Genomic DNA, 144179 nt, shown 5'->3' on the forward strand with positions numbered 1-144179 from the left:
TTTTTCTCTCAAAAACAGTAATACCTGGAATTCATTTGACTAATTGGGTAATACCTGTAATGCAAGTATTTACACCTGAGCCTGTTACTCTTTCATAGTCAAGGGAACTCATGTCCAGAGAACGGTTATGCTCATCAGAAACTAAATTAACCACACCCTAAAATGCACCTTTTTCTATTTGCTCTAAAATGAGCTCTAGAAGACCAACACGGCTTAACAGTGTCTACACTATAACGTCTAAAGGTAAATGAGATACCTAACATCAGGTTTCCTGTATGCCAAACTTCCAGCTGCTGAAGCGTGTTCTTTTTCTGCAAGAATGTGGACCCCATTAAGAGATTTGTTTCCCATGAAAATAACTGCTATTACTGTGTTTAAAAACAAAGACTATTCTATTAGGGTTTCTGCAGTTCTGGAAAGCAATCCCGTATTTCTTGCCCTAAACCCATTCTAGTTTGCCAGCACGCTGTCTGCACTATGTACACCATGCTCGGGTACAACCTGCTGTTAGAGGTCACACCAGCATCAAATAGGGAAATCAGACAACCTCCCAAATCTTACTTGAAATTCCTCAGGTTATACAACTATTAATTAAATTATCCCTTTTGACGTCTTCAGTCCTCTGGGAGTGCATGCTTAGCTACCTACCCATTAGGATCCCAAGTCCTTTTCAGAGCTACTGTCTTGCAGTAAAGTCCCTGTTGCTGTAAATGTCTTGCATTTTTGCTCCTAGATGCACGACTTCCAGCAAAGTGGTTCAGGTACACCTCACAGAAACACCGAGGCACTGATATGAGAGCTTCAGACCTCTGTAAGTTTCAGCAAATGATATCCCATTACTGTCCTCACTTCCAATCTTCTCTCTTCCCTCTTCATTTTCTACAGTTCCCTGCAGTCCCCTCTTCTTCAAAACTTTTCCTTGGGCCCTACCAACTCAACCTCATCTCCCCCACTCCTCCTTTCATTCCATGTTGTCCTTAAGCTGCTGCTCTCTTCACATGCAACACAGGAAAGTTAATGCTTCCCCATTTAAGTGGGAGAATTTTACACCCTGTTTTGCTGCTCCTCATTTTTTCTTCTATCTCCCACTTATCCAACAGCTCATTTTCAAATGCCACCTGTGAACTTTTCCCCTCATTTCAAGCTCTGAAATTATCTTAAAATCCACCTCGGAACAGCTCTCACAAAATCCCCAACGAGTTTCCACTACCTTGACGACAACTGCCTATTCACAGCAGTCAAAACATTTTATTTCCTCGATGCTCCTCGTAAGACGCCTACGGTCCCCGGCAGGCTGGGGCTGAGGAGAAGGGCTTGGGGTTTTGGTCGAGGCGGTGAGAGGAGCCCCGGAAGGGCCCCAAACCGGGGAGGCTTTCCCACCCCTCTCCCCTCAGGCCTCCCTCACGGCGCCGCCGGGGAAGGAGAAGGAAACGCAGCCCGGCCGAGACCAACGCCAGGAAGCGGCCGGCCGGCCCTGGGCGCCGCGGGCCTGGCGGCCGCCGCCCTCCCGCCTCGGGGGCTGGGCGGGCGGCGGCGGCTCCGCCCCGCTGCGGGGACCGGCGGAGGCGGCTCCGTTCGCTGCTGTGACGCCGGCGGCGCTGGAACACCTGGAGGGGCGGCGGCGGCGCCTCCGGCTCGGCCCTTCCTCCCCTCCCCTCTGCCGCGGGCAAGGTGAGTGCGGGAAGGGGGGACTCGCAGGGCTGCCTGCCGGGTCCTGGCGGGGAAAACGGGTTCCGCCAGCAGCGGCTGCGGCCGGCGTCGGGCAGCCCTGGTGGGGGCCGCCTCCCCTGCCGGCTGCCCGCCGGCTGCCCGCCCGCCTCTTGAGGGGCAGGAGGCGGTGCGGCGGCCGGGCCTGAGGCGCTGGTGCCCGTCAGGGCTTGGCGGCGGGCGTCGCCGGGGTCGGACCTGTCCAGGGGTGAAATTTCCGAGGCACAAAGATGGCATCTGTCCCTCCTTTTTGCCTTGGGTTCCCCCTCCCGCCGTGCGGTTATCTCGCCATGATTATTACATTTCGCCGTTTCTGCCTCCCTTCCTCCCGTCCGTTCTGTCTGGCGCTCTGCCCGCTGGAAGCGGGGAGGTTGGGGAGGAAAACGGCCGCTTCCCGCAGCGGTTTCCGGCTGGGCTGCGGGCTGAGGCGCGGGTTGCCCGGCCGCGCTGTGTGCCGCGCTCCGGGCGGCGGCGGCGGCCCTTGTTTTCACCTGAGGGCCTCGGGCCGGCTGGGTTAAGAGGGGTGGCAGGGCTTCCTCTGGTAAGATAACGTCAGTTATCAAACCAGGCACCGGGGCGTTAACGGCTGCTGGAGTTGGAATTAAAAGCCCCCAAACTTCCGATTTAACGCTTCTATTTTGTGAAAGGTTGATCTTGATAATCAGGTTTGTTCTGAGAGAAAGGGGTGAAGGGCACTGTGTTCTTTTATTCATCGGTATCATTGTGTGTATGTTCAGCGCCGAATGTAAATAAGTCTCCTGTTCCCCGCTGTTCTGTGTAGTGCTGATGGCCTCAAGGTCCTGCAGGCACCCTCTTGAAGCAGTAATTCAGGTTTGCCTTAGTTCAAATGTGTAAATGTGAAACTGAATCGGGTAATCTCAGGGGTACGTCCCTTAACCCCCTACCCCCAACTCACATTGTGGAGATATTTTAGAAGCTTGGCTTTGGAGTTGTTCTTCTGTTTGGTTGGTTGTAATATTCTGCCCCTGCCCACAAGCCTGCTTTAAACCAAGGTGACTGTTTATTTCCAGGAAGCACCTGTTTGTTGGTGGTTTCTTTCCACCCATGTTTCATTCTGTTATGCTCTTTCTCTCAGTTTCTGGATGGGTTTTATTTAAAATAAAATCAGAAAGCAGCTGTGGCCCTTGTTCCAGAGCAGACTTCTTGGAAATAAAGTGTTCTCATGTTTTGCTCTAGCAAGGCAATTGTTGTAAGCAAAAAACTTGTGTTTGATTACTTTTCCAAAGTGTTGGGCAGAGAAAATGGCAGGCTGGGTTTTGAAGTCTGCAGCGCAGGCTGCATTTGGTTATGGTCTTTCATCTGATTTTTCTGGTAATCCACTCTTTTTCCACTTTATCTATCCAGGGTTCCTGATGAGTGACTGGAAGTATCACTTGACAGTGCTATCTGCCTGGCCCTGATTTAGGAGTTGGAGTTCTTAGTGGTACTTAGCTTGAAGTCCAGGAACATCTCGTTTAGACATCAGCAATTTTTTATACTTCTGTTTGAAGAGGGTAGCCTACTGGTTTAAACTGAGTAACTTAATGATTTAAGATTTATGTTAATACCACTGAAGAAGGAATTTAGCGTAAAGCCACAGAGCTCTTTTGAGTAGTAAACTGCCATAACTGGTATAACCAGTCATGTTTTTTCCCATGGCAAGCTCTACTGGAAGATGATGTGGCAGTTAAATGCTGCCAAATCTTGGTTTAAATGAGTTTCTGAGGTTTCTTTACTGTCAAAACTTAATGGGTGAAACATTGTTATTTCCAGAAAGATTCAAACAGTGCACTCAAGAGTTAGATGCTGGTAACTGGAATTTGCCACCTTCTTGATTGAGAAAGAGTTAAGTGCTTTTTAGATAATGGTGACGTCTTCCATTGTGTTTGCGGGAGCTGATTCAAATACGCACGTTATGTTTGCAGGTTCAAGAAGACCAGTTATGACTGTATGAAAGGGGAAAGGTTTCTTTAACATTTTTCTTTCACAAGATTATAATATTGGGGTGTGGAGGTAATCACGTAGTGCAAAGTAAAATTTCTGTTGAACCCTACTACAGGGTTGGTTTCTTCCCCCTTAGCAGAGTTTCAAGCCCACCCATCTTGCCTGTTCTTCTCTGTTATCTGTACAGGGCTGCTAAATTGTTCTGATGAATTCCCAAGTAACCTTTTTCTGGAATAAATGAATAATAACAGCTCTTTTCACTCTTCAACTAGTGTTGAAAGCTGTTGGTACAAGTTGGCAGAAAAAAATGTGCTAATATCTCAGCTAAACTAGAAGTCAAGAAATGTCCTCAAAGACTCTTTTTAATACTTTTTTCAATATCTTCTCCAACAGTGTTGCTCTGAAGTAGTTGATTCTTCAAGATGTTTTGTCACTTCTCAACCATAAAATCACTCTAAAGACAAAATTGTGCCACAGGATGCAGAAGCATTAAAAATACAAAAACCTGGAGTGTGAAGAATGTTAAACAAAGCACCAAACAGTCAAGAACAGTAGAAACATTTGACCTTTTACGTGTTGCTAGTAATAATAGTCTCATGGTATTTTTTCCTGTGGCTATTGTTGCCCATGGCAAATGGAGGGGCGTTTTGACCTGTTAGGCAATCACTTACGTCAACCTTGGGAACTGTCTGTTCTGAAACAGTATTCAGCTCCATCTTGCAAGTAGCTCCATAGGGATCACCACTGCTCTAGGAACAGTCGACTGGCGTGGCAGGATTTGAGAACAGTAATATAAAAGTTGAGTGGACTATGTATCTATCAAGAATATAACAGCCTGTACAAATCGTGGTGTTTATTCAAAAGGCAGTGAAAGAAGATCGCCCTGTATTGTTGTTGCTATGCATGCTGAAACTGTTTTGTTAATCAAATCTCTTATCCATGGATGTGAAATGATCTCCTGAGGGAATCTAGAGAAAACTATTTTCCCGTTCTGTCCCCTGGCATTGTTTCCCCTCGGGTGTAATAGCATTGCTTCCTGACTTCTGCATGGATGAAAAGGGAGGAGGGAGGCAGAAACCTGAGAGTGTTGACGGTGTCATCAAATAGGATATCTAAATAAGAGAGCCATTAGTTTGAACTTCTAAAACCATATATATTCATATTTCGTATAGTATGCATGTGAAAAAAGTTTCATTATTTTTTCATGTACATCTACTGCTTTTCTCATAGGTTCTGCAAAGGAAAGGTTTCCTAAGATTAAGACTCTAGACTGATTGTGGGTAGAATGTGTCACAAAAACCATCTTCATATTGTCTTTTATAATCTGTGCACAGCAGGTGTTCCATATGGCATTTTCTTTAATAGTATTCGGCTACTAAATTTAAAAACACTGTTTTTTAAACTCAGAGAACAAGTGTGTATTACAAAACAATTTGATAGTCATTTCAGAGAAATGAAGCAAGTTTGCATTTAGAATGAGATTAAATACTGCATTGCATATATCCCCAGCTTTGCTCATTTGCAGAGTGAGGTTTGATTTGCCACTTGACAACTTATATTCAAATTATTCTTCCATAAAACACACATATAATTTATGATACTTGCCTGGTTCTTTCCTGAGGACATCTGCTCAGTGTTCTTCACAAATATAAGTGGAACACTAATAGTCAAATAAAAGATGTTACCTGAGAGCAAACTGATAATGTATGTGTTCTTACATTATTTCACAATAAGCAGCTGAAAAATCAGTATAATCTGAGAAAGGAATTTAAATATCTGTGTCTTTATGTAAATGATGAAGTTCTGCATGCAAGATAACTTATCTGGAAAGGGCTGTTGTTTGCTTGTCAATCTTCCAACTGTAAGTCTACCAGCATTTATTTGAAATATTCTGTTCTGAGACTACATGTACTATGTCATGACTACATGTGCCACTCTTATCAATGTTTTTGAGGTAAACCACTGCTTTTAGGAATTTGTCATTCAACTGTTTAAAAAATGCAAAAAAACCCCCAGCTCCAGGTGTCACTTCAATACATGTTGTACTCTAGAAAGGAAATCACTTACACCTGTAAATTTGACTTGATAGTTTTTGGAATAATATGACAGGCATATAGTACCAAATAGACACAAAATTGTTTCTTAGAGAGGAATGCTAATGTTTGACTTGGTCCTTGGTCCTTCGTGGGAGCAAAACCAGGTTTTAAAACACATGGTGACATAGTGCCAAATTTCCACTTTTTCATGTTGGCTAAAACTTACCTCTAACTGACTGAGTACTGAAAACCAGTGCAGTTCAGATGGATTGATACTCTTACATTCTAGGTATAACTGAGTGATAATTTCCAATGTGCAAATTTTCTCTGTTTATCTGCCACTGTCTTCTATTAACTTTTACATATCAGAGTCGGGAACAGAAAAATAAGATACATGTAAGAGACTAAATAATTGCATAAGAAACAGGGCTCTGGATATAATCCTCTGTTTAGGCTACACCAGGAAATTAAACAGAATAATTTCTGATGTTGATTGTGTATTCTAAAATATTAGAAACATGATAATTGTTTTTTGGAATAAAGTAACTCTTAACAATACTTTCTGTAGTAGCTATTGGTTATCTGCCCTGCACAGAGAGTATTAAGAGTCAGTGTAAAATTCAGTGAAAGACACGCCATTATATACTTAATGTCAGTAATAGTACTGCTCATTTTGTTGGATGTACTGTTTATAGACAGGTGCCTAGATAGTGCTAACAAAATGACAAAAAGAAGACCTGAAACATCCAGAGTTCTTCGTACCTTGTGCATGGTTTCTAATCTTAGTCATTTAAGATACCTGCTTGTATTACTGTGGTTTGTTCTCCACACAATTTACTAGCTTGAAAAAGAAGGGAAAAGGACTGTTATATTGTCTCAAACTACCTCCTTGGAAAAGAAACTCCAATTTCTCTGACATTTCTGTTGTTTTGAGTATGTGGTTGGGGTTTTTCTGCATGTCAGATTTTGGGTTTGTTTTTTTTTTTTTTTATCATTTGAAGGATCAAGACAAATGAATAAATGGAATGGAATAAATGAACTTGTTGCTGGGGTGTTTCATAAACATTGATAGAGAGGAGAAGGAAATGGAGGAAATTGTATATAGAAACGTTAGTTCCAGAAGTGCTTGCAGTGAAAGGAAAAATTGGTTCTAGTGGGCTTACGGGATGTGACTGTGTCCCAAGCACAATGTGTTACTCAGTACGCTGCTGAATCTTTTTTCTCCAGTAATTCAACATACCATTATGAAATCCCAGTTCTAAGACAAGTGGAGTGGAGAAGCACTCTTACTGCATGATTTAGTCATGTAGTTCAGGTGCTTCATGTGGAAACCATCATTTCTGTGCACTCAGAGGACAGTGGTGAGGCTCTAGTTCAGGTGCCCAGAGTTGCTCTTTGGAGGTTCTGTTCACTATCACTAGATGGGCTTAGTATTGAGAGGCTTGTATAGTAGTTTAGACACCACAGATAATTGGGGTCAAACAGCATGAATTTCTTTCCCCCTCAGCACCTCCCAGGTGTATCAATATAACAGGAGCCCCTCTCTATACAACAGATGCTGTTTCTCCCTGTGCTTCTTTTAAGAATGCGTGAAATTTCTTTCTAGATGTCAGCTCCTGAAATAGATTGAAAGAGTAATTCTGTTGATACAACTGCTTTATAAGATTGCAGTATTTCTTCTGAAACGCTGTGGATAGTCTGTAAGGTACATGCTTCCCAGGATAAGTAGCAAGGCTGTGGATCTGTCTGAGACAGAGGAATAGATAGAAAGTTGTAGTGGATGAAAGGAACTGCTAAATGCAGCATTTGCAGACCAATTCTGCAAACTTTTTGAATTAATAACTGCTTCAGTGAGTAGTCTCACAGAATGAAAATACTCCTGGATTTAAAGCTAAGTATGGATTAGAACATCAGTGATGAGCATTAAGAGCTTTAGAGGAAAAAATAAATTTTGTTATTTGCCATATTGATATAACTTAAACTCTAGATTCATTTTAGCTGTGTGACAGTGGTAGCTATTCATGTAGTTAAGAGTACGAATACTTGTAAGTCTGTGTATAATCTTGCTGCTGAATGCCTACGTAGACCCAGACTTCAACTTTCACTCATTTCCTGCACTGATAATATGGATAATTCAGATCAATAAGCTGCTCTATTCTCTTTTGCTTGGGAAAGGCAAACTCAAACGTGATTTGAAGCTCCTGGTCTGTGTGTTCATAGGCAGACCAGAGAAGGTATAACTGTGCCCTGCCTAATCTTCATCTTGCAGTGAGACTGCTTCTTGCTTTGGAGGCCCATTTGCTTGATTCAGTCTGGTCACAGCTTCCAGGGAGCAGAATGGGGGAGATAAGTTGTCAGCCAAGAGCTGTTGGAGGCACAGATGGCATTGATTCCCTCACCTAAGCACATTTTCTTCCCTTCAGAGTATTTTACATAAGTGAAGCTATCACCCTTAACTTTTACAGATAGAACTCCTTAAAATTCATTTTTTTTTGTTACTTAGTACCACTCTACTATTACTGTATTAAAAGTTTCTTAGAAGATTATTCATTTTAATAAAACGACTGTATTGAGTAAATCAAGTGCAGTGCATGAATCTGCCATATTTGAAGTTGTAAGTTGCAGGGGTTTTAGGGTGCAGAGAGCCTGCTGGGATTTGAAGAACCACAGAATGTATTAGCTGCTTTGAAAGGACAGTAAACTGAGAGGGTAGTGCTATCAGTGAAAGTGCAGACTCTTCTGTGTCTTTTTTGATGAACACATTACTTTCACATAAGGGTTGCTGAATTCTTTGCCTCTCATTAAGTTCCCTGTTGTTTCTGGGTGTATCTCAAAGAATACGTTCAATCTACTGCCTTCCTACATAACTATGCTAGGTCATCTTTGGATGTTAAATTTGATCTGTAGATCAGCATTTATAACATTTTTGCAAGGATTTCAGCTCATCTCTTGGTTTTGGAAATTTGTGATTAGTTGAACAGTTTCTTTTAGATACAGTCTTCACAGTTGAAAAGATTCCTGTTTGCTCTCTCTGGTTGCTTACCACTTTCTTCTATCTGATCTGTTAGCTAAGCTGAGAGTACAGTAAGAGCTGTGTAACCAATGCTCAGCCAAGGAGAGATATTTGAATTAGGGGGAAAGATTTTACTTTTTGAAAAATTTATTTCCTCATAACCTAGGAGAGCATTAAGAGCTGAACTTCACCTTGCCACATGACACTTCTTATATTTATGCTCACTAGGAAAGAAAAATTATCTGAGTGACATTGATATACAGGATTGTTTATTATCAATTTAGCTGTTGGAGAGAAGGCACTGATACCGTCTTATGAATAATCTTCAGATACTACTTGTATAAAGTTGTTCAGCTCTTAGGAAACCATACAACTTATGCTGCAACAAAGTGTAATATAATAAAGCTAAAAAAGAGAAGCAAGTATGTACAAATGTACAGAGCATGAGCTGGAAGGTAAGCCTAGGGTATGCTGGAGTCTAGATCACTGAAAACACCATGAAAGCATTTTCCTGTTTGCACAGAAAGATGTAGACGGTGTATTCAAATGGTATTGGAGAATACAGAGAATTGGAGGATTTTCCATAGGAAGTGCCATGCCAGTTGCTAATGAGTGTCCTCAAGTTTCATTCCATCACCATGGCTAATAAAATATCTCAGTAGGAGGATAGGGTGATGCAGTATGCCAGAAATATTATGAAGTTCTGTGTGCATTCCAGCTATTTTGGCTTTCTGTGGAAATAATTTGCAGGTAAATAACCTACAGCCCAGGTAAACTCTGCCACAGATGCAGAGGTACCATAGTTGCCTGTTCGCGGGACCATCTTGGTTCCAGCATGTTTTGTTAGCTGTGGCAGAGCACTGCGTGAAGGCAGCTGTACCGCTTCTGAAGCCAGGCTGAGCCTCAAAACAGTTCGGCTGTATTTCGGCATCCAGGCCGATAGGCTGTGCCAGTCCCCTCTGGTGTCAGTCTGCAAACAGGGAGGTTTGTGGAACACAGTGCTGAGGCTTCTTGTTGGCTCCTCAGAGGGCCTGATAGGGATTTGCAAAGTTTCAGCAGGGCTTATGAACCCAACTGGTTCAGTATGGGAATGGATGCTTCAGTGCTGTTGTCCCTTGTGTTCTGGGTGGACTTGTTATGAATAGGGCCAGCTCAGGTTTAATGCTAAAACTGAGGTAGCATCTGTCTGTCTCAAAACACTGGGAAGCACTTGCAAAATTACTGGAGCTGTGTGTGGACTTCTCCAGGAAACCTCAGATCCAGCACTGTCCAGCAATAACCGTGGCTTTGCTGTAATGTCAGCTGTAATGTAGCACTGCCTTTCCTAGCATGCTACAGAGCACCCGTGTTTGCTTCCCTACCCCACTTCCCTGCACACCCCCCCCGCCCCCATCTAGAGTATCCCAACCTTTTGTTTGCCAAGATAAAGGCTGTCTGTCAGGGAGATCACAAGTGTTGCATAAGTCCTTATCAAAGATAATGGAAATTTTTGATACAAATGCTTTCTGATGGGGTGGTGAATGCTTTTTTTTTAAAAAAATCAGTGTCAGCATAATATTATTTATTGAAACTTTATTTTTTTAGTCTTGATACCCTGGGAAGAAAAAAAGAAAAAAAAAATCCCTTACATCAACTCCTTGTAGCAAATTAAGCTTGTTTTTATACAGAAAACTCTATGATAATGTAGGTTAATTTTAAATTTGACTGCAGTTTTCGGGGAAGGTATTGGTGGACTCTAGTTAGTGTCATGTGCTTCTGTTGTAGTCAGCTTTGGCAAAGAGCAACTCTCTTGTTACTTCTGTTCGGGACACTTATGTCTTGTTCTTCAAAAGCATAACAGAGTTCAAAACCTGAAGTAGTCCAAGGTTATGTGCTCAATCCTTGGTTTCTCTGCAGCCTCAGGGCCAGCATTTCACAACTGTAGGGATTCTTTGTTACATGGTTATGAAGTGTTCCTTTTAATTCCTGGATACCTCCCTGGGCGGTTTCCAGTACCCTTTTATTAGCATCTCTCACTTTTTGTGGCCGGACTCATGACTTTGGGATTTCTTAAAAAAAAAATTTCACTGCTTTCAGCTATCCCAGATACTTTTAATAATGTCCTTTGTTACAGTTGAGCCAATATCTTAACCCTCTTTGGTTCTTGGGCTTGGAATAGACTGTAACAGCACATCAAGTTACAGATGATAAAAATAAATAAATTATGTCCCTGCTAAATGACTGCGGTGACAGTTTACATTGTACATGTAGCAATATCTGAAGAATGGAAACTGTTCGTGTTCAAAGTTTCACCATGAATGAAAATAAATAAGATGACTAAAAAGTAAGAATATTGGAGATAATTCTTAGAAAGAAAACATACTATACTTTTTGTGTGTGTGTAGCCACAGGGGTCATGGTGCAATGTTATTCTGCTGTCTATTTACACCATTCTTAGGGAAGGTGTTCTGTATTAAACCAATGGTAGCAGCAAACTTGCTGCTCTCCAATCTCATCTTCTTTTACGTTGTAGAAATTTTCACAGGATCATGTAGGTTGGAAGGGAGCACTGGAAATTACATAGTCCAGCCTCCTGCTTAACCAGGCCCAGTTAGAGCAGATTGCTTGGGACCATGTCCAGCACTTGCTTTACTGGGCAGCTCGTTCCAGTGTTTGATCACTCTCATGGTGAAACGTTTCCTGCCTGTATTCAGTTGGAATTTCACACGTTCCTGCTGTGTCTGTGGGCAGTTGTCCTTCCAGTTTGCATCTCTGAGAAGAGTTTGACTGTTTGCTTTACATCTCTCATTAGGTAGTTGTAGACAGCATTAAGGCCTCCTGTTAGCCTGGTGGTCTTACAGCTGAGCAAATATGTTACAGGATCCATACCCTGAGCAGCAGACTCACTCCAGTATGCCAGTGTTTTTCCTGTATGGAGAACCCAAAACTGGACTCTACTTCAGATGTGGTCCCGCAAGAAGCTGTAAGGATTCTATGGGATACCATTGCAAAGACATTGCCAAAATCAGCATACAACATCCACTGCTCTCTCCTCATTCACCAGAGGCAGTCATCTTGTAGTAGAAGGTAGTTGGGTAGTCAGACATGATTTGCCCTTAATAAATCCATGCTGACTGTTCCCACTCACCTTTTTGTCTTTCATGTGACTGGGAATGGTTTCCAGGAGGGTTTTCTCCATGATATTTCCAGGAACTGATGGTGCAGTTGATGGGCCTGAAGTTTCCCTGATCCTCTTTGCTATGTTTTTTGGAGATGGATATGGTGTTTATCTTTCTCCAGTCATCAGTCACCTCTTTTGATCACCATAACCTCCAAGAGAACAGGAAGCACATCATTGCAATGGCATAAGCCGGCTCCCTCAGCACTCCAAGATCCGTCCCATTTGATCTCATGGACTTGTGTATGTCCAAATGGCTTAGGTACCTCGGCTCAGTCTTTCTGTAATGTGGGTAACGACACATACCCACAAACCCTGACAGTAGGCTTGGAGAACTAGAGAGCCACAGGGCAGACCTTCCAGTGAAAAGCAAGGTAAAAAGGTACCTCTGCCTTTCCATATTCTCTGTCATGCTGTGGCTCTGTGTCTTCCTTAGCCTGCTTTTTGCTGCCACTGTTTTTACAGAGCACTTCTTGCTCCCCTTTGCATTCCTTGCTAGTTTCAACCCCATCATTGAACCTAACTCCATCCCTGCCTACTGAGGCATTGCTTTTGCGTTCTCCTGAGTAACCTGTCCCTGCCTCCATCTTCTGCATGCATTAGTTTTGCATTTGAGTTCATTAAAATTAATCTATGTTGGCCTTCTGCCACAGCTGCTCAACTTTCTGCCCATGGAAATGGACTGTTCATGTACTTTGAGGAAGCTGACCTCAAAGATCACACAGTTGCCCTGGGCTGCTCCTGAAAACCCTGTTAAGGATATGACTGATCTAATAAGACTGGATGTTTCTTAAAAATAAAATCCTATCATTACAAACTAAAAATAGATACATTTACAGTAGAACTCAGATACAGATATGAGAATTCCTGTAATAGCACATCAATTACATCCAGCTCAAGTAAATATTCCTTTATTATGTTCCTCTACCTTTGTTTCTGATTTTAATATCTATGTTAATATATGCTGTTTCCATTTCAGTAGAGCTTAACTGTGATGCTGAAACATGAAATATGAATTAGTTTACAGTGCTGCAAACATTACAAAAGTGTATCTAACTTGAAACAAGGTCTATGTGAATGGAAATCATTTAGGGTACCATTGAGATCAGTGGGACCCAAACGCACATTTGTGGTCTAAATTAACAGCTAAAAGAACAGCGTAATAGTAGTGGACATCCAGGTTTTCCAGAGTGTTCTCAGTCAGTCAGAAAGGTGAAACTCAGCTGGGTCTTCAGAGGCATAACTGGTTTCTTTATGAAAGTTCCTTGAACAGCATCAGGAATGAATGGGATGCAGGAACATTCTTGATGGAAATTATAGGTGAAATGCTACTTATCAAAAGTAATGTGATTCTTTTTGAGCAACCACAGTTCTGTTTTCTCAATGCCAGTGCTTACTACGCTGTTTTGGTACAAACTGAATTCTCATTTAGGAAATAAAACGGGCTCAGGGATTGAGCTTGAGCACTGAGATTCTGCTTGTTGCTGCTGTTTAATTGCTGCCGTCTCCCTGGCATGGTTTTTATCTATACCACCAAGAACTCTTTGGGACCTTTCTCTCTCCTGGCATGTTTTGGGTGATATTATATGCCAGGAATGATTTCCAGCAGGTAGTGTAGGTAAGACTGTACTTTTTCCTTCCACTCTAATGGGTTATACAACACTATCCCAGCAGGTCTTGTAAAGCCTCAGACACCTCAAATGCCATCATGTCACACAGCAAGACAGGGAATATATGCCCTCATTCTCATACCATGAAAACACTGTACTAATAGCTGTGGTACAGTCCTCACTTTGAACTAAAAAAATCCCTAAAAAAACTAAAACAATATCTTAAGGGCATAGGGGTGCTATATGGGACTGGGAGGAGTATAACTAAGATCCCAGAGTCAAAATACAAGGTCAGATGTTTAGGAAGAAAGAGCCTGAGCTATGCTTGCAAATGAGAACTGTTTCACCATGACCCTGATATAGTTTTCTTTTTTAAATTTTTTTTTTTTCTTTTAGGGACATTCATTTCCAGGAGAGTCAGGTGAACATGTACAGTGTACAAGGTCAGTGCCTTAGTCCTGTTCCTCTGCTGGTCATTTACACTTTGTTCCACGTAATATGTGTGCTATTCCATGTAGATAGACTATTCTTTGCTTCCTGTCAAACCAAGTGTGCTGCTGAGTGAGTGAGTCATGGATGTGTGTACAAGCTAAATCCTGTGTTCTTATCTCACTCGCACACACCCACGGTTGACTTACGGAGGACGAGTATTAAAACAGTGAAGCATAAAGGTGTTAGAAAACTGGAGTTAATGTTGCCTGTGCCTTATGGCTCTAGGAACTAGCAAAACCATGACCGATGCTGTCCATTCTGTATATTGTGTGACTCAATGGTGCTATAATGCAAAAACCAATCTGAAACAGTTCTTTCTTCCTCTGTTGCTTAGCTGTTGGCCTCTACATTTCAACTCTGCTCTGAAGACAGAGTAATGAATTTCCTGCAGTGCTTATAAGCACTTCACAAAAATTCTAATTCAGGAAAATTTCCTGCTCTGATACAATCTTGCAGCATCTCACGGAACTTTGCCAGAAAGTTTCACAGGTACTGACAGCAGAGAGGTTAGAATCAGAAATCTGGGATTTGGCTCCAAATGGAAGTGCGTGTGCTTTATGGCTGCAGGAAGCACTCAGGTTGTTTGCATTCCCTTGTTCAGGTTCCTGCAATCTGTTCCAGTCCCTTTGCCGCTCCAGTGCTAACCATACTGTCTGTAAGCAGCGCAGAGCTAGATATGTTTCCAGTGTCACGTCTCCCTGTTGCAGCCCCTTTTCTCTCTCACCCAGATTAGTGCCAATGTTCAGTTTCAGCACCATTACCTTCCTCGCTGCTTTTTTCATTACTGTTTTCTCAGTCAGTCAGCTTCATATCTTAGTGCAGCCTGTTGGTGTGTTACTTCTGTGCCTGGTCTTACCAAAGGCCATTTCGCAGCAGCACCATCTGACCTGCTTCTTTTTGGTCTCATCTGTGATCATGCTGCAGTGCCTCTGTTCACACGCTGGCTGTATGCTGGAGAATAGAGTCCTCTCTGAAAGCAGCAGAGAAGCCAGGTGCTCATTGTTTATAAGGAATGTCTGGCTTCGCTTGTGAATTTGGCCTGGAAGGAGTGTGCTCAGTTACTGGTGGGAAGTGATGTGCGTACCATCTGGTCAGCTCAAAGTACAGTGGGAGACTGAGTATCCAAGCTGGAGATACAAACTTATAAAATCTAAAGTCCAAATGCATACATATCATATTCTATCCTCAGGAAATGTGGTGTTCCTCATAGAAAAACCACCTGGTGGTTAAATTTCGCATCTGTGGCTCAGTAGCTAGTGCTTTTAAAAAAAATAGATCAGTGAGACATGGGCAAAAAAAGTAGCTGAACTGTGTTGTGGCTAAAACATTGGGGAAAAAAAAAACTTGACTGAGGAGGATGCCTAGCCTGGACAATTTTGGCTTGTGTTGTCAAAAGTCACTGCATTTATGCCAGGTAAATTTGCTTTTGCCTGGAAGATTTGCTAACATATAATAATTGGCAACACCAGCAACAAAATTTAAATGTCTTTATCATGGTTTTAAGCAAGAATTGTCTGTTACATGAGGAAAACATTTGGTCCACAGGTTGAAAAGTTTTCTGTTGTAACATGGTAAACAAGATACTATGCTACAACATAGTAATTTTCTATGTGAAAAGGTGGGGATTTTCTACGGTCTAACTTGAAAATTATGTTTTAAAGATGTTTGTATTAACTGATAATTTCTTATCTTAGGTGTCTGAAGAAAACAAGAAACATGGAAGGTCATAAGTAGTAAGTACCTTGTTGATTTTTTCTTATTCTAAAGAGCTGATGGTGTTTGGCATGTTAATTTGTCATAGCCTGAGTCTATCACACATTATGTTCTGGCATCTAGTATTTATATGAAGTCACTGGTAGACATTCTGTTTAAAAAGAATAAAAATAAAAAATTAATGACTGCCAAACAGTGGAAAAACAAGTGAGTTGACTAGATAGAAAAATAGCGTGTTATCAATTTTCTGCTTAATGGAAAGAAGGGCATGAACTGTGTATTTAAAGAGGTTTATCCATGGTCATCAACTTCAGAATAAAGTACATCCTTATTTTAGTTAAATTTTCTGATAGTTTAACAAAACCTAAGTAGGTCCGTGATTGCTTGACATGAAATCCATTTTGAAAGGTATTGACAAATGTCTACCAGTAAAAATTGTCCACCGAATATTTCGGTAATGGGATTATAAATCTTTCATTATTTTAAGCATAAATGGGAGCCAGGAAATTCTCCAAATGAAATCAGAAGCTGAATTTGTGTGTAGTGGTAAACAATTATATTCTTCTTATTCATTCAATTGGTTTATCAGTCTCTAATTCAGGAATCTGTATTAATCCCAGCATTTTAGTTTTTTTCTGTGACCTCATATTAATAACTCATTTTTATTCTTTGCACCATGCCCCCAGAATTTCTAGTGACCTCGAGTGAGGTAGATGCAAGGCAGGTTGACATCAGATGAATTATGGTATTTTCTTCACTAGCCCACTGAACTGAGATATCAGTTATTTGCACAGCTGTAGCAGAAGTTAAAGCACACAACTAGCTGGACAGCTAGAGTCTTTATACTACCTTGTGAGCAGGTTTTGTATTTTTTTATTATTTTTAAAGTAATGCTACTTTATTGAGCTCTCATATTCTGTTTTCTCATAATGCAGGGGGATCTTCTTGTTATTTATTAGAGGTTGTAGATTTTGTACTTTAAAGATGCAGCATATATCAGGTCAATATAGGCTTAACTTGATAGGCTGTCGTCAGAGAGCGTAATGGCTTGTTTGTTTGGAATTCGAGGTGAAATGTGGTATGTTCTGCATGTATTGTTTATTTTGTGCTGTAGCACCAAGAAGGCCTTTATTTTAATTTTAATGAAATTCATAAAGTATTGGAACTAATGTTTGGGTAGAATTAAATGGGTAAATATCTTTACTTTTCAAGTTTGAGGAAGAAGCCAAGAAGTGCTGTGTATAAGTGCATTTTGAATTTTGTTCTTGCTCACTTCCAGTTTAATTTCTTACTATCTCTTTGGTGATTAAGGCACTGATTCCTAACTCGCTGATTAAAAATAACCAAAGCAAGTAACAAATCCCTGTGAAAAACCTTCCTTTTAAAGTTAAACTGTGTTACTAGTAACTGTGTAGGCCAGATGTGTCACCCTTTTGGGGAATATGTGTACCAACGGCTTGTTCTTTCAGAATGGCCATAGTATTGCACAGCAAACTTACATGTATAGATATATTATATAGATATATATGTCTGTGTATCTCAATACATGTTGATGTGTATGTTGGGTCTGAAGACCTCTTGGGTAGCATCCCTGAGCTGTCTGTGTGTTGTGAACAGAGCTAGTAGGCACTATCTCAGTAATGAACCACAGGTGGAGGGTATTTTTTTCAACATAAACTCAACCTCTTTAATTTTCCTGGAGTATTTAATATAGCAAGTTTTAGAAACCTTTTAACTTCTAAAGATCTGCAAAATCACTGCAGCGTTTTGTATATGTACATAGAGGAAAAGGCATGTACTTTTGCAGAAATTAATAATGGAGTAGCACTTCCTGAAAGAGATCAAGATTTTATTATAAGGCTATATATTAAACCACCTTGGTATGGTTTAAATATTGTGGAATATGGAGTTTGTCTTCAAATTGCACTTTTTATTAGGTCTGCTACAGGAATGCAGAATCATCTGTCAGTAGAAAATAATCTTTGGAAAAAAGATTACCTGTCACGCACCCACAGTTGTCATGTAGTCATTGCATAAAGACATGAGCTAGCTATCTTTCACATAGCATGCTCAAAAGAGATTCTTCTAATTCTTTATTATTCAACTGTAAAAAAGGGAGGGGAAGAAGTAGTCTAATTCCATTCATAAAATGAACTTTGTGAAATCCTGACACTGCTGATATTGCATGAAAATTGCTGCCTGCTTAAGGAACTCTGCTAGTTCACTTGAAACTCTCCTATTAGTTATATAAAAATAAAAAGTTAATTCCATGGGCTATAAATCATTCCATAACGCATTGGGAAGAATTCTCTGCAGCTGATTATTTGACAGTACTACATGCTGAAGACATTCAAATTGAAAGCAGTGTATAATTTTCCAAAGTAGGATGGGAAATATAGTACTAATTTAATTGCTTTGTTATTAATGCATAATGAAGAAATGCATGTTAGAATATACGTGTCTTCACGCAAATGCAATATTCTTGATGGAAAAAATCTAGCATGTCAGACTTATTTTTTAAGCATCCTATTGAAGTTTTGTAATTTTGTTTCTTAATATTCTAGCAATTATCCAAGGGAATTTTATGACCAATATGCTCAAAGCCAAGAAAAATCTGTGGTCAATAAAATGCAACAGAAATACTGGAAAACAAAACAAACTCTTATAAAAGTTACAGGAAAAAAGGAAGACGAACATGTTGTGGCTTCAGATGCAGATCTGGATGCAAAACTAGAGGTTTGTAATATTTTCATAATGTGTCTTCTCTGTTAATTTTTAAAGTGTTTTCATTTCCATCAAGCCTCTAATATGTGTACACATATGTGTATACATTTTAATCATTATTTTCTTGTAATAGCTTTTCCAATTTCTGACAAAAGTACCTATGCAAATACGGTGAATATAGCGACATTTTGTAACACAAAACCCCACGTCCCTCAAGCTATATTTGGAACCTAACATCTCTTGTATTTATTTTCATTTTGGGGGGCAGGTTTTTTCCTTTTGTTGTCGGGGAGAGCAGGGGATTGTCCTTTGTGCTTATATCAGTTGTTCTTACCCTTTGCTAATATCAGTTTAGGATTTTTTTAAAAATAGTGTTCTATAGTATATACAAATTACATTCTTTATACAGTTACAAAATACCACATATACCAAGAAAACATACAACATACCAAGAAGGAGCAAGGTGCATAGTGAGCTCTGCTCTCTGGAGCTTTTGTGCAGGTAGCTGACATGACCAGAGAAACTTCTGTAAAGTGTAACCAAGAGAAGGATTCCTGCTGTGTGACAAATACAGTCCTACTGTCAGTATCTTTAACCCCACTGGATTGAAGAGCTTGAACATCTTTGACACAAAGCAAAAGATAGAGAATGGACTTCTGAAGTGTAATAATCAAGTTAGTGTCCAACTACGTTTTATCAGTATTCATAGAATCACAGAATCATTCAGGTTGGAAAAGACCCTTGGGATCATCGAGTCCAACCATCAGCCCTACTCTACAAAGTTCTCCCCTACACCATATCCCCCAACATCTCATCCAAACGACCCTTAAACACATCCAGGGATGGTGACTCCACCCCCTCCCTGGGCAGCCTATTCCACTGTCTGACCACTCTTTCTGTGAAAATTTTTTCCTAATGTCCAGCCTGAACCTCCCCTGTTGGAGTTTAAAGCCGTTCCCCCTTGTTCTGTCACTAATCACCTGTGAGAAGAGACCAGCACCAACCTCTCTACAATGTCCTTTCAGGTAGTTGTAGAGAGTGATGAGGTCTCCCCTCAGCCTTCTCTTCCTCAAACTAAACAGTCCCAGCTCCCTCAATCTCTCCTCATAGGATTTTTTCTCCAGGCCCTTCACCAGTGTCGTTGCCCTCCTCTGCACTCACTCCAGCACCTCAATATCTCTCTCGTATTGAGGTGCCCAAAACTGGACACAATACTCCAGGTGTGGCCTCACCAGTGCAGAGTACAGGGAGACTATCACCTCCCTACACGATCCACCTCTTTTTGACTCATGGTCATGCTTTCTGTTTTCCATCTGCAAGAGGTTTTGCCTTAATGGTTTTCTTGCAGTTTCTTAGAAAATTGTTGACATAGTATTCTCAGTTTATTCATGTTTTAGCTGAAATAAAAGAGGCTGTTTTACAACAAACAAATCTTTGTAGTTCTAGCTCTAATAGTGATAACTTATAACGTGATGATTCTATCTATGAGGTCTTCATAATGGGTTATAAATCAAGAGTATTGATTAAAACAAACTGGAAGGCTGGAACAGTATTTTATAAATATATTCCTGAGTTCCTACCATGTTTACTGTGTTGCAGATTCATCAGGAAGAATGCTTTGTTACCTCAGGTGGTATTAGAAATAGGGAAACTTGTGTTTACCAGATAAAAAACTATCAACGTGTTTTCACTTGGACAACTTCTCAACTGCAAGTCACACTCTCAGTTTAAAAGACAAAGCCCATGTAGTGTACAGAGATTCAACCAGATGTGAAGGAAGACAGTTACTGTGCCAGTAGTCTATTTTGCTTGTATTTGTGTAATGCTTGATACAGGGGAGTTTAGGTTTAAGTTAGAGGTTAGAGGTTTTACACAGACAGACAGAAAGAGTAGTAATTTTTCTGTTTCCTAGAAACAATCTCTAGACTTAGTCAAGACTGACTTTGTTTTCCTCTACTTCCTTTGGAAACTGCTGCTTTATCACTTTGGTTGGAAAACAGGAGCTATGCCAGTAAAAGTTCAGTTTAAATCAATAACTTTCTATGTTGGCATACCAATGCAAGTTTGTTCCTCTAGACTTTGCGGTATTAAAAATTCAGTATGCGTATTGCCACATGTAATAAACATGATAGACATTTTGATAACTTTTTGCTCTACTGTGTGTTTTAGAAAAAAAATTTTGTACATCTTCATATATATCCAAAGATATCAATTAAAAAAACCCCAACATGAGTAGTTTGGTTAACTAGCAGCTGTTTAGAGTAGATGTGTTTATAAAATTATTTTTGTCTTTATTTTCCTTTTGTAAGTTGTGATTGGTCTGTCTGTAGTTTCAATGGACAACTTAATTGAAAGAAAAGCACAATTGATAAGGAAAAACCACTTTCAAGCTGGAAAGATTACTTCTTGTTCAAGAGGAAAATAGTGATCCCTAATAATTTCTAAAAAAAATTAAGCTCTTTCTTGTATTTTAATCATCAGTGTTTATTGCATACGCTTACAATTTTTTTGTGTGTATTTTGTTTCAATATCAGCTGTTCCATTCTATTCAGAGAACATGTATGGAGTTGCTGAAAGCAATTGAACTGTATCAAAAAAGGATTTGTTGTAAGTATGATCAAATACATAGTTAAAATGATAGGGAGGTCTGCATTATGGAATCATCAAACAGGTGAAAAAGTAAAAATTAAAGTGGGGAGCTACTACTTTCATCCTATTTAAAAATAAAGATAACATTCCTTGCAGACAGCTAAAGGCAGACTTGCTTATTTGCTTGAAGATCTCCTAGTTCTTAAGTTTCATATTTGATATTATGCAGTGATAGGTAGCAATAATTATGGGAAATTTTAAGTTGGTTTTTTTTTTTTTCCATTTGGCTTGTTTAAATTCAGAAGTGTCTTGTCTTAGAAATTCTAACTCCGTTCTGAACTGTTTAAATTTTTTTTTAATTAGGGTTGACTATGAAGAATATTGGTCTTATTACTAGTTTTATAATTAAGTAATCTATGCTATTACGATGAATTTGATAATGGTGACTTGGCTGTAACAGGTGTACAGTAATTAGTGGCAGTCATTAGTGAGAGATGGGGACCTCATTTGGGAAGTTTCAAACAGCAGGTTGTATTAAATGACCTCTAAAGGTTCTCTGCAATCAATATTGTTTGATTCTCTGCTGTTGTGATTTCTGGCTTGAAAAAGAGTATCCAGCTTTGGAGATGTCTTTCAGTTTACTTTCTTTTTCTTGAAAGTTATTCATATTTTCTCAAGTCTTTCCTTTTAATTTTGCCTGTCCAGAGTCAGAGATAATGTTTCAGGACCTAGATTAGAATACAGAATGGTAGTGTATTGAGTTGAAGAAGTGTTCCACAGTAGCAGAAGAAATCTTTAACACAAGGGTGTACATGCAGCACATTCTACTGGAGTATGCTATGAGTCAGCATTGGATTTGACTGTCAACATTTGGAAAAATGACAAAAGGACTTCAAGAGATCTTCTTTCATTATATTAGGCCATTCTCCCTATTGATAGTGGGAAGAAATTGGCACTGTAGGAGACAGCCTCTTTGGAAGACTAATAGATGAGGCCATAATGAAATGTTTTTTTAAGGATATGAGATCATGAAGACCCATGGTCCCTGTTTGGAAGTAGTCAGCAATTCAGTGTGAAAACACTTGTATTTTTCTTCATTTTCTTGTTTAAAAAACAATCAGTTAATTTGAAATTAGAATATTTTAGATGTTTGAAATATAAATTAAAAAAATAATGTTTGAGTTGTGTAGAATGTTAAAACTGTAAAACAGTCTTGCAAAGTAATTTGAAAATAAACATTCTTTAAAATGAAGCACTATATTTTTTTATATGAAAGAGTCGCTTCTGTAGTCAAGCATGAAAAATGCAAGAGAAAAAGCAAGTGAAAGAGCTTTGGGTAGTGTTACTCAGAATTAGCTTGAGTGAAAGTATGCTGCGAAAGATCAGCTGAGGCAGTCCAGATGGTAAAAAAGGATTAAAAAAACCGCAAACAAAACACAAAACCCAAACAAACCAAAAAACCCAAGACTAAAAGATACTATAATCAAGATTGGGCCCGTTGTGTGATCTAACCAACCTAATTCTTTTGTTGAAGAAAGAAATAGCACGTGTCTCCTGTTGTCTTTCGGCACTGATGGCATTTTGTGATTTTTTTGAAGTATTTCAACAAATGTATCAAGTGAATCAGATCATCTGTTTACAAAATGGAGGAATTCCATGCAATTACTTATTTTTGCTGTGCTGCTTGGGTTTAGAGTGACTTAACCTATTTGATGCTAGGCCAGTTTTAAAGCTATTGGGAGCCTATTAAATAACGTGTCTGACCACTCATTTATTTTTCGTTAGTTCTGTCTCAGGAGGAAAATGAATTGGGGAAATTTCTTCGATCACAGGGTTCTCAGGATAAAACGAGAGCAGGAAAAATGATGCAAGCCACAGGAAAGGCTCTCTGCTTTTCTTCTCAGCAAAGGTATATGTGTCAGAATTACTGTCTGATTTACAAAATTTGTGGGATAATGGTAGTTGATTCACTGTTGGCATAATTCATTTAGCCATTTGAAATGTGTGAGGAACCAAATGATAGGAAAATTGTTATTGACCAAACCTGCTGTAGTATTGGCAGTATTACTGGCTTGCTCTGTGTAGTTTTGCCTGATCCTGTTTTTTGTCTTACGGACCTGCTATGTGTGTGTATCTCCAGATCTCCCACCTGTGCCTGTTCCGCTCAGCAGTTCTAAAGCTGTACAGGTGCATCTGCACGGCCTCTTTAGCAATGGGGTTGTAAAGTAGCTGATGTCGGGTCCCTCTCCAGATTGGGGGCACTTCTCACTCTGCAGAGGAATGCTGCAGCAGGCTCATTGTGGATGTGTCTGGGTCCTGGGGGAGCATGGAAATGGATAAGGGAATGCTTTTCTGGGTCATGGAGTCTCATACCCCAAGTAGACAGGGGAGAAAGGAGGAGTCTGAATGCTATTTTTTGCTTTAACCTTACACCATGAAGTCACACAGGAGAAGATCCTAGATCCCCACTGAGGTCATGTAAGTTGGGCAGGAGCAAATCAGTAAGGGAGACGCACAAACACATGACATCCGGAGCCCTTGATGTCTTACTGACCTTCTGTTTGCTAAAGAGTTTAAAAGTAACAGTACCTGATGGCATTATGAGTATTATGATGTTTTTTTGTTAACAGTATTGGGACTATTGAAATTCAGCATTATTTGCTAGGGAAAATTCTATTCCATGATATTTTACAGGATTTTTTTGACCTCTTAACTATTGTGATATTTTCCAGCTTTAGCTTAACAGTGCAGCTGTTTGGCTCAAAATAAAACATTGCATTCAGAGCACTGAGAATTTCATATGTTTATCTTGGGCTAGAGTTTGGTCATTAGCACATCCAGTAACAGCCATGAGTGGTATCTTTAAAACACATGCAAGGCACCTTTGAGCAAAAGCACTGATGATTTGCTTCTATATAAAGCTTAACTGTTTATAGAAATCCCAGTGTATGACATGTCTCTATAAACTTGAATTTTCCTTTGAATGGCTGGGTAAGTATTTGTAGAATGAGAAGAAATGTGGGGGGAAAAAAAAAGCCACACTAAGAAGTTCACATTTTATAAATCTCTTACTCAATGCTTTTTTAAGGCATCTTTTTAAATAAACTCACATACAAACAAAACCAATTGTTTGTCTGTCTTCTCTTGAGCCACCCTCAAGCTCATGTTGAAGTTGGGACTGCTCTTATTTACATTGCATGCCAATAGCTAGCTCAGTAGCTGGAGATCAAGAAGACACAATTTGCTGGTTACTGGAGCTGAAATTAGAAATTCTTTCTTTTATGCCTAGGAAGTCCCTAAGTAGCACATTAAACTGACTCTACACTGGTGTGGAACTGATTGAACCCATTCCAGTGAGGTGGCTTCTGGCAACCATGAGGAAAGCAGAACAGCAGGAGCAAGCAAAGCAAATTTGAAGTAATCCTGTCTAGTTCTGAGATCCCATTAGGAGTCAAAGTGATGGCATAGGGAAGACAACAGTGTCCCCTACTGCCTTGCCAAAGTGTAATTCCTGGAAGAAACGTTTAAGAAAATGCTTAAATCCTTCCAAAAGATAAATGTCCTTCAAAGGAATTGTTCAGATTCCTTATCAAAAAAAAAACCAAACAACAAAACATCTGTGGTATGTATCCAGTAATAAATTACCTCAGGTACATATTTAGAGTCATTAAATGCAACTTGCTAAGAGGAATGGTAATAGCAGATATACAAGCAGCTTGTCTAGCTAAAATACATATACGCATTAGAAAAGGTTCCTTTTCCACACGCATGTGTAACTGAAAGGTCATTACTTGAACAGGCAGGTTGCAAACACAATATTCGTGCAAAACTACCCCGTTCGTGTGTACCCTCAACCAAGCTGTAGAACCATCTGAATATACACTAGCATTTAAGTGAACTATTTTGGCTGTGTATGGTTTTTTGATTGCTAGTAAAGTGTCAGTAGTTGTATTAATCCATCTACCTTTGTGGAACAACTTCTTTAACATGTTTCTCTCCTTCCTTTCTTTCCTTCATGCCTTCCCCCAGATTAGCACTGCGTGCTCCTTTGAGTAGATTATATCAAGAAGTGGAGACTTTCAGATACAGGGCCATCTCAGACACATGGCTGACAGTAAACCGAATGGAACAGTATCGGACTGAATACAGAGGAGCTCTACTCTGGATGAAAGATGTGTCTCAGGAGCTGGATCCAGATCTTTATAAGCAGATGGAAAAGTTTAGGAAGGTATGAAGTTTCCTGTCATTTCCTAGAAGGGGATGCCTGATGAATGACAATGAAGCATTGGTTTGATTCTTTGGAGGAAGACATAATTCAGCAGCACTAAGGATGCCATTTATTGTAACTAATCTTTTCTGTGTGACAGAAGTCCAGTTAATCTGATATGGAATACAGTATCCTTCACAGAGTGGGCTGTAAGGAAAGATACGTTAGTAAGAAACAGCATGTTTCAGTAGTCTATTCAACTTCAGCCTAAATCTTTATAATTTAAATAACATATTTTTAAAGAAGGTTATCTAATTTTAAATACTTAGCTGTGATGCCTGTGACTAATGGAAGAAGATATGTCTGCTCTCTGCTTGGGAAGGGAAAGTTGATTTTTGCAACTGAAAAGTATAGAATAACAGAAATGCTGTAGTAGCTGCTTCTAATTTTTTGGGTGCAAAGACCAACATTTTCAAAATTGGCTATTGTTGGATTTTGGAGAGGAGTTAAAAATAAAATTCCAAATTTGCAAGTTCCTTGTGCAGTTCAGCATGACTCTTGGGCAATTGCTAAACACTGAAACTGCTAAGAATGCATTCTCCATAAATCTTCTTCATTCAGTGTCACTCAAGTTTGCTAAACTCCTCGTCTCTTTTGGGCTTCCAAAAATCACAAGTCTTAGGTGGTAGTCTGCAGTTTTGCGACCAGGTGTGAATATAGAATTTATTTGGACTGGTCCTGTCCCAGTCGGTTCAGGAATGGTCATGAGAACTCCACATTTGCTAGTGAGGCTCTAGAGCTGATTTTGTTAAAAGACTATAATGTTCACAGTTTGCTGTTCATACATCTTGACTATCAGGAGGAGTTAGAATCCTAGGTATAATACAGTGGCTGGTGCTTTGAGTAAAGGCAGTAAAAAAATTTACAAAAATTATGTGACAATTGAAGGCAGAGGCATAATAACAGAAATTGTATTAAAGCGTGTGTGCGTATATGCATGTGGCTTAGACACAGGTAATGTACAAAAAGAAAACCCTGTTCGTCGATGGCTTAAGCAGTCTGTGACTGGAAGTGTTTGGAGGCAAAAGATACTTAATTCGGGATTTTAAAAGCTCAATAAGCCATCCTAACGGGAAAGGACTGGAATGCATCTAGGCTATGTCATTTTTTGTAAACTGAAGTGGTGACAATAGCAATTAAGGAAGGGGTGGAACAAATGAAACCCCAGCTAGTCATCTAATCTTTATTTAATGCTTCTGTACAGGATATTCCTGTAAGTCTTGTGGCACCAGACATGTATTTTATTATGCCTTGTGGGAAATGTTTATAATGGCATGTTCTTGCAGGTAAAGTAATTGGTATGGTCTTGGCCTCAGCCAATTGCTTACATATAATGTTTGATTTATTAGAAAAACACTTAAAAAATGGAATGTTAGAATGAATAAAACAGTACTGGTAATGGTCATGCAAAATTGATTTATAGCTTTCTTGCAAAACAAATGCTATGGAAGGTATAAATTATATAAATGTCAAAGTAATTAACATAATGTATGCTTTGTACAGTGAGCTGCTGTAGTTAAAAAGATGTGAAATTTCAGCCATCTTGGGATGCTGTACTTCAATATTAGCAAAAATAAGATGTGGGTTTTTTTAAAGCTCTTACAAAACAGTAGTAAAAATGTGGAAATAGTATTTTGAAATATTTCTAGGTCTGAAATAAGTTATATTCTGATGTAAAGAATAATGAATGCTGGTTCTAAAATTCTGTAGCATTCCCTCAAATAATTAAAAAAAAAAATTGGAGAAGGTCTTTTGAACCTTTCTTTCCTCCCACTGGCTGTCAACTGAAAACCTTTCAGATCGCATTGTAATGCAGAGAACAAAAAGCTCTATATTTTGTAGCCAACAAAGTAAAGAAATGCCCTTGGTATCCGCTTCCCTACATATCCCATCTGTGCAACAGGCATATCAAACTAGTCTTTGAAGATTTTAACACTTGCAGAAAGTAAACTTTTTCTTTTTTCATTTTGGAAAAAAAATTACAAAAATAAAATCCTCAAGCATAATGTACCTAGATAGCTGTTGCTGAACATAACACAACAATTTGGTTTTAGTGCTTTACAAATGTAGTAGGCAAACAAAACATGGTGGATACTGTACTCCTAAATAATTAAAGTACAAGAGTTATTTTTATTGTCTTTTTGTTCTATTCCTGCTTGCAGATCTGAGTTGTGCCATAGTGTGGCAGTGTAATGCTGGGTTTTTAGGGCTTATTTTGGATCTGTAACAACAATTTAAGTTTTGTTCCTTTTGTGTTGAGAAAAGAAATACCATAATTACCGATGTAAGGTTTTTAGTTCTCAAATATACCGTCACTGGAGAGAAGTGTTTGATCTGAATATCTAGTGATACACCAGCAAGTAGTTAATGAAGCTGATCCTATCAGAGCACTTGAAAGAAAGTTTTCTCGGGAATTCTGATTGTAAAAATCCTAACTATTACTTTAGTAAGCTTCTTTTTTTATTTCAAGTAAACAGTGCTGGTTTAGTAATCTTTAACGCACCTAGTGCATCAGCGGTATTTATATCACTTGGTTGTAGGACTGTTTTCCAAGTATGTAGCCTTTTATAATGTAATCCTAAATGTATCATTATACATACAGATGTGGTACTTGTTTTTGGAGACCAAAGCTAAATCAATCCAGATGGGTTTTTCATACCTTCCCTCAGAATAGCTCAGGCTGAAAGATCAATAGTTGAGCCAGTATTTTCAGAGCTGATAAAATCTGAGTTAAAACATTGGCATTTTTGTAGCGCTCTCTCAAAACAATGAGGTACTTGAAAGAATTTTCTAATGCCGTTCTCAAGGCATCAGTCTAAATACGTGAGACCCAGCAATACTACCACTTTCAAAGTGTCCCAGAACACTGCAGAATAGGCTTTTTACATTGTTAGGTGAAGATATCCATGTGATTGTAACTACATCAGTCAAACCAAGGAAACAGGTGAAGTATTTTCTTTTCCCTGCAGAGTTCTATAAATGCTGTGAAACTTCATTTGTTCAACTTCTATTAACAGTTTCTGTGGAAACTCCAGTTGTGGTCTAGATATAGAGGTCTTCCATCCCAAGTTCAGAGTTTGAAGTGTTGCTTGAGAATTTAAACAGCATCTTGACAATGCTGTGATATTTAAAACAATTTGAATGAGTTAATACTGCTTTACCAAATTCTCCACTACTGATCAAGTTTTTAAGGTTCTTAAATCCAGGCTGTTTTATCTGTCTGGCAACTGTACACTATAGCATGAGCTCTGCCATGATGTAAAAATATAGACCAAATTGCCCAAGTGCTGGTGGTTCCCCGGTGTCCTTCCACCAGCTCTGAAAAAGTTAAACTTTCCCATGCATTTTCTGAGAGGGAACATGCCAATGTGCAGAGTGATAAGCTATGATACCAGGCAGCGGCCTCCCATGTGCAGCCTGCAGGAACACAGAAGAGTCTCTGCTGTTCGATTTTACTGAGCTAAGCTAGCTCAGATGCTTACACAGGGCAATATAGACTTTCTCATCAAACCTAGACATTACTGTGCCACCCATAACAAGTAAAAAGTGAGAGCTGAAAAAATTATTATGCTGACCTCTAGGCTAACTACAAGAAAAATCACATCTGTGACATGGCGGGATATATCTACATTGATAGAGCAAATTAATCCTTTCTATATTTATTTTTCGCTTCCATCATTATTCTACTCCTCTGCTTCCCCTTCATTCTGAGTCTTGAACCGAAGCTGGAGTACTTTTGCAAATAACCCAGTGGCCATGCTGGGATCCCTGAATCGAGCTGCACTGCTGCAGTGTACTGAGAACTGGGTACCTGGAGGGTTGGGCTCTGTTTCTCCTTGTTGTCTAGTCCTCCCTGCTTTGCCTAAGCTGCTTTCCTAGGAGCTCTGCTTCTGTCTGAACCAAATGAAGCTCAAATGGGACAAAGAGTAGGTTGAAGCTGTGTAAGGGTAAGGTGTGATGCACAGGGCTGCTTGCAGCAGTGCTTTGTAAATGCTGTGAGATTGATCTGCTTGGCGTACAGTGCAAGTCCTTCATCCATTTCTATGGTACTTGGATATTATGGTAATAAATACCCAAGTTTGTAAAATAGTATGTATTAGATGGGGTACTGTCTGGAAAAAGAGTTTGGTTTTGATCAATATATTTGCATGGGATCTGTGAGGGGAACCAGTAGCATCGTTTGTGCTGGGCCTCCTTGTTCTGGAAGATTAGAAAGGCCCTATCCCACAGTGCAGAGAGCCCTGTACTACTTCAGTGGTGTTAAGGAAGTGGAATAGATCCTACCATGGAAGAAAATTGTCAGAATATTCCCCAAAAGATCCTAAATCATTATAGGACCCTTAAAGCCTAGCTGTTACTTTGCATGCAGCTGTTGAGAAACTTGCAAGCTTACATCTCAGTTGTTTGGGCACAGTTTATCTCAAGTTCCTAGTTGTAGCACTCTATATACTTGAAACAAAATTAATACCCTTAAATGGCATTTTAAAGATAAATTTGGCAGGAGAAAAGGAAAGGCAGTGAGAAAAAGGAAACCAACAAGAACTCATAATGATACAACAATAGCTTAAACTGTTGTTTTTATAAATGCACTATGTAGGGAGTGGTTGATCTATGCAAGTTCTCTGTTAAATATCTTTTAAGAAATAAAAGTTAAAGCTTGTGTGAACAGCTGGGGAATAATGAAGATCTAAATAAATCCATTGATTAAAAGGTCAGAAGGGAAACGATGAAGTATATGTATTCATCGTAAAGATCTCAGCAAGTATGGATAAGATACATCTCTGTTCCCCTGCTGTCCCCTTGCCTGCTTAGCACTGCCTTTTGTCATTTTGGCTTGTGTGATGATGAAGGGGCTGTACCATGTTACAGCATCATCTGTTCCTCACTTATCCATTAACATCAGCTGCAAACAGCCCTGCAAACCTGGAGGCACTGTGAAAATGTGCTGGAGGATTTTTTTTTTTTTTTTTTGCATTGTCTGTTACATTTGAAAACCCTTGGAGAGCTGAGAAAATGCAAAAAGCCTAGGAAAGGAGAGAAAACAAATATGATGCTGATCTTTGAAATAAGAACAGACTTGGCAGTTGCCATCCTTGTAAACTTAATTTCAGTTCCTGGTAAAAAGATGAAAAGGAAATCTGTAGACATTTAGAGGCTAAAAAAATGAAGATAAATAAACAACACAGGTTTATAAATAACATTGCAGATTTTTTTTGTTAGTTTGCATTTTTAATTGAATTATTAAATTAGGAAAAAATTGCAAATCTGGATTGTTGCAGTTCCTTATGAGTGATTACTGGAAAAATTAATTTAACTTTGCTAGAAAAATAAGAGCTCTCAGGAGCTGAGAGTTGAGAATATTGGCTGAGGGACACTAAACAAAGTTTCAGAGGATCACAGAATATAAAGATGGAAAATACCTTAAAGATCAACTAAACTCTCTTCTTGCCAGGACAAAATTGTGCATTTGTAATTTATTTTCCAAGTGTTTTTCTGCATCTAATAAATGTAATTTAGTTGAGGGTGACTCTTAGAAGTTTTGTGGATATTGGTGGTGTTCTAGTTCAATTACTAAAAAGTCAACCAAAAGAAAATGTGCTAATGATAATTACATCTGCAGACGTTATTGAGCTGGAAAATCTTTTGGTTTCCCAAGCAGCAAAGTATACCAGCGTCTCAAAGAAAAATGTCTTTGGCCATCACAGTCACAGTGGTATAATCAATAAACTCTCAGCTGCCATAGTTACAAATAGAACTGTAAGCAATTGACATTTAGAGCCAGCTATGGTAGTCACTGTTGACCCACTTTGTTTTTTAAAAAAAAATTTGAGAAAAAAAAAATGAAAAGGTTGTAGACAGCAGTTGTCTGTTTCTTTTTAGGTGATACTTCTGTACTAAATTCCAAGGTTAACTTCATCTGGAAAACTTAAAGCGCATTTGCGTTTAGGTGACAAATGTAGACCTTTGCATGTGAGAGAGCAGGCAATAATTGTGCTCTGGAAATGTAAGAAAGATCTGAGTGGCTTTAGTAGACCACACATTAGATATGAGATGTGTGGCACTAGAATGTGAAAAACAGTGCTGGCTTTCATACCTATTAGGAATGTGAGATGGCAGAATCTATCACTTCAGTGGTCCATCTTTATCACTCTTGGTTCAAAATCTTCCTTAAAAAGAAAAAAGCCTCCCCAAAGAACCCACAGTTTGTTTGCTGACTCGGATTGCTGCTGCTCATGAGATGAATAGGTGAGATTCCAGGAGATCCAATAATACTTGCTGCAAGATAGCTGCATACTCTAAAATTAGTAAGATGGCGTCACACTGCACTTCAAGATCCACATCTCAGTGTAGCAATGTGATGGCACAGATAAAGAGATAACAGCATGCTCTTACAATATAATGATAAGCAACACCTACACGTATCACTTCTTGTGACATGCCTGTGCCACCAAGGGTATGTTTGGTTTCATTTGGGTGGGGAATAGCAGTAAGAACATTATTTTTTAAGTGTTTTTTTAATATGAAAGTATAGTGTGTTGGAAATGCTAAATTTAATGATTAACCTAGAAATGATGGTAGTGAAAAACTAAACACACAAAAAAGTGCTCTTCGTACAAAATTGTAGGTTTTGCTTTGTCATTATTGTCTGTCCTTGTAAAAGCAGATGGAGTTTCCGTGCCGAGTGTGTTTTCTCTGTGCAGTTTCTGCTGTAATGTTTTTTCCAGGTTCTCCAATGTCAAATTCAGTAACATTAAGTGGAGAAATCAAAACATTCCATGATACTTTTCATAGAAAACACTCAGGCATTTTAAGGCAATTGTGAAAGATGCACCTTTTTTGAAAATATGGCCTTAAGCAGAAATGTTCTTCATAGTGTTAGCATTTTACAGTCTTATAAATTACCATTTCAAGTACTGTTTCTAAGAATCAGGGTAGACAATAAGATTAAAATCAATGATTTTCTGAAGCCATTTCATGTATATTAAATATCACCGATGATTGTTAAAAGCAAAATAACAATGTGTGATGGAGATGCCCTTTTAAAAGCATAATAAGAGTATGCCACTTAAAAATAGAAACAGGATTCTTGGAACAGATTACATCATTTTAAGAGGTACTGCTTGTAGAATATAGTTGCTTCCAGAGATTGATGCTTGCCCTTGAGAGGTGGTTCATCATCTGTTCAGTTATTTTTAAGAAAGAAGAGTCTGAGGTGAGACTCAGCAAAATGGCTATGAAATAGAATAAAATGAAGTGCTAGACTACAGATACAATATATTTTTTAATAACCTTGTTTCATGTAACCTAGCTGAAATCAAAAAAAGGTAGACTTGGTTTAATTGTGCATTTTCAGACTTGTATTTGTTTCAAGAAAAGGCGGGCAGACACATCCTAAAAATTTCTGTTCATGTAAGTAGCAGAACTTGTACTGTTTCAACAGAATACAAAAAATATATGGGAAAAAAAAATCAAGTCATTTAAGTCAATAGTAATGTTAAGTCCAACTTTAATGTAAGAATTATTAGCCCCAATATTAAAAAGGCAGTCTCAGATATGATGTGACAAGAATTAATCTCTAAGAATTTTTCTTATGTCTAATAATTATAGAAATGTGTTAGCATTAAATGTAATATTGAAATTTTTTTAAAAAAGGAACAACTGAACACTGTTTTCACTTAATTATACTGCTGTGTTTTGGTCTTAAAATTAAAAAGAAAAATGATTGCCTAGACAATTTCTGTTGCTCACATGAAAATTCTAACCCTGCAAACTGGTCTATGTGGGCAAAGCCCCTAACCCATGTGGATCATTATGTGAATTCTGAACCTAAATGAAGTGTAAAAATGTAAACAGAATAGGTTGTGAAAGAAGAAATGAGATTTGGAAAATTCCCTCAGCCTTAATAATCTGAAAAGGCTAGAAGGATAGCTAAAGAAATATTTTTTAAAAATAAATGAAATACAGATGTGACCAAACTGAGAAAATTCTGCAGGAGAGAAGAATAAACAGGAAGGGGAATACAGCTGTTGGGGAAAACATTGTTTACACAAGAGAACCAAGTTTTTCTATGGTCGCCACTGCCCAGGAATTCTTATACTTTCCTAAAATGCCTGGGCACATACATAATGCAGTCCATCTGCTTTTACTTCATAAAGCCTTTGCTGTTCAGTTGCATGCTACATAGGCTCTAAATGGTTACAAAGATACTATGCTTGATTTTTATCCTTTGCATAATGAAACCAAATTAAAGATAGGATTAAAAAAAGCCAACCAACAAAAGGTACTGTTCTAACAAAAAAAAAAAAAATGGCTAATATGCCATTTCATCTCTGTTTTAGGGATATTCTGCCTGAACCCTGCCTAGATTTCAAATGTTGTTTCTTCTGTAATAGCACAGTGTGAAGTCTGAAGAGCACTACAGAAAGTTTTGGGGTTTTTTTTATAGTACAATTTTTCTGAGTTTGTAACTGGACAAAATATAATTAAACTGTTTTGAGGAAAACAAGGCATGCTTACTGATGTATTAAATGCTAACCAGGAATAGCAATAACAATGCACGGGATTATGTAAAACAGACGTGTAATAAATGAGTCATGATTATTAGTGGGTGCCATTTCACATTCTTTGTTGAAAGAGGTTAAATAGAAAACAAACCCCAAAAACTCAATTTATAGTAATTCTACTCCTGCATTAGCACTGTAAACAGAGTGGGTTTGTGCTCAGGACAGCGAGAGCAGCTGGGAACTAAATACTAAAGGCAACTTGGTCATCATGGTGATGTTGTTAAAGGTATCTTTCCTGGAGTGTTGGTGTCATCATCCAGCTAGGATTTGCAGAATATGTGTCAATGGCACTCACTGGCACTTTGTAGATCTGCGCATCCCACCACCCTTTGTAATGGCCAAGAGGATCTTGCAGGCCAGCTTGCTGCTTTATGGTGCTTTCACTGGGGAAAGTGTTACTTCTCCTGAACTTGAGATTTTCACATCACTTTACCTAATTCCAGTTTATTCACTCCCCTGTCTGCCTACTCAGAAGGGACATAGAGTCAAGTAACAATCTCAGGCCCTGAAGAATTGAATTTGGATGCAAAGAAATGAAAAATATAAATGACATTTTTCTAATTATGAGGACACTGAATCTAAAGGAATCAAGAAGACCTCCAAAATACCTTCAGTAGATGAGATAAACTGAACTGTGTAATTACTAGATGAATAAAATCATGGGCATAGAGAGATTAGTTTTTTGCTATATTATGATTTTCTTTACATTGCCCCTCTGGTCTTTTAGTGTTCAAAGGTAGTAATTACCTGTCTCTGTTTCCTGCAGGGGCTAACTCTCTAATTGCTCTCCATTTGCCAGCATCCCCCCCTGCACCATGTGTGCCAACCATCCTTTGTTTTCAGGTTGTCTGATATGATTCACACAACTGAGTTATGATAAACTCAGCAATTCTCAGCACTTTTAACTCCACTTTTAAGTCCATGTTACTTCTGGCTTAGAGCTGAGTATGATCTTTCAGATCTGAAAGCTTATTTCTTTGCTTTTGCCATTTATTTTGGTCGGCCCACTTCTTGCTGCAAATCTTTGCAATCATTTTTGGCAACTTGTAGACTCTCATCATATTAATAAAATGTGACTCTTTTCAGACTACACAAAGTTATTTGCATCTCTGCAAAGAACGGTTGGATTTTATCAACTCCCTTGTAGTCATTTGAGGAGAGGAGACATTCTAAGTTATCAGGACCAAACTTTTCCCTAAAGAGGATGTATGTTCATGAATGAAAACGTGCACCTGCTTGCAGTTTAGAATAGTGTATGTCCAAGCACACTGTTGTGCTAATTACAGCTGCGGACTGACAAATACATGCTCACTACTAGAGAACTACGTTTGAGGCTTGTAATGTAGCAGTCTATCCCCAAACTCTGAAAAAATGCTATTTAGATTAATGTCATTCTGTATGCAATTTAAGAGTCTCCTGGTCACATGAATAGAAAAGTCATTGATAATTATTTTCTTTGTATGTCCTTGCTTCAAGGTCTTTATTAGTGTCAACACGGGTTTTTTTCCCTTCAGCCTAGTAAAGCACATATCCTGGGTTTGATGGATACTGAAACTTGTTACCAACAGAAAGGTGAGGCATGTATCTAGGCTTCTTAAAGTAGAAAAAAGCAGAACTTCTAGCAAGGCTAGAAGCTATATATTCATTGCCTTTCTTTCATTTAAATTGTCATTCCATGTTTATTCCTTTTTTAAAATAATTTGCATATTGATCCAAGCTGTAAAATGAATACAGTTACTGTGAGAAACCTTTCCATCTTAATAGCTTGAGGAGTATGTTATGTTCTATGCTGGCTGATAATCAGAGAGTAGGTAGGAGGTGTAAGCCCTGGAGGGTAGAGCTGCTCTCATACACAGCATGTTCCTCTAATGGTGAATGAGTTAGGAGGAGAGGCAGTGTGCGCTCTAGCTCTCAGTTGTCACATGAAACTGCATGAAAACTGCATGAAAGCTCCCTCCTTTGATACAGTTTGAAGTTAAACAGATTAACCATAGTTTGTCTCTATGCTGGAGAAAAATAGAGGAGGGGCCTCATGCAACCAGCAGTGGTGTCAGCTGGGATGTGGCTGCTGACTGCAGCCCTCTGCTTCCCCCTGTACCCCCCTTTGGAGCAAGAACTACAGCTCTTTGGGTCAAAGCTGCTGAGGTCAGGCCCTACCCTGCATAAAGTGGGAATGCTCTCATTTGGAGCTGATTTCTTCCTGCACAGGCAGGAGATAGGGAAGTTGGTAGGTATCATGTAAGGAGCATGGAGTTATATAAGTATTTGAAGAGTGGGGGAAGATTTTTGGAAAAGAAAAGCCAAGCGTACACATAGCCCTTTTTCCAGGGAAGGTATAGGCGATGCAGTGATACAGCTTTTCTGAAAGATGGTGCCTAAATGAAGCTGAACTGGTGCAGAGCTCTGTGTCGACATTCACTGTGTTTTGAGAATAGCATCGATCAATCTAGCTCAAAAATGTATTTTCCTCAGCTTAAATTCAAGTGAACAACTCTTAATTTGAAATAAGTGTGTTTACACAATACTTAGCCTCAGCTTAATTCGAAATAATTTTTAAAACTGTTTAGTTAAGCTGCAGAAAAGTAGCATACCTTCTCCATTTCTAGGGCTGTGGGTTCGGAGGCTCTTGAATCTTTTAAGATGGGGTGACTCAGTAACATTTTTTTGCTTTGGCTGATTTTTGTGTTGTGATCTTAATTTCAATAATGACTTCTGAGTGTGGTTCTGAAAAATTCAAGACTGTTGCTGCTTTGAACTTCTTAAATTTAACAAACTTCCCTTCGTTTTACAGTAAATAGTGGTTGAAGTTATGAAAGTGATCCACATCTTATATTTAAGAGTTGGTTGCATCCTGTATTTGATAGAAATTCTTTCAAAAGCTGGCATGTTGTATTTTCTGTATATATTCCATTTGATGTTTGTTTCAATAAACTCATTGCTGGTAGAGCAATTGGATTCATATTCTGGAACTGCACTGTGCTGCTCTGTTTGTGAAAGCTGTTCTGAGGCTTAAAGCTAAAGATTTTGTTGTCTGGTTTTTGGCTGGATGAACTTGCTGGATTGTGCTGAGAAATGTAACTTTGATCAGGGCTGTGTCCAGCTGCTGGATAAGTGGAAAGGATTCTGCAGAGGCTGCGCTCTCACCAAATGACGTGCTGTGTCTGCCTGCACTGGGCCATGCTAGAGGGGCAGAAATCAGGAAGAAGGAGGAAAATACCTCCTTAATTCCTGGTAATTCCTTAGAAAAAACTTCAGAGGTTTTCTGTTGCTGTTGGGCTGTACCTTTCAACCTGTCTTTTTTCTCCTGTGAAGGGACTAAATTATTTTTTAATAATGGAGGAGGAAGTGTATTCCTACTGCTGCAGGGCAGCTGTTCAAAAAGTTATTTAGGACAGAGAGCAGTACTACTTGCCACAGATAGTTTTGATGTCTCAGAGAAATTTGATTTGGATGTAACAAAACTTTGCTGCAGCAAAGACATGTTTGGTTTCCAGGTCTTTGCACTACCATAGTATTGATAGTAGGGAGGAAAAGATGTCAAATTCAAGTAAAAAAAAAAAAATTAACAGGCAAGAAAGAAACACATTCTCTTGAGACCTCTTCAATTAGAACACCTTATTGATTGAATAGCAGGAAGACTTTTGGTATGTGAATTTATAGTATCTTTAATTGGTGGGCCTGTTCTGGTTAAATATCTAACCCAGTAGTTATTTTTAACAAACTACCTTCTCAAAAAAGAGAGGGAAAAAAATTAGCTATGTATACTTTTTCCCAGAGGATTTGTGTAGACAATAACACTGTTCAGTGTACCACTCCCCTCTTACAGTATCATGAGTAGAAGTTTCACTCAGCAGACAACCCTTTAGGGCTTGAATGAGGAGAGAGGAGTGTTGCCTGCATGCTTGGACAATGGATGCTGTAGCTAGGTCTGTCCAAGTAGATCCTGCAGGTTTTAGACAATCCATTTCCAAAATTCAATCCCCAGGTCTTAATACATACAGACTTCTGTACGAGGGGGTACGAAATTGTATGAAAATAAAGTACTGAGGTCTGAACTTCTCTCTGCACTGCAATTATAATTGTAGAAATGTTGGAGCATGTCAAAATTGCCCCTGCCCCTTTTCCAAATAAATCTGTGTGAATGCAAAGCTTGCATACTGTCATACAGTTACAATATGTGAGGCATTTGTATGTGCTTTTTGTTATTTAGGCATGTTTGGGCATAGGCAGTGCTTGAATACACTCTGACAATTGAAACTGAGCACTCTTACAGTTGTAAAATTACATAAGGTGCTTTTGAATTTTCATAGTGGAAAATCTGCTGTTAAACAGGTGTTATAGAGATTACTACCTTGTTGGAAAAGCTCATTTGAAGTATCTGTGCTGCCTTAGAGCACAGAACAGAGAATTCTCCCACCATGAGAAGGCACTGAGACAGTCTGAATCCAGCATAGCAAACTCACAAACCCGCCTTGACCTGCAAACATGCCCTCAGGGTTACCTTATTCTTAAGGATGGACACATTAGTTCAAACAAAAATCCACCATCTGTCCATCATCTGTCTTAATTGGTGACCAATGCTAGCAACCAGGGAGTTGCATAGATCAAATACACAGTGGCATTTTCATGTAGTACTGTGACCAGTGGATGCATCATAAGACATAGTGTTTGATTTTTTTTTCTAAGAAATTGCCCAGTTGGCTTTTGAACCAATGTAGATTCTGGCCATCACAACAGATGGCTGTGATCGGAGAGCTGCCCGAGAGCTGCCCTACTGACACAGATGTTGTGTAAAGATCCACTGTCCTTGTGTTGAGTTCAAGCAGCTAGTTTGGTATACTGCCATATGGTTCCTGTGTTGGCCGAAGTCTGGTCTTTTACAACTTTTGTATGTGTGGTATGATGTACTTCCATCATACTCCTCCTTAGTAATCTCTTTTTTCTGGGCTGGAAAATCCTAGTCTATCATTCTTTTTACAGAAACTAATTTACACTTTTTATCAGACATTTCATTCTTTCCTGCCATTGCTAAACCTGAACCAATCTGCTCTTGCAGATCCAACTTGGCTTTGGGTGGAAGAAAAATACAGAACTAAAAAAAATCTTCATGTCACTGTATAATATTTATGGAATCACATGCATAATGTGTGAGGAGGTTCTCATTTTTCCCCATCCCTGAAGAGACACAAGAGAGTTGACAAAGATGCAATATAAAACAGCGGGAATAAACACAGGGCTGGGAAGGAGGTGAGGCAGTAGGAAAAAAGAAAGAGAGAAAGGACTAAGGTAAGTGTGTATGTGTTTGCGTAAAGGAGGGAGGGAAAGCTACTTGGTAGGATTCAATTTCTGTGATAGCCATCTTTGAATATATCAGAAGATGGTACAACCAACCTTTGTTTTTTGGAGGGGAAAAAAAGGAAGAATATTCAAGCCAGCCATAACCTTATATCCTCACAGGGGTCAGAGAATTACTCACATCTGCTGACTGTCAGTGGTTATGAAGTAAGCAGTTTTGACCATAGCTTACTCATTACTGCCAGGCTGGAGTTATGTGGCGTGTGAGCCAACAGGCTCAAGGCAGTAAAATTTTTACAGGCTGAATACTGAAAAACTTAGGAGGGAATTGTGGCATAAATGTGACACAAAGAACAAATTTCATATTCTACTGAATAAAATCCACAAAGGAGTCATGGTGCATGTCCATGACCTAGTTGTTTGGTAAATGTGATATTTCTTTAATATCTTTTAGAAAAAAATCCTCTATTGGGATTTAAAAATAGCAGTAGTTAACTCAGTGTACCTAATAACATATTTTCTTACCTTATATTTTTATGTTGCTGTTAAGGAAAAAAGATTTGGAGCAGTAATCATTATGCACTTTGCTCTTTAACAGGACATTCTCCTTCACCCAGGACCATAGACATGGATTTTAAACCAGGAAGAAAAAGGCAGCCAAAGTACTGAGAGGGTAAAGACAGGGCTAGAAATTAGGACCAAGTTACATAGGCTGGAGAAAAGATAAGCACGAGGCTCTGTGGTCAAAGAAGAGAACAGAGAATGGGAAGTAGTAGTTTGTCTGGGATATATTTGTACCCCGGGCATAACAGCTGCATCTCCAGTGACTGGAGTTAGAAACATGACAGTGTATGTTTGGAGTTCTAGGTTATTTCTTTTCTCCTCCCAGGCCACAAATTGCTAATTGCAGCTCTGCAACTACATTTGCAAAGTTGCAACAGTTTTTGTGAAGATCTTCTGTAAAGGTGTAGCATAGCTGTCAACAAATGGCAGGAGTCTCTCAATACGGTTTGAGTGAGCGCAGATCACAGTCCACATCTCTGGCTTGAAAAACTGGAGAGGGAGAGTATCAAAAAGTGTAAGATGTAACTTGAGGACTAGGGGAAATCACTCAAGGTGTTTCTAAGTCAATCTGTCTTATTTAACGAAGAGAAGCTGAAGAGGTGACTTGACCATGGTATGTAAATTGCTAAGGCTCCTTAATCTGTTCATCAGGTGTTTATCAAGAATCATGGCTTGGAAGCTTATGCTGGATAAATACAAATGATAAATAAGGCATGTATTTAAATACTTATGGTTATTATTAGCGATAAAGGAAATTGGTTTTTTTCCTGGACATCACTTAGGTTTTATCAAACCTAACTCATCTGCTGTGTAGATGTCTGTGCTTAAACTAATCAACAAGAGCTCCCTTTGTAGTCCGGTGGAGAGAAATGAGCTCTTTTAGGGTAACATGAACCAAACTCTAGTCTCAGTTGTTTGTGTTGGCCAGATCTCCATCCACTAAAACAGATCACAGGGTAACAATGTAGATGGCAACATCTGAGCTAGGCACACCTAGTGTAAGTGCAGGAGGTACCTGAATGTTTCTAATAAAAGTGTTTTTAACATACTGAAAAAAGTAAATTAAGTATAAACTTGTTTTATTTAAAATAGTATAAAAAAATGGCAGTATTTTTAAAAAGTAGTAGTTCAACTAAAAAAAACTAATGACATCTGATGTGTTTTTAAAACTGTGAAAACTTAATCTAACACAAATATAATAAGCTTTCCCTATTACATTGTTTTCTAGGTGGATAAGGTTTTAAAAGTTGTAATTGCTAATAGATTTAAATACAGAATATTATCAGCCAACCTTATAAGATTTTCAGGTCATTCTGTTTCATTCTGGAAAGTGATACTCTAATGATAAAAACATATATAGGAATGTATGTATATAGGGTCTAAGTAATGCAACTTTGCAAAGTTCCTTCAATATAGCTTCTTAAAAAGCTCCTACATTTTTTTCTTTTCAAATTATAATTTATTCAGTGCCTCAGGGCAGCCGGGCATGTTAGAGGTAGAAGTAAGAGCTATCAGAGTATGATCACTTTCCTGATGAAAAAATAATTAACCTCCCAGTTGTTCTATAGCATAATACAGCATCACAGGCACGAATGGGAATAGAACATAAAAACTGTTCTTTTATTTCTATTAATTTCCTGGACTTGAAATTCTGATGTATTATTAGTTGCATGCTACACACTAATTTAGAGCTGTGTGTTGTATCAAAGCTATCATGTGTCGGTGTAAAGTGTCCATGTGAAATTTAGTTCTGTCATATAATCCTTTCCTTGCCTGTTACATAAATATTCTCCCGTCTATAGCATCTTCCTTCCTTCCTGAGAGGGACAGAAGGAAAAGGGAGAGAGGAGTTTAAAATCCTACAGCCTTACCCATGAAAAATCACAAAAATGCCCCCCACAAAACTTGGAATTTTATGTAGAAGAGCTCAATTTCATGTTCACACCAATGAGGATATGTTTATATTTTTATTATAAATCAGTATAAGAAAAAAAAAAACCTCCAAGCCCTCCAAACTCTTCAAATTCTCAGATCAGGAGCACAGCTGAAGGCTGAAGTTTGCTTGAATGTGTTATATAGAGTGGCAGCTCTAATGCTTTTTAGCTGGTAGGTGTTGCAATAGAGAAGTTTGTAGTAGACCTCGTGTGTGTGCACATGCATATGTGTATAGCGCAATGGAGGTTTAAGAGACCCATACCAGACAAATGACGGAATGGTGCAGGCTGTTCATGGTCATGTGTACAAGACAGGGATCTTTAGTTGGTTTATTTTGCAAAATGGAACAAGTGGCTGCTATAATGTTCTGGTGGAGTAGACTCCGCTGTCCCGGGGGCAAGAGTCACTCACTCCTGTAGATACCCAGTAAGGGCTTGTTTGCCCAGTGCAATCATACTTTAAGACCTCTGTCCTTCAAACACTTGGGCTTGGCTTTACATATTCCATAACTCTGGGGCAGACCTGTAATTTATTCGGTGCTTTTTGGTGTTGAGGACAATGGGACCCAGTCTCTTTGAAACCTTCAGGAACTGCTGTAATACAAATGTTAAATAAAAATGAGCAATACTACTGAAATCAAAGGGAGTAGTCATATATTCAAATGAAAATGTGAATTATCATCAGAGGCTATTGTTCTTGTGTGTAAATTAAAGCTATTACAGCTGTTACTTTGTCTCCCATTCTGATTGCAGAGGTAGATGAAAAATCCTGGGTTTGACTAAACTAATTTTTTGGTAAGGAAAACTAAGGGTAAGAATGAGTCTTATCATGTGAATTCAAATAGAATAGGATTGTGAAAATAGCTAAAATGTAGCAGGTTTGAATGACAAAGTTTGCATGAAAGCTTCCTGGTTTGGGGGAATAACATTTCAGTTATAACGTGACTTTTTACTAGTTCTTTCCTCTAGACCGCTTTGTCATGGTGTGAAGGAGAGTAAAATACATGTTAAAAACATGGAGATTTGATTGTTCTGACTAGAACAGAAGTGCTGTGATTAAAGGAAAAAACGTTTTACCAGCATATGATGACCTTATGGTCGTTTGTAGACAATTGATGTTTCAGGTTGTCTGGCAGACAAACATGATTGTTCTTGGTCCCAGTAAATATAGTGAAATGCTGATACTGCAACGCTAATTCATTAAGCTGCATTTCTCTATATTCTATTATGGAGTGGTATAGCATTACTTCTGCTTTTTTTTTTTTTTTTTTTCCCCTTGCTGTACTTTAGCACTCTTCTTCTATTGCTTACATGCAGTTCCAGGACTGTCATGAACAGGTCAATTAGATGCTTCAATTAAATGTAAAATCTCTCTGTAATTATGGCAGGTAATTTGCTGGTAGATGTTTGCAATTATTTGAGTAGGTATTGATTTCATTGGATTATGTTGTATATCACTGTGTTTCAGTTGAGTATTTAGTTTGTTTTTCACCGTGACTGTTTCAGCCACTAGAAAAATGGTCTTCGGTGGCTGACAAGTTTTTGTGCTGTATTGTATCTTGTGGTAGACTTGCCTTGATCAAGTCTATATATAATGAGAGTTTTCTATCGCTTTAGGACACCAGAAAGTTGTGCCAGTTTCCAGAATCTTTATCTCTTACAATGCGACTAGCCTGATACATGTTTAATTCAGCTTTCTCTTCTCTACTGTCTTTTGACATGAATTTGCTGATAAATTGAAACTACCTCAACATAAGACATGTATATTTTCAATAGCTATTTCAAAGTGTTACTTGCTTGTACTGCTGTAGTGACTGGGAATCTGAATAATAGGTAGCAGCTCCACTCTCTTAGTCTTGCGTAGGAAAAGAAGAACAAGGTATACCTGCAGTTTTTCCTCTCCTCACACAGACATAACCTTTTTTTCAAAGCTGACATATCGGTTGTTCTTTTGTGGCAGAAAGGCACACAGTACTTTTGTTTGCTTTCCAGGGTGAGACAGGTAGACATGCAACAGTAACTAAGTCCTTTATATGAATTGCAACGTGACTGCAAATTTGCTTAATCAGGCTTAATAGGATGAGACGCATGAGAACACGTGCACAAGCACAGATGATCATAATTAAGTCCAAAATGGCAAACTTAAGAAATGTATCGTTGGAACTCGTTATGCACTTTAGGTTATCTAAGTTCATATTTCAAGAATAGTTTCATTTCTTGAACAAATCTGATGTACCTCTGCTCAGCCTCAGACCTAAGAGATATTATTTGGATCTGCTGTGCTGTCAAAGTAGTTTTCCTTTTTAGCTAGGCATTTCTCGCTCTGTAAATTTCATCTTTTAAAATTAATTTTTATCAGTCTTTCTCATCAGATCATAAATGAAGATTTTAATAACCAGGGATGAAGCAGACGAACAGAAGTATGCTACCTCTTCTTTAACCATTGTTCTTATGTGTTACTTCTACAAGTTGATGTAGCAGAGATTAGTGAATGCAGTAAGTACTATTTCAACCCAAGGGAAGAGTTGAGTCAAAGTGTAGTCTGCAAAATGCAGAACATACCAAAGCACACTGAAATCAGGGTTAGTACTGTGCAAGACATTGGAAGTCCTTACATTGCACATGGAAGAGTTTAGTTACAGGCATTATTTTCAATAAAACATTACCTTTTCTGTACTCTGACTACCCAGCATCAATCTTGAATTTAAAAGGAAAAAAAAAGGACAGAAAAAAATCAGTAGGTGCTTATATATTCTCATGTAAAAGTGTAATGGGTGCTCCTTGTCATAACACCACTCAAGCTATGAAGTTATTACAGTTTTGTGGGAACTGAGAATCTAGTTCCTTATGCTTTCTGTGCTATATGGAGAAATGCTGTAAGATATGCTATACACTAAATACTTTGTCCTCAAGCTACAGCCTACTTCAGTTTGCATTTAGTTTTCATGTAGTCTTTACAACGATCAGGTATACCAGAAGGTGCTGTACTTATTTAATGCAGAGATTTGTGGTGATTCCATCTGCTGGTAGAGTTTACCCAGAGTCCCCAACAGGAAGGTTTGCTATATTCCAGGCATTTTTCCCTCTTGATTTACTTACCCCCCTCCTTCCAGCCTATACACACGCTGTGCATGCTTTTCAGATCGAGTAAGTGAGAGGCTGGGTGACAAATTAGACTGGAAGCATCTGTTTCTGCTTCTATGCTGGAAATGCTGAGACAAAAATATACTGTATGTAAAGTGAGTTAGTGCTTTTAGCTGACATAAGTTCGTTTTGGAGATGATGCTTCACTAGCTGAATTATCCCTGAAATTGGGCTACTACTGAAAATAAATTTCGCATTTTATGGTAGACTGAAAGAAAGTAATAACACAGATGTACTGTAGAGGACACAAAGATTCCTTGAAAATACATGACAAATCCTTATTTTAGTAACTGAACATACTGAACAGGGGTTTTTAACTGAGTCTGAACATTATTTTTTTTAATGTTAGCACTTTTGAAGATTGGGACTTTTTCTGTTTGAATATAGGTTTAGGAACCTGTGCTTGCAAATATTTGCCCTTCCAATCAAGCATTCCAGAATCTGACTTTCAAGCCCCCAGGATTTAGGATTTTAACATTTATTTGTGTGCTTAGTTATTTTAGTCTTTTGAAATTATTTCAGTTTTATCTGGCAGCTTAACAGTTTATCAAACTATTGATTTAATAAGATACTGCTTTCCAAATTTGTTTTATGTGCTCTCTTTAAAGAATTCTAGTCCATAAATACTGTATATAGATGTTTGCATTGGGAAATTAAAAGCAGGTTGCTCCGGGTTGCTGCTTAGAAAAAGAAAAAGATGAAGAGTAATAACCTTTTTTTTTTGTCAGTAATACCATACAATTTTCTTCTACAGCATCAGCCTCACAACTAGCACATACAGTTTCAAGATGCTTAGGACCTCTTTCATCGTAAAAATGTCCAAGTTGCATTTGCACTGGTGCAGTTCTCTTACAGTCAGTAAAATTCTGACACTTTTCAGACCAGGATTTTGAAGAAATTTTGTATGTTCAGCTTTAATGAAGTTAAATATGTGAATAAAAATTTTCAAGACTGAGACCACGAGGTCCTGTTTCTCCTGTCTTAGTAATTGCAGAGAAAGGAGAAGATTAGTATGTATTACCTCAGCTTTCCCTTGAGTAGAAAACCAAAGGTTCATTCTGATAACTTGTGTGGTATTAAGTAGATTATGCTTTGTAAGCATTAAGGTTTTATACCTAATTCCTGAAGCCACAAGTAATCTTAAAAGATGTCTAATAATAATTTTAATTGAAGTGCATTTATTGGCACACAGAAAAGGGAAAAGGTCACGCTAATGTGGTATGCAGTGTTCTTTCTTGGCTGTCCTGCACTGCTGCTGCAAAATGGAGAGTACTTTCAGTACTCAATAAACTTTAAGTATATCAAAAAACCTAAAAGCACCATTAATTTAATAGTTCTCGTAGTATTGTGTCTTCCCTCGTTAGCAAAAGAAATGTGTGGCATTTGGTAACACAGCATTAAGTATTTTGAATCACCTGTATGAGCATGTCAGATATATGGGTTTGTATTCCACATGGTGGTGTGGACCACATCTTTCTCTTTATGAATGCTCTAGCTTTTAAGAGAGACACTAATTACATGTTCAGTTAAGATGAATGCTGACACTGTTTCTTATTAAATGTCCTTGAAGACTGTATGCAGGAAGACTACAACTCAAACAGGTTTTTTGTTTACTGGATGTTTTTTTTTTCTCTTTATTTTAAGGAATTGGAGACATGAGGTAGACCCAAATCCCGGTCTGTCATATAAAGTCCTTGTGCAGACTTGCAATTGTAGAAAATAATTACATTTAGTAGTTTGGTTTTTTTTTTCCTTGTGGCCCACCATCTCTGACAGAGTATTTATATTCCCCAGAACTAACATTCTTTGCTCACTTGCGCTATCAGTCTACAAAGCCACAGCTGTTCTTACTGTGTTTTCACCAGTGCTGTGGTATACTGAATAGGAAAGGAATTCTTATCTCAGCTGTACCATTGTAAAATATAGTTTTATATGTGACACATTTCCACTGACATCAGTTGAATTTCTCTGGATTTTCATGGTTGTAACTGAGATCAGAATTTTAGTCTCAAGTCTCACTAGGTTTTTCAAAGTCCTACAACATCTCTTACTTAAATATCTTCCTGTTATAGCAATTCTTGCTGGCAAAAGATGTAGGTAATCTCATGTTTGGATTTCAGTTTTGCACAGGCCCATGATTTTCTTCACAGTTCTTTTTAGACTGAAGTTGTAAATCTGTGCTCTCAGGCACCTGCAGCTAAAGCAAAGAAAGGATTTGAGGACCTAATGCACAGCAAAGGTGTTTTATCCAACACTGGATAAAGCTTCCACACTCTTTTTGCCACTGCTCCCATCCTCCTCCATTGCTGCTTAATTTTGGAGGCCCATAAGCTCTTTACTCACCTACTGTTTTGACTAGACAATCGTGCGTGGGATGGGACTCCTGGCATGGATAGCATGGTGCCTCGCTCGGGCTTCCACCAGGCACAAGCTAAAAGAAGTGGTGTAGAGTCCCTCGAGCATCACAAACTAAGAGGCAGCCTCAGCTCATGCCAGTGTAGTTCTGACTGGGTAAGGCTTTTCACAAAATATCATACTTTGTAGGGAGATGTCTTAGCAGAAGCTGTCCCTTGCTTTTTACATCATAGTTTAGCATTTGTCATGCTTGCATAAGGAGTGGAAGCCATGGGAGCAATTTCCTCCTTTCTGAGGGAATTCAAATCTGTCTCCACCTCACCAAAACATCTCCTAACTACCCAATCGGTCTACCAGCTCTGGACACCCCTCTTTGGTTTGAAACTCTTCAATATGCAAAAACAACAAAGCAAGTCATCAGTAAGATGTATTCTTGTGGTTAGAGCACTGGATCAGGTCAGAAGTTTGAGATGTAGTTGTTATTACCAGAACTCAAGATTTATTCATTGATTGCTTGGTGTAATATGTGGAGTTATCCTGGAAGACTTCCGCTACTAGATGAATGCACTAATCACAAAGCTATTTTCCAAAGGTAGAGTATCACTGCTTTTTCTTTATTTAAAAAAAAAAAAAAAAAAAAAGTACTTTTTTTCTAGGCATCATCTTTTTCTACAATTAAAATATCACCTTTGAGATGCTGCATTTATCAGAAATTTTGAATTATGGTGGTTTCTTCATTATGAACATACCAGGCCTATGATGTGTACAACCCTGTAATATTACTTATGGAGTGCCGATCTGATCAGTGAAAAAAAGTTGCCCCAAGTGTCCCACAATTTGTACGAGTAGGTGATCTGATGAATTCGTGATGCAGATCTTTCGCTGTTTTTCTGCTTGGTTGGAAGTCTCGTACACTCTTAGTGAGTTTGGGAAAATAAGATTAGAAATATGGTAACCCTAACATTTGGATTGCATTATGAGGTATGTATTTGTCCTTACTGCACAAGGAGCACAGGCACTTGCTGCAAGGTTCTGGTTTCACTTCTGAAGATCAGGACCATACAAGTTTGTCATGTCTTGCTTGATTGAGTCTGCATATTCTGAACAAAATCAGTATACTCTCTGAGTTAGGCCAATAAAGGAGACATATTTAGTTTGCATTCAGTGGATTTTTTCACTGTGCAGGTTTTTTTGGGTAAATATTTTATTGTAACTGTGAAAGAGTTATAAGAAAATCATGTTGTTTTGTGGTTTGATTGTTTCCCATTTCCTTGGAAGAAAACTAAATTTTGTATATAAACAAATTTGTTTTGTTAATATAGTATTAGGGTAGTGTACAAAGCTGTCTTAAAAATGGGGGATCCTGTGTACAGAATGCCTACAGCAACTTTCTACCCTGATACCTGATCATGAGAATACCAGTATTGTTGTCAAACTTGTGCGGTTTGGTAACAGAGGGTGTCTTGTATGTACTTAACAGGTGGTAGAAGAATAATTCAAAAAACGAAAACTCTTTGAAACTGAAATTGTTTGCTCCTAAAAGACAGTCTTGATATTTTTCTTATACCAATAAACAGGAAAAACACTCTGTTTTAGAAGGAGAACTTTAATGAGCGAAGTTTTTGTAGCAGTTCAAAGTTCTTGAAGTGATATCTTGTCAACAAGAGTTACAGATCGCCTTTAAAGTTTGTCAGTGTAATTCGGCTCTAACAAATTACATGGAGATGTCTCTGTGCGCCTGTATATTATGTAGTAAACTTTTAGTTCCACATTTGTTGGTCAGGCTTTGAATTGGTATTTCTGTAAAGAGATACCAAAATTAGTATGTTTTCCAATTATTATCTTCTCAGTATATATTTAATACTAATATCTTATAAACAGGGGTTACAAACCAAAATTTCTTCACTGAATGTATTGGAAAAATAGTAAGATAGGAAAAGCAATATTTTAGCATATATCAGCCTACCATATCTTAATTTCAGTGAGACTGATGCTATAATAAAGTTCTATATAAATTTTAATTGAGTCTGGTTGGTTGTCTGATTTCTGTAAAAGTTGTATTAGTTTGGTCTTTCATGAAAAACGAAGAAAAAAAAATCACTACATAAGCAATTGTCCCTTTGTTTGAAGGTTCAAGCTCAAGTGCGACATGCAAAACTCAACTTTGACAAACTGAAGACTGATGTCTGTCAAAAAGTGGATCTTTTGGGAGCAAGCAGATGCAACCTCCTTTCTCATGTGTTAACAACGTATCAGGTATCTAAAGAAAATGTTGACCTCCAAAAGAAAGATTTCCTGTTAATATGTTTTTGTAAGAGGTTACCATGGCAATATTCAACTGTAAGAATATGTAACTAGTATTGGAGGGGAGATGTGAAATTTGCACTGAAAGCAAATTGGTGTTAAAGCTAACATTGCATTGAAATTTTATCCTACCTTACAGGCAACACTTCTTCATTTTTGGGAAAAAACTTCGCACACGATGGCAGCCATCCATGAAAGTTTCAAAGGTTATCAGCCATATGAATTCACTATGTTAAAGGTAAGGAATATAGAGATATATTTGTTTGCCCAATGATAACAAGTAAGAGATCATACAAGTATGTAGAAAGCACACATTCATATGTTGTCTGTATATTTTCTGACAGTTTTATCCCTGTCTTGTCTCTTCATTTAAATACTGGTTTTCTGTTTAATGCACTTCTGGCTACTAGGATCAAAAACTGCATGTAGAGTGCAGTGACTAAGGAAACGGTTGGACTAGATGATCTTCAAGGTCCTTTCCAACCTAGGTGATTCTGTGATTCTGTGAATATTTCAAAGGAAGACGTTATTCAGGGCTGTACTTAAGTATGTGTTTAAGTGCTAACTGGGAACGTGTTTGATTATTCCTAAAGAATCATAAAATCCAGCAGAATTAGGGATTTATGTTGCTCTCCAAAATCCCACAAGTGAATTAATACTATTTTGCCTTTGCACCTGTTTTCAAAAACTCACAGTCTTTAAGAACACGTTATTGGGCTGAATATGAGTACATGGATGCTCAGGGTTCCCACACCTGTACTCAGACTTTTTAACCCTTAACTGCTCTGGGAAATACTGTTTTGCTTGACTAGTGTTGTTTGCTGATCCTTTGTAATCTTAGAATATGGAATATGTGCAATATCTGACTGAAGTCTGAGTTCAGAGTTTCACCAGGTATCTAAAAATAACCACTCAGCACTGTGTATTTTCCTGCTTATGCCTGCCCCTGCATATGAAGTTGCTTTGCCCAGTGCAATCTGAAGTTCAGTAGAGGAATGGGAAAACAGAGAAAAAAATCATTAGCTTTCCAGTTATCCCCATAGACATCTTTGTCCTGTAGTTATTTTGTGCGACGTAATAACTACATGATTGGCAGATCCTATTTGCATGGGAAAAAAAATAACATTTGTCTGAAGGAGATCTGCCAGAAGGGTTACCATCGGGAGGAAAGTCAGGAATGAACAGCTTGCGGCAAAGCCACTCTTTGCTTGGAGAGACAGCCCAGTTTGGAAGCAATTACAAGTCATAGACTCAATCCATGAAATGCTTGTGCATATGACACATAGAAGTAAAAGCTGGGCTGCATTATGCTATATAGCCTGTGGCTACCCCAGAGCTCCTGGAAAAGAAGCTGATACCTGAAGGTATAAGATTTATTTCACCCCAGACTACCAATCTTGTCTGTGCATGACTACAGTATTTTTAAAGTTATTTTCTAGAATGTGGGTTGGGAGAAAGCAGTTTCTGGACTCTGAAGTGCATAAATAGCTTGTGGAGACTGTTACTGCAGGAGCTTGAAACATCACAAAGGACCAAATAAACAAATTTTAAACTCAATCTCTTCTGACTGTGGACAAAAATAAAAAGAGGCTTATGAACTGTTTCATCTTACCCAGCCTCTGAAGAATACTGTCTTGCATGAGAAGTCTTCATTTGCTATGAAGTTAACATAACTCTAAGCTTCATTCTTGCATAGTCCACATCATGGAAGATGGGTTTTAGCCACAGCTTATGTTCAGTTTTCAGCAGGAGGCAGCTGGGCATAGTTATCTTGACATTGCTAGTAATAGCCTACAGACTCACCAATTAAACTCCAAACTATGAAAGACAGTCCTCTTTATTTCCCCGCCATTGCCTCCCATTGCAGTGATGTCTAGTTCACAGCCTGGGTTTAGCCAGGCCAGAGTCCTGCATACCGTGCTGGTGGGCTGTTCTCATAACTTCCCGATGTTAGAAGGTTTCTGAGGAATTTTTTCTCTTTGCTTTGATATAAACCAATTTCAGTCTACTTTGTGTAGGTAGCCTATATTATTGCAGGGTATTTATTCTTTATTCTCTTTTATATCTAAAAATCTGATTATTTGAACAAGCCATATGATGGTTCAAAATGTATAGTAACATTTGGACACCTTGGAGAGAAACTTGTTCAGAAAATGCCCCTGTTCTGAAGTACCCTTGTGATGGAGGGTAAGAAAGATTTGGGGATGCTTATTATCTTTTGAACTTCCTCCGGTGAAAGATTTCAGTATAATCTATACTTGAAATGAAACTGGGAATCTATGATGAAGAAATACAATCTATCTTGAGTCCACACATGTGTAACAAGCACTCCCTTGAAGCAAAAAGTAACTGTAAAAATGGTTGTGAATGTTGTAGTGTGTTTAGGATGCAGCCTGACTTTGTTATGAGACTCTTAACCATGTTTATTGCTGGCCTCTTGTTCTGAAAAGATGTGATTTCCTGTTTTTGCAGTGATATGTATGCTGAGAAATTATGCTAATCAGGAGGTAGTTTTATACTACACAATTTCATGGAAGTCTGTGCTTTCAGAAAACAGCTACTTGGGACTAAGACTATGTTACTGCCTTTTAGTATCAGTTCTTTATTTCTTTTGGTCTCTGGAGTGTGGGATTGTTTTCTATACCATAGTTAAGTCTCCTCCATGATCTCTTTTCCCCCGATTAGTAGTTTCTGTTTGTTTACCTTAAATGATTGCTAAGGAGATTAAATCAAAATCTGGTGGTTGCATCAGGTGAGATTCTGTTGCCTAAGAGAGTAGATGTCTGCTGCTACTTCAGGTGCCTTACCTCAATTCTACTTGTCATTTTTGAAGTGTGTGGGACTCACATGAGTCCCATGTCTCCTCTGCTAGACCTGGGTTGGAATAACAATAGATGTTTATGGCTAGGGAACTGATCCCTACCAGTCATATCATATGTTCATGCCAGAGTAACTATATATTAAGAAGGAGTTGCAAGCTAATTCTACATTGAGATTACATGGTATTATGTTTTTCTGAAGTATAATAAAGGGCTATAGCTGATCTAGGGTAGGTGTAGTTTCTGATGGAGAAACTTTCAGTCTAAAAATGTACCCAATGAAGATGCCGCATCTGCTGTTGATTTTATGCATGAAAATATACAATCAGAATATATAATTGCTTAAAACATACATAAAATAATTCAATGTGCCCATTTCTATGTTTTATTAGGAGTTACCCCTTTTAGAATATTTTTCCCTGTCTTATATCTTAAAAGGGATCTTTCCTAAAAGAAAATTTTGAATTTGGTGCTTGCAAATTATTTTTGTCCAGTTCTGATACTAACAGCTTAATTTTGCTCATACAAGTGATCCTTCTGAATTAAATGAAGCATACGTGTATGTAGGATTAGTGTTTTACTTTAAAACAAGAATTTAAAGAAACAATATTTGACTTAGACGTAGATTGTCTTACTGAAAAATTAGAAGGTGCTATGTACTGGAAAATTACTGTTTGTATTTTGTAGTATGAATATATTCATGTACCAGGTTTACTTCAGGAAAGAGACTCTTAAATGCCTCTCGGGATTGTTTCTGGAAAGAAAATGTTGTCTTTAGAGATGTTTGCCAAACTCCCTTAATGAAAAGCAGCCCATTTGTTTTCTTTGCTTCAGGGTATATGCTGAGAGTAGTATAATTGTGCTATTGCAGCTGTATTTCCTAACTGCAAGTTTTATGCTTGATGAAAGATGATTATTAATGTGCTAACAACTCTATGTATCGTGATGTAAAAGTGTCCATTACTGTATCCATTACTGTAATATTAAAGATGATGGGCTGCTATTTTGGTAAAGCCTTTAAGGTTTCATTGTCTTGAAATCACTGTGTATCAAATGAATTCAAATTTATTTCAGGAGCTACTTTTCATAAATAATACTTCTTTTTAATTTCTGTCACCATTTATTTGTCTTAGTTACTTAATGAATATTAAGTTGCATTTTTTACATCTTAATGCTGTAATACCAAACTTTCTGAAGAATTCATATGAGCCTAGAGATAATGGCAGCCCTGGTAAGGGAGTCAAAAGACGTAAATCTCAGTGCATCCCTTTATTTCTGTGCAAAGTGGAATGCTGCTGCCTAGGCTCCTTACATGGTTTGGAGAACTCTGTCCAAACAGGTGCTACAACACTCTCGCCTTCTGCTGACCTCTTCTGTAGTGTTGGTATCCTTTCTTGTTTCTGTTTGTTGCACCATGACTTTACTCACAGGCAAGATTGTATATAATTTTATATCTCTAGGGGTTTTGTAGGGGATTTTGTGGGGTTTGGGGTTTTTTTCTGATGAATCTCCATGAGGAAATTCTGAGACTACCTGCTTTTCCTCTTCCCTTTCAGCTCTCCCCCCTAACGAAACATATCCAAGTTTTTGTCTCTTCAGTGGTGTTGCACTTCTCCATATGTGTTGTAACATCCTGGGATGTATCCCTGGCTCCTGGACCTGCCCTTAGCTGTGTTGCTTTGATTCTTTCTCAGTCAAGAGGAAGCACATTAGCTGTCCAAGGCACTTGGGGGGAACTGTGCATGAGCTGAGTGCATTGTCAACACTCTGGTGATTTAACTGCAGAGGGCAAGTTTGTGTGCAGTCCAGATGATCTTGGCTTGACTTGAAAGCAGCCCAGATGCAGGTGAAGGAATTTTGTGAGTAGCAGTCAGTCTCAGAATGGTGCCTGAGCTGAAACCAGAGTTAACTCTGCAGCAGAGGAACCCCTTGTCAGCTTAGATATTTCATCTGAGTACTGAGAGCAAACAAAATATCACTGGGTGACTTTTGGTTGTAGACATACAATACAGGCAGAGTGAATGACTGTAAACTTGCTCTGCCAGTGTTTACAGCCTTACCCTGATTTTTATAGTAAAAGAGAAATAACGAAGCTAGGAAGACAGCTTTCTAAACATGCGAGCATCCTCCTTAAGCCACATACTGGTGTAGCTCGCAGCAAGGTCTGTGTGAGTCCACATGAGCACCCGAAAGAGTGCTGTGAAGTTAGGTATTTATCTGCTCTGAGCCAGCAAAGTCAGGAACGCTTCATACACACAACTGAAGCGTGCTTGCTTTTGTCTGAACTCATCCTGTGTCTTTACAGCCTTGTTTAATCACTACACTTTCTAGATGACAGGATTTCTACCCTTCCTCTGATGTAACTTGAAACAATTAAGAAAATACCATAGTTTGATTTCTACACATGCTGACAGTAGTGATCACATTACTGCGGGTTCATGTTTAGAAAACAGTTGACAATGGCTTTTTAACACTCAGTTCTATTTCATACCCATTCTCTAGCTTTTTTAAATCTTTTTAAAAAGTTATCAGTTTGCAGTACACATCAAGGTGTAGAGTAGAGGGAGGCAGGAGAGAGGAAAATAATTTCATTGTTCGCTATCAGAAACTGAGGAAATATTGTCTGAATTAAATTGTTACATTGAATTATTGCATTAATATACAGCTGCTGATTTTTAACAGTTTTGATCATAATCTCCATTGAAACCGAAGCTATATTTCAGAACTGTGTTTACTTTTCTAATGCAGGAAATAGTAACTGCCATTATTATCGTGGTGTTTCCTTCCCAAGGTACTTGTGAACTCCATTTCTATATGCTGTTTCTGTGGTTTGATCACCGTCCTTTAAATATGGATTTCCTGAAACAGTCATGTGAAGGAAACATCATAAAATATCATTCCTTAAAGAAGGATGCTGATTTCTCTGTATTTTTCTTGGTGAAGATGCAGAAGATTTTACTTCTGATAATTTTCTTTAACTCGTATAACTAGGCAGTGGTTGAAGTAGTTCTGTTTGTTGTTCAAAACTATTACATCCTTCTTGGGGCAGGCTCTGTGCTGCTATTCTTAGTGGTCGGCAGAGCACCACAACTGTTGCACCATCACCTCCTGATTACAGTAGGACTGTGCATCCTACTGTGAAGGTCTCCAAGATGGGTCAAGTGCCTGAAGCAGTACAGTCACTGTAATGCAAAGCTCTGCTGTCCTCCTCTGCACTGCACTTTTGTGCAAGTATAGTGCATGTTCTTATGTTTTTGAACTCTAATCCAGGTCCTCTTGGAGTCAGTGGAATAATTCCCATGAATTTTAATAGTACAAGTGCAGTCTTATCAATACCCAGTACAAATGCAGTTAAAGGGTAACATATTCGTTCACAGGTGTTCTAGCTGAGGTGTCTAGTGTCCATTGTTCAGAATCCAGGAAGTACACTTACATGTGATTCTGGCTAGCACTGTTACAGTGTCAAAAAAAAAAAAACCTGGCAACCACAGAATAAGGTAAATTTCTTTAATGCCTCTATTGTTGCTGCTTTTGTGATCCCTCATCTTTTGACGCATGAAGTCTGCAGTGCTAAAGGTGCTTATGACAAATTAATCTGTGGTTCTAGGTAGAAGAATTAAGTTACTGAGAGGGAAAAAAAATGCAGCTGCAGTATAGACAGGTCCGTTAGTTTGGTTTCTAAAACACTGAAGTATACATTTCCTCAAGTACTGAGCCAAGCAGAAACTGGAATGCCCCTTCTGGGGACTCATCTGTCCTGGTTAACAGGGCAGTGCAAACAAGACCTGCAACATGCCTGGGAATACTTTTCTTGTAACAGATGGGCTGGGGACTCTAACTTTTATTCAGTAGATGAGGTGGACTTTTCTTTGTTTTACTGTTCTGATGAAACATACTACCATTTGGTTAAAACTCCAGATGCAAAACCACTACACTTTTGTGTTTGTTAAGTTTTGCACAAAAGGTGGCTTAATATTTTTATCATCAGTTTTTTGCGGGGTGGGGAGAGAAGGTAGGTGAGATACACTACTATGAATATCAGTGAGACATAAATAAACTTAATTACAAGTGGTTAGGGCTATTCACATGAAACATGGTTTTCTTTTTCAAAAACTGAATTGGACTTTGGAAGGAGGAACATGTTTTCACCTTCAAATCAAAACCATTTTATAGACCCAAATATTCACATTGCTGACATTTGTAATTATTTAATTACTATCTTCAGTTATTTAATTTTTCATACAGAAATCCTAATTAATGCATAACAGGGACAACCACTAGTATATCACTTTTGTTATCTCAAAGAGTCAGTCTATTATGCTTTATTTGTTGGCTTGTTCACATGTCCAAATTTTGGTTATAAAAATGCTGACCATGAAGCTGCACATTGTTATCTTGTAGCATGGTCTTTCAGATTGCAAAGGGTTAGTAAGGTTTTGTAATACCACACCTGGCCCATGTCTAACTAATCATCCAAGATTTTAACCCTCATTTTCAGATTTAGGATACAAGTAGTACCTTCCCACTACACTGCACTTGCCAAGGTTGTGTGAATAGTTGCATCAGGAGAAAAAGAGAATAAAGAAGTAAAGAAGTAGTATATGAGGAACAACCAGATGTAAAGAATGAATTTTTCTCATCTTTAAAAAAAAAAAAAGGCAAAAAAGGAGGAAAAAAGAGGCAAACCCCCCAAATGGCAAAGAAACAGGCTGTCAGTGCCTGCTTTGCACATGGTATAGATGGTTTTACTTAGAAATATTGGAAACAGAACATGAGTTTAGAAGTAGCCAATGGTCACCTTCTTACATAAAGTGTGTTCATGTGACTCAGTTTGAATGAGTATCTTCTAACATTTTTATTTTGCTTGTTTGAGTCAGATACAGTTTCAATACAGTTCAAGACCATTTGTGCTTAATTTATGTGGGTTCTGTAGTCTGGTTTGGCCTTAAATGGCACACTTTTGCTTCCCTGATTCTATTTTGTTTTCTTCTCTTTGTTTATATTATGGTTATGATCTAGAGCTTACAAGATCCTGTGAATAAACTAACAGAAAAAGCAGAAAAGGAGGACCTGCAGATTGAGAGCACCAAATCAGTACAAGATCAGCAGAGTCAGTAAGTCACACAGCCTGTATATTAAGATAATGAGTAATTTTGTCTATAATCTGCTTTCTGGTTGCTAAAGTCACCAAACATTTATAGATGGAAATATAGACACAGCTAGTCTGATCACACTAGCTAATAGTAAACTTAATACAAGAATTCCTGAAATGTTGTGATGTGTACATGAAAACTAATAAACTTTATGGTGAAATTACAAGCTTTAAAAAGGCCCATTAAATCTTTATGTGTTTTTCATCTTTCCTAGCCTTCTTTTTATTTTTCAGCTTTTGCTTCATTTTTTCTTTAGTAAAAGAAATGGTAAGCAACTACACATGGGGAGAAGTTATATGAGCATTGTATTTCTCCCTTCAGCAGCATCTCCTTTCACCTGGGAATAGGATATGGATTCCTGATTGCTTTGAGCAGCGATTAGTTTTTGTAATGTATACAGCACCGGTTAGTAATCCAATGAAGCAGTAGGTACTTAGTATAAAGTACATCTGAGCGAGCTGATGCTATCGAGGTTTGAGTTACCTGTAGCTCTGAGGTGAGAGAGACTTATGAATGGGCTGCTGCAGGGAGAGGAGAACAGGAGAACGAGATGCGATCCCTCCCCTACGGGACCATCAGGATTCAGTTGCGAGGAGATGCGACGTTGATGTAATCCTGCTGCCACCTGTTGTTTTGACTATCCCTGCTTAAATGAAGCACCCAGCAAAGGATCGGTTGTCAAAAAGCAGAGAACAGCTTGACTGATTAGTGGATTTTGCTCAGCTATTTATAATAATGGATTTTTAAAGAGTTCAGTTTTCCTTTTACTTGTTTAGATTCAGAACCACTGACCAAAACCAGTTTATAAATTGGTCGGATTTGCTGCTATTCAGATTAGAAAGGACTCAGCCAAGTACCATTTGGCAGGTGGTTGTCTCCACAGCACTTCCTTGAATCTGCTGCATCTCATGTGGTAATAATAAAGAATTTCATAAACAATTGTTTTCCTTAATGTTGAATACAAAGTTCTAGAATGAATGCATGATTTATGCAAGATGTGTGCATTGACAGCTACCAGCAAATGCATCAGATGCCATGTCATGGTTGTACCTGTTTTTATTTACAGACTACCTTTTTCCTTGTCTATCATGAAAGTAGGGGAAAAAAATACGTCACCATTTTGCTGCCTAAAACCATAAACAAACATCTAAGATTCTGAAAGAATTACAAGAACAAAGCTTTTAAAATTCACATGAACTTTCCATTCGCAATGAACTTTCATTATACTAGAATCTGGCCTGAATCTAATTTTCCTCTGCTCTGCCACAAACCTATCCTCAAGAGCAGAGGAGGTGGCTCCTCCTGTCCTGTCACTAGAGGATCGTAGGAATGTGCCTGCACAGTCCTCTTCACCACTATATCAGCCTTGTGGCTGCTTCATTCCCTACTGGCTGAATGGCTTTACACAAAGTAATAGCAGTTAGTATATATTCTTCATTGAAGAGATTACCTTTGTTTACGAATTGCAGGTAAACCACTGCGCTTTTTTTCTGTCAAAAGCTTTTTCGTCAACACTGTTGAACTGTTTTTTTAGAAATCTGCTGACATGGGTCAAAACTCACCTGACCGTTGATTTTTAATTAGTTGCTGTTAAGAAGAGCAGTGCAAAGTGGTTGTTTTTTCGGTTGTTTTTTGCAACAGTTGTACTTCCTTCATGATAGTTGTGAAAGACCAAGTCTGGAAAAGCAGAATACACTGTACTTTTCATTACAGAGATTGAGTTAGATTAAAAGGTTTGATAGTTGGTCTTCAATCTAAGTTTGGTTTTCAATAGACTTCTGCAATGAAACAATAAAAGTTAACAACAGACCACAATATACAGTAAATGCAAGAGTCCATCTAAATTACTGTTTATTTGTTATTGATATCATTCTGTAATGATGTGACCAAAAAGAGAAAAATGTATTATTATTATATAGCCTTACAATTATTTTCTCATATTTTTCTTATTCTTTCAAATAAGGTTGATTTCATTAGATGAGGAGAGCCATACCAAGGAATCAAACTATTCAGGTATTTTATTTCATGTTATCATAACTTCATGGCTTTTTCATTTTTGTTTATTTCCTGTATGTTCAGCTTCACCCAGCAAATCCCTACAAATGCATAAAACTTAAGGCCAGAAAGATCTGTTAAAACTAATCTCTTACATGTTATATCCCACTGCATTTCATTCAGTTACTCTCAGATAGGTCAAATAGCTTGTCTTCCAATGCATAATTCTAACATTGGGCATGTCTTCAAGGAAAGGATCTACAGATTAGTAGGTGTTGAGACAAGGAAAGCATGCTGCTTAGCTTGCTAGTTTGTTCCAGTGTTTAAACATGTACTCTGTTAAAAACTTGATGAATTGAGTGGAACTTCTGCCCAAAAGCTAGGCAAAGTCATATTCAGCCGCTACCAATGATCTGATGAGTCGTTATTACTGAGTGACACAGCCAGGCTCTAATTGGAGGTGCACAGTGAAAGAATGGGAAGCAATGGACACAAGTGGCAGAGAGGAAAATTCTGATTACATACTGGGAGAAAAAAGCATTTACAGTGAGGGTGGTGAAGTGCTGGAAAAAGTGCCTGGAGGGGCTGTGGAATCTTCATCCCTGGAGATCTTCAAGACCTGACAGGACACATCCCTGTGGAACCTGATCTAACTTTATAGCTGACTCTACTCAGAAAAGGGGCTTGGACAAGATGACCCCCAGAGGTCCTTCCAGCCTAAAAAATGCCATGGCTTATAATACTCTTTTTCTACTAAACTAATGGCGAATCGTTTTAATGTGTGGTATTTTATCCTTCATGAAGATACTTAAAAGGTTCTGCATTAAAACCAAGACTCCTCTCAAATTTTCATTTCGATGAGCTAACCGTTTTGGTGTCTTGAAGACATCTTTTCTACTCCTTTATTTTTGACATTTTTGTTTCCATTCCACTTCACAACATCCCTTTTAAAATGTGAAATATATAACTGGACAAGACATCTCTGGTGTTGGTCTCTCGTTCATGTTTCTAGAAGGTGAAATCACATTCCTGTTTCGGTATCCAAGAACAGTATCTCATTTTGCTGCAACATCGAGTTAGAAGCTCGTATTTGAATTTGTTGTTTATCAACACTCAGTTACTTTTGGTCACAGCTTTCCAGGACTTATTCTTCCTTTCTGCAGCATGGCTTAGATTCCTTATTCCTAGAGATATAACTTACAACTTAGTGGTATTAAATTCTCTCTGCCCTGATTACAGAAACTGAATGACTGGCCTGAATGACCACCTCTAATAGTCTGCTAGTTGTTTGCACATTTTTTCAAAAGTGATTTTGTGTTTACTTCCAGATGACTGCTAAAGCCATCGAATAGTAATGGATAGAATACTAAACCTTGCAGATCTAAACTAGAAACACTTCTACTTTGCAATTATTTCTCCTAACAACTGGGTTTTGACATCTGTTAGTTGTCATGTTCCTAATCCATTCAATATGTTCATTACAGGTATTATGCAGCTTTTTAGCTGGAAGGCTGTGCAGTGCAAAGTCAAGTTGTTTCTAAGCAAATATATTTACCAAAGAAAGCTCATAGTTTTTCAAAGAATTAAATCAGTTAGTTTTTTTTAACTAGGTCTGCTTTCCATAAAAACACCTTTTATTATAGGAGCATTTATTATGCTCATATTCTTTTGCTGAATCCCATACTGAATGGGATTCTGTTAATGTTTTGCCTAGGAATAATGGTGAGCTACCAGCCCATAGTTACCTACAATTACTTGAGTCACCCTGTTAATTACTGTTGTTGTTTGGGTGTTTTTTATAATAATGACACAGTATTAGGACTTTTCCAGTGTTTTCAGGTTTCACCCATTTTTCAGTTAATTAGAACAGATATCTCTTTGACAAGATATTTTAATATTCTTGGATACAAAATCTGACTTACATTTTCTTAGCAGATGTTTTGTAGAATCTCAGTTACTTATGGGCTGTAAAATCTTTCACCATCATCCATAATATAAATACCTTGTTCTGTCTCTTTCTCCATCGCCTCTAAAAGGAACTGAAGTATTTTGGAATTCTTCTGCCTGCTCTGCTAAATTTTTCCATCTCCATACCCTAGTGGGTCTGTGCCATTGCTAAGATACTTTTTTTCCTTAAAGAACTCTGTACGTACTAAAGTAATACAGATGTAGTGCTACTAGTGATGCAGCTGTGTTTCTTCTTAGTTTTCCTCATCAGCTACTCCAGAACTTCCAAGTTTTTATCATTTGCTCTGCATTTTTTCTTAATATACTACGGGTGTTTTTAAGATCGACTCCATCATGTTTACCACTGAACTAAGGTAGGCTTTCAGCAACAGTTGTACTTTTTTCATTACAGAATTGTGGCCATCCGTATCCCACCTTTCATGAACTTCTTTTTCTGTTTGGTTTTTTTTATTTCCCTCTGCCAGTCAGTTTAGGGTTGGGTTTTTTCCCTTTAGCTTTGTACATTGTCCTTTTATGGAAGCATCATGTATAGTTGTCCATGTGTGTTTATGCTTCTCCTATATAGAGTGTAATCAGATGTGATCATGGTCCTTAAATGACCAGCTGATTCTAGTGCTGGTAGCACCTTTATGTCATCCTAGCAAAGCCTTGTTAAAATAATATGATTCGAACAGCAAGCTGTTCCGTTTCATTTTGTCCTGAACACACCTTGAGGTTTCTCTTGAAAGGGTTTGGCATTCAATTTTTGTTCCCCTATAGAGAATTTCATTTCTCCTTTCCAGCCTCAAATTGAGGCTTCCAGCAGATCTGTCTTCCAGTTCTGGCAGTACTGTGACTGACTCCGTCATTTGCCATTAGAGCTACAGACTTAGTTGTCTAGAACCTAGATTTCCTCAACAATTAATGGGGAGTGAAAGGCATGTTCAGCAGGTAACTCATCCCTCCTGTTTTGCTACGTATCTTAAATGACATTAATCACCCGAGGGAGGTGTTTTTCTCGTCACTGATACACAGAATCTAAATGATTGTTTTGACTCCATGTCTAATCTAAGAAACTTGCTCAGAATTTAAGATAGTGACAGTTGGGGCGTGGTGGTGTTTTTTCACCTCTGATAGCCTGTAACCCTCAGCTATATATTTTCCCTCCTAATGGTCTTAGCTCATTTATTTTCCTGCAGGAGAAGAGGTGCTGTTACTTATATCCTGACCTGGGGTGCTTTGGGGGCAGATTCCTTTTCCCCATTCCCAGAGTTGGTGTTATGAGGAAGAACATATTGTCAAGGAAGGCGATTTAGGGAGTGATGAGGTCCTGGCACTTTTGTGCTCTCTCCTGGCCAGTGTAAGTACAAACTTCTAAAAGAAGTGTCTCTGCTTCTGGAGGACAGCAGAGACCTGTCTGATTCTTGCAGTTGCCTCAGTTGGGTGCACTCAGCCTGGAGATGAGCTAGTGTGACAGGTGGTGATTCAGAGGAAGATACCCCCCACGTTATTATTCAGAAATTTGCCTCACTTGTTAGAAATGCTTATATCTTGGGTGTTTCATCCTTTATGACCAGGTTCATTTCAAACATGAATACCAACAGCCTTACATGTTGGTCTTCTAGTGACATTGTTTATAAGCATGGTCTTGTGCCAAGTGCAATTTGACATGTTTATGGATCTTGATTACAGCTGGTGAGGGCAAGGATGTCGTATCCACATTACAAGGAAATTGTAACCACAAGCAGAACTCAGGTGAAGAGACTTAAGAAAACCACCTTTAGATGTATACATAGATTGTCAGTATACTGCAGATCTTCCTTTGTTGCTTTTCTTTTTTCTTTTTTCTTTTTTTTTTTTTTGCTTTTAGGTGCCATAGATGACTTATTAGACCTGCAACCTGAAGAAAATGGTATGAAACGTTTGTGCATGTTTGTTTCATCTGCTTTTCAATTACAGGCACCAAGTATAATTTTAATCTTAGATCTTAATTGTTAGCATAATCTGAAAAGTTGAATGAAATTATTCAGCTGCAGTATTTAAACAGTGTTAAAGGAAACTCAACTTCATATATATGCAGAGGGACTATTCCCGATGTTATAATATGAAATAAACCTTACTGGGGATAAAAGGCATTGTAACAGGTGATTCAAGGTTGGGTATACCAGACTGTGTTATATTTGCCCTGCTGAAATAGGTTCCGCTGTAAACCTTATCCCTCCTGTAACATTTCACAAACTTTTCTTTTTGATTCTTTAGTTGTTGTATCACAACTCTTGGCAATACATTAGTAACCACGAGATTTATATCAGAAATGTTCGTATTTGAAACAAATTATTTGGTCCTCTTAAAACCATATAAGAACTGGTGACTTCTTTCAGCCAGATAGTTAATTAAATCTGCTGTACTCTTCTCATACACACATGAGAAATCAGTTTTTCATTCCAGGCTCTGCTCCTATCCTTACGCTTTTGTTAGATCCATGGCAGCTCAAGAGGATGTGCTGGTTTTTTCCAAAGGATGCTGTTTTACCATGTAACATATGAAAGATCTGGCTAAAAGCTTTATTTTGAGTTTTTATATGCAGTAAGATTATTGCCTATAATTTCTCATTTGTTTTTCACTCATATATCTCAGAAGAATGAGTAAAAAAAACCTTCCAATGACAACAAAAACAACTGTGGCAACTCAAAAAGCAAGTAAAGCAGCAAAGAAAAAAATCCCTTTGTGCAGTTTAGTCAGTCAGACTGAGAGTGTAATTTGGGGTATTTAAGGCACTGCCTTCGTGGTAGGTAAGGAAGAGAGCATTTGCAAACACCTCGACTTTTGATTTGCCATGAGCAGTCTCTTGCACTGTGGGAAGTTACCCATGTGGGGAATGGCCCATGAAGACAGAAACAGGGCAAGTTTCTCAGCTGTCTGTGCAGAAGCAGCCCTAATCTGTGGATAGATAAGGTAGTGATGACTTCTTTTCTGTGGTTAATAAAAAAGGTCAGTGCATGTCTGACAGTGGCCTTTTTTCTTCTGGTTTTCCCCTTAACTCGCTTCCATTCCTTGTTGGACCTTCTTAGTGGAGATACAGATAATGCATGTAAGTTTAGCTATGTTAGTTAGAAGGCTTTTTTTTTCTTTAGTCAGTTAAATCAATACAAAAACAGTTGTGGGGCAGCTACATCAGATGGGGATGGTTATGTTAATGTTACAATATCAGCCATTTACCCTAATTTTACACACCAGCTAGCTTTAGGCTAATGAATATTGTATTATTTTAAGTGGAGCAGTATAGTTAGAGGTACACGTTCATGTGTATTTCAGAAAGAAGTCTTTATCCTGTGTTTCTGGTCATTTATCATTGTGAATATTTTTAGTTTCTCTTCCCATTTATTTTTTTTTTAAATACCAGCAAAATGAGGCATGTTTGCAAAGGAATATGAGCATTGCTAGAGGCTTGTTGAAACAGCTACAAAAAAGGATAGAGTGATACTGGTTTTTTCAGTGGTTTATTGGAAGTTTCGAGGTTTTTTTCATGGACTTTCATAAGGTATGGGGCAGCATGTGCAAAAAAAAAAAGGATTTTGACTGTAAAAATGAGCAGTGAAAACAGAAATAGGAAAAGAACCGATAGAAGATTTAAGAATTAGGTGAGAAAGTTCATATCATTCTCATAATCAGACAGAGATACCACATGAGTAATATCTCGATAAGCAAGACTGGTTTCAACATAACCTTTATTACAAATAAGAGTAGAACTTAACTGCTGCTTACTCAAGGTAGCCTGAGCATAAGCACCACCTTATCCTCCCCTGCCCCAGCTGCATTGCTCCCACAGGAAGATCAGAAAGACTGCTGAGACAAGAAACATGTCAGTCCTCTGATTTCTGGTGGTCGTACACATTACAGCAAGACCTAACTGCTTTTCAGATGTAAAGCTATCTGATGTACTTTTTCCCCCAGTAAAAATGAGATTACTGCAGTGGGATCCCCAGATGAAGCAGAGCTTTGCTCTGAGCTGTGCTGCTGCAAAGCTTTTGTTCCGTTATAGGTCATTTGTGGTTAGGTACAGTGTTGGTGGTATGCCTTAGCAGATCTCTTACTAATGATGCTCCTTTTGCATCTCCCCCTGCAAGCCTTCCAAGTTTATGAAGGGGCTTCCTGAAAGCAGCTCTGAGATGGTGATGCCCTGTAGAGATCAGAGTTCTTAAGTGCCTTTGAAATAGCAGGTGTGTTTCCCCTACAGAAGGATTTACCTCTCTGCCTCACCTGCTGAATAGCTTGGGGGAATTGTAGGTGCTTGGACAACATTAACATTCTTTGCTGTTTATCTGAAGATGGGAAAGCAGCCTGGAAATTCATGAGAACAAATTGTTTTCTATGGTATTTTAGTTATAGTCTAGTGAGAACATCAGGAGAATTGACGTGTTTGTAATGTTTCTATTTCTAATTTTTGGGCCCTGTCAGGGAGTACAGAGGTATATAAAAATGTGAATTAGAAAGGAGCTGAATCTCAGAGCTGACTTCAGTCATGAATAAAATCTTTATATTATGTGTTGGTTTATTTGTTTCTTAGTATGTAGGTGTGTCTGCTGACTCATCAGCCCATTTTAAAACACAGTTTTGCACTTTATTCTCCTCTGACTCGACTTCAGCCATTTCATTATAAATTATTACAGCTGTTAAAAGGGAACTTTCCTGAGAAGGCTGTTGCATTAAAATAAAACAGCCTGTTGCAACTACTTTGCTACTATCAATCTTTTATCCCAACCCAAAAGGGTTAAAAACATCTTTGCAAGTTGTATGCAACTTGAAGAGCTCAGCGGATCTATCCAAACTTTGGAAAACTGAAGTTGCTTTTGTGCCTTACCAGAAGTTTGAAACAAGCATAACTAAGATAAACTGATCTTGGTTTCAGTAATACAACATTATCAACATTGTTAACCACCATTTTTGTCCTATGCATGCTCCCACAGTGGAGCTCTAAATGTTTCCAAGTGAAATAACACTTAGGGTTCCATGATAGTTCTTTCACTTTCCAAATATTTTGTAAGCTAGAGAAAAGAATTACAATGCTGGTTACAAGTTTCATGTATTTTATATAACTGTTTAACATTTCTAAAATAGGTAATAATTGTTTTTAAGGAGTAATGACTCAAGTGATCTGAGAGCTTCTTCAGCTTCTGGTGCAGTTCTGGTGCTAGAAAACCTAGCAAGGGGAATCAGAAGGAAAGTGGCCCCAGTCATTTCTCAGCAGCCTAAGAGAAGGAAAAAAAAGTTACTACAACATTGAGCAGTGTAGAAATATCACTCTCTGTAGAGTAACGTATTGTCATGGGGAAATACCCCAATAATTCAAGCACTGGTCAGAAGGCCATAAAGGTCATCTTAAGCATCTTCTCACAAAATTTTTGAATAATCCCCAACTCTTACTTATTTTCAGTTTATATCACTGATTTTTTTTGACAGTGTTATGTAATGCTTCAAAAAGTAACATAAAAGTAGTCTTCTCCAATGTTTTAAATATTAGACTATGTAATGATTTTGGTGTGGCGTTTAATAGATTTTTAAGCATACTTGTAGTATTGTTTTTAACGAGAAATTAGTCTTAACAGCAGTGAGGTTATCTAAGATAATCAAGGAATTATTTGTTGCATAAGGTACAAGTCCAGATGTCCAAGAGAATTTGGGTCTAAAAGAGAAAACAACAAATATTCATGCAAAAATATTCCATTCACTTAACATACAAAACCTAGATTGAATATTTTTATAAGGCTCCTTCTTTTCTTTCTTTGTCTAAAAAATTATTTCTCTTGTTCTGAGACAGCTTCAAAGGATCAGTTTGTGAGGTCCTTGGAGTCAGAACCTGGTGATAAGGATGACATGGTATTACTGAATGAGATCCTCAACGCTTCCTCCCTGGACGAGGGGGAATTCAGCAAAGAGTGGACAGCTGTTTTTGGACAGGTTGCACTTGCTGATCACACCATGAACTCTTCAGCTGGCGATGTGGAGAACACTTCGTCATCTGTGGCACCAACACCATCAGGCTACTTGCCCTCACAGCTGTTAGACCAAAACATGAATGACTTGCAGTCGTCTTTACATGGTGAGAGCTCATCTCGTTCTGTTAGCATTTTGGTTTTAGGTTTTAGAGTATGGTTTTCTGCTATGTGAAGTGTGGTGACAGCTTATGTTGTGCCATTGCTGCAGAAACCCTGAAGTTAAAGCAGAGTGTGGCCTGGAGAAAAACATATGAGTAGCATATTTGTTTTTCTAGCCCTGCTCATACACTGTTTGTGAATGAAGTACCCTAAAACCTAAAGTCAAAATTACTGTCTTGAATGTTTTCATTGAGCTTCCTAAAATATTCTGTAGGCCTTTGAGATTTTTTTTTTTTCCTGTAATAGAAAATCTGTTTGAGTGGGTTTTACTGTTTAAATCACAACTGCTGTCTCTGTTAAGGGGCCAAAGAACCAAAACTTATTACTGTATTTTGTCTGGGAATACTATTTTTAAAAAACTTAGTGAAAATCAATTGCATTCATTAATTTTCTATTTTTTTCAAAGCATCCCATACTGTTGCATGTAGGAATATGGGTAAGGTAGAATGGTTTTTCTCATCCTAGCAACCATACAGGTGGATTCCTCTTGTAGGCTGGTTATCTACTGATGCAACTGTTTCTCTCCCCTTTCTTCTGTGCAGTTTATTTTTGGGGGTTTTCCAAGCTGCTGCTGGGGGGAGAGGAGAGGAAAGAGGGCAGCTAGGGCAGAACTTCCCTGCTGCTGCTTTGGCCTTGAGGAGGGGAGAGAGGAAAGCAGGCTGGCGATAACCAGCCAACAGCAACTACCTTCATCCTCCTCACAGCCCGACTATACTTCTCCTGGGGCTTTACAAGCTGGAGGAGGACCTTGCCTTTCTGGGCTCTGTCCCAAGTCATTTAAATCTCATCTGGGGAAAAGTGATGTAGAAAAGACTAGAAGACTGATTCCATCCTGAAGACTGCTTCTTGGAAATCATTCAACTGGTACAATCATACATTATGTAAAATAACCTGTGGCATTTTAGCAAGAATAAGAAAGTCAAATTTACCTTATAATTAATACAGTTACTACCACCACCCCTAAAGCAGGACATCTGGGCTGACTGACTTCAATGCTTAGATGGAAACATTTGCAATGATGCAGTTTTAGATGTATTTTTATGATGAGGTATGTACATATTTGAGTGTGATTGATAGAATGAAGAGGGACTGGAATAGTGTAGGATCTGACCTCATAAAATATGAGCTAAAAAAATCATGAGGTTTAGTCATTGCATTGTCAAACAGTTTGTGAGCAGAAGTGGATATGGTACCTATTGAGAGAGATATTGAGGTGCTGGAGCGAGTGCAGAGGAGGACAACGAAGCTGGTGAAGGGCCTGGAGAATAAATCCTATGAGGAGCGACTGAAGGAGCTGGGACTGTTCAGTTTGAGGAAGAGAAGGCTGAGGGGAGACCTCATCACTCTCTACAACTACCTGAAAGGACATTGTAGAGAGGTTGGTGCTGGTCTCTTCTCACAGGTGATTAGTGACAGAACAAGGGGGAACAGCTTTAAACTCCAACAGGGGAGGTTTAGACTGGACATTAGGAAAAAATTTTCACAGAAAGAGTGGTCAGACAGTGGAATAGGCTGCCCAGGGAGGTGGTGGAGTCACCATCCCTGGATGTGTTTAAGGGTTGTTTAGATGAGATGCTGGGTGATATGGTGTAGGGGAGAACTTTGTAGAGTAGGGCTGATGGTTGGACTCGATGATCCCAAGGGTCTTTTCCAACCTGAATGATTCTGTGATTCTGAGATTCTATTGAAAGGGGAAAAAGGAACAATGAAAAACACCTTCTTTGATACAGAGACATAAACAGATTTTAAGCAAATTATTGAAAATAGTTACAGAAGTATTATGGGATTGATTTTTTTCAGAGTTTTTACATGTTTTTAAATGTAAACATGTTCTTGAAGAATATTTTTGGGGTGTAAATGGCAGACAGGGCTGGATATCCTCTCTGAGGCTGTTGTTATCGCTTTCATTTGCACAAGTCATTGACATTGGCTGCACTGTTACCACGCCAAAATCAGAACTCAGGTATGTTGCATTCAAGGAGCACTAGAAATGGAAAGTCCATTCCAGTGAACGTGGTGTCCCAAAATGTTTTTGAATAAGAAAAAGAAAAAATCTGTGTTGGAAGAATAAAATATGTTGATGTTTTCAAATGGATTTCCAAGGTTTTGGCAGAAGATCATGGTAACTGAAAAGTCAGGGCTAATCAGCTCAATAATCGGCATGTTCCCAGCTGATTCTAGCTGTCAGGTAAAATGCACTATTTAAACTAACCTTCATAGGCTCTTTTTCTTTAAGTTTTTTGTTTCTTATTTTTTAACAGAAGGTGAAACTCTGTCCATTTTATCTCTTGTGAACTCTCAGCTTTAATCTTAAGCTGCATTTCATTTCACTTCACTGCACTTCTTTCATAATTTGACCTTATCAATAAAGTTGGGAACAGAGACTTTTATTTTTTTAAACAAAATACTAACTGCAATATAAACATATCTAAACATACAAGTTGGAAATATTAGAATATATGAATTATGGATATTTTTATTGAGGACTTGTGATACCTCTCCTACACTTTTTTTTTCCTCCTAATTGGTAGGACTGCTTAATAATTATTCAGTGTGAGGTGCTACACTGGAGCCTCGATGTTGCATACTTCCTGTGTGAATTTGGCCTTAAGACCATAAAGATTCTTAAAACTCACATGCTTAACTTTAAGCACATTAACTTTTCTATTAACTTCAGTGGGATTACTTACTTATTTTACGTTAAGCACACTCATAAATCTTTGGGGCTTTGTTTTCTCTCTGCCTCAGATCTTAATCTGTAAAACAGGCACAATGCTATGCAGGTTATAAACTGTTACGGTCAGGAATTCCCAGCTTGGAGTTTTCTCTGGCTGTATTTATAGGCAGGATCTAGCACAATGGGACTTTGAATTGCTATGGGACTACCAGGTGCTGGTTTAAAATACATATAAATGTGTGTGTGTGTGTGTGTGTATATATATATATATGTGTGTGTGTATTAGAAACAAAGCATGCTCCCAACAAATTTTTTAGATTCTCTTCCAGACACAGCTTTGTAGTTTGGTTGCCTTTCCACTTTTTCAGAGAGAGCATTGGCTTTCTCTTTCATGATGTTTATGGCCTCATTTACTAGGGCTCCTCTTTATCTTCCTTACGTGTGCATATATTCTAGTTGGTAAGAAAATGTGCAGCTCACCATTTCCATTGCTAAATTCAAGTGTGGTAATGTTTGTGACGATGCTAGCTGAAAAGTAAGCTGTTTAGTTTCCTTGCTGTCTCGGCAATAATCTTTTGTCTAGTCACGTAACAAAGCCATCCTGTGAACAGGCAAACCAGAACAGGCTTAGGGCCAACAACTGCTTTCAGATTGATAGGCTGCAGTTTGTTTTTGAAAGACAAAGTTGTTCTCTATAGCTCACTGTGAGTGGACACTAAAAACATAATGAATTAAAGTATTAATAAAAATTCTGTATCTTTCCCAATACCTTCATAGATGGGTAGGTTCATTATGAAAGCATCATACATTTTCTGGATCGTTTTTGTTGCTGCTGTTAGGTTCTTTTTGTTTCCCAAGTGGTAATTGAGCTACATGCATTTCAGTGAATGGAGAATCAGAGCACACCATCTATCGCAGACATGCTACTTACCACACCTTAGTCCAGAGACTGAAAAGGAGGGCTCCAAAGGAGTTAACTGGTCTGCGGTGTTTCACTCTGGTCTGACAGTCACATCAGTGTAAACTAACATCAGTGAGGTCTCGGGGATCCAACTCCCGATCTCACTGAAGTCACTGGGACTTTCACACAAAGTTTCTGGGCAGCACTCCCATGCATTTCTATGAAATTAGGATTTGGCCCTATTCACTTAAGCCTCTCAATTTATCTGTTGCCATCCATTGACACATTAAAACACTTTCTCGCAATACATCTCCAAACAAACGAAAGCGTTACAGTTTTCTATAGTTGTGAGTGATGTCCTCTGCCAGTCTCCTCTTTTGTAACACAAGCAGAGAAATGCCTAGAAAAGTATGTCATTCTGAAGTGTTAATGCCATGTTTTTTATTATTTATTATTCAATTTTGCTTATTTGAAAGATTAAACTCTAAAATCTCATTTCCAGGGGGCACAGTCTAGCTCATAAGCCTTTGACTAGAACGAATATATGTGAGCACTCTGCATCCAGATTTTAAAGAAGTTTTTGGTTTGTTTTCTTAGAGATACGGCGGATGTTTGTGGCTTTAAATTTCCTTCCTAATTTTATAGAAATGCTCTTGTTGCCTCTTTTTAATAACACAGCTTGGGCTTCAGACCTTTTATAGTCAACAAGATGAGAGAGTGATGACAGTAATTTTATTAGAGAGAAGAAGGGTTTATGTAACTTTAAGTGGCTGTTACAGTAACTGTCAGGACCCTGGGTACCAATATCTGACAGGGGTCTCAGAAGAGGAGAAAGTAAGGGGAGGAAGGACAAAAAGAGTAGAAAAAAGAGACTGAATAAGGAAATGCTAACTGTGCACAGATGACTATCCTGTTCGTGATGCTGCAGAGTTAGTGATACGAGATCTCTGAGATGGATGGATAATTGATCAGGCCACACTTAAAGGAGATGTTATTGAACTTAGAAATATGACCACCAGTCCTCTAAAAGTGATAAAGCATAAGAATTTAAATATCTTAAGCCAGGGACAAAAATGCTCATTTTTTTCCTAATACGTTTCTGTGGTACACCACCCCTAGTTCATTTGGCCAGCCTAGCTCATCTGGCCTCATTAACTGTATTTATCATTGCTCTTTTGTGGTTATGGAATATGCATGTAAGAACAAAAAATTGTAAATACCCAGTTTCACTTTTTCCTGTGTAGTTACTCTCTCCCTGTTGAGAAGATCCTTTCAAATGAAGAACAAAAGAATACTCCATTAAAACCTAGTTTTAAGATAACTTGAAGTAGTGCATCTTGAATTTAATTCTTCAAAGTGTTTTGCAAGAAATTTTTTTTTTCAGAATTAATCATTTCAAAATTACCTAAAAAATCTAGGGTCTCTAAATATGTTTTTTTCTGCAACAGCTAATGCAGTTAAAGTCTTTGGAACTGTATAATAAAGGTGGAAAAAATGTTTAATATGTGGGATATTTTCACCCAAATGTAAGTGATGTTCTTCTCCCTACAGCTATGCTTGACTTGATTACTGTACTGGCCTTTCTGTGAACAAGTATTAAATATGATTGGATAAAAGAAACAAGAAAAAAATCTTTTTTAGCCAGGTTAAAGATTTGAAAAGAGTACAGTTGCCTGAATCTGGAGATGATGAAATTGATCCACAGATTTTCTTTCTTAAGGGTGTTGCTTGTCTGCAGCATCCGATGCTTATTTCTTGTGTATGAGGAAAGATACGAATGGCCGTAACCATAATATTCTGCTCCATCCTCTGATGTGTGCATTGTGCTGCCAGACAATGGGATGTCTAGAGTTAACAAAGTAATTCTTCATGCTAATGCTGCCGTATTATTGAATTTTAGGATGGGCAGCTAACAGTGTGAGCCCACCATCTATACCACAGCCAGCACAGAAACCAAACAGCCTGAATGTGAATGCTAACAAGACGCCCATGAAAGGTGATACAATCATGTATTTTTTCAGTTACTTTGCTTTTCCTTTTTAGCTGTGACTCTTCTATCTTTCCAGTTTCCTCAGTTACTCTATTGTAATACCTATTTTTGTAGTAGTTACATGTCAAGAATCTTGTGCTCACTAATGAATTACTCTGTTTCAGTGTTGATTATGTGTATGATATGTGTGTGTATCTATTTTTTTTTTTTTGGTAGGCTTCAGTGCTAGTAGTATGTCAAGAGTAATTTACTATATAATGAGGGAGCTGAAACTACAGTTTCTTCTACTACTTTAATTTTGATTCATGCAGAACAGCATCTGCATGCACTTTGTCTAAGCTAAACAGTGTTTTGAAGCTCTAGGGAGGACATTGTGGCTAAAATACAGGCTACTGATAAGGCAGAAGAGGCCTAATTTTGTTGATAACATGCATTGTATCAGTAATCATCTGTTTGAAACTTAATTTACTTCTTGCAACTGAGCCAGGACTGCATAGTCCTGCCATCTTCTGAGACAAAGCCCTGCTGATTTTGAGTATGGTTTTCTGGATAAGTGAACCAGAAATATGTTGAATCCTTATTTCCAGTTTGTAGCCTGCTCTGTGCATTCACGTTCAATCAGAAACTACATCAATGATGTTCAGTGCAGAAGAAAGGAATGACTTGTATTCCTACCCCTGATTCCCAGGATTAAAAGACTGACATTTTTCAGCTCAGCAGAGAAAAAGAGGGTTAGGGTGTTTTGGAAATGACTGTGATACCACAGCCACAGTACCTTCACCAGAAAAAGGAACAGCCATTAGGTACGCTGAAATCTGTGTTTATGAAAGTGGCAGATACTCCAGCCTTGCACACACCAAGGTGAAAGTCATGCCAGGCAGAGCCTGTTTTGCCCGTAAATTCTTTGTGCTTTCATGCTTTCATGCGACATTATCTCTCTCAGTGGAAGAGCACATCTTATTTCACTATCAATATAATACATGTTAAGCATAGGATCACAAAAAACAAAGCAAGTGGCGATGCACCTTCTTTATAGCAGCCAAAGTTGTCACCACTTTAACCTGAACATCTGCCCTGTTGGAATAAGAGAAGGTAGGAGACCTCTGTGAAACCTGTATGTCAGTATAGACACATAGATGCAGTAGTCCAGCTGTTGTTGGAACATATTCCTGGTTCACATTTTTTTATATCCATCAAAAAATACACCCTAATAGTAGAAGCTGTACTTGGGGCTGGCTATCAAACATACCCCTGCTCTCTCCAGCCACTACCTTCCCATTAAAACTTCATTCCAGATGAGTAATGACCTCGTCTGGTCGTATATGGGGAGGGGGACAGAACAGTCACATGAACGGGATTTAGGCGAAGGAATTTAGTCCTGTAAGGGAGGTTGAAAGTAAAATTTGCCTTCACTCTCCTTTTACTTTTTTGCAGACATGCAGGTGCACACACAGATAAAATACCTTTCATGAAACAAAGCTAGACAGAGCGAGATTGTTTCTATTTTTAATTAAAGTGTTCCTGTACTTATCACGGCACTAGCCATATAAAATGCACAGGCATACAGATGTAAAGCATTCATTCTTACTAAAGTTCCATATTCTGTTAAGGGTAGTGTTTTAAAATGCCATCACTCATTCTGATTTTCTTGTCAGTGGTGCCCTTAGTATAAATTAAACAATAGCATAGCATTTGCTTGACCTCTGTCAAACATTCAGTCAGTTTTGTTTTAAAATAGCTGACAAGTCTGTACTTTTTTTTTTTTTTTTTCCCCAGAACCTACAAAGAATCCTAAAGACTTGACTGCCTGGTTCAGTCTCTTTGCTGACCTTGACCCATTATCCAATCCTGATGCTGTTGGGAAAACTGATAAAGAACATGAATTGCTTAATGCATGAGTCATCTGCCTATGGTAACTTACATTGTTCCATTCATCAACACTATTTTGGGGTTTAAAAAAACTAAATGAAAATTAGTATGCTGTTGTGAAACTATAAAGTATGTGCCATGATAATAAAACTAAAGGGAATTAATCCCCTTTTATATAGGTACAGTTATTTGCTCTTGTTTTGTATAAGAGTTCGCATTTATTTTCTACGTGGATTTACAAAAATAAGGTTAAGAATTAGGGCAGAATTCTTGCCAAATTAGATTATCTGCTGAAACACTGTCTTTGCCTGAGGTGATGCGGAGCTAACACTGGAGTGAAATACAAATTGCAAACCTATTTTTTTATAATGTTTCTTGAGTAAATAAAAAAAAAAAAATCATGTAACTGAGGAGGCTGCATGAGTCAAATATCTATCATGTATATAATATATATATTACTGCTATCTTAAGCTGTTGACTAAATTTGTTTTGCAAAGTACTCACAGTGAAAAATCCGTGCTGGGGCTAATTATTGAAAAAATACGTTTGGGTCTGTGCAGCCATGGAAATTGTGCCCTTTCTGATTTAACTTATTAGACAAACTGCACTACATAAACAGAAGTCGTGCCCCGCAGGCTTCTTTTCTGAGGTTTTTCTCCATTGTACCAACAGAATTTGCACCTGTTTGCAGAAGTTTCTTGCAACTCATGCTTTACCATGCCTTCAAAACATTCATGTTTCTGTTTGGAATATTTTTCATCCAATTTATTTCTGAAGCATGTGTTATTTTGAGCTTGTTGTGACATTAACTCTTTAATAAAATGATTTTGACAAAAAAAAGACCTTTTATTCCCACTAGAATGCTGGTGTGCTGTTGACTTGGTACATAACAAGCATCTGAAGATAAAGCATATGATCAGTTTTTAGACCATACCTAATGCTTCATATCATTACCTCACACTGTTTCTGAATAGTCGTCCAGTAGGACAGTAAGAACATTTGAACTCACTGTGTCCCTTTGCTTCCTTGCTTTCCCTTTACAGCAAGGATGGTAAAAAGGATGTGTCAGCAGCCACTTAAGATCAGAAGTTCTGCATATTTGCTCTATGTACTGTGTAAGACCTGCTTTGCCATTTATTGTATTTGACCTCTTTAATTCAGTTAATTTTCCTTTTATGTTAGTCAAGTTTTTCACTACCAGTTAACTGTACACTCAGTTAGTTAATCCTTGCCTCATGTTCTATTAGATAACTAAGCAGCTGTGTTGGAAACCTGAAAATAACTATATAAATATAGAAGTTAACCAAGTGGACCTGCTGCTTCTTGAATGCAGCAGAGCATCATTTGATGACTGCACTGAGCAGCATTAATTTGATACCTCCTAGCTGAAAAGCCATGTGCTATCAGGGGGGAGGGTTGGACTGACTGGAGTTCATCTGACTGAACCCTCAGCAAGTTTTAAATACCTCTGTCCAAAACTCTAGTGTTCAAAATCCCACCCCATAGCCTGGAAGTCTCAAGGTACTTCAGTTTTTGCCAGAGAAGTTCTTTGGATGTTTAGCAGTGTATTTTCACGTAAAATGGGAAAGGACAGTCTAGTTTTCTCTTTGCACAGTACCCAGCCCACCCAGGTCCCCAGCACTTAATCACCGGCTGGTGATTAAGACATGGAAGCTGATGTAGATGCCTATCTGTTTCTAAAGATAAAACTTGATTCCATCCACATTATTTCCTGCTCTTTGGTACTGGCAGCTCCTTGCTCAATAAGCTGTCTTTTCTGAGATGTATAACTTTCTTGAGCATTAGGGAGGAGCCTGAACTCCTGATTTTGGCAGTGAATAAGGCATCTACAAAGCGGATTAACTGGGAAATACCTAAGATTTATGCTGGGGTGCACTTACATTTATGAGTGCTAGTCTGTACTCATAACACAGGATGTTTGCCCAAAATCCTCTTCATCTCAAACTGTAATTATCTGCAATGCCAAAAATGTTAGGAGCTCAAGGGATAGACAGGCTGCTTTTCAGCCCAACTTGGTTACCACTGAAATCATTAAACAGATTCTTGCAACTTTAAGCAAGTCTGTGGTTGCTAAACTTGCTCTGGATTATGTTTGTCTTGATAGTTGCTAAAACACTTGTGGACAATTCACTCTAGCATTTTTAGTAGCTAAAGCAGTTAGTTAGGATAAAGAGGAGGCCATAGTAACTTCAAAACCAGCTAATTAACTGTTCTTTAAGATTCAGAAAAATGTTTGTGTTTTAGGTCACAGATTGTAGGCTTTTAGTATTTTAAAAAAAAAAAAAAAAAAGGTCTCCTGTCTTGATTGACACAATTAAGGGCATTGCACAAGTTCAGCTAAAGATGTTCTGCATCCTCATCACGTTTTTAGGTAGAGAACCACCAGCTGAATGATCATCCCTTTTACACAAGAGAAATCACAGCTGCGCGTTTTTTTCCCCTCTCTCTCCCAACTGCACTATCGATTAGCTCATATTACGCATTAATTTCTTGTAATATGTGATTTTTTAAATTAACGTTAGCTTTGAGTTCTTAGTCTTTTAGCCTATGCAATTTTTTCACACTTTCAAATGAAAAAATCAAACCAGAAGTATTTAAAATATTACTAATTTTGCCTAAAGAAAAGCAACTGAAATCCCTATGTACAATGCATTATTATCATGACCATTTATTGAAGCTGAAAACTAGAGCAAGAAAGCTAACACCCCACAAACAGGCATTTTTCAGGCAAAAATCCTAATTACAGAGTTACAAACAATACTTCCCTACTACTAATGAAGTATATGGCATGTGCCTCTCGGCAGCCTGGGCTGCAGAGTAACACCAAGCCCCAGTGCCATTGTGAGAAGATTTTCTGTGATGTGTGTACAGGCTCAGCAGTAGTTGGGACAACAGAGTAGTTTATCATCCTGGTAAAATTACAGATTGTTCTACACACATAATGTTCATCTTGCTTTAATAATGCTTCATTCCAGTTGCATATTCTGGTTTAGTAGTGGATTGTTTTAAAATAAAAACAGCTGCAGAACCCCTATGGCAGATGAAAATGGTGGTAATTGATTAACTGTCTTTATTGGGAAGTTTATTAAAGTTGATGTAATTGATTTTGCTGAATCAAGGTTTCTACAAATCTAAGAACAGCTGCTTCAGGGGAATTGGAGTGTACGCCTTGGGAATTGAACAGCTTATAGAGAAAACTAACAAGTAACTTTTACAAGTAACTTTTCTGGCCTTCTTAAGTGATCAGAATTTATTTCCAACATAGTAGAATATGACTTACCTTGTTGTCTTCTGCTCTTTCCATATCCGACATTGCATGGGCATGACATTGATGTACTTCAGAGCAGGACCACTTGGCCACAAGCAGCCACCTACCTTCCCCCAACACCCTTTTTTAAATGGGTGGCCTTCAAATGTTAGGGGCTGCACATGCCAGAAAAATCAGGACCACCTAAGCAACAAGGTTGTGGTGAGTGTAGAAGCAGCACCAGTAGTAGCTTTGTTCCAGGTAGGAATAGCAGCAGGCCTACAAGCCCTGACAGCTCCAGGATCTGAGCCTGGGAAGGCTCAGCAGAGCAGGAGGTTGACACAAGGACACAGCACCTAGGTATTGTGCGTCATGCTGTGTTTTCCTGGGGGCCTCTGTCACTGCTGCCCAGACACCTCCCCTCCCATCCCACTCCAGATGCCAGCGGATACTGGATGAGCATCCCTGAGGAATGAGTGGTGGTTGTACTGTCCATGCTTGCTGCTGAGAGTATGTGGTGTGAAATAGCCCCAGGGCAAAGGAAGAAGAGCTGGAAGGCCCTATCTTCTCTCAGTGCAGTTCCCAAAGATGATAACTCAGAGTAGCAGCAAGACACTGACATTGTAAAGGTGCAGATGCCAGTGTTGGGTCCCTCCTCACTTCTTCAAGCTCCCTTCCTCTTCTGCCCAGCATGCAGTTACTGCTTCCACCCACTTGGTCCAGCACCCATCTGCTCGCTCTCCTCCAGGCAGAGAGGCACCAAGGCAGGCCAGCAACAATGAGCTGGGCAGCGTAGGGAGGCCCTGCCGTGCTGTGAGCTGGGTGGCCTGCGGCCACTCTTGCTCACCTCATCAGTGAGGACTAGTTGCAGAAGTTGGACTTCTGCCACAGTAAGCTGTGGCCAGCTAGGGACACAGTGTATTTCTAGGGCTTTTTTTAACACTACAGGTGTGTAAGTAATCTGAAGTTGAGCCTTCACTGCAACCCAGGCACACCATCTCGCGTTTACTGTAAATCCCCTTCTGGTTAGCCTACTTTTACAATTTCTGCTCCTTGTAAATGTCTTATTTTTAAACAAGCCACCATATGGGAAGGCAGGAAGCAGACCAACAACTAGGCTTGCCAACAGCCAAGCAGCAGAGGGTTTGCCTCAGCCGAGAAGCAGAAATGCTGAGACTGTCTAGCGCCACGTTGGCAAACTAGGTACAAAGGAGCTGCTTCCCACTGCTGGGGCTGCCATCCTCGCTCGGCATGTGCTCAGCATGCAGAGCCCGGCTGCGATGCTGCAGAACATGTGAGCCCGATACCACACACACACACATACGCAGAGACTCTCCCGTGACAGTAAACAAGGGTCCCATGGCTGGTTTGCTGGTAGCAGGCCCTGCAGGTTCAACAAGTTTGGCCTTGAGTAACCATCCAGCCTCCAGCTCCAAGGCGGACTGGCTTTGCAGTCAGTCAGACCGTTACCCAGGTGTTCATTAACTGTGCTCTCCTAAGCATAATATTCACTTCTCCCCTTGTTGACTAATTAGAAATCAGTATAATCTTCCCTTTAAGTAGCACAAGGTATTTGCCTGCACAGGAGCCCCCCATGTTAGACCAGCTGGAGTGGGTCCAGAGAAGGGCCACAGAACTGGTCAGAGGGCTGGAGCACCTCCCCTATGAAAAAAGGATGAGAGAGTTGGGGTTGTTCAGCCTGGAGAAGAGAAAGCTCCAGGGAGATTTTACTGTGGCTTTTCAGTATATAAAGGAGGTTTGTAAGAAAGACTGAGAGAGACTTTTTACCAGGACCTGAGGACAAGGGGCAACAGATTTGAACTGAAAGAGGGTAAGGTTTAGATCGGATATAAGGAAGAAATTTTTTACAATGAGGGTGGTGAGACACTGGACCAGGAAGGTGCAGATGCCCAACCCTTGGAAGTGTTCAAGGTCAGGTCAGATGGGGCTTTGAACAACCTGATTTAGTGAAAGATGTCCATCACAGGCAGTTGGACTAGAAGACCTTTAAAGGTCCCTTCCAATCCAAACCATTCTGTGAGTGTGTGACGAAGTGAGGAGGCTGCCATTTGCCAGGGAACAGTGTACAACTCCCATCAACTGCATCAACTTTTAGCTCTGTTCTACCATAGTGAAAGCTTGATGTGCCCAACCTTGTAATTAATCCATAGTGGAAGGGTGTGATGTTTTGGCTGCTTTCAAAAAATTAAAAAATTTAAATTGAAGAGAGAAACGTGCTGTAGCTTGGAGGTGAAGGTCTGGCTCATTCTACCTGCCAGCTATTTACACTAGTTGCTGTGGAATCTTTATGGAGTAATGAATACTACAAAAAAAAAAAAAAAAAAAAAAAGAGAAAAAAGTAGATAAGGGATTTTAGAAGTGACTGCAGACCTTCCTAAGCTGTTAACAAAGTTACAGCCAGTCTTCTCTTTAAACAAAAGTCTTTCATCTAGCCCAGAAACCTACTCTGTAGGGTGTTTCTTTTATTTTGGACTTCCACAGCTATTATGGCAGTAGGAAGGGCCCCGGGACAGGTGCTGGAAGCCATATGCTTGCTTCATCAACAGGCTGGAGAGAGGAAAAAAAAAATAATTTAAAACTGCTACACAATTAAATCATCCACCTTGTCTCCATCTAGGTGGGTGGATAACAGCTGGCTGCAGGAAACAAGCATGCTGAATGTAACAGGAGCAGGATCCAACAAGGAAAAAACCAAACCCCTACTATTATTCCAAGTGCAATCATCAGAATAAACCCTTGACACATAAAATACAGAAATTAAAATCATGGGCCACTGAAGTAAATGCTTTGCTGTTACAGCTGCATGTTTTCCTGGACTGTTTAGGCAGTCTGTGTGGTCTCCCATGATCATCTCTGCTTTGAACTTGAGTACCAGAGCTTCAGACACCAAAGTCTGACAACAGAGACCAACCTTCACTGTGGCAGGGCAGGTCATAGTTTGATTTGATTTTTAGAGGACAACAGAGATTCTGAAGAATGAGACAAGCCCTGGAGGGATTTTTCTGATCTATGGTTCAGCTGGGTCTTGGGCTGATCTGACCTTTCTGCAAGGTTGACCCTGGATTTGGTGACAGTGACCAGGGCTGCAAAGGAGCCAAAGGCACATGAGCAATTCAAGGCTTTCTCCCCAAAATGCCAGCCCTTGCTTTTAAGTCACAGAAGTCTGCCCAGAGCTCAGGTCTGTGAGTATCCCAAACCCGTCTAAATGTGGGCCACCACCCCACAACATCCTAGCAGGCCTTTTCCAGCTGAATGAAGAGCCTGTAATGGCACTGATCTGACTGAAAACTTGGCCAAAAAAAACCAAGGAAAGAAAAAAAATTAATTTTTGAGGCAGCAGTGGTCACACAGACATGCAAGCCTGCACAGTGGGGATGTGTCAGCAGCAGCAACAGCACTACCAGAGCCCTTGGGCAGGGCCTGTGGTCACCTTTACTTGTCACCAAACCACAACCAAGCTTACCTGCAAGACATACGCAGCTGTTACTGCTCTTCATGTTGGGGAATAATTACAAAAAGCCTTGGCTGAACAAAATCTTCCTTTCATCAACCCTTAACCCTTCCTCCCCCTCCCACACTGAGCACTTCGCAGCTTTTGCTTTCATTTTTAAGGAAAGTGATCTGAATCTCCTTGGAGGCAGGAGAGCTCTTGGTTTCACCAGCCTTTGCCATGTTCATTAGTTATTATTGCCGTGCTTCAAAGGCTGGCTAGACCTCAGAGCGTGCAGGTCCATCTTGCCACTCACAGTTTAAGCCATGGGAATGTTGCCAAAACAAAGTATAAAGGGAAACAAGACTAAAAAGCAAACAGGCATTCAGGAAGAAAGGCTGCACTGACACTGCTTCAAGGCCTCCCCCTTGCCCCCACCCATTTTAATAGCCCATCCTGTTAGCAAACATTAAATGCAATCGGAAAACACTAAAAATCCATAATGGGTCATTTTCCTACTTGAGATTTGCAGGAGCAGATTGAACTGTCTGTCCTAGGGTGGTTTTTAATGAACAGTACAGCTTGTCTGTAAGTGCTTTGGGTTCCCTCTCCATTCCCCATAAACACATGAAGTATCTAACGGAGGGCTTAATTGAGATTGAGGTACGTAATGTTGTTTTATTTGATGGTTGTTATCCCAGTGAAGAAAGGGAAGTGTTTTAAGATACAGGAAAATGCTTTTAAGGCCCCAAAATAAGTCCTCCTGTTGCATAGCATCGCCAAAACAAAATAAGTTCCTTTCCACAGGGAGGACTGCCAAAGTGAAGCAAGTGCCTTTCCACAGGGAAGACTTAATCCAATATACACACCATCAGCATCAGTAAAATCTCTATCAAGGTGCTTAGGTTTCTGCACCAGGGCATATGAAAAAAAACCCAACACCTGAACCACAACAGCGTCAAGCAGCTTGGGGCCAGTCTTACCGAGACTCACAGACTCATGATGGTTCCTGTCCCCAGCTTACTGCCGGAGCCCAAAACAACACCGTGATGGTGCCTGTCTGAAGTCCTGAAGGCTGCAGGAGATCAGGTCACATCCTCTCGGTTTGCAACAAGAAAGAAGAAACCTCTCCCCGTAACCAGATGGTGGAAAGGAGACTCCCACACAGGAGGGGCAGGCAGAGCCTGTACTTACCAGATTGGGAAATGGAGACTTCCACCATGGTGAAGGCTGGGAGCTGGTGACTTTCTGACACCAGGAGGACGGCTCCTGCTCCACCTGCAGATCTGCATCTGCAGAACAGAGCCAGTGCCCCGCAAGCCATGTCCCATGAAGCCCCTGCACCTGCCACACCTGGGCCGTGCAGCGGTCCTAGGAGGCAGCAGCAACCGACAGCAGTGGGCAACTCCCTGACCCACCATCCAGGGAGATTTGCAACTTGCTGGAGACTTGGGTCCGGGATGTTACAGAGACACTGCTGAGGCCAGTCTGGTCAAGTGAATAAGTGGTGGTCCAGGTTTGGCAAACAAAAGGTGCAGGATGATGTTGTCAAGATACACCTCAGAGATGACAAATAAATAAGCAGAGTGCTGAGACAACAGCACTGTGGGGAGCTCTCCTAGCACTTCTGGGAGATCAGGGTGGCTCCCTGAAGAGGCTGTAGGCTAACACACACAGCCTGGGGAGCAAACGTGAGGAATTAGAAGCCTGCATGCAGTTGCAGGGCTACCATCTCACTGCGATCAGAGTTGTGGTGGGACAGCTTACACAACTGGAGCACTGCAATGGCTGCTGCATATGGGCTCTTTAGTTAGGACTGGACAGGATGGTGGGGAGGGGAAGCTGCCCTTTATGTGGGAAGGTGTGGATCCCCCAAGGGGATGAGTGGTGACCTAACTGGGCGCTCAGGGGTCAGGATTAGAGGGCAGACCAACATGGGTGACACTGTGGTGAGTGTCTGCTACAAGACCACCTGATCACAAAGGAGTAGATGAGGCCTTCAGAAAACTGGAAGAAGCCTTACATCCACAGGCCCTGTTCCCTGGGGGCCTTCAACCATCCTGAGATCTGCTGGAGGGACAACACAGCAAAAGACCAGCAATCCAGGAGGTTTCTCTAGTACCCTGAAAACTTCGAGACAGCCAAGTCAAGGAGCTGGTGAGGGAAGATGCTCAGCTAGATCTCATAGCTACAAACAAAGAACAACTGGTCAGGAACATGAAGGTTGGGGACAGCTTTGGCTGAAGTTACCACAAGACAGTAAAGTGTAGTATCCTGAGAGGAAGGGGGGAAAAAAAAGCAAAAAGCAGGATCACAGCTGTTGACTTTAGGAGAGTGGACTTTGCCCCCTTTAGAGACCTGCTTGGAAGAACCCCATGGAATACAAACCTGGAAAAGAGTCCAGGACACCTGGTTGATTTTCAAGGATTAACTGCTCCAAAGTCAAAGATTACCTGCTCCTTCCTCTCTATCCAGCACTGTAGAAGGCTCAGAGGGGAATCTTATCCATGCAGATCTATACCTGAAATGGGAGGAGGCGGATTGGTGTCAAAAAAGATGGAGCCAGACTTCTCCCAGTGGTGCCCAGAGACAATGGGCACAAACTGAAATACAGGAAATTCCATCTAAACGTACCAAATTACTTTTTTTACTGTGAGTGTGGTCAAACACTGGAACAGGCTGCCCAGAAAGGTCATGGAGTCCCTGTTCCTGGAGATACTCCAAACTCAACTCGATACTGCCTGAGAAACCTGCTCCAAATGACATTTATGTCAATCATGACATTTTTGATCAAAAAGGTTATATCCACAAATTGACTTTCTACATCCAGAATACTCTTACAATTCTATTCAAGAGTCCCTAGTCCTAAAGGCACATAAATATTTAGACATTTAGTTTCCCTCAGTGCATTTCTACAAGCACCACAGGACAACTACACAAGTACCAAAGACCCCAGGCTGCTGGGATGCCCCACACTGAAGTATTCACAGGATTCCCAAACAAGTTTTTTTTTCCTGAGTGTCTAGTTTGTTGTCTAATCTAGTAGGTACTTTTTCTCACTTATTGGATACAAACCCAAATCATACTACAGTGCTGCATTCAACAGCCTTTCAGTTAGGACGCCACCACAGAGACAGATTGCAATCTATAGCTGACCTGATTTGGAGAACGAAAAACACTTATCCAGGCTAATGCTTCTTTGGAGTATTAAGGCATCCACTGTCTTCCTAACCCAAAGAAATTCCTGTACATACAAATAACGCACATACAAGGTTACCCTCCAAATCAGGTACAGGTAGGGCCTAGGCTGCCTTTGCTTTTCCATTACTTAGAAAGTGAAAGACCTACTACCACCATTCTTCACTGCCACCCCACTCCCAAGGGTTTAGTATTCCCCTCCAGAAGAGGGTCAAAACAGAAAGCCCTCCCTAGAGGGAAGCTGGTTTCTTAGGTACTGAACTCAGAAATGTCTAAACTGTCTCCCTGGCATTCTTCACTAGAACAGAAAACACATCCACCATTGTACCCAACTTCATTTCATGAACAAGAGCCCCTGAATAAGGTGGCAATCCCTAATATACATGCACATGCCCCATCCAAAATAAAACCATGCAGTGAAAGCCTGTAGTATGGTACCATCTCTGTACTGTCACAGAGATGTAAGGCTACACCTGAAACTTTTTTTTTTTTTTCAGTGACTGACACCGAAATGCTGAATGTTTTTCAGCATTCTTAGGAGCTACAATGAATTGGAATCCAAAGGAATTACAAAAGCAGAGTCAAGCTTTTTTTGTTTTTTTCCCCTTATTTACTAAAAACAATATTTAGTTTCCAAAGGCAACACCATTACTTTTTTAACTTTTCACAAGAATGAGTTTTCCTTCCCTACATAACAAGCCCAAAGATACTACCAATCTTATGGAAAGGGAGACTGTTACTTCCTAAGAAACCCCTGCATCACAGAGATAGGGCAGGACTAGAAAATCTTACCCAGGTAGAAATCAGAAAGGAGTAATTGCATCACCCAGCCTTTTGGCACCAAACCTTAACAGGGAGTCTAGTTTCTTTTAGCTTTCTCCTCCTCGGAGAAAGAACCTCCTTCCACAAAAATCTCAAGAGTTCTCAGATCTCATCTCCTCTTGCAGTAAGCAGTTAGACACCCAGAATTAGTTAACATGACTGTTATGCCTAGCAGTCTGGATTTAGATAATGCTATTTACTTACAGCTTATTTGGAGAAGCAAAAATAAAACAAGGGTACAAGAAATAGATTGCCGTGGGTATTACTAAACATACATTGCCCTGAGCAAACTCCGTTTCTCAACCAACAGTTGTGCAAATCACTGCAAAGTTTAACTTCACACTTCAGTATGCACATACACACGCAAAAAAATTACGCACACCCCCGGAATTTATTTGTCTACATGCACAGTTATTAGCCTAATCGTGCTTCGTTAACATACTCAGTTTCTAATTCAAGGGGAAAAAAAAATTACACAACTTCCTCTTCTCCCAAGCTTCCAGCTCCTCTGCATCTGAGCTTCCAGGCTACAGCTCAAGGCAGCCAATTTAACATCAGAACTTGTTACAACCCAAGATAAAATTTCAAGTTGTTCTTAAAAAAGGGGTCATCTTTGTTGTTGTCAATTGAATTAGCAGTTTAACTTGCATGTTCACTCACTTCCAACGTGGTCTTTACTGAGAAAACACTACCTGCTCGTTCAGTGTTTTCCTATCAGCTCCACTTGAGTGACACATTCTGTGACCTGTTGCACTCCAAAAACACACCACCTACTCTCCAGTTTCTTGCCATCTCTCCACAATTATGGTGCTATTGAGGAGGTCAAAACAACTATAAAGCTACTTAACCACCTCTGCTTTACTGGAGACTTCATGAATGTGTGACACAAACCAAAAGTTTTCAGAAGCCAGGAATTATCTTCAAAGAGCTATTCCACACAGTTTGAAAAAAAGTGTTAATTCCATAGTTAAAAGTATTGGAGCATGCTACTTTTTTATTGAGGCAAGAATGCTTACAGTAGTTAAAAAGCCTAACTCTTTAAAATCAACTGAAATGTAAAAAGCCCCGAATAATCATGAGTTAGTAAGGCTTATAAAACCATCTTCTATGAGCATATCCTTTGTAAAATCATCTCTTTTTAAACATCGGTACTTGAAAAAATTCACCTTTGCAAGTTCGCCCAGTACCCAATTACCCTTAGTGCTAAAATAAATCCACATTTCTAGTGTGAATTCAGCTAGCTTCATCTTCTTACTGCTTTAGTATTCCATGTCTGTTAAATGTAAGTAGTTCGTAGCTCATTACTAAGTATTTCATATATAGGTATTTACTAACTGGAATTAAGTCACTCCTCAACCAATAAGTTAAACATGTTCAGCTCCTACAAAACCTTGCCATTTTTTCCAGTACCTCACTCATTCCTATAGCTCTTCTCTGAGCCTTCTCCAGCCTTTTACAGTCTCTCCTGAACTAGGTATTTTTCCAGGACCCATTACACTGATGCAGAGACAAGATATACATATTTTCACTGTATGACAATCTTTGATCAAACAACTTCCTTTAGCCGAGCATCAACTATGAATGGCTGTACGCGTACATCCCAGTAACGGATGTTCTTTCCCAGCTTTCGCACACTTTTTCCTTACATTTAGGTTCTGGAAACACATTGCAGGAACTATGGTTATTTCCTCCCAGTTGTGTAGCTTCAAATTTCTGTTTGCATGGCTATGTTTTGCAAAGCAAGCCAGGCTGTTTACAACAGTAAGTGATCTACACTTCTACTAGTCATCTACCATTTTCAAGCTGCCTGGACTGTACCTACCTCAACTAACAGATGAAGGTATCAATACATTACCATGGAGTAAGGCCAGGAGCTAGTTTGCTAAGCCTCGGTGGTCTTTGCTTGCAACTGCGACGTCAGTCAACATTACTAATCCATGCAATTTCTTGTGTTTATTTTGTACTACTCCAGGCTTACGTTTAAATACTGTGAAGATATCAAGATTCTACCCTTGGGCCAGTATCTGGCCCTTCCCAAGAGCTGATTTGTCAGGAAGCCATAAATCATTTCCCTGACAGCACCCCACTTTCTAAAAAAAGCAGGTCACTATCGGTTGCCCCCTACCCCCAGCATATGTAGCCAAGGGCTCCCCTTACACCGTCCTCCAGTCTCTGAAGACTCCACTTCCAGAGCCATGAATTACTAGAAAATGTAACATTTAAGTCAAGGAAGATCTTTTAGTCACAAAGTAGGGAAACAAGGCAAAATTATTTCATTAGCTCTCTACTCTCAGCACTTTTCAGACTGCTTGTCTTGGCTTTGAGGAGGACATAATACAGTGAATTACACCAAGCACAAAACTTCAAAGTGTGGCCTATGTGGAAGTGGCACATCACCACAACTGTAACTAACTAGGCGAGGCCTAGGTTCACAGGGATGGTGAAAAAGCTACCTGTGGTACAAGCTGCATCACATCTTTTCAGGGTGAGCTACATGCTTTTGTCGAAGTAATTCTTGAGAAGAGAATGCCCTCCCACCCAAGGACAGCCCAAAACTGCTGCAGCCAAATCCATTTAGAGGACAAGATGGTCACGAAGCTTTTCCTAGCAAGCCCTACAAGCTGGTGATGAAATGGCTGAATACCAAACTGTTTCTGACTGAAGGACAGCAAGCACTTTCATAGCAGGGTGGGATACTATACCCTTTGAGGCTCCAGACTTTCAGCACTTTTAGTTAACTTTCAGTTAATGTTTTAACATAGTCACATTGAAACCTTGTACTCTTTCAGATGCTGAAAACTTACATTTCCACTTACTGATAACAAGCATGAAACCATTCTTGATGGTTATTGCCATAGTGCTCTTCAGTAAACACTGACTTTGGAGGATTTACATGTATTTAAGTATTATTCTTCTTTCTTCCTCCCTCCCCCTCACCCCCCATCTGGAAAGAATTATTCTGCAAGTCAAATGACAATCATTTGACTCATACAAAACAACATGAAACCAAGACTGTCAGTAGATTTATACCACATCCTTTAGGGGTTTAGTTTAGTTTCACATAGTGAAACATCTAATGGCTTTCATAATTTTCAACAGATAACTTGAAATTAGCCATACTACAAACACAGCAGCAGATACACAGTTTCCAATAACACTTAACTGATATTTTTTTGTATGCTCTGAAGAAAAACCTCATTATATGAATAAAATATGCTATTTTTAAGCACATTCAAGCACTCAGCTATTTTTAGATTTTTTCCCCCATCTCAGAAGAGTGTTATGCAAAAAATCAATAGATAAGAGATTATCTTGTTCTAGAAGACACAGCACACTAGTCATAAAGATACATGGTTGACACTATTCTAGATGTAAATTTGGAACAATATTAAACTTTAATCTTATTCTGTGGTGTTTCATACACAGTTCCAAAACAAATAAATGAACCACTGCTTTTGTGTGTCGTCCCCACCACTTTTTTTTTTTTTAACTATAATTTTTATTTAAATAAGACACAGGAACTTCTATACCGAAAAAAATACAAAACAAAAGCCACACATTTCCTTGTGTAAAGCAATATTGTGTGATAACTGGAATACTGTTCAGCACAGTGGCTAGAAATAACAGTACATCTATGTACAAAACTTTAAACAATATTTGACAGAATTTCTACAGCTGGATGTAGAATACAATTGAGATAAACAACTGCTGGGAAATTTACATGGCAAAGCATTAGCTTTAACACATTTGGTTCAAAACCTTCAAATCTGCTAAGAACAAATGTGCAATTTAATTAATATTTAGTTTCTCATGGAAAAAATAAAAAGAACACATAACGGCATTGCCAATATTGTACAGACTTCATCACTGATCTAAAAACCACTCATCATATCCCCTGGGAACCTAACACCAATAACAGACTACAATTTCTTATCTGGACATAACCAGAGCATAAAAAGGTCATGATACTGCACAATGTTAATCTAGAAAGAAAAGTATTAAAAGGAATCGATACTTACGAGTATTTTCTCCCCTTTATCTTCGGTCTACAAAATATATAGTGTTTTCACCTAGGCCTGAGATTAGTAGGGTTAAAGATGGCTGTTGTGTTTCAAGAAGGTTTTTCACATGAAAATGGTTAGAGACAGACCTCTCCTCTATTTTCTGCAAGGGGAGTCAAAAAACAGCAAGTGTTTTATAGGCTGCAAATTCCACCTTGGAAGATAGTATTAACAAAAACTCAGTAAGAAAAAGAAAACGATGTTTTATCTCTAAAGAAAGCATATATTTAGTGAGTAGTTATTGGTGGCTCACTCTCACCCCCCTCCAATCTCATCTTCAAAAGAGGAAAAAACCATAATGGAGCAAGTTTAAATGCTCAGTAGCTGCAGGCTACTAATCTCTTCAATTCCTGGAAAAGGTGAACCTTATTCTCTTAGGAGCAGACAGCATAAATGTAGTTCCACTGAGCTGAAAGCAATGGAGCAAGAACATCAAGTTTATTTTGCCTTTGGGGTCCTCTTTGTATCACAGGAAATTATCTCTGAAAGCAATGCTCCTCTTGTTCCAGTACAACAGAAGAGCACCACTAACCCATTCTTGCCATGTACTATTTTGAGAAAGTGTCCAGCCTGCAAAACCAGGATTATTTTACAAGGATTTTTCTTTTATTATTCACGCTTAAGGAGGGGGGAAAAAACACACTTTTAACACACACAACTTAAGTAACTGAAAGTTATGGAAGAAGCTTTGATTAAGTAACAAGAACTTAAAACTACTGTTTTCCCCACCCCTCTTAGAACACCCACTTGCTACTTCTGGACTTTTATCCAAACACAATTACTCACTACATAAATAAAATGCAACTCATCTAACACTGCTTGACAAAATCTGAAAACCTATTTCCAACCAGCAAATGAATGAACATTTCCAAAAGAGAAACTAAACATTAATTTGACTTTTAGACGGTAACAGTAGCATTTCACATCCTTAACTGCCAACAAAAACATGAGAGGAAATCCCCATCACCCCCCTGTGAAACCTGAAAGAATTTCTGTCCTTGAACAAAAACATTCTTGTCTTTCAAAATCCTCTCACACACAACGTGGAATGTTTCTCATGTACAGCCTAGTACTGAACACTTTATTTGCAACAGTTTAACAGTCATTAACTGAGCAACACCTGAAACCTTTAAATGCCACATTTTTACATATATTGAAATGACAGTAAATGCAACAGTTGTTTTACTTGTAAGCACATGACAAAGTGATATACATCACAGATTTGCTGGTTCTCCTCATGTTCACCCATGTCCAGGGTCATTGTTCACCTGGATCTGAATGCACTTATTCCAAGAAAGTGGAATGTAATGAGGAAATATTAATGCATAAAATAAGGAAAGGCAAAAGAGTGATGTTCCCTCTTTAGCTTTGTAGCTGTAAAATATTTTATATTCCAATATGATATACATTCCAAGTTACCTGAGTTTACACTTCGAGAGAAGTACCTGAAGCTAGGCCTTAGGGTGGGCACTGTGCAACTGTTGTGGTCTTTTTTTTTTTTTTTTTTTTTTTTTTTTTTTTGCATTGTGTGTATTACAGAAGTTAGAAACATAAACACCTGGATCAATTGTAAACATAATCCTGAAGTACAGTATTTTCCATAGGACACAACACAGCAAGACATTTTCTATTCAGACAGGCAACTTTTTTTTTTTTTATATATATAGAGCTTATTTATACTGTAGAATTTGAAACAGAACACAGGACACAGTACTAATCTGGTCAAACATACTATGAAATGCATAGTCTCCACTTAAAACGCTTAATGATATATGGATTCTGCAGGCATTACTGCTTTCTCACGAAAAATGCTGAATATGAATTCTGTCCCTGCCAAGAACAGCGTTGAGATATTTTTTCGAATGCTGCTAAGTATTCCGTGTTGTTCTGAAAGGTTGCCACCTCATGCAGATGTATCTGAACTATTATCTCCTCAATCCTTGTTTCAGGGCAGAGGCCTGCTCCACCTTGGTCTAGATTAACACATAGCTTTGAGGAGAGGAATGGTCTTCAGTCTGAATCTCTTGCAAAAGCGGCTGCTGCTGTTGAGACGGTTGCTGTACTGGGACCTCTGTGGAGTCCATTGTGCTGGTGTCATCTGACAGAGATGAGAAAGAGACCCGAGACGAAAGCTGCTCAACAGTCAGGGTGCTCAAAGCTGTGCTTTGACTAGAGTTTGGAGAGTTCTTCAGCGTCAGATCTGAAGCGGGAAGAAGGGGGCCCAGAAGTTTTACAGGACAGAAAGCTGATCCGGTTGGGATGAAATTAACCTTGTTTTTGTCAGGACATGAAAAGAGAGGGGCTGAGACAGGCTGACGAGACCTACAACAAGAAAAAACATTATACCTGGCCAACGAAGATGTTTTATACGTCATGAACTTTGTGGTTCTACACATTGCTAAAATGTGAATGACAAGGAATGGGATTAATTGGACAGAGGGGCAAACATCTTCCATATTGGTAGTCAGCTAACTGATCCACAGCATTAAAAACAGCACTGTCACAAAAATGACTTGATAATTACTGGAAAAACATGCAACTTCCAGCAAGAAAAATCTGCAATACATATGCACGTGAAAAAATGCCACAGTAATTTAGAATGGCACAAATTCTTCTTTAATAAAAACAGTGCAGCAACAACACATTTAGTCATATCAAATCCCTTTGAGAACCTCCATGAAATAGACCTCTCCTTTCCCACATTCTGTAATTTGTCTGGAGGTTTCCTCCACAACCCAACATTGCTCCTTCACCATCCAGCAGGCAATGAATGCTGTTAAAGCAAGAAACATCCCCTCCTTAATTCTTTCATCCACAGGAGCTAGCATGCAACCTCAACAGCACGTGTTCAAATACTGCTGGGTCTAGGGTAAGAAGACACAATGGCCAAGAGTTTAATTTCTGATTTCTTGCCCAGTGAAAATATTGAGCAAAGTCTATACCATAAGTATACTACTGTCTACAAACACTTTATATGTGTTTCATTCCATTTTATATGTTTTATACGTATTAAAACGTAACCTATGCTTGAAACTGATACAGAATTATGACAAAGGGAGTTTTGTTTTAAGCCACGAACATTTAAAAAGTTAATAAAAAATATATGGAAAGAGGATTATAAATGCTTAGGAAATTAAATGTACCTTATCTTTTCTGCTTGGATTTTTGTTGCCTTTTATAATTGCACAAAAAGAGTTCAAGCATAAAAGACTCCATTTCCTCTTCAAACCAACATGAACACTTCAACTTCTTCTGTACAAACTCTAAGAATAGTTTGCTCCTGAAAAACTCATCAGCTGGAATAGTTTATTCATCTGCAGTTGAATAGGCTCAGTAAACAGGTTTACTGCTTTGCAGATACCAGCTGATATAAAAGGCATTACTTACGACATTTCCTCAAAGACCTTCACTCGCTCACATCCCTCTGGGGGCTCTCGTTTGAACATGTAGCTGTTGTTTGGTTTGGGAGATGAGGCATACTTGGGCAACGGTGAGCTACTCCCACTGTCTGAAAATTTAAAGCAGTTATATTACTAGAGATTGAGAGTGCTTTTTAATTAAATTCGATTTCCAAACAAGATGCCTTTTTTCACAATTTAGCCACTATGCCGGTTTGCTTCTACCACAATGCTTCCTTTATTGCAGGCTATTTCTTGTATAGCATACCCTTGTATAGCACATTTCTTCTGAATAAAAGCTTCAGTGCAGCAGTAATCTATCATATAACAACACATAACAGGAGGATATTTTTATCCAGAACACTGCAATCGCAACAAAGCAGAGCTGTGATCCTGGAAACAAATACGTTCTTTTATTATGTATTTCAAAAACCATAAATGAACAAGGTAATATGCATAATACATGCAGAAGAATTATGAGTGGTAATGATAATATGCCTTCTCACTGTATAAACACAGTTATTGAAAATGTGTGTATACAGCATGTATCTTATTTTAAAACATAATTCTTCACCGGAATATTGACCTCATTGGTCTCATGAATAGTTCAGAAGCTGCAAAGAAACAAAGCATGTTTGTAACACAGGTACTGACACCTCATCATTACAATGCCCTACCTTATTTGCTTCACAATTGTGAAGTTGTTTTAGTCTCCAAAATAAATTCACTCATCACTACTAACTATCTGATATAGGCATTCTTCATAACTCTAGCTGTCTGTGTATATTTTACTAGACACAGAACTAAAGGTGTGAAGATCGAGGACACAAGGCAATAGGCAGTTTTCTTTGTACTTCTCAGAAAACTATATATAAGAGAGAAGGCTCAACTCTGGTAATGGTGGAAGCACAAAAGTTTGAAAAATTAAGACTATGAAAGGGTTCATTTTAAACACTCCTCTTGACAACATGATATTCAATGCACTAAGGAAATAAAGCAGGTACAAAAATAATTACAGAAAATTAGCTTCCTGCAGTGGCTCATACCTTTGCAAAGAGCAACATCTATCTCGGGCTAGTATTAGTGGCTCCCTATTCTCTGCTTGGGCTTACAATTTTAAAAAAATGAAATAAAATGGCAAAGTTAAAGAGGATGCCCCAACTTACAAATGCACCTTATTTGGAGAGAAGTAACTGCTCTTTGCTTTAGCTCCTTTTGAGTCTTTCCACCGATGTGGGGTACTTTTACCATTTTTAACTCAAGATACCTTTGTTTATTCTGCTATTAACATGTGCCATTTCAGCAACACTGGAAAACTAACCAAAGCTTCAAGCACTATGATCTAGATTCACTGAAGCATACAAAGTTGTCTTTAACAGCTTGCAAACAGTAACTACATAAACTTTTGTATAACCATGACTCAAATACAAAGGCTAATCATTAGAGGTTTTGAAACATCTCTGCTTTCTCTTACAAGAAGACACAAATCATCTCAAATGTCGCACTTCCCTTTGGAGATTTACTATGAAAGATATGAGAAGAAAAACAGTTGAAGTGAACCTCAGTAGTGTATTGATTATTCAGCTCTTCCCTGCTGTAGAGTGAACACAGAACTTCTATTTACAGAATTTTAGGTGTTAACTGTATGAAGGCAGAAAAAGCTTTGAGACAATACAGATATTTGCCAAGCTGGGAGCATGATGGTCCTGTTGGCATCTTTCCACTGTTGGCCCACACAGCTCATTCCAAACACAGAAATCATTAACAGAACCCAGACAGTTTGTTTCCTCCTTCTAATATTTAAATTTGAAGATCCAAGTTTCTATTTAAAAAATTTGAGACATAAAATGTGCTACTGTTCATTCCACCAAATAGTGGAAAACTGTGGAAGTACATCCAAGGAAAGAATCAAACGGAATTCAAAGTTAAGTCAGTTCTTGGAAGATTTAGAGTCTTGTCTAGCCAGTTCAGTTTTCAATCAAGTTTTTGGTTTATTTAGCCCTGTCTGGCTGAAACTTTCTATATAAGACAGCTGTTAAACAAGTAAAAACAAAAAATTAAATTGTATAATTTAACCATTCAGTTTCCCTCTTTACCCTCCCTGCTTTGAAAGCTTACTAAGTTGTTCGCTTTTTATTTTGAACAAACACATACCACACTACTATTTGAAAAAAAATGTGGTTATTACGAGGTTCACATGTACAACCTTGGTGTTAGTTCTACACGTCCAGCAGCAGTGAAAGAACGGAAGGGTACTGGGAAAAGGGGCCATGAGTTAAAGTGGTAAGAGGTGGAATTTACAGTTCAAGCCAGTCTCCACTTGTGTATCCTGTAAGCTCTTAAATGCTGAACTGTCACATTATTAAACCTTAATGCACTACAAATGTGTATTCTCAAACTGTGCTATTTACACATTTTTTTTTTACTGTCTCAGAGGCTGCAGTGCATGAGCCTTCAAGTCAGAGACCACGTCTGCATCTCCCACATTTCCACCAGTAGGGTGTGCTCCACTGGCAGATTTCAGCCAACTAATGACATTTCATTAAAATGACAATGATTGAAGATTAACAGATGTAACCTTTGAAGTGAGTTTTGTTACCATAACCACATAGCAGACAATATGGAGCCCTATTACATAGAATTTCTAAACATAACTATTCAAAATGGATATATTCTGTTACCTAGAAAATATTTAAGATTGTAATTAAACACTAAACCCACTATTTTAACCAGATGAGTTAATACCACAAATTTTAGCTTGCATATATTAAGAGCAACAAAGGAGGCAAACTAAAAAAGAATCTGTAAAACAATTTTTTGAGTGGCAAAACAAAGAAAACTTTGCCAGTGAGTCTTGGGATTTGTTTTGATAGGTTCAAAAATACCTTTGTTTCTTAAGACTATCCAAAGACTTCACGCACAATTTTCATTTTAAAAACTATGAATCAGATGCCCAGAAGTTAAAAAAGTATCTTCATTTCATCTTCATGAACATGCTGCTTGTAACAGCCTGCTAGCAACAGTGGGAATACACAATGCTACACAAAAGCACCTAAATCAAAATCCCTGAAAAACAGGTTATACTATTCATTTTTGCACAACCCCTCCCAAATTTCATCTGCTTATACCTTAGGATGCCTTTGAACTTTCCTCTGTCACAGCTGCTAAGTATGCCATGTAGTACTCTGAATTATAGTCTCTTGGACCAGAGTATCATAAAACAGCTCTAGTGAAACCAATAGCTTTAATGCAGCAAGGCAGTCACTTGCCTTGCAATAGGCTGATACTCGAAACAAAATCATAAAGCCAGGTGCCCTTAAAATATCTTCTCTCCCACCCTTCCCTCTCTGCTCCAATCAATACTATTTAGTATCACTGCTCCATTCGGAGCAGTATTTTGGGCCTTTTCTGAAATTTAGCCTTCACTTTCTTTTGAAAAATTCAATAGATTTAGCAGCTTCTTGCAGAAATGTAAACCAAACAGCTGATACAGTCCAAAGAGCAGCTGTGAGGGCCTCAGGCCAAAGCACAGCTTTGCTCAAGAAATAAAAGATGCTTTAGAAATGTAAAGCAGTGCTGTGTCTGTACAGAGCTCTGGCTCCTCTCACTGCTCATGTCTCTCAAACTACTAACCTTCCTTTCCTATTCAGCAACACACTCAAGAGCTGATTCATAAGGCTGATAATTGTATTTTTTAAATGGTAAAGCCAAGTTATTCCCATAGAGAGGAAAAATAAAACCTCAACTTGAGAAATGTAACAGAAAAATATCTTGGGTTTAAATTGTCTACATTTGATTATACAAAGCATTTTTCAAAATTTAACAGGCCTCACAGCAAATTCACAATAGTTGTATTCTAGCATCACAAAAACCTCTACAATGAAGGTGCAAAAAACTTCATAAGTTCCGTTTTATAAAGCAGGCAACATCCACAACAGATATTAATAAACTGTCCCTCAAAGCTTGCTATTCCCTTATGATTTCTACTTATATCCCTTATTTATCTGTAATTTAACTATTTTGAAGATAACGTTCTTATTCAGAACAACTGGCCTGTGGGATCTTAATGATCTGAGAGAAAAAGGCACCTTTCTGACTATGCTTTTACAACCTCGGAACAGATTACTTTCTCTTGGAAACGCTACACATTTTTCTATCTTGTCCTCAAAGAACAAAGTTGTGATGAGCAGTTCAAGCTTTTATCTTTCATAAGCACAGTATTAAGTACCTTACTTAAACTAATTCAAAAATGCAATTATATTAACTTTACAAAGCTGGCTGTTTATCATCTATATGCTACTACTAAAGCAGACTTTTGATACAAACCTAGCATAAAGCCAGTCTTAACACCGAAACAAGAAGTAAGTATCTACTCATTGCAAAGTTCACCAATAAATTTTATTCCAATTAGCTGTTCAAAAAATCCAAGACAGGAGATAAAAACCCTTGCAAAGCATTAAGGAGGTTAGATGCACTATTTCAAACTGTCTTCACTTTCTACTGCCAATAAAGTACCACTGAAAATTCCAATTACTCTGATAACTGAGTACTAACTGCAAAAGGAATTATTCTTTTCATTTCCTCACTTTTGAACTTATATTTGTTATCAGAACATATATGAACAAATTTACCTGTCAATACATTTCTTTGTGTGCTAATACTTTAGTGGATGTCTCTATAGTGATTCAGTCTTGACAACACATTGCAATTCACATGCATACCATAAGAAAGCGAAGTGGGGGTGGGGGAGCTAATATCTCTCTTATTTTTGGAGCATGGCCAACTATCATGTTGAGCTGAGACTTTTACTCTGATGTGGTTAACTTACACACATGAACACACCCACCCTCAATTCAGGATTTGGGCAGGTGGCTATGTTTTCCACTACTTCCTTTTGAATCCAAGATGGGGAAGGAATACTTTTCAGAAACCAAGAAAAGCTAGTATTTCTCCCACTGCCCTCCCCAACCTTACTCCCAAATTACTTTAAGAATTATTAAACAGTGAATATTTACAGCAAAAGCTTAACCTTTTAACCTCAAACTACTACTGTCTTTAGCTCATTAGTAAATCTACACTAAATCTTAAAAGTTTTAATTTCCTCTGTGAAACTTACTACTCTTAGCTTGCATGTTTTACCCAAACCCTGCATACCTCCAAACTAAAGTCCATGTTTCCAGCTAGCTGACCAGAAGCCCAAGGATAATTTCATTAGTAATCAGTTGTCCAAAAAAATCAGTCTTTTTGCACTCGTGCCTATGTTTTCATACTACATGTTCTGTCAGTAGCTCTTAATTACTGAAACTCTGATTTACTCCCCCTACAAAACCAAACAACATTTTAGAGACTTTGAAAAAAAATGCAGGATATTGACATATAAACACATAAGTTATTCAGAAATTTAGGGTTGTTATGCAACATACACAGACAAGTAATTACTCTCCATCAGATTGTTCAAACTCGTATCTGAGCTCCTCACCAAATAGCTTCAAGTGGAATGTAAAAGTTCAGAAGCAGAGTACTTGTAAAAGCAGTCCAAAACTTCACCGTTTTGATTAGCAAGTAACTCACCCATGATGAACATATAGTCTACCACAAACCTTCTTGAAACCTTTTTTAAACATAAACATGTTACAGTCTGAATTCTTCACATTAGAATCTTCATAAATAAGTTAAGACTGTTTGCTGTGCTCCTCTGACGTATTTATGGAAGATGTTTGTGAAGTTTCACAAACAAGAGGGAAAAAGATATGTAAACAAACAAAACCAATTTTAAGATAAATCCTCAATCCCTCCACGACCATCAAACCAAACAAAAACTGATGTAATGAGTAAAATGAAGGTAGTTGTAAAATCAGGACATCACATGCCTCCCATAGGTAAAGGTGGTCCATTCTACTCTCACCTTTATCACGGTCATAGAGTAAATCTTCTGTTGAGCAAGGACTCCCATCCTGAGATTCAGGAGGGCAAAAGGGAGAGACACATGGTGAATGACTGCTGCAGCTGCTGCTGCGCTCCTGCACAGACGGAGTCTGAGTGTCAATGCTTCGTGTACTACTACTACGATAGTGAGCAGGTAATGGGGCCCTTCGACCATCAGGGATATCCAGAGGCTGCAAGAGAAACAAGCAGTTCAGGTTACACAGAAAAGATCAAACTCCTAAGCAATGTCAGGCTGTAGCACTCATAACTGAAGCAATGAGGCAAGGCCTTAAGAACAGCAAACAAGCCATTTTTGAAAGAACAACTTTTACACAAGAAAATAATGCAACGGACACAACATACATTAATTATGCTGAATGCTGGGACAATGTGCAGATTTCCAAGCCAACTATATCCTCTTAATGTAAAGTTAACACCAGAACGCACTTCAACACATGTTAGTATTATGTTTTTATATTTTTTATGATAGTTTAAAAAAAGCAAACCTCCCCAACAAACAGATTTCTAATTATACTTAGTAATACAATGTTCGATAAAGGTCAATGTTGTTATGAAAGAAAAACAAGTACCCTAACAGACATCGCATTTGGATTAAAGGGAAAGTAGAAAACGTCCAATACAATGGCACACTATTGCTGTAACAACCAACTGAACTACAATTATAAATGAAACCATCCAAGTTTTGCTAGTAAGTCGTAATTCTCTAGCACACCTCTACATTCCATCCTTCACTTCTATAGGTGACCTCTGACAAAATGACAACTAAGCAGATGATGCACAGGTTCATACAAGGTTCACAAGCTTTCTCTTGAACCAAAGCTGGTAAGCACTGCCTGCTCATATCAGCCTAGCTGGCACTGGCCAGAGAGATCTTGCATCCCGTTCTGCAATATACTGCATGAATGTGTTCACAGTAGTAGATTCTGCTTGTCTTTCCCGCTGAAAAATTAGCTTTATCATAAAGACAGTGCTGCTTTAAATGTAAGGAATCAAATCAGAATAACAGTTTTTCTTAAAAGTGAAGGGGAAAAAATGCCTCCAAGATTTAAATATCATTTTTATCCTCACTTCAGTGAGGATTGTATTTAAGCCATAGAGAACAGCATAAATGTTCTAGCTACAAAAAAAAATGTCTTTTTCCTTCTCAGTTCAAGTGAACATTTTTATTTTATTGCTTTCCTCTTCTCCATGTATTCCAAAACTGTAACAGCTTGTTCCAGAGCCTAAAATTCAGCCCAACACTTTTGCTAGCAATGAGGACATGAAACCTACTGGCTGAGTACCACATTCTCCCCTTTTCAGCAATAGTCTATCCAGAAAACCACCACGTGTTATACAAAGAGGCAGACATAGCAGAGCAGGAAGAGCCTTTTCTTCTTATGAGCCTTCCAAGTTAATACCATTTCACATTTCAATTAAGAATAAAGAAACACACTATAAAGAGAACATTACAGTTGCTACATCAAATGCTGAAAAGTTTGGACACAGCTGTGTGGTCTGTTCCAACAGTTCAGTTCACATTGCATATGCGTTACAACATGACTACATGTTGCTATTCCCATCACCCGCAACAGGCCATGACTCATTCAGTGCACAAGATAGACCTGAAGCATTATATCATTTGTTACACAGACAGAAGAGAGGTAGAAAACAAGACTGAAGCTGTTGGAAGAAAAGTCTCATAATTAACTTAACCAAAAGAATAACTGCCATGCAGAACAGCATTTTTATTTCTGTCTCTGCCACAAAAATTCTATGAGATGCCAGGAACCAACTTCTCCTACAGTATCTTTTCTGGATGCCCAGTCTATACAGGATTGATTTGCAAAAGTCTTCAACATTCACAGATGCAGAAAGAGACTATGGGAGTTGCACTTTAAATTCCTAAAATGGCAGGCAGTATCCTGAGTTACATGAAGAATCACATTACAGAAGCCTGATGGATTCGTGTTTCTCCATCCATAAAGTGCAGATATCATCACCTTTCTTCTCACACAGGTGTGATAAAACAAGAACAAAATTTCCAACACACTCTCATTATATAAAAGCAAAAACCCAGGAAGAAATTCAGATTTCTGACTTCAAAGCAAGGTTTAATAGTGAACATTAGGACACATATCTAATGAGGAGAAAACAAAAACACCTAACAGCTGTTCATTAAGTGCATATACTATGCTCTACGTAACAGGTAAAGCAAGGATTCCAGGGAGGGGAAAAAAACAGTAAGTGATCACATAATTAAAGACTTCAGGATAACACAGATGTTCTTCCACACCTGGAGGAACAACACAGTCTTATGTAGTCAGGAAGTATATTCCAAATCACATATTTCAATCTTCACTGAATTAAAACTAGAGATACAAAAAGTTGTACATGTTTTTAGACATGTCTCTAAATATACACACAAGTAGAAAAAGCTAAATATTTATCACTCTTTCCAAGTAAAATAACTTTTAAGGCAAGAAAATGCCTGCAAATATTTCAGATTACTGTGCTTCTGTATTTATCTTTCCCTTAATATTGAATCCACGTTTTGACAAGTGCAAAAAACTTCATGAAAATATCAAGTAGAAGTATTCCACTTTTTAAAAACTCTATGTATTAAACCTGATCAACATAAATAAATACTTTAGAAGTTACTTTCCATGAGTCATGCCTAAACTATTTTAAAAACTGAAGTCTTCACAACCTTAGAACATAAGAAATAGGGTAACTAATTTGGTACAGCTGCTATTAGTTTTCATAACACTCAATGCATGGAAAACAACTAGACATTACTGCATTCTATACACTGGGGTTTTGTTTTGGTTTGGGTTTTTTTTGCAGGAGTTTCCAGTCATGTACTAACCTTATGCCAAATGCATTCTAACAGGACACCTGCCAACTCCTATGGGACAGTGTGTTCTTGGACATAGTTACATACTACCCTCACCTCCCTGCAAAGGTATGGAAATGCTCAATTTGACAAAGGCAGCATGCATTTCTCAATACACTGTTAAAATTCACCACATTGTTTTCAGCATCAACCTTTTCACTGGAAAAAACAAGAACACCCTACTTAGTATCATAGTAGCATTCCTGATGCTATAATGTACCAATGGGAGCTTTAAAAATAATCTGTTCTTCACAAGCCTTACATCTATTTGGGAGGCCACTTCTTGAGAGCAAAGCCTCAGTGCTTTTCATTTAAAAACTGTTCTCTAGACAGGAACAAAGGCAGACATAGGAAAGTACTTCTTCCTTCTAGCATCAATGAAGTCATCAATGCATCAGATAAGGTGCAAGTGCAAAAAAACCAACGTATCGTGGGAAGGAGCACTTGCCAAAAACACGACTTTCCAGATGAAGGATATGAAGATTTAAATAAGGATCCTCTGCATCTGTGCAAATTAGAAAAGGCCTTTTATTATTACAGGATTAAGTCTTCTGATAGGTACATAAAACCATCTTGCTATTTCCAGAAGCATTAGAAATCAAACAAGAAACACATTTATCGTTTTACTTATATTGTGTTATAGTCCATCAAAATTGCTTCATTTCTAATTATTTCTGTATACTTGAAAGATAGTTCCCGTAATATTTTTCCCTAATAGGAGACCTATGAGTGTGTCCATGTCCCGCTCCAGGCCATTTTCCATTATTTTCGCAATGTATTCTGTAAAGAGGGAACACCTCTTACCCCTCACTCCCTACAGTAAGTCCATCATCTTATTGTACCAAAGTCTCCCACATTTGTGTTGTGGGGTCACAATGGGACAAAGAACAAAAGCCCATCACAACTTCACAAAAAGCTGATTCCCTCTTACAAAGTACAGTGGAAACAGAGACACACCATCGCAATTTCCTGGAAAGCTAGTCTACAAGCTATAAAACAGGAAGGAAAATATATGCAGGATCTTTCAATTAAATGCATTAGAAAATGAATTAAAGATGATTAATAAATCTGAGAAGAAAGAGGCGATTAAAAATTACTCAAAAAAGCCAACTTTAACTTAATTTTATGAAAGAAAAAAGAGAACACCTTCAGCTAACTATGCAAGATGAATGATCTGAAAAAATATACACATACATAGCTAAACTGAAAAGAATGTAATATTTGGAATGTTTTGACCACTTACAATGCAATGTCTTTAAACTTTATGGTCAGTTAGATTATTAAAAGGTAATGATATAATGACATTACTGTATCATCAACTTTCTTTGTGAAACACAAAAATAACAAGACTAATGTCTACAATAATTATTTTTATAAGTAATTGTGCTTTTATAAGTACAATATCTACTATCATTAAAATATTATTAAAAATATTATTAAAAAAGAGCGTTTCAAAGAACTAACAGAACTAAGTCAGCATAAAAGAACACAGCAGACATATTCCAAATCAATTTATACAGTTTTTTAAGAAGTAGGATTGCAAGAATTCAAGTCAGCAAAAGGGAGAACAGAAAGTATGTAGCATCATACCCTACAAAATGAAAAAACAAGTCTAAAAAATAAATTGTACTGATTTGCGTATCTGAAGACTAAGTAAGGAAGTATGAAACTGGGAGGAAAGTTCCACTGGTTACGCATTTTAACCGGAGCTAAATTAAAAAAGTAATTCAAGTAATAGCCATAAAACTATCCATACAGCTGCTTTAACCTTAAGCTTATTTTTGTCCTCTATATCACCTAGTCTGATCTCAGTATCGGAACTGTTTGTTAAAAAAAATAAAAATCACAAGTTTATACTGAAGAGACGAGAGACTAATAGAAAAAAATTCAAGAACACTAGACTAAAATTTTAAAAGTTAACAGAACTGAATTGTGTTTTATTTTACTTGGGACAGCTCAAACATGGTTACTGAAATGGAGAACTCAGAAAGCTACTAGTACCGAAATTTAAAATAAAAATTAAAAAAATTAGGTAGTGAGCTACACCTAAAATAAAGGTAATATTCCTTCTCAGTCTTTTTAGCAGGTTGTATGTTATTCCCCAAATGTTTCCTCATAAATGAATACAGATTCACAATAGGCACAAAGTGTTTTATGCAGCTGGATAGATCGATTCATACGAAAATTAAGGTTTGAACATGCACTGTTAAAACTGTGAAGTAAATGTGGAAACAGGTTAAAAGAAACCAGCTGAAAATCTAGATGAACGCCAATCTTACAATCAAGTCTATACAGTAACGTATCCTTCACAAATCACCCAAAGCAACCACCTATCTTTGATTGCTATTTTAAAATACTTTCTAAAAATAGAGAATGTTACAGCAGGAAAGAATGGCAGAAAACTGAAAGAAAACCAAATTGTTTCACTAGCAGTGAAACTAATGAAGTTTGGTTTCCTACGGTTTATCTTTTGTTCGGTAATTCTTAACCTTTAACCTAGCTGCCCCAACTCCCCCAGGCAAAAATGAAGCTAAATTGCTTTATTAGGAGAAAGTTCACCAGCAGTAAGATTGGGTAGATTACTCTTGTTATGATCTTTCACAAGTAAGCTATGAGATCTAGTAAGCTCAAAGACAGTGCTAGGCGTCCCACTAGACCAGACTTCACAGAAATTAACAGTTACATAGCAGGAAACAACCCTCTGCCCACAAAGATGGACTTGACTTCAAGGACAATGTCTAATTTATGACTTTCTTTTGTGTCTGAAGACTCTGCCCAGCTAGCTGTTTGGAGAAAGGGTTCACTATTGCCTTGGTTGCATAAACTGCTGAGCACCTCTGGCCCCAATCCAACAATGCACTTAAGTATGTGCTTAACTGTTTTGCTGGACCAGAGCCAGTACATTCAGTGACTTAGGAGACTGAGTCCTGCATCCCAAGTAATAAGCTGTTAAAGCCCAAGGACAACATTTATGAAGATGATTTGTCTGATAAATAAATGAAATGTCCTCTAACCACAGGAGATTACAACATCAATGGTGGTACTGTAATACATACCTTTTTATACTCTCTTTGGAGATGGTGCAACAAGGTTTATTGATTTGGACTTTCTGTTTCAGTTTGTTTGTTTGTTTTTTCCCTATTCCCCTATTACAGCACACACCCCTTCTAAAGGGATGAGACAGACTTAGGAAAGCAAGCTTAGCATAAAACTACTACACTATTTCATTCTTAGGATTGCTTTGTCTGCACAACTAAGTCTCTGGAGAAGCCAAGACTATTCCAAAACTTTTAAGTTTACTGCCGAAATGAAGAACTACAAATATCAGGTTTTGGAATCTTAAACCTCTGATTAAAGTTTTATAGCTTGACTTGTACATTGAATTGCTATTACATGACCATTCACAAGAAAAGAACCTAAATCTTAGAGAAGATTAATAAAACAGTAGCTTATTCCACAGCAGAAAATTTTGATTGGCTATTTAGGAAACAGTGGCTGTAAACCAAGTATTTCACATTTTAAGTATCATCTAAGCACTTCAGTACTCCTCAATGACAGTTCCAATGCTCCAGCTCTCCCACATAAGCAAAGCTGCCCCATTTGTCACTATTTCCCATATGGAGATGTCCCATGATAGATCACAGTGATTTCATGGAAGTAAAATAGTCCACATTCAGTTTATGGAAGAAAAGCATTAAAATCAAAAAGCAGAGCATAGCACAGGAAACTTAAGTCTCACCTAAGAAAAAGAACGCAAAATGAAGCAAACAAATTAATCTCCTGGTCTCTAATTACTTACTACTGTAGCCTGAAGTATCTAAATTTTCAAGCACTTGCATTTCGTACAAAAACTTTTAAGTTCTCTACAGATAGGGCATTCTAAACAAAGTATGTTTGGCCAGAAGCCCTTAAAAAAAAAAAAAAAAAAACCAACCAACCTAACTACAAGAAAAAAAACCCCAACCACCACCCTGAAACACTGAAACAAAATTTTCAAACAAACAGTCCTTTGAAGAAAATTATTTGTAATTTCAGCCATACGGAAGGTTTCTCACGAGGAAGGTTTCCCACGTGTTTATAGATTACAAAGAAAAAGCACGTTAATATAAGCTTACCTTGGATACTTCTTCTTTTCCACTGTTTTCTTTAATGAATACTTTTTCCAGTTCAGGGCTTATTCCTTCTACATTACACGGCACACGTGAAACAGTTGATTTTGGCACTGAAATGTTTGACAGTGGCATAGGGACTGATCTGGAAATAGAAGCCTAGAAGGTAGACAGCAACATGATTTGATGTTGGAAAATGGAATAAAGACTTAAGTCTGAGACTGGTACTAAAAAAACCTAAAAAGTAAGAAGCTGTGTATTATTTCTGCTATCTAGAAGACCATCTTTACTTGGCAAATTTAAATAAAATTAAATGCTTACATAAATCAAAAGCCAATAAAATCACCTCTACTTAACTGAAGGAAGTGTTCTATAATAAAAGCATTCTACTACTTCAGTGATCAGTAAGTAGGCAGGTATGTACTTTCCAGATGTGTAGATTACAGAAGACACAACAAGGGGATGGGAAACATGCCGGATGCTGATCCTGATGGTTTAACTGGCATCCAAAAGGCATTTTGTAACATTCCTAAAGCTTAACCACTCAACTGAAATACTCAGTTAATGCACTTTTATTCTCTTTTGGCTGGCTATAGTAAATGAAAACCAAAGCATTCATTCTGGAATTAATTTCATTAGCTTACAGCTTTTCAGAACTTTATGTCAGAAGTCTTAAAAGAAATAATTTCAAGTTTAAGAAACAAGCATGTGAATAAATACAAGTATGGTTTTCAGAAAGATCTGTTGGAGTGGAGCTCTGTTACCAACAGGAACCATTCACAAGAGTGCCCATGCATCTCGTGTAGCCAACCTGTAAAGCTCTACCTTGGCCAGCAGCTACATGGCATAGATGCACCTACTCTGACAGCCATGAACTGTTCACTTCCCAGTATACGTTCTCTTCTTGTTCACAGAATCACTGAATGCTTAAGACAAAATCTAAAATTTTTTTTCAGTTATTGCCAAATGCACCTTGCACAATGTGCAGCTCCAAAGGTGCATGCCACTTTTGTGGAGGCATTCTCTGACTGACAAAACACACTGCCTACAGGACAGCTTCCCACAATGACATCAGAACTGAAAACTTCAATGGCCTCGTCAGAGAATACCTTCTTGAGAAATCAACATGTTGCACGAGCCATGACAAAGTGACTCTAAGTACTAAACCAAAGCATATGTCCTAGGTGGATTTCAGTCTGTGTCAAAGACTGTTTTTACTGTGACTATAAATAGTGGCACAGGTAACCTGCAACAGCTTACTTTGAGATGGAAAGCAAAACTCTTTTCTGTGCAACATGTAGTGGGATCATTTGTTATAGAGGCATAAAAGTTTCAGGAAGAATATCAATTTCCTATATGTCTTCATTACAAGATTAGGTTTTAACCACAAGATTTTATCCAAACAGAAGAAGGAACAGAAAGGATCAGTCATCATGGCTCAACCTCTTCTTTATAGAACACTAGCTATTTAAAAAGGCAGTCAGGAAAAACAGTGGAAGAACCAACATTTCAGGAGTTCAAATAGTGGCCTGTTAGTAACATGGGGTTCAAGTTAAGGATCCACTGTAGGTGAAATTGAATCAGGACTCAAATGTCTGCACTGTCAAATGAGACATGATTAACTGCTTTCTACAACTGGCTTAAGGTTCACAAAGTCATTGACTGAACCTTGCCTGAGCTTTAGAACTCGTAATTGGGTTTCAATTTTGCTGGCAGTTTGTAATGGCTAGAGCAGACACTGCACAGGGCATCCTCCATTGCACCCTGCTGAGAATCTGGTTCACGGTCAGGTAATTTGGCCAGGTAATTTGTCCAAAGCTATTCTTCAGATGTATCAGCATCTTTATAATAGGAGAAATATAGATATATTCAGAGCGCAGAAAAATTTTTATAACTTCGTGAAACAGGAAAATGACCTGAAAACAAAAACTGTCCTAGCCAGTCTAGTGTTAAAATAATCAGCTATATTAAAATTTGCCTAAACTCACACATCACTTGGAAAAATAGGTTAGTAATAAGACAACAGAAGACAGAAGCTGTCTAACTAGGAACCTGAGGTTAACCCCTCTCAGAGAGGAGGATATCAAATCCATAGACTGATGGCTGGAGAGAAGTCCTGTCATCACAATGCCTGTTGCTATAGAACGTGAGAATGGTCATCAACATAACCTGGACATAATATTTTGCACCCTAAAGATTATGTCTGATTGAGGTTTTACAGTAAGTCACAGTGTCTGGAACGAGAACAGGCTGGTGACGATAGCAATTTTTCCATTTAATATGTTGAAACTGTCAAAATATACTGTAACAACTGTACTGTAACATAGCCACTGCTACCACAAACTCTCATGCAAGAATCCTATATTGAAATGATTTTGGACTACCATAACAACCAAGAGATATGTCCTAGACAAAACCATGAAGAAAAAGACTTTTATCCTGTAGCGTGACAGTTTCTCTAGTGACCAGTCACCAGGGATGGGGTACTGTGGCAAACATCATCTTGATTTCAGTTGAGTTTCAAGGTGAATTATCACTTTCTTTTTAGAAAGTAAACACCACAATATTGTTTTCCTTGATGTCATGTGGAAATTGCCTCTCTGGCCAAGAATTGACCAATAAGCAAAGTATCAGAAAGATTCTTAAAATGGGACAAGGAAATGTGATTTTCCCTCAAATCTCTGGTGATACAGCATTGCTGTCTTTTACTGATGAATACATGGTAAGGTGAAGTACAAGTCTGTTCATAAAAAGCCAGTTAGTGTTCTGCTTGCTGCTCAAAGACTGATCAATTGTCAGGCTGCCAATCCAGACTGCTTACCCTTGGTACCTTTTCTTTATTTGCTATTTTTATTTTTTTTTAACCAGCTCAGATGAAATTGGGTTACAAAACCAATAAGCAAATACCTTCCAGGAGAACAGAGACTTTTGAGAGTGTACCACAAAAATTAGTCTTGGAAGCAAGTACGTATTCCTGGAAACACAGTCTTATCTGGCCATGCTCAGAATTTTTACAGCATCTTAATATATTTCAGTTGCTATCCTGCTGCAACCCTTCTTTATTTTATTATGTGACAACTATCAGATAAATTTCAGTGCAGATGCAATGGTATCAGGTTGTTAAGCATTTTGGCGTACCACATCAGAAAACAAAAAGAAGAAAGAGAGGAGGAAACAGCAGGCTATTCATCCAACCCTGATAAGGTAGGAGGCTGTTAATATAAGCAACTATCTACTTACCTGAGTCTGACTAATTGCTATATGGTTGCCATGGAGAGGTGACTGACGTTCTTTCTCTTTATTGTGACGACTACTCTGCTTACTGCGCTGAAGCTGCTGCCTCAGTTTGGCAATCTGCTGGAAAGAAGTTCAGGTGAAGTGATAAATGAGTTATCGAATGGCTAACTGCTCAAATCTTCATGTGTAAAGTGAATCACAGACATTTTAAGTCCTTTTTGGAGGATTTTACAAGCATATGGGATTGCGTTCCCTTGAAGCATAAGCATTAAAGCTTCTTTCTGCTTATTAGATACTTCCTGCAAGGTACCTGCCCTATTCACCAACCTGAATATGACAGCAGGCTTAATTTATTTACTGAATTTCCTCATTTACAAACAAGCACTGTAATAACTGATGGAAGAAATAGTAGTAAGAATGACAATTCATAGAAATTTCTGGCCTGTAACTGGTTTAAACTGGGGACTATGAACGCCACAGTTTAATTTACTTGATCTTAAGCAGAACCAAAGTTTTCCAGTGATATTTCATCATAAAAGCAAAGAGCCTTCACAAACAACTGGCAATCAATATGCATTGTTCATCTTGGAGAACTTATTTAATATATTTAATAGCATTTCCCTGCAGGATAAATTACCACAGATTCCTTCAGACAGATGGAATTATCTTTTCTGCTGTCTGCTGCAAAGATGTCTCATCAAAAGTTACATATTTTAAAGGTCAAATGCAACTAAAGCCATTATCCATTTGACCTGCTCCTTAACAGAAACCAAAGAATTTCATTTGGGGATTCCTCCACTTATTTATTCCTCCTGGATAATTTCTACATGAAAGAGTATTTACCTCTATAAGCAGTGTCTCAGAAGTTTAGACTATGTGCAAATTCACACAACAGGTACAGATGCTTCCTTAAGACTGGATAATATTTTACCTTTGGGCTCAAGTCCCATTCTTCCTCATGCTCAGCACACTGGCATATAAGGCAAAGCATGCATGGCTCCATTTCATTTTTAACTCAGCTAGAGATAAAATTTCTAAAAAACCTGAAGGGCAAGTATGAAGAAGTGAATGCATATGGAATTCATATTTCAAAGAACTTCATCAACTGGAAAGTAACCTCTCTTTCTGATTGACAGCTTACAAGTACACGCACTCTGTGGTTAACTCCAAGTAGTTAAATATATCACTAGTGCTCTTGCGAAGCAACTCTGAGGTAAAGAATCACTTCACATCACTCTTCACAGTGTCAGAGATGACAGTGCTTGGTGAAGAGGTTTGGATCGAACTTTGCTCCAGGCTGTGGACTTTTCTTTGTGATGTTTCTGGTATCACTCATAAAAGAAGGATCCACCTTTAAGGCTTCATATCAAGTCTTGCCACAGCTCGTTACCCATATTCAAAAAAGTGCTATTCAGAAACGGCTGAATACTTTCATCTGTCAACAACAGACGAACAGTTCAGACTTCCAAAAGGGTCTGTGTGTAGAATACATCAAGACAGACAGAGCCCTAATACGACTGGGTTTCTAACACAGACGAGCTAGATTTAGAGAACTGGGAGACTAACCTCTTGATGAAAAGTGCAACTCAGGCACCATGTTGGAAGAAACTTTAAAGGAGTCTGAAGAGATACTTCATCTCCACAAAAAAAAAAAAAATTGTCCATAACTTCTCAATTTTCCCTGCAGGAGTAATGGCAATTAGGAAACCTAGCTCCACAGAGAGATGAAAAAGCAAGCAGGTAACCAGTCCGGTAAGTATACAGACATCTACAAAGATTTATGTCTTACATCAGAACAGGGAAATAAATCATCTTCCCCTTTAAAAACTTAAAAACAGAAGAGAAGAACAATGCCCAGATCAGAAGACAGCTGTAGACTGAGATGGTTGGCTACAAGAACAATCAGAAAGCAGGGAGAGTGCTGTATATCAATCTTTCATTTCTGCTGCTTCTCCTTGATGCTGTGCACTTCCTCCTAGTTAAAAAGTTAAATACCCTATTTTTTTTAATTTAAATGAAATCTGGCTTTTTGAGCTTCCCTCAGGAGCATACTATAAAAAAAAAGATCTATACAATTCCACCTCAGAGATCTGGCTGACTGAATTCTGTTGCAAACAGCTTGCAAATCTTTGAGAACATAGCCTCTCACTGTAAAATTTGGACAGTGAAAGAATTAAATGGGAGAGTGAAGTGAAAGAATTAATTGGGAGTGGTGATAGGCTGGTATGTCTCTAGACTGACCGAAACCTTGAAGCTCTGATACCCTGAAAGGAATCATGGACCTGTGGAATCTGAGGTACTCTCAGCCACCTCAAGACCACGTATATTTTGGCAGTCAGTAGGTTCTTGACAGTAACAGAAAGAAAAGGCTTGTTGGGTCACTGGGGAAAAAGAGAAAGATGAAAACTTGTTGAAGAATCGGACTGTATATCTGGAGCCAATATGATCACTTAAGCCAAACATGCAACTTAGTGAAGAAATATATATGCCTTCTCTGATCATCTGTCCTGAATTTGAAGGACCTTAGCTTTCCATGATGTGGTAGTTACCATCAGACAAAACAAAATGAGAAAGTAAGGATGGGCACATAAAAAGGACTCTGCCATTTCTTATTCATCCCTCAGACACAGGAGACAGAGGCTTGCCAGCACAGACAACCCAGCTTCAGAGCAGCCACACTATGCAGGCAGTGGTACCGAGCACAAGGACAGAAGAATCCTCCAAACTAAATGATGCTCCATCTCTTCACCAAGGGGAGTCCACAGTGAATCTACCACTTGCTAAAGCTAATCCTGAAATCTCAACAGCTTTTGTTCTTCTACAAGATCATCTTTTTATTGCCAATTATTTTCCATTCTGAACTCAATAAAGCCACTACTACTAACAGGAAGAGGTAACTGTGTTCGCTTCCTAGAAGTTTATCTTCACCTTCTTCCTAAGCAGCAGAGAAGCACAACCAGAGCATCAAACATAACTCAAATGAGCTGCAGACAGGTATGAGGTACACTAAACCTAGGAAAACAGATCTAATTTGTGGCACCTGTTTTACCAAGTATCTCAAAGCAGCAGCAGATCCTGTCTCTTGGGCACTTGACTGATGCAACTAATGAGCTAGGGATTTGCCATGCAAAGAAAAGGATGCCAAGTGACTGGCATCAGGAAAACATGTACTTGATGATCCAGCCATTACATTGGTGTATATACACTCTGACACTGAACTCCATACAGATATTTCAGTCAGGAAGATGAGGCTGAAAAGAAAAAATGTGCCATGCTGGGGAAAAAAAAAGTGCAGGCACAAAACACTCCCATTTTAACAGGGCAACTAAGCACATAAAGGGTTCGGGACACCGTTTCCCTCATATGCCCAAGTGCTGAGCATGAAGGTGACTAGGGCATACACAATCATATTAAGGAACACATGTAAATCATCACAAAAAGATCTAATGTGTATCCTTTAAAGCATCCAGTTTTGAAGACATTAAAGCCTTAGCCTTGCACATATGTGTACTTAGACCCATAAAACGTGACAATTTTAGTATACCAATTCAAACGCTCCCCATCTCTACCTAGCTTGAAGATGGGCAGAAAGTTCTTCTTACGCAATACAGGTATTTTCCTAGAGGATACAGCTGAAAATAAATTTAAAAAAAAAATAATCAAGGAATACCTCAAGGAATAAATACAATTTGAACCCTACTTTCAATGTTCAGATACAGTTATTTAAAACTATTTTTCTACTTTACAAGGTGTAAACATATATGGTAGTAAATTTCAAAGTATATCTTTTAAGTCACATTTGGGAAGTACTCTAATGTGACTGTATGGCAGGGGGGAACAAAAAGCACACATCTCTGTACATTTCAAAACAAAAAACATTTCAAAAAATTAAGAAAGTTTTCAGCCTTTCCTCTTCCAGGGATTGTTCCCTGCAACACTGTTGATGTATTAGAAAGACTCTTTTCTTCACGTAAAGTTATTTATAAAAAAAAACACCAACAAAAAAAAAAAGAAAACACAAAGAGCAGTGAATCATAACAGTAATAAACCTATGTCAGGTCATTCACCACACAAACTTGGGAGTTCAGCCTTGACAGTTTACTGTCATACAGCCAACTATAAGACGACCATCAAAGACTACTGGACGAAGAAGAAATTAGGAAAAAAACCTATAAATGTAATTTTTGCTTGCAGAGTATTTTTACAGCTAGACGTGTACTTGAAATAAATATGAATCTTGTCTATACCACTTGTAATACACATGCAGTCTAATATAACTAATGGCACAAACCTGAGAAATATGCAAATTAGGTCAGTTCTTTACAACACTGGAATAATCTCAGTATCCTGACAATTTTTCATTTGAAGAGACCTAGATGCAGACTACTATTATGAAGGAACATGTCACGTCTCACCATGCCTGTTCAAATGCTCATTAATATTTACCAGTCAATAGGTTGTATTTCTACATATCAGGCTACACAACATGGTAGCTTCCTATTGCTGAACAAGCCACAAACTCCTTATTAATGAGAGCAAGCTCTAACTCATTCATGAACCATTTGTTAATAAACAAGTCAACCAGTAGGTCAAAGAGCAAAACAAGCATTAGAAATTCACCCTAAACCTTTGAATACAATCTTTCAATTGGTATATGAAAGCACAGAAAAAGTGCAAGCTCTCATATTCCATTCTCTTTTATTCCAAAGTCCTTTTCAAGTACTCTGTTAGAGCAAAAGGGACCTTCCAATGGGGGTTTGCTGGTGTCAGTGTAACAGATACAGCATACAGAGGCGCTTAAGGGAAGTGAAAAATCAGCTGTCTGAAATACTCATGTCTTTGAAAACCTACACAAACTGAGAACTATTTGTTTTAAATCCTGGGTTTTTCCAGTTCTGGTTAAATTCCAGTTCAGGGTAAGCTACAACTAAAATTGTCCCTATTCAACAGAATTTCAAACTAACTATTCAGGTTGAAAGGGGAAAAAATGCCAGTGGTTCAAACCACTACTCGGTTTGTGTCCAGTACAAAGACTGATAGCAATCTTTATCACCCAGTCAAGACAAGTATCAAAATAATGTTAAAGAAGTCTAACATTATCTTACAAGTTATATTCAAGATTTTCTAAAAACAAGCAGTAGAGCCCTTCAGAATATAAAAAAAAAAAAAAAAGTCAATTTTGTTAGGAGGTGATTACAAGTTCATATCAAGAGCTGGAGAGTTTTTAATTTTTTAATAGACCCACTACAAGAAAGCAAGCATTGCCTATTTCACTGCTACACAGTGAACCATGACACCCACCTATTCCAATTCAAGGGCAAAATAATTTTCAACTACCCAAAGTGAAAATTTTTTTAATGCAGTAATACAGAATTCATGTGCTTGCTTGGGATCTTAAGTCTATACGCTTATTTTTAGTGTTTTTAAATATAAATCTTTTTTAAAGAGTTCCCGGTTGTGTTAAATAAATGCATTTAATTATAATAGTTTTGAAACTAACCAAGGAAAAAACATTTTTTTTTTAAACTTAAAAGCACATTCAATCTTCTTTTATCAAAACCAATTAAAACTACGCATGCGAGTATTTGGCTAATTTACAGTATCAACATAATAAAAAAATACATGCTAGAAATCATTCCATTAATTGTTGGAACAAAAAAACATGAATCCAAACTGCTAAGACAAGCCAAGGAAACTGTAAACAGCTGTCTACTTGTTTACTTTCAAATGCTATGGGAAACAATTCAAAATGCTGAGCAGAACTACTGTTACTTATGTTGCTCATAACAAATGCAGTTGCCCAGGAGAGGTGATACTTTTATTTCCATTACTTAAGCTCTTGCTTTCAGCTGCCTATAGCTTTGTCAAATTTCCTCTGAAGTCTACCATGCAACATTCAGTTCTCCTATCCCCTTCCCATCAGAGTTTTTTTAAGAGTAAGATTAAAATGAAAGGGGGTGGAAATCATTTTACCATTTTATGTGCTAAAGCACATTATCATAGCTTTTTAGCTTGGAAGCTCTGTTGCCCAATGGTTTGGGAGGAAAAACCCAAACATTTGTCTGCGGTCCCTTATGCTGATAATGTGCCTCTATTCCCTTGGAAAAATCTTCACATTTTGCAAAGCTTTAGCAAAAATTTCAGTTTGCACACATTCAAGGAAGATGTTTGGAACTGGCAGTTACATTTGCTAGTCATTCTGTCTCTAGTGGACTTTGCAGTTTGAACAGAACTGCCTCAGAGAATTTCTCCTTCCAGAAACTGCAGATTACTGTGGCACAAAGAAACTGAGTGCACAGATACTGCTGGTATTGAAAAAAACTCTTAACACCCACCACACAGGCATTAACTAGCCAGACAGAGAACCTGGAACCAGGACTTAAAGGTGAGGGAAAGGAAAAAGAAAGGGATAAAAAATAAGTCCAACAATGGAGAGACAGAACAGACAAGGAGCTGGAAGGTAATGGAGTAAGAGCGCAAGGAAGGGAAGATAGACAAGAATTGGCTGGATAATGCATGCAGAATGACACTGGGACTATGAACCCAGGAAACTAGGAAAGGCAAGAAAACTGACTTGAGAAGCTGGAGAAAGGAAAACAGAGGAAGGGGAAGAACTATAAGCTGGACAAGACAAGGGCAGGTTTTGGGGTGAACAACCGTTGCAGAATTTGAATAGAAACAATTCCCTTCTACAATCCCATTTTTTTCCATTACTATGTTCTACTGAAAAGGAACCATGAAACCCATTGTCCACATGCTTCTTATCTCTCTTGTGGTCAGTCCATAAAGAGGATGTCAAGCTAGCACAATGGATCACTTATCAACTGGCAGAGACTTGCTTACATGCTGAAGGTTTCACTATCACCGACAGTCACAGCCCTGTGGTGAAGAAAAGCTACTTGTTGCAGAACTTGATAGGGAACCGCCAGAAGATGAAGGATGGTCTCTCGTAAAAGCAGGCAAGCATTATCCTGGAAATACAGATGTTATTCCTGCCCCTGCTGCAATTCCTTTGTGCTGGTAGGTAACGTTTAAACCAAAACTTTTCAGACTCAAAACTCCTTCTCTGCGCTAATTTCTGGGCTCTCAATCTGTGATTCTGAGTGCTTCCTCACAGCTGCAGATGAAGTCACCCAGGCAACTGAAGGCCTATGTACTAATAAATCAGCTATGATGGGTTTCATAACAGGTACTCAATGAGACGGGAACAGACAACCCTCCTTGGATTGACCTCTCTTTGGCCCCGGTCCTCATCTTTAAAAATGAGGCTATTGCCACCACTGGAATGCAAGATTATTCCATATTTGTTAAATCTGATTTTAAAATTCAAGTAATTAAAATTTGCATCACTCCTTTAGACAACTATTCTTCCTATCAATGGCTGTCCAAAAGGGGACTATATATTGCCAGTAACATCATCTCCTCAGATAGCCTCTACATTTCTTCTCATTTTTGAATGTTCTATTTCAAAAGGAGCCAGGAGAGAGGATGCAAAAAGCCCAGAGTTATCAGGGAAAACTCCCACCCCTTGAAAACAAGCTGCAAAATTCATTTCTTAAAAAGAAAGGTGTAGCTCTCGAAGAGAGGCTGCACCCCTCCTGACAGGGGCATGAGACTGATTGCAGGCCACTTATTGAGTACTGGACAGAGTTAGGGTCACGTGAACTCTGGACAGAATGGAGTTTACTGAGACAAAAACTGAAATACTGTCATTTCATCTGAGCTGGAGACCATTCTACTGTATCTACTTTCTCATGATGCAAATCCACTTCACTTTCGATGTGTCCTTTCTAGTTGCAGTTGTAGTTTACAGCAAAATACATATGATTAAAGACCATTTCAATTAATCATACCATTACTGTATCAACATTTACCCTCCTTTTTCATTTGTGAAAGTGACATCCTCTCTATCTCCACCCTAAAACTTGAACGAAACTTCTAAGAATATGCTAATATACCAATTTACACTTTGCCTCTTTCAGAAGAGCAGCATTCAAGAACAGAAAGCTAGGAAGGTAACTCTGAACAGAAAAATTAGTAAGCAACAACAAACTGGTTCCTCAGCACTCACTCTGGCCACTCCTTCACAGCCAACACTATGTACTAGGCAGGGAGGAAATCCAACAAGCATAAAATAACAACCACTCTTGAAACAGCTCTTACGTTGGAGATAAAACCTGTTTCAAAAGCAACAGAGGGAAGGGAAAGGGTGCAGTTTCCTGGACTCCAGATAGGGATTTAAAAATGTCTTGGGCATATCAAAACTTGAAAGGCTCCACTGTGCAAAACTTCTCACCTCTTTTAGTTGATCAGCACTTCCCCATGATGCTGAGCGCTGATGTGATCTCTTTTCTGCTCCTTCTTCAGCCCAACAGCTAGGTGTCTAGAGGGAAAATAAAGAAAATATACTGTACTGAATTCTCCAGGTAAGAAAAACTTTCAGCACAGATTATTGCTTTACTCTTTCTGCAGCTTCAGCATTCAGGCATTACACATGAAGCATAAAACTTCAAAATCTGATATGCAGTAGTAATAGTCCCAATAAATAAAAAAAAATATAGAAAACTAAGGCTTTGTAAGCTTGCATTTACAAAGGATGAGGACAATGCACACTACTGAAGAAAGAATCAGAGGCCTGACAATCACTGAAAAACCTTACCTGGCTACTCCCATCTGTGCTTTGGAATCCATTTCTAGTTTTCACTCAGTCGACAGTTTAGAAAACCACAAGATAAAAAAAAAATATGCAAACAAACTCAAGGGACCAAAAGCCAGGATTCACTTCTCCCACCTGTCTTCCTTAATCACTAGGCCATATAATCAGTTCCTTCCCGCCAACTCCAACTTGATACAGAGTTTGATATACCTTTTATTATTTTTGGCAACGACCTACATGAGCAGAAAAAAAAAAAAGGGCAGGTGTTTTCCAGCCTTGTCTGCAAGCCCAGAAGTTTGGGGACTATCCTTGAATGTAGAAGCTATAAAGTTAAAACCCGAAGACTGAAAAGGGTCTGGAAGCCAGATCTCCCAACTCCTGTGCTTATTCACCACAAGACTATTAGGAGAATTGAGTGCATCCACCAGCATTTCTAAACAAGAGTCACTGGCTGCCAGAGGAGCAACAGGGACAAATCCAGGGAGAGTTTGGGGTATGAACCATATAAAACTCAGGGCTACAGACACATATATAAATTTGTGAAAAGAAAAAAGGGTTTTTTTCAACAATTCCTACTAGTATTAGCTGAATCTTTCAAAATCAGGCCACAACAAGTAAACCATACCACTGAAAACGATGAGCATTTGGCAGTGAGGTCCTTCAGGGAGGGGACCACTACTGATACTTCTCCAAGGGAGATGGGATCCCAGCCCAGCAGGACAGGTAGGATCTGGGATCCACCTCCCTGCAGGACTTCCTTCTCATGCATGGAAACCCTGTTCCTCCACAGCTTTCCTTACTCTTGCTTCCTCTCTAGGGTCTAGAAACTTCTGTAGTACGCACAGACATAGTGGACCCTGTTCTGCTCAGAAAGGAGGCTGGGCATTGCCTTGGAGAACACCACAAAAACATCTGCAGCTCCTCACCCTCACTGTCCTGAGAAGGGAGGTGGAAGTAGCCCTCTGGGGCCAGGCCACTCAAGCCAAACATGCCAGGGCGGCCTGGTACCATTAAGCACTAAACTGCAGTTTCAGAGCACAGGCTGTACCTTCATAATCACTGTGCTGTCATAGTACTACATGACCTACAGCCCAGCAAGTAACTCGTAAGTAGTAATATCTAATGTGCTAAGTCACTTTGTGTGCACATGCCTATGTATCCCACTTGTTTTCTGCCAGCCCTGCACTTTCCATGTTTTTGGTGGGTTTTTTTCTCAGTTATTTTTACACCACCAGGAATACTTCCACCAAATGCCCAGCAAGCTGTGTGGACAATTAGAAAGCAAAACGAAAAAAAAACAGTAACAAAGTTTTTGCTGCAAGTTCCCAAGAAAGAAAAAGCAAGTCTTTATAAAAGTTAGGGTTCTGTGTATTTACTGTGTGAGTCTCTTTGTGTAGGTCTGGGGAAGAAGCCAGAAGATAATGTGGTTATGAAAAAAAAAATAAATATCAAGAGTGAAGAGTAAAACAGCTATTTAAAACTATGAGGAAAACATGGAAGTCCCTCAGCCAGGCAACCCATGACTCTCATCACCCACAGCAGAGCCTCTACCACACACGTGCTACCTGTGTGTGCATTCGCTCACTATACACTTTAGCAGAGCCATGTTCTAAATAATTATTTGTTCTTCCAGACTGGGTACTTACCACCTCCCTGAAGTTTGTGTGAAAGACATTGCATTGCTTTTAAATTTTTTTTAACCACTAAAGCGGCTTGCAGATTTCTAAAGAACTAGAGAAAATGGGGGGAAAATTTGCTCCCTTTTCAAAATCATGGGCTTTCACAATCTATTACAATTTACTTTCCAATTTAAATTGCTCTTTTCTTACAGTATTTTACTATATCTCAAGTACAGCTGGAACCGTACCCTCATAAAAACCTTCAATGCAAAGAGAATTCTTTGAAAATTTGCCTTTCAAAGAGTGTTTTCTGAATACAGCACTGCTCCATAGTTTGGAGAACAACTCCAGGACCAAGTAGAAACGGGCATTTCAGGTGCTTAAGTAATCACCTGTAATGCAGGAGGGTGTACCAGGGATCACTACAAGCTCATAGCCTTTCAACTACAGCTTAATAAACAAACAGGAAAAGAGTGTCTAAAAAGCCAAAGTCAGTTTCTCAACAAAGAGAAGTAAACTGTTAAAAAAACCCACACACAACAAAAAAAAATATGTAGAAAACAAGAGCTTGCCTGTATTTAATAAGCACAGATATTGATCCAGACAGCTAGGGCAAAAAACAAACTAATAGCAACACCCTGAAGAACTTCATCAACAACACTGGTGACTGTTAGTAGAGAGAGGCAGAAATCCTTATCTTGCAGTTGATTTAATCAGAAACCAAAAGTAACAAATATAAAACATCCATTCACTTAATACTAAATTTTGTACTTTCTCAAATATGCTTTGACACTCTCTTCCACTCAAATACTATCTCCCTTGAGACAAGGATTACACAGTTGCTTTCAATCTCTGGTAAATTGAGTCAAGTCACAAGCTTTCAAAATACACATACAAGTATCAGTATACAGGGGGCAGACTATTTGTATCCCTCAATCTTATTTACAAATACTGTATGATGTTCCTAGCACAGAACTGAACTCAGGCCATGTTATATTAATGTGCCATTTCAGAAGGAAAAAGAGAAAAGGTTAATAACAACACAATGTAAGCAGTTACTAGAATATTATAGCAAGCTAGTCTTCTTCAAACTCTAGAAATTGCTGTTTACAATATATTGTAACCCACATTATATGCAGATAAGTTTTGGGTTTGTAACCCAAAATCCTTATATTCAAGCAAAACCTTTTTAAAAAAAAAAAAAAACAAACAAGAAGAGCCCCACACTTGTTACATTCAAACAGAAATTCTGCTTTTATAAGTTTAGCTCATGTATGAGCACCTCATATCTCACTTGAATATTGTATTCTATATCACAAGTAAGATAAGGGTGTACACCACCCTTGATATGCCACATTTCATGAAAATTGTTTTCCCATCTTTATTTACAACTTCTACAAAACAGGCTTACCCATGGAGGCCTTAATTTCAAGCAGCAAGTGTACTTCCCATGTGTTAAACATATCAAAAAAATAGTGAAAGTAAAAAAGTAACTCAAAACTGTATTTGAAGAAAAATTTCTGAATCACAATAAATGAAACCAGAGTTGCTGCACCTCAAGTCAGAAACACAGTAAGAAAGGTCATAGGCACTATCTGTGAAACTGGTAATATTTCAGAGCTGAAACAAATTTACAGCACCACTTAGTATGAACAGAACTTCATGAACTGAAGGATTATTCCTGCAAGTCTATATTCAGACACTAAGATGTAAAACATATTAGGAGGAGAACATCAAAAACATTAAGTAATGCATGCTGCAGCTTCAAGAGGAGGATCACTGGTATTTCGAAACGTGAAGGTTCATGGCCCCAGTTTCAGCTGACACAATGCATGTGCATGGGATAGGATATGCTGAGAACACCACATCTGGTTGCTCTCCTCAGTCTTAATGTAAATCACAATTACCATTGTTCTAATTCACCCAACCTTGTAGAGATTAGCATTTCTTCCAACACGTTTGGTAATTCTGCCTTGCTTTTCCACCCATGTCAGGGATATACACCTACATTCTTTCCACTTCATTTAGATTAGAATGACTGCATGGAGTACCAACCTACCTAAACCTAAATTAAGACTGAATTACTCTAAATATCTCACATTTTATTGCCAGCCCTTCGCTCTAATTACTATATCTAGCCTGCATTCCAGATTAACTACATTGGGGGATGGGTGCAAAGATTAAGAACATAAGTCTAGGTTTTACAGGGGAAGCAATGTTTTTGAAGAATTTACAAAAAGATCTTTCAAAAGAAATGCAACAACAGCACTAGAAGGTAAAGTCTGATGAGTCTTCATATGTTTCTAAAGGATTCAAAGGCCCACTAGAAATTTTACAGAAAGAAATGGCCTAAGGAGTTAAAAGTTAATTTGACTATAGGTGATGATTCCTCTTAAACATCAGACAGGTTAAGAAAAGTTAGAATGATAAATTCATAGTTATATGACACGTCTCTTCCTCCTTGTCCCTTCCACCCAAAGTACATCACTAAAGTATCCCATGAAAGCAATGTTAATTAATACACCGATGAAAAAGCTTCATATTATTGAGCCTCCTGGTTTATGATGTTAATCTTCAAGCAACAGAATTTCTACCCAAAAGAAAAAAAAGTATTACTCAGGTGACTAATGAGAGGTAACTACATTAAAGCCTTGACCCACACACAAGAACAAAAACATATTTTAGTCAAGCATTCCAGTTTAAAAACTCTACATTATTCTTTAGATTAGAGAGTAGTAAAAATGAACTTTGTTCATTTCCATTTGTGTAATAATACATCATTGCCATATACAATGGAAAATGCATATCCAAACATATCGGAATCCAGTTTAAATCATCAACTGGCGGGGAGGGAAATCACTGCATCATATTCTACTTGGTCATTTGTTCTTTTCTTTGTATTATTTAGATCAAGAAAAATTACACAGACGAACCTTGACTGGCCACATCTTTGTTATGACGTCAACATCATATGTTTATCCCTAATCTCTCCTTTTTAATTTTATAAAAATCTTTTAAATTATTCAGCTACTGCCAAATAATTATATTATTAAACTATGACAATTATCAAAATGTTTCTGAAGATTCTGAAATACTTAAAACTACTAAATAAAATGGTGTACCTTTGATTATCTAAAACTTGCTGTTCCTTAAAGATTAGTTAGTTGTATGCATATGCACACATACACACACACACGAACATAAACACATGCAGAATTCTGATAAATCTGGAATTGTATAAATGTCACAATGCATAGTGTCATAGTATATTTTTCCAAGAGCAAATATAACAACCTCACTTCTCTTCAGTGTTTTCAGTCAAAACATTTGAGATGGGTAAGAGGGACACAGAAATAGGAACTATAGTTACTATTCTCCAAGATGCAACAGAAACTAAACCAAACAAAATTCAATTTCCTCTATTTAAATAATAGGATATTATCGAATTCTTTTTTTAAAATCCCAGATTAATATTAGAGAAAGAAGAAACATTTTATTCACGAGCATTATACAGGTTCAAAGAACTTAAGTGGGAAAACAAAGACTTGGAATAAAATTCATTAAGGGTTCATGTGATCCTGGTGAAGACCAGAATCTGACTTTTTTTTAAAAAAAATACAAGAATTCTAAGAAACTTGGAACAGCCATAATCACCACCTTCACGAAACTGCACAAAATTTGGATTTTAAATTAATGTTTAATTAGGGACAAAAATAACCCTGAAAGAGAAGCAATTATTCCACCTACAATGTAAGTTATACTGACAGTATTGTTCAGGAGTTTAGAAGTAAAACAAGGGATAATTTATTCTCCAAGGAAACACGCTCATATAAAAAAAATGGTTTATTGATTTTCATTATCTTGATTTTATTTATTTTGTTTGTTACCATCATCCACTCTGCTAAACTACCAAGTGTTAGTATTTTTAGCTACTGTAAACTATATGAACTCTCACAAGCTAAACTGTTACTTGGCCAACAAACATGTAGTAGCAGTACTTGTGCTCATACTCCGGTGAAGAGCAAGACTTTAATTTAATTTAACTTAATTTGCCATGCATGCATCCTATCAATGACTTGGAACTCATTCTTAGTTCTTGAAATCAGATATACTTCAAACTACACAGAGCTCAAACAATAAAAAAGCCCCACACAACCAAAGCATAACTCAAGTCAAAATTTTATGATCATCTACAAGCCTCCCTAGTGAACATTTTATTTAAGAAAAACTGGAATTCACTGTGCCAATCACTATGTTTGTTACATTTTACTTATTTATATAGTCCCGAGTAGTCAAGACACATGTTTTTCACCTCAAACACTGCTAAACGCTTGATTTTTGCATAATTTGAATAAAAAGACAGCTAATATAATTCTGATAGAAGATACACAAATCCAAACCATGAAACTTCCCTGCCCTTATCCCTTTGAAATAATACTTCAGTTTGTAATGACAACAGTACTGCCTTTCCTCTCTGTTACAGTTGACTATACTGAAAAGGTAAAACTTTTTTTTCCCCGCCCCCCCTTCCTGTTTCTGAATGAGGCAAAGGGTGGCAGCCAACAGGTCAAATAACCTAAACACTTACTTGAGCTCACTAGGAAAGCAATTTTACTGCCAAATGCTTGGAGCTCAAATATTTATAGAACAAGTTTGTTTCTCTTTTCTGTAACTAGTGAAAAGGTTTGTTTGTGAATGTTTAAATATTCTAAACTTTCTATTCATAAGGGTACTTGCAAAGTTTGATATGGATATATGTTTTAAAAGAGGGGTTAAGAAATACAGTTACTACAAAGCATGCTATCAAAAATCTCCTGAAAGGAAATTATGGTTTCAAAACAGAAAGACTTTCAAGGCATAGTATTGTGAAAGGAAGGCACCTTGGAACTAAATTCAGGATTAAGAGCTTTTCAAGTTAGATCTTTCATGATAATAAAGATGACTGCTGCTGCTTCTTTTCTTGCTAAAACTGGCTGGCTGGCTTCAAAATGAATGAGTACGACAAAAAGACACTTTTTTTTTAAAGGGTCCCACCACAGTTTCTAAGTTTCCTTGAACAATTTCAATCATCAGGTTCCCAAATTCATTACATAGGATTTCTGGAACATGCAGACAGATCTTTTCTCTTTTCTAAGCAGTCTACACTTATCCTTCCCCCATCCAAGGCCTTCATGTGTTGCGTTACAGTACATTTTAAAGAGATACGGAAAATTATTTATACATTCAAACTTGTCCTGAGAAATCAGTATTACACAAAACACTAAAAACCCAGAATCAATGTGAAGAGCTGCTTCATTTGCTCTAAGAAATGGTGGCAGAATAGGTGACAAGTATGTATGTTGCAAGACAGTAGAAAGTAACCAAAATCTATACACCTACGAGTGAAGTTATAACAGAAAAATCCTTGACATTTTGCATTGTGGCAATGTAAGCTTCCATTAAAAACAATTCTTAATGGCAAAAGAGAGTTATAAGCAAAAGGTAGGATGTCAGAAGTATCATTTTTTTCTGCAGGACACCCATGATAACCATGGACCAGAATCATGACAAAGAGATAGAAAACTGATTTAACAACCATCCCTACATGGCCTGTAGATTGAAAATATAACCGAAGATAGATAGTTTATTCTAATTTCCAATTTAGTTTAGAACGCAAACTCAGACGACTTACTCCATACCCTAATAACACTACTGAAAAACCAAAAATTCAACTCCTTTGCTAATAATTTGGGTTTTTTTAGAATTACGTATTTTTTACCTGTTTGAGAGTGATCATCTTTGTAGGCAACAAGCTCCAGCGTGAGGAGGAATCAGGCAAGAAACAATGCTCAAAGAGCACTGGAGCACTATGAATGCCCCAGCAGCCTACCTGCCAGAGATTCCTGCTAAGGATATAGCCTTGAGAAGGATCCAAGCGTATCAGTCCATAAATAATCTCAGTAGCCCTCCCTTTGTAGCTGGTGGTAAGGCTCTTGTTCTGATGTCTGGCTTCAAGAGGCAACTCTTCCACAGAACATTTTTATTTGTCTTTCTTGCTACTAAGCCGCAGAGGAAGCATCTCAAGACCATATTGCATGCTCACTCCCAGCTTCCGCTTCTTGATTTCCCCTCTAGTGACAAACTGATCAATTCTTCTTAACAATAACCTCTCTCTTTCTCCATCCCCGCACACACACAAATACACTTTTTGAGACCCACAGATTTATTACCACGATTTAGTAACATCTTTAGTTTGTCAGCCACTACTATTATGGAATTGTTTTTTAAATAACATTCAGCACAATTTTGCATATAGCAGCTTCAAAATAAACCAGATACAAGGCTGAGATTGAAATCTGCTTATTTAGCCTCAACAGATCTGCCCACATACAGAAAACTATTTTTAACAGCTGTTTTCTAAAAGCATAAAAATATTATCTGTCACATACTATGTTACTGAATTGACACTGATTAAAAAAACACTACTGTATCCTATTTTTAGGGCTTCATATTTATAATGAAATTAAGTGAATCCACATTTCTTTGGAATTAAATTGGGCTAAGATTCCAGATCAGGTGATAAAAGTATTATCAGGAAGACATCAATTATACGAAACATCTCTGTTGTCTTGTTTTACAGCTTTTACCTGAGTAGATTTATCTTTCATACATGAAGGGTAGTGTACGTGGGGATCACGTGGCCACTGTCCTGTGAGGTAAGGTCCTGTTATTGTGTCCAAAGAAGAAGTTCGCCTTATGGTACCAGAAGTTCTGATTTGCTGGGATTTTGGCCTGTCCACTGTAGAAAACCAGAACAAAATCAACAAAAAAGTCAGGCTAAATTTGATGTGAAATGTTAAAAGCTAGCTATGACACACAATGGCAAGAACATCAAAAACCTTTGTCTAAATGCCAAGCTGAAAAGAATGCCATCACATCAAAGCAAGTAACATCAGACAAAGGAGAAAAAAAAAAAAACACAAAAGGGAAAACTTAACAGTTAGAAAAAACGACAACACTTAAAAGTGTTCATATCTGCAAAGAAATGGGCTACTTATGCAACTTATGCTACTTATTTTCATCAACAAAAAATATCAAGCAAATTTAAATATAGCGATGATGCAACTCAGGAAAGCCAGACATACAGAAATATAAAATATAGTATCAGTATTGGGTTACTTTCTTTTTCTTTTTTCTTTTTAAGTCAGCTTCCTTAGCCTTCTAAAGATTAGAACACAAATCATGACAAAATATTATGATTCTTAAGAAGATGCATATCTGATTTCTTGCTCTTGTGTACGTCATTCCATATAATTTAAAGATCCCAATACAGGCCTTATCGAGCTGAAAGCATGTGACTGTGTATTTCCCTTTGACACAGCTCAGATCAAGGCAGCTACCATGTTTGTCTTCACTCATCACAGCGCCTACAATCTTTGACTCCTCCCTGTACTTCTCTCCCCATACACCTAGATCATGGAACACTTTTTCCTGCATTTCATTTGGAAAGCAGAGTAGAGTGATTCATGAAATTGATGTGGGAAAGAACAGAGTTTTACAGCATGCTCTCTGGATCATCTTGCTTTGTCCTTTAGGCAAAATTACTTCATACACTCGTTTTCTAGACTTCACATAAAACAACTCAAGCCCTACATTACAGCTACTGTTTATTTTGCTCACCCCTACTAAAAGAAGTTTGCAAGTGAGATTACTTTCAAGTTACTCACATGCTATGCACTGATCTGACCCACCAAAACCCTACTGACTGCTCAGAACTTGAGAGCAGACCTGCCAGCACACTTCTGAGCCCAAGCATGGCCACTGACCTCCACATGCATTTTCTCTATTGTATATCACCTGAAATCACTGGATCTCAGAAGGCAGACTACATCATCAATGTTTTATATAGCATTCAGCACAATGATTAGGATATAGCTTGCACACTTGTAGTTTGATACATGAACATAATGTTAAATCAGACCATTTTAGAAAAATGTAGAGCTGCTGAAATACTTAATTAGCTACTCATTTTAGGTGAAGAGTTCTAAATAATGCCATGAATTGGAAGCATGATAGTATACCATGCTGCCTTTGTATAATGTAATTGTTTTGACTGCCTCATCTATAAATCAAATTCCTACAATTTCAAATTGATCTATCCTCATAGGATTCCAGTTGTGACAAATTTGCATTTTAAAAAAGATTTTGGAACTATTAAAAGTAAAGAAGCCTGAAATCCAAAGTAAAGGTGACAAATTTTAAACATGAAAGCAGTATTTACATTTGCTCTGAAACACAAGTGTACCTAAAGGGTGCATAACTACAAAGCATTCTTCCAACATTCACTGTCACGCTATGGCACTACTCTTCTCTCTTAGTTAGCCTGAGTTTTGAAAATTCCTCCAAAAGCTCTGTGCCTTGGATACATATTATATGCAAAAAACTACCAGGGATTTGTTAAATATGTAAATAGTTTAGTGTGTTCTAAAAAAACCTTTTAAAACAACTTAAGAGACCACTCAAAGACAAACTCACAAGACCATGTCTGAAGATGAGGAAATCAGGACTGAGAGTACCTCTGCAAACTTTACATTTAGAAAGTCTTGCTGAAAAAAAAAAAAAACCAAACAAACAAGAAAACAAAAGCCCAAAAGACACAAATAAAAAATATACAACCGCAGAATGAACTAAAGTCTGTGCCTTGTTCTACATGCAGAGGAAAGGCAACAGCAATCCCAAAACTAATAACTCATATAATCCCATTACAACTGAACAGAAACAAACACCACCAAAAGTTACTACATTTATATTTTTCCATGGTAATCTTGGAAGCAGACTGCAGGACACTGTCAAACCCTAAAGCCAGGAGAAGGAAAGTTCAAGATGCAGTCTCATAAGTCCCTACTGCTCTTCAGTATTTCTTTGAATTACAGGAAACAAACCACTTCTCAACCACATAAACCAATCCAAGTTCACACTAACTGAATGCCAGCCTTAGTCCATTGTCGTCTGCCCTCCTTCCATCTACTTTAAGATGGCATGCACAGATGTGTGAACCCACCTAGTGAAGTGATTCACCGAGTAAAACAAAAAAAACTAAAATGTACCCCCAAAAAGTCATAAATACACAATTTTCCCCATTACAGGCAGAGTTGGCATAATATAATGGGCAGAAACAACCACAGGCGAGTCAGAAGGAACAACAGGGCTGCTGCAGCAGTGCTGAGGTCTGTTCAGTAACAATTTCAGCTCTCACCCTTTTATGATATAACCCTAGATCACATAAAATAAAGGAGGAGGGATCTGTAAGCATGAAATTTGAAGGAGCTTCCACAAATTAGCATTTGACAAACTGTCTTATACAGTAATGTACTTAAAGATGACAGAATGCTGCAGAGAGCAGTGTTGAACTGGACCACAACAGTGGTGGCGCAGATCAGTTTAAATTGTTTTCTAAATATGAAAACTGCTCTCAGAATTTCTTTCTTAATTTTGCTTTTCTCAACTCATTTTAAGTCTGGCTTCCCACTACTCTAGGGAGCTACTACAGAACTTTCACTTCTCCCCAAACTTTCATAACCAATGGGATTTTGATGCTCCTACAATGAATATCCTTCTCCAGTCCAAATCACTGTTTCCGGATGGAAACCTCATGCTTCGGTTTTTCTCATAGAAGCAAAAAAGAAAAAAACCACTGCAAGTACCATCTGATATCTGAAGAACTTGAACAGCTCCTGAAGTTAGCCAACAGACTTCATCATTCAGAAAGGCTTCATCAATATTCAGAAATTTCTAAAATTACAGACTGATTTTACCCAAGTTTCAGACTATACCTCATCTGACAATATCTGAGTGTATGAATAGATTTTACCGCAGTGCTAAGTCAGAACAATTCTGTTGTCTTCCTCAGTGATGTGTGACTTATCTCACAAGGAGCTCAGCTCTACCTCCAGAAAAGTAATCTTAGGAACACAGCACTTAAGCAGCATAATGTTACCTGAAAAAGTTAGCTAGAAATTACAAAAGCAAGATGTATTCTCACAGGAAGGCAAAATACCTCATGTGTTATTTAAAATATGCCACAAGTTTTAACAGCATGTATTTAAGGGCTATTGCTACGCATTTCTAGTGATAAGTGACAGTTACACAAAATGACACAAGGGTCCACCTGAATACTACAGCTGGTAGCATCTTACCTCCCAGCAGGAATCAACTAAAATAAACTGCACAAAATCATGAAATTATGGTTCTGCATGCTGCATTAAGAGCCAAAAGAAATCTAGTTATACCACCTAGACTGACTGAAAAAAGGTTTCCATTCCTCTGCCAGCAAAATGTAATTTAGTAAGAGACTAACACATGACAACTCTTTTGAAAAGGACATGGGGCTCAAATAAAACCATCTGCTACAGCTCTAAAATGAAGAGTTTGCCTTCCCATCCAACACAGAGGCAGCTAACCTGCACATAATCTCAAAGTCATGTTCGCAGTCCATTTTATCTTAAATAATGCCTTCTGCCATGCGTGCAATGAGGAAAATCACCTGCAACAAAAAAGCAAGATTGACAGCTAGCATTGGTACGATTATAAAAACTGCTTCAGCTAAATCTACCAGAGCTCATCTGTCAGCATCTTTTCTTCCCATCTCTCTTTCAGCAGTTAGCAGATGCAGTTCAAATTTGGCCAAAACTTTTCCACTCACATCCTTGCATGGATATATCCAGCTTAAAAAGACTAAAATTATCCTAAGAACTTCTCAGATGTCACAGATTCCTCTCAACTTGGGTGAAAAACATGAAATAAAAATAAAATTCATACTTTCCTAAAACTAGAAGTATTAATATTGTTATCTCATTATCGATATCAGCTGTGACACTCTCCTGCCAAAAGGCTAGACAACATTCTTGCAGCAGTATCTTGATTTTTCTTGAAAGTTCATCTGTAAGTTAAACTATTTACCCAAGAGAGACAAGTCATGATACCACAGAGTATCAGTACTAAATTCCACAATAAAGTTTCATGAAATGTTGTTTCTCTTCTGTTCAGTTGCTAACACTGCAGAACCTTCTGATTCACCTTCAGAGCTACCAGTGAAATGAGTCCTATGCTTAGGTCTCATCTATTCCTAAAGAATTTCAGATTTCCTAGGAAATGAATACTAACTTCAAAAGAATTTTCTCCAAAAATATTTTTGTCCTTGGAAGGACTCACTGTGATGGATATCCTAGCCTGCTCAAGACTCTTTTCAACAGCTCCAAAGTCAGAGTTCAAGTATTCTGGCTCAAAGGAGATGCAGAGATATACACATATATCACATTACAAAGGATATTTACATATATATATACAAAGGATACAAAGGATAACACATCAGATATTTCTAGGACATTCCTACTAGACATGACAACAAATTTACAACAGTCTACAAAACCAGGGATTCAGAAGTGCCTGTGTGAATGCCTCTTAAATAATGAGGTACGTGGGAACGCAGCATCGGAAATCATACCGCAGAAATGAAAAGCTAAATATTAAGGAATGGTGACCCACAGCAACTACTAAGAATGATGGCCCAACACTTAGCTCACGGTTACCACAGCAGCGGCTGCTGATGACCGCCCCACACAAGTCTAGTCAGAAGTCCCCTCTTCTGTTACACCTTCTACAAGCATGAAAAGGGATACCTCTGTTCTTGCTTGCTTTGGACAGTGATTCCTTGAGTACTACAAAAGTAGACTTTCAGATACAAGAGGAGGAACAGTCTTTGAAGAGCCTGGTGAAGGGGCTTTTTTGCCTTTTTGTTGTTTTTTAAATTGCATATATAGTGATACTGTACTTATTTCTGAACGTATATTTGATTAGTCTTTCCTGATCCAATTATGTAGGTAGATGTTGCATTCGAGGTGATGAATTCATCTGGTAAGCGATTAATCCCCTTGTGTTCTAGCTGGTCCTCAAAGATTAGAGGGGCTAGGGGCAGCTGGACTTACCTCTTGATAGGTAGACCAATTATTGCCATAGAGGACCATGCTGCACAACCCATCCCGATATTTGAGATACCCTTGGGCTAAATTAAGGTGTCATAATACTAAACAATCGATTGAAAAATTTATTAAGGGCAGAAGCTATATTTTAACAGAAACCAATTAAACCTTTTAAAGTTAATTAAACCCCATTAAAGCTCTGTAAACAGTTTTCAACAGTGGTTAGTAAATCCTGTTATTTTGAAAAGGGCTGAACAGCCACTAACATATAAGAATGGGATAGAGAGAAAGAGAAAAATAGAGCTAGAAGATAGATCCAGATCACCACCCTGGGTTCCAGTGACACATCTCAGGTCCAGTTGCAGTGATACTGGTGGGTGCACACTGAGATAGAGCTCGCTGTGCTCCCCCCCCCCCCCGCCCAAACCTGTGGCTCACCACGCTATGCAGCCACAATGTTTGAGGCATTACCTCTTTCGATCTCTCACAATAGATGGACAAAGAAGTGCATGTTTATTTGCAGAATTTGTCTGTATGAATTTGCGAGGAAAAATATTGAAGAATGGGGATTCAGAGGCCACTCCAAAGAAACATTTCAATCTTCATTCTCAAGAAGGCTTTTCCCTTGTAACTGGAGCCAAAAATCTCTCAAGAAAAAGATTAACAAGGGATTTGGGGTCCCTAGAAGTTTTATTTCACAGGATAGATGTATTGGCTCAAAAGACATTTCCCAATTGCCAGTGACTGACGGACTTGTTTCTGACCCAATCTGCAAACTGGCTGAATGACTGCATTAACCGTGCAGAACAACAAAGAACATACTGTTTGCCATGTACTGTTCACAAAACAAAACAAAAAATAGGATACCAGCTTAAAAAACACAACACCCTAATATGCAAATGAACAGAAAAAATATGAAGTTATTGCAGTCTTCCTTCTATAATTTCAAATTAAACAGCTTAATCGCTTTAATAGCTTAAAACAAAGCAAAATACCGGTTTTTTTCAAGCATTTAAAATGCAGTGGAGTGTTTTGCTACCAAAAGGATATTTCTAAGAGGTTATAATAAGAGATGGTCATTTTAAGTTACCTTCTGACACATCTCTAAAAATACTGCACATTCAGCTCTGTAAAACGCCTGTCTTCATTATGTGTACCACACTGGTTTTGATTTAGTTGTATCAACTTCAGAAATTATTCCTGAGTTTCTGTTTTAAGAAACAAAGACAGAAAATGACTAAAAATGAAGGGGGATGACATTCTGAAGTAACTACTCTAAACAGACTGACACAATCTACTCTAATTTCTTGTCATTATCAATTACATGGAACCGACCAAAAAAAAAGGCACAGAACAGCACCATAATCTAATGAAGATTCCAACAACCAAACTGAACTAGCAGAAAGCAGTTCATTTCATGAGGTCTGAGATCTTTTGAAAGATCCAGGTCAATGAATTATGTGTCTCCTACATCCAAGATTCTTCAGGGGAGGAAGGGGGGTGGGGGGCATGGAGGGGGGAAGAGGGGAACCAGTCTCTTCCACATAGGTCACTTTACAGTTTGGGAGTCAGCAAATTCGGTTTTGTACCTGACAAGGCTTACGAGAATTCAAACTGAACTGCATCAAACACCAAGTCTATCAATACAAGAGCTAGCCTACACTGCAAAACGAAAACAAAATCAGCTTGCTCTTTCAAAGGAAAATTGTAGACAAAGACCCAAACTAAGGGTTTTAGGAATCAACCATATTGAGTTATCTTTTATAGCCATGACTAAGCCACTTAGAAAGGGAAGAGGTCTTCCGATTAGTCACTGAATCCAACAGGTAGATCAAGGCATTTCCTTCACCAGGGAGATTTTATGCATGACTCTTGAAGGACGTACAGCTCTCCTCACCTAACTGCACAGGAAGGCACAGTGCTCAGAGCTAGGCTACAGGTACATGGAGAAAGAGGGACAAATGGATGAATCTGTAGGCATACAAATTTCATTGGACCTACAGTTGACTCTCAAAATCTTGGTTGCCTATGCGTGTATATTGGAACATGGTCTGCCTCATGTCCCTATTCCACCCAACCACAGGTCAAGTAAAATGTGACTACGCATATCTTTCAGAAGTCAGATTTTGTTCACAGCAAAACTCGCCTGTTTAAAATCAACATTATCCTTGGAGATCAAGCACAGAAAGAACACTCTAATCTCAGTAAGAAAAGTAAACAAGCTATAAGGAAGAAAGTTCCAGCCCTCTAAAGCTAAGTTATTCTTCTAACAAAGATTACTGCTGGCATGTATAGGACCTGTACACAAAAGACAACGCATTTAGTATCACAAAAGCCTGCTTTGTTCAACAGATGTAACATACTTGCACTTTAACAGGACACCAGGTAGGTAAAACACTAATTCCAAACCTTTCAGATTTTTATGTATTTCACATCTTTAGAATATCTTTTTCTTTGTAAGGTTATTACTTCAAACTCAAACGCTATATAAATACCTAAACTTAGTATCATTTAATAAAGTATCTAAAAAATGTTCCTACTTTAAAAAGTTAAAACAAAATTGATTTGAGCTCAGCGGCTAAGTACTTGGGAAAAAGAGCACACTGAAACACACAACCAACCCTTAACTGTTGTGCATTTCCACAGGTACACAGAATTTTCTTCATTTTAGTTCATTAATTTAGATCTGTTGAATGATAAATTGATCCAATACTGAGAAATGAAATGGGAACCAAAAAGAGCACTAAAGCTGGTTGATTTTTTTCTTCCCGTGTATTAATAATTAAAATCTTGAAGGAAATTATAAACATACGAAGTTAATTCAGTAACTAAAGATAATACCACCTTTATTAAATAGACGATGACTCTGAAGGGATTTTTTTTTTTTGTTATGATAATACCTACAATTTAACAAAATGTAGAAAAGTGAAGGGTTTGTACTCCACTTTCCATCAAAATGCAGCTGGACATAATTGTGAATAAAAAACCCTTAAAAAATACGAACACATGATTCACTGTTTTCACAACCAAAATACACAAAGAACTGTAATCAATGCACGGTAGGCTATACAATGCCATCATAATGATCATCAATGATTAGAAATAGAAAGCATTCTTCTAACTACAGCTAATTAGAATACAATTCTAGAAAACAACAATTTTTTTTCTGAAAAAAAAAATACTGAAACATAGAAATATAAACCCAGATTAAAACTGATTGCCTAAATCAGGCTGCCCAACTTTGCTGATTAAATAAATTATCTTTTCATTATCGGTTAAGTCATTGAAACAACTTCCTAAATCAGGACCCCAGTTCTCAACTGTCATTGACAAAACACACATAATCACTTAAAAACAGATTACAAACTCAGTCCTCAGTCTTACTTCGCCCCCATGATTCCTACTGGAAAAATGATCCAGGAAGATTTTTTTTTTTCCTGATGGTTTCAGGCCTTCTTATAGCTTTCCACATAAACATTTACATTGTCAAACCAATCCACCCATTCATGTGCACTAACTTACAGCTCTTCCCTCCCACTTCTCCATTCCCTTCCCCGCCCACTTGGATTCAGAGAAAGCAACAGTGTTTTTATTCAGAGTAGATTTTTTTTTTTTTTAATCACCGCATGGTTAAACTAACCTAGCAGTCCTTCTCTGAGTCTGCTGCAGTTTGATTTTACCTTTCTTAAACTGTGGAGCACCGAAACTGTGCGTAGCATCCCACACGATGTCTCAGCAGGCCCCTGCGTGGCAGGTTGCTCATTTGTGCAAGACCTGACCTGTGCCCAGTACTGTTTCAGTCACTTCATGTTGGCAGTTTAGAGATCCCACCATCACCCAACTCCACCCTCCAGCATTTTCAAATCATATGTTCCCCCTTAGAGGAAAAGATACTCTGCTCAAGTACAACCTCACATACACAAACCTCCATTTTTTACTTTTAAATCTCACTTTTAAAAATTATTATTTCAATTCCCAAGGTCCTTCAACTCTTCTTGCATAATCTTCCTGTGTACTAATTAAACCTCTCAGAATTCATCAACAGTTTCATCACCCTAATTTTAAAATTTGCCTAAGCAGATAAGATCTACTTCCCGTCTAGAAAATCAGTTCTCTTATCAAAACCACCAGGTTAGCATGACACAATTTGGAAAGCTCATTTTGCACTTTAACATTTCTCCCTCCTTTCCACCATCCCTTAGAATTTCTTCTGAAGCTTCATCTATAGTTGAAAGTTAGACCAACAGATCTCTATTTTAGAACTGGACTCAACATTTTTCACATTTTAAAAACACCGTATCTGCTATACTCGAGTATCCTCAAATGGTGTCAGCTCCTATTCAGAATATTGCCTTAGAAATTTGAAGGTAAGCGTGAACTTCTGAGTAGGCTTTTCTAGAATCCTGCAATGGAGATCACTGAATTGTTTTTATTAAAATATGCAATCTGTATTTATCATAGTTTTGGTAATTCCTAATTCTAAATTACGCTCTCCCTTAAAATTTCTTTTTTTTTTTTTTGCATCTTCCTGGGTTAAAAATCACTGTCCCTATTGGAAGTTGATTTCTTATACCTCATCCTGGTGAGCAGAAGGCATTGAATAAACACCTGTGCTGTTTCCTCTGAAATTTTTGCTTCTATTCCCTGGAGTTGATTTTGAAACCATACATTCCAGCAAATCAGTCTCAGCTCATCCTTAATCTCATTTTTCTTGGTACCAAACGCCTGTAACTACATTTTCCTTATTTTTCTACTTGCATGTACTATTGTGTGTCTTAAAGCATGCAAAGTCCAAGTCTGTTCAGGTTTTAACAATTCTCAGCTAAGACTCACTTTTTGACTGATAATGTGACATTCTTTCTTCAGTTCTCCCTGCTGTTTCTTGCAGGCTCTCTGCTTATTCCTAGCAGCCTTTCAGAGATAAGTGTCCATGCAAACAGATGACATCCTTGAGTTTTTCTGATGTTTGAAAGATTCCAATAGTGTTAACATTTTTCATTAAAACAGATTCTCTCTGCATTCAAGGCAGAGCAACCCTGTTTAGCCAAACTGTCAAACTATTTCATTCTGAAATCTGAAACTTTACTCCAGATTTATGAATTTTAGAATATCTACGCAGGATTTTTTTGTTTTGTTGTATATGCACGTAAAATTCAATGATTAAAAAAGGCCCACCTAGGAAACATCTAACATTTATTGTATGTCGTTCCAGCACACCCATTCCTTCTGCTTCTCCCAGATTTTGAGTTGTCAGATTTGGTAATTCCTACTTTCAATGCGGCCAAACTGAGTTTCTACTAGAATTCTTGCAATCAAAAGATCTCCCTGCATACTCCAACTTCATATTAAAGGTTACACACACCACTAAATAAAATGATGAGATCATCATAAAATCATCTTAATAGCCTAGTTCCTTCCTTAGAAGAAATTAAGGTAGATGTATACAAGTTTCACAAAATTAGTATTTTAAACTATATATGGACTGCAGACGTCAATACACAACTTGGTTTGAAAGCATGAGTCTCTGTTTCTACAGTAATGCCCAAAGGTTATTTGGATCCTCAGTACTGACAACCTCCTAAGTTGAATATGTGCCTCTGGTCATTTCCTTGTATGGATGTTTCTCAAATACGCATTACTTTTAAACATGCATGAGTTAAGTACATTTTTGCCCATGAGAAATTTTTCTCTTCCAGATTAAAATTTTTTCTTGTTCCCCTTGAATAGAACACCAAGTATTAAATGTATTTTATGGTTTCTTTGTGGGGGAAGAAAGCACTGCAAAGATGATTATTCAGGGCAGGATATCAGGTACAACAAAGGAGTCACTGAAGGTGAAATAACAGAGAAATCGGAGTACGAGAGAAAAGATGTGTACGGGTATTCCACTATCAATTGCCACAATTAAGCAAACACAGCTATCTGTTAAGAATGAAAATTTTAAGACCTTGAACAGAAATTTACTTCTGTGAAGACAGCTTCTTCTTTAACCTGGAAGCTTCCCAACTACTGTGTAAACCTAAGTCTTACTCTGCATTCTTCAGCAGTTAGCTGGTATTTTTAGAGTCACACTGTTCAAAGTCTGTTCCAGGACACTCGGCATAAATCTGGGTTTAATTTTTACCGAGCGAGTCAACTCTCCATTACTTTGAAAAATAGAAAGTTAAGATCTCATGTATAACAGAAAGATTTTGAACAATATATGACATACTGGATATGGAGATGTAACACCTAACTGCACAGAGTCAATATTGCAAAGCCACTTGGGTTTTGCAATGTGTTTTCCAGGGCTCCAGGCTCCAGAAAGACTGATTAGCTGACATGTGGAGCTGAATTTAAGCTGACTCCCGTATGTGAGCACTGCACTCACCAAATCCTTTCAGAGCACAGACCACACCACACTGATACCTGGTACAATCATCAGCATCTGCTAGACCTATTGGGCTAACGAGCTCTGCTGTGATGTGCGGGAGTGGTAATGAGACCGTATTAAATACCTACAAAGACCTGTAGGTCTTGTAGAGCCACTCACTGGCTCCTCCACGCTGCGTGTCTCAGTGGCCTGAGTTCTGGGAACAACAGTGCAAAGTTTTCAAGGTTTATTCAGCAACATTTCTGATCCAGCATGGGTACAGTGCTTCATCTAATGAAAGCAATTCTACTGGTATCCCTGGACACCATATGTTCACAAACCTGGGCATTTATACCTACGCTTAGGTAATCTGCTCTCAAGTAGCCAAAGGCGGACTTCATGTCATACTTTGAAGAAATGGGGTTTGTATTTACAGGCTAATATCTGCAGACTAGGATTAACAGAATTAGCTAGCAATCAAGTATTTGAATAACCAGAATTTGTTTTCTGGTAAGAACACATTATTTCCAAATCACAGTTTGGTTTTCAATTGATGAGAGATGTCAACAAATTATTAGAGTTTTGATTATTTTTTTTTTTTTAGTACTGCAGCCTAAGCACCTGTATTAAAATGTTTAGTTTTTTCTAACCATGAAGCCTTTTAAAAAAATGTTGATATACAAGTAATCCAGCTAGCCAACCAAGTATTTCTATCAGAAGTCTAGAATAGGCACTGTACATCAAAACACCAGAGATTAAAAGGCACACGATGTAACAATACCCATTTTGCCATACATTTAATCAGTTCACAAGCAAGCGGTTACTGTTACAGAAAATGTTTCCAAAAGACACCTATTTACTAAAACAATATTAAAATTCATATAGCTACAGAAATGAGTTTCAAGTTTGTAGTATGAATGCCAGTGATCTTGCAATAATCAGTCAAGCTAGTTAGATATGAGTGTTAATTCCTGAAATTCAGAAGCGTGACTACTACTAATCTCTTCCCTTAATGCCTGGTGGTGAGAGTGTAGGAAAGGAGGATGAAGCTAACCTTCTTCAAACAGGTGACTCGCACTGCTCAAGGAATAGGACACTTAAATTTTTATTCCAGTTTAGACTATCTCAAGGCAGGGTGAGAAGAAAATACTCTACAGTGGATTTTAGATTATTCAAAAACCATGACGGAACTGCTACCGTACTGTTCTTAGTCACCATTCTTATGAGCAAAATATGAGACACATTCCTTCTAAAGAGGAAACAAAATGTGCAGTTTGGGTAAAACTAGTTTTAAAAGTTTTTTAAAAAACGTTGTGCAAAACAAGTGGCATGTAAGAACCAATGTTCTTAATCACTCATTTGTATTCGGTTCCGAGAATAATACCCATTGCAAACAACTACACTTCAATTTAACACTAGCAGCAGTGAAAGTTGAATCCTTATAAACACCAACACCTGTGTCATCATTTATTGTTAGGGCACACACAACAGTAAATAAGAAGGTCTAACCAATACACTATCTTGCATTAAAGTTCCAAAACCCAAGCTTGTAACATTTTCTGACCTACTGGGAATTATATATTATCTCCAAAGCATCAATATCTAATACAGAAAGCTAATTAAGAGATCTGCTACTATGAAAAATGAAAATTTTCCATCGAAACCATTTTCTATTGACCCAACACCAACTGGTTAGATTAACTCCTATTTAAAAATTGTTTATGCAGAAAAGTTATTGCTTGAGTGTAGAGACCCACACCTTCTGGTTCCTCCCCGTCAAGAGAAAGCTGATCTGTTTTTAACAGGGTGATAGTCAATAGTTTGGTAGGATACAGCAGTTAATAAGATGTGGTGCAGATACCAAAGGAGCAGGGAAGGTGCAGAAAAGAAATGAACAGGACCAGAGCAGAGGCAGCATTAGAAGGCCAGAGACAGCAGGCTGAGGGCACTCCCCAGCATGGCCCCACTTGGCCTGGCTGGGTTTCCTTCCCCAAGATACAACTTCCAGTAGCTACATGCCCTCTTACTAACAACAGAAGACATAGTCTGAGCAGAGTCATCATCAAAGGGACCATGTAAGGGTCTGGTCCTAAATCCATGTTCACACAACTGGGAGAGCAGGAAAGGGTTCCCTAGAGAACATGTATTTCAGTTTCAACCATGGGTGAGTGTTTCCATGGATGAGATCTGAGCTTTGGAAAAATAAGAGTTGGAGAGACTGACTTGCCATTCAAAAGGACTGATATTACACACTGTATCATGATACTCTGTGTGGCATCCATACTGCAGGAGTCTCAAATTGTGATCCCTTTCAGTACCCATCAGCTATTTTCAAGCTTTAGGATTTAATTTCCAATTCAAAAATAGTCATAAAACAAATTAGTGGTGGTGAACTTCAGAGTCAAATCAGGAAGGGAAAAATTAAAACATAATTGAAGAACAGTCTAGTTTTTGGGAAGAAGCAAATTCATACTCAAAATGTAAGAATTGGATTATTAAGTAGAAAAGCCCATTTTCCTTCACTCTAATCTCTCATTCTCTTAATTTTGCAATTGCCCACACCTTAAAAATGGTGACATGAAGGAAAAGGGGATAATCTCAGACTGACTTCCTGTTTAACATCTTTGTTGGTGACATGGACAGTGGGATCAAGTGCACCCTCAGCAAGCTTGCCAATGACACCAACCTGTGTGGTATGGTCGATACGCTGGAGGGAAGGGACGTGCCATCCAGAGGGACCTGGACAGCCTTGAGAGGTGGGCTCGTGTGAACCTCATGAAGCTCAACAAGGGCAAGTACAAGGTCCTGCACGTGGGTCAGGGCAATCCCAATTACAAACACAGGCTGGGTGATGAGTGGATTGAGAGCAGCACTGAGGAGGACTTGGGTGCATTGGTGGATGGAAAACTGACTATGAGCTGGCCATGTGCGCTCACAGCCCAGAAAGCCAACTGTATCCTGGAATGCATCAAGAGAAGTGTGACCAGCAGGTCGAGGGAGGGGATTCTCCTCCTCTACTCCACTCTTGTGAGACCCCACCTGCAGTACTGTGTCCAGCTCTGGGGCCCCCAGCATAAGAAGAACATGAACCTGCTTGAGCAGGTCCAGAGGAGGCCACGAAGATGATCACAGAGCTGGAGCACCTCTCCTGTAAGGACAGGCTGAGAGAGTTGGGGTTGTTCAGCCTGGAGAAGAGAAGGCTCCAAAGAGACCTGATAGTGGCCTTCCAGTATTCAAATAAGGCCTACACGAAAGATGGGGATGGACTCTATCGGGTAGGGTAGTGATAGGACAAGGGGGTAACAATTTTAAACTGAAAAAGGGCAGGTTTATATTAGATACAAGAAAGAAATTCTTTTCTGTGAGGGTGGCGAGACACTGGCACAGGTTGCCCAGAGAAGCTGTGGCTGCCCCCTCCCTGGAAGTGTTCAAGGCCAGGTTGGACAGGGCTTTGAGCAACCTGGTCTAGTGGGAGGTGTCCCTGCCCAAGGCAAGGGGGTTGGAACTGGATCATTTTTAAAGGTCCCTTCCAACCCAAATCATTCTAGGATTCTGTGACAAGTTACTGTGGATTCTACCCTTCTAACGAAGAGATGTAAATACTATTCTACTTGCCTGAAAATGCCTTAAGTCATTGTTTAGGCACTACAGGTTTACATGGGAAGCCGTGTTGAAAGAGAGAACTCAATGCATTTAAATATTAACATTAAAGCAAGATGATGATCATCAACACAATTAACCATCTCAAGTCTTGAGCAAAATTTTCCAGTTATGAATCTTTACTACAGGGTCCTTTTTTAATCAATACAAGATGTTTAAACCCTACTATATTAACAACTTTTCCTGAACATATGCTAAATCCACGGAGAACTACTGTGTCAAGCATTGGCAATGGTTTGCTCTACTGAAGATGCTGCCAACCAATTTACACAGGAGCGTTCATTTTTCACTGTGGGGAAAAAAAAGACCACTCTTACCTTCTTCAGATGAAGATAATTACTCAACTGATGAAGTCCCATAAAAAGAAGTATTTCAAATATTCACTTAAACTGAAACATTGAGGAGCATATACTTTATTTCCAATAGGTTTTGCATCATTACAGCTATTGCTTTCAAGTCCAGGTTGAGCTGACATTTCAGAATTACTTCATGTTAATCTTTTTTTTCATGATGATATCTAGAATAGTAGCATAAACCTCATTTTAAAAATAACTAGCTTTCCACTGTGAATTTTATCAATATAGCAAAGCTCAACAACTCAAGTGTCAGTCTATACTTGGCAAACACTGACTTTTTTGGAAGATTCTAAGATACACTCCCTTAATCTACCCTCCCTGCATTTTAAGATACATTTAAGAACCTCATTTGGACAAAACACAGGAACCATGAATTTCAGAAACCAAATTTCAGTATTAGCCACTGGTTTACTATGCATTAATGTTTGCAAGTAACTTCAGTTTGGCCATATGTAACACACTAATACTTGCTTATGTCCAAAGAACAAGAATTAAAGGTCAAGTAATGATTTAAAATAGATATATACATATACTTGATATGGGTTTTTTTTCCATGGGGCAGGGGGGTGCTTTCTTAATAGCTAGCAGGGGGGTGCTTTCTTAATAGCTAATACCTTGCTATAATACCATTCAAGTTCAGTGGAGAAAATACCTGTTTTCTTTTCTGCAGTTGTTTTAACACCTGAAAGTAGCTCAATTTGTCTTATGAAATGTATTTATTAAGGACATCTAGTATACCATTCTCATTTAAAGTGATGTTAAAACATGTAACTAAAAAGCCTTTGAGTTCAAGACAACTGGTTCAAATTTAGCCGGTGTCTTTTATTTCACCATATTATATTCCAATGAAAGCTATTTTGGGAAGAGAGAGGGATAAAGCTGGAGCAAAACTGTTTTGGCCATACAATTATGGGAATACTGCTGTTATTCAGGCATCAGGAAATAGGAAACGTCACAAAAATTACTTCCTTACCTACATTTGTTAGAAATAAAGGAAAGATCTTCTTGATCTCTAGTATAAATGCTTATGATGCCAAAATACTGGATGGCTTGAATCCAGGATATTAAAATAGTTCTGCCTTTTGAAGTCTGAATTTTTTTAAATACTGATATCCCTTACAAGTCTAGAGATCAGCAATATTGTCCGTCTTACTCTACTACTTACTCCACTAGCCTTCTATCTAGTATCATAACAGCAGATATACATACTTATTACTTAGAACTAGGTTACGCGGTTGTTTTCCATCTTTTGTAATTCATTTCTCTTCCTAATGTTGGCAATGCTTCAGGAGTTATTTTGGAAAGTAAAAGATATTGGGAACCCTTAAGAGCCCAATTGATTACAATATTTTTCAGATGTCCTTAAAACTAACCTTTGCCTCTAAAATTTGATATGGAAAAAAGTTTTTACTATACACTATGTAAGTGAAAGTTAGAAAAATATGAAGCATAATATTACAGTACCACCAGAGTTAACACTAAACAAATCAAAGCATTTGATGAAAGCAATATTGAGCCTGAATCATACAGAAGTCATTTCCACCCTCCTTGTATACAAAACATCACATACCTTGTGAAAAAACAAACTAAACAGGAAACCCACTCTCATATTTATACAAGCTACTTTACATAGTAACAGAAACTACTGATTTTATCCAAGTAAGGAAAGAAAGAAAACAACTTTTTTTTCTGTAAAACATTAGTGTTCACAAGCAAGAAACATCATTTGTTTGACCTGTCCAGGGGGCTTTTTTTATTATTATTGGAATGTCCTTTGTCATAAACCACACAGCTTCACATTCTGTTGACATTACATTTATGCGATCAGAGACGTATCAGACATATTTCCTCTAAGAAAACCATGTGTTGCTATATTCAAGCAGACACTTTTTACATTGCCAACTCTCCAAAGCATGAATACAGGCTATAAAAATGTATCTACTAGTAAGGAATAAACATGTTTAAAAAAGGAGGAAAGGAGTAGACTCACACACTGCAGGTTTATCCTATGATATCATTAAGTTTTTTCCCCCCTCTTTTTTAGCACCCTGTAATTAGTATATAGCATTTATGACTTCTCATCCATTCAGTATCAATACTAACCAAATACAAATACTGGCATCAATGGTTTCTTAACAACTACAAATCCCCAAATTTGCTTGAAGAAATTATTATCAAATTCTTAAAGTTTCAGTTCTAAACACATGGGGTTTTGCTGCAGAACAAAAACTTTCATGGCATCCTAGAAAGAAGGGAGAGAAAAGATGATGGTGGGAGAAGGAACAGAGCACGCTGC

The 144179-nt window shown here is 38.3% G+C and overlaps 2 protein-coding genes across 6 annotated transcripts in view; one reads left to right on the plus strand and one right to left on the minus strand.

Annotated features, from left to right (window-relative positions):
- Nucleotides 1-1473: 1473 nt before the first annotated feature.
- Nucleotides 1474-75758, plus strand: ICA1 (islet cell autoantigen 1). 2 transcript variants are annotated; one of them, XM_074863686.1, is made up of 15 exons: nt 1474-1671; nt 13864-13910; nt 15654-15692; nt 18237-18408; nt 20931-21003; nt 22771-22894; nt 25015-25213; nt 49239-49364; nt 49552-49650; nt 57251-57345; nt 59348-59397; nt 63197-63238; nt 67145-67426; nt 72960-73055; nt 74826-75758. In XM_074863686.1, the coding sequence occupies exons 3-15, from the start codon at nt 15676-15678 to the stop codon at nt 74945-74947; spliced, it is 1497 nt and encodes a 498-aa protein (XP_074719787.1). In that variant the 5' UTR covers nt 1474-1671; nt 13864-13910; nt 15654-15675; the 3' UTR covers nt 74948-75758. The 2 variants fall into 2 exon arrangements, with proteins under 2 accessions (XP_074719787.1, XP_074719796.1); XM_074863695.1 differs by lacking the exon at nt 13864-13910.
- Nucleotides 75759-89024: 13266 nt separating this feature from the next.
- Nucleotides 89025-144179, minus strand: part of GLCCI1 (glucocorticoid induced 1) — a 59366-nt gene continuing 4211 nt past the window's right edge. Inside the window, exons 2-8 of one of the 4 annotated variants that reach the window (XM_074863720.1) lie at nt 126185-126336; nt 117580-117666; nt 109287-109400; nt 106053-106205; nt 99022-99232; nt 93106-93226; nt 89025-92040 (exon numbers count right to left, since the gene is read on the minus strand). In XM_074863720.1, coding sequence (XP_074719821.1) covers nt 91692-92040; nt 93106-93226; nt 99022-99232; nt 106053-106205; nt 109287-109400; nt 117580-117666; nt 126185-126336 — 1187 coding nt within the window. In that variant the 3' untranslated portion in view covers nt 89025-91691. Of the gene's footprint in view, nt 92041-93105; nt 93227-99021; nt 99233-106052; nt 106206-109286; nt 109404-117579; nt 117667-126184; nt 126337-144179 lie in introns of all 4 variants that reach the window. The other 3 variants (XM_074863710.1, XM_074863730.1, XM_074863739.1) reach the window with 3 other exon arrangements.

The sequence above is a fragment of the Strix uralensis genome, chromosome 1 (assembly GCF_047716275.1).
Source record: "Strix uralensis isolate ZFMK-TIS-50842 chromosome 1, bStrUra1, whole genome shotgun sequence".
NCBI classification, from domain to species: Eukaryota; Metazoa; Chordata; class Aves; order Strigiformes; family Strigidae; genus Strix; species Strix uralensis.

What these genes read in the sequence shown, in the direction of transcription:
- ICA1 (XM_074863686.1), top strand. An exon ending in ATCTGGATGCAAAACTAGAG is followed by an intron (nt 18,409 to 20,930) that starts GTTTGTAATATT and finishes TTTCAATATCAG; the next exon opens with CTGTTCCATTCTATTCAGAG. An exon ending in GTACAAGATCAGCAGAGTCA is followed by an intron (nt 57,346 to 59,347) that starts GTAAGTCACACA and finishes CTTTCAAATAAG; the next exon opens with GTTGATTTCATTAGATGAGG.